The 128,728-nt window shown below is 43.7% G+C and overlaps 1 protein-coding gene across 4 annotated transcripts; it reads left to right on the plus strand.

The window, feature by feature from the left end:
• The first annotated feature begins 1,946 nt into the window (after window positions 1-1,946).
• GOLIM4 (golgi integral membrane protein 4) lies at window positions 1,947-107,606 on the plus strand. 4 transcript variants are annotated; one of them, XM_029615585.1, is made up of 16 exons: window positions 1,948-2,511; window positions 43,820-43,894; window positions 57,660-57,709; window positions 58,975-59,028; window positions 60,506-60,656; window positions 73,624-73,706; window positions 81,398-81,481; window positions 82,650-82,805; window positions 83,230-83,577; window positions 86,310-86,536; window positions 90,057-90,133; window positions 92,245-92,339; window positions 98,285-98,452; window positions 102,824-102,889; window positions 103,597-103,677; window positions 105,870-107,606. In XM_029615585.1, the coding sequence occupies exons 1-16, from the start codon at window positions 2,313-2,315 to the stop codon at window positions 106,017-106,019; spliced, it is 2,064 nt and encodes a 687-aa protein (XP_029471445.1). In that variant the 5' UTR covers window positions 1,948-2,312; the 3' UTR covers window positions 106,020-107,606. The 4 variants fall into 4 exon arrangements, with proteins under 4 accessions (XP_029471447.1, XP_029471446.1, XP_029471445.1 ...); XM_029615587.1 differs by lacking the exon at window positions 103,597-103,677 and having other exon boundaries at window positions 1,947-2,511; XM_029615586.1 differs by lacking the exon at window positions 43,820-43,894 and having other exon boundaries at window positions 1,947-2,511.
• Window positions 107,607-128,728: the final 21,122 nt, after the last annotated feature.

A 128,728-nucleotide genomic window follows, 5' to 3' on the forward strand; every position in this document is an offset into this window, starting at 1 on the left:
ACGTGAGAAGAGACTTAGGTAGCCTGTGTGAGGATGTATGTGTGAGAGAGAAAGGGAGCTTGTGTGGGTGTGTATGCAAGAGAGGGACCCTGTACAAGGGGATGTGTGTGTGCGAGAGTGAGGGAGCCTGTATGAGGGTGTGTGTATGTGTATTAGAGAGAGGGAACATGTGTGTGAGAGAGGGAGGGACAGAGGGAGCCTGTGTAAGGGGCAGTACTGAGAACAGGGTCAAAGTCTGGGACTGGCAATAGAGTGGAAGGGGTTGAGCCTAGAGGTGGAGGGGAGAGATACTGGCAGGTGGAGGAGTTGGGGCCTGAGAGGGCAAAGTGGCCAGGGGAGTAGGGAGAACGAGTGGAAGGGACACTCTTACAGTGAATTTCCAGGGAAATTCTGCTCACAGTGAATTTCTAGGGAAATTCTGCTCAAAATATTTAGAATTCTGCATCTCTAAGTAATAACTTTTTTCTGTATTAATTAAAAAAGTAATTACTTAAAGACTGTCATGTAAATTGTGTTATTTTGGCCAATATAAAATTTGCAGAATATTTTATTTTTTTTGTGCAGAATTCCCCCAGGAGTAAATGAGGGGTCATGGGATAAGGGTGAAAGGGAGTAGACTCAGGAGTAATTTAAGGAAATCTTTCTTAGATAGTGGATGCATGGAACAGCCTCCTGTGCAGATAAGAACAGAATCTGAATTCAATCAAGTATGGCTGGGATAAACCAAGCTCTGTGAGGAAATGGGAGTGATTGTAAAGCCGATTACTTGGTATAGATGCATAGACTAGAGTGGCAGTATGGTCTTTTTCTGCCCTCATGTTTCTGTGTTTGGGGGAACAAAGGGATAGGGAGACTCAGCCTCCCAAAACCATGATATTAGTAACTGGACTCAGTGCAAACCACTTCAGGTTCTTCAGACTGTTGTAAGCTGTGGTCTCTGGTCACAAGGACCATCATTAAAATGTGTGTGGATTATGGTTGGGTTTTCTTTTTTTTTTTGGGGGGGGGGGGGGTAATATTTATTTATAATAATTTGTGACCCTTTCTGCGGCAGGAAACATAGAACGTTACAGGTTAAAATCAGACCACAATAAATACATAACAACCTTGCTGCTCTAATTCTAATGCTGCAGCGACTGTGGGACGGAAAGTTGAGGGATACCTATGGAGAGTTATTGTTCAAATACTTTTTTTTTTTTTTTTTTTAATATAAAGGAGTGTCTTAAGGGCTTTTTTTAAACAAGCCAGGTAGTTATGAATAAAGGCTCATAGTGCTACAGTCCAATAGATACAAGTTTGGATCAGAGTAGGATTTAAGAGTTTGACAACAATAGGCAAGACTGGACTATGTGATTCCGGGTCCAAATATACTTACAATGTGGTACCGTGCGGCCTATATAAATAACGATGTCGCTACATTCTCGGTAATGAGTGTATAGACTTAGTTTTTGGGTACTTGCCCGGTTCTTATGGCCTGGATTGGCCACTGTTGGAAACAGGATGCTGGGCTTGATGGACCCTTGGTCTGACCCAGTATGGCATGTTCTTATGTTCTTATGAGGTCTGAGGGTGAACAATCGCCACCAGCCAGAGCACAATTCGCTTTGCGAAGCGCGGTGCAGGAAAGCGGCCGGGCGCTCCCTGCCATTCTTCGCGTTCCTGCCCTTGCACCGGGACAGCACGAGCTGCCCTCAGGCGGCTCGCGCTCTCTCTCTCTCTCTCTCGCGCTCGGATTGGGGCGGACGAAGGGGTGGAGGTGGGAGGGGGGGGGGGAAATCGCACGTCATACGCCTCTCAGCTCCACCCAACGCCCTCCACCGTCCCCTCTCAAGACTGACACGGCGCAAACCCAATCCAGCGAGGACTGGAGCGGGCGCTGTCCAATCGGAGCGTCCTCCGTGCTCCGCCCCGCCCCCCCCCCTGCCTGCCTGAGGCTGGCGAGGAGGGGGCGTGGCGACACGTACGGTGCTGGGAGACGGGCCTGGGCCGTCTCCGCCGCGGTGCCTTCCTAGTTGGGTCGCTCGCCTTTTGTTTTGCCCCTAGCGCGAAAGGGTTTGGCGGCACGGGCTCCCCGGCAGCATCGGAGCGAGGCGCGCACTCGGCGGCATGTCCCGGCCGGCTGTGCCCAGCCCGGGGCTCTGAAAAGTTCGGCAGAGGTTGCCGGGAAAGAAAGTTTTGCAGCTTTTGCTGGGGGAAAGCAACAGTTGCTCCCGCCGTGGACTTTTCCAGCTTTTCCCTCTCTCTCTCTCTCCCCTCCCCCGCCCGCGATGCCTGCGGGAAGAACGTAGAGCCCGCGCCGCCCGCGCGCCCCCATGCGGGGCACCATGGGGCAGGGGATGTGCTCCCGCAGACAGAGGCGGGCGCTGCAGACCCTGGCGCTGCTGGCCGTGCTGCTCGGCTTCCTGTACGGCGCCATGGTGAGCTACGACCTGCAGGCGCAGCTGAAGAAAGCCGAGGCGGTGGCGCTCAAGTACCAGCAGCACCAGGAGTCCTTGTCGGCACAGTTGCAAGGTATTGGCGGGGGGGGTCTGGGGAGTGAGCGTGCTCCGAGCCTTCCCTCTCTTCTTTTGTAAGCCGTCCCATGTGCTGGAAGTGCACTTTACAGGGAGGGGTCCTGCTGCTCTCGTGTAACTTCCCCCCCCCCCCCCCGGTGTTTTAAGAGTTTGATGATCCCAAGCCGATTCGCCTTGCGGTGAATCCGGCCACGTTTTGAGCAGGGCAGGTAAAACTTTCTGCCTCGAGCGCTATTCGCTTGGAAGACGAGGAATCTTTAAGATCTGGAAACTTAAATAAAAGTCCGATGGATTTCTTTTTTTTTTTTTTTTTTCTGTCCTGGCAGTGATTTCGGGGGATCGGGCGGCCGAGTTAACTCCCTTGCGGCCGATTTCTGATCGGAATCGAAATGACTTTTCAGGTTGCCTTTTATCGTTCACCGAGCAGGCGTGTAAAATGCAGCTCGGAAAGCCAGGGCTGAGCTAGCTGGGCTGCCTGAAGGGGGGGTGAGCTCAGCCTCCCGGAACCGTAACAACTGCATTAGGCGAAGGATCTCGGAAGAACAAAAAAATAGCCCATGTGTAAAGTCTCTGCTATTTGTTTGTTTGTATATTGGACGAAAGATAGAGCCAACACAAAGTTTACAGAAACGATATATTGTATATAATGTTTCGTGCTTATGTGCTCAGCTTGGTATAATTGTTTCCTTTTGTAGTCTGCAACGAAATCTATTGTTTGAACTGAAACCATAATCCTAGATCTTTATATATGGAGAGTGAGAGAGAAAATGCAGTGCAGTGATGGACCTGGTTTATTAGACCCGTTTACCATCTGTTGACTCTCTCTTAAGTAAACAGTATGTTAAGGAAACTGTGGAATGTCTATTTTTGGTAGGAAATGTATTCGAGTTCAAGGCCCTAACAGCCTAGGTGTGCTCTGTCCGGGACAATATATTGCTACCAATGCATACATTACCTTTGAGAAAAAAAAAATTTGACTCATATTTTCTACGTGATCACAATTATATTTGACAGAAAACCATGTTAAAAATATTCTGAATACTAATGGTTTTGAGATGCTGTAGCCATATTTTTATGGGAGAACGTATTTGGTTGTAAGATTTTGTTAACCCGGAGACAGTTGCCACACAAACGTGATTTTGATTTTATGGTGGCAGCATGTTGCGCTTTTTCTCTTTATGCCTTTATCCTGCAGATGTAACAGTCTGGTCCAGCCCTGACAAGTTTCCTGGCTCTGAATCTGCTGGTTTTGTGAAGACTTGAAATGTAGGGGGTTTTTTTTCCCTGTGCTCTTCCACTTCTTTGGAGACTGCTCCCCAACTAGACACAGTGTTAACAAATATTTGATTAAATGCAAGATGAAGATTTTGCCAGGCGATCAACTGTTTTTCAGCTGCACATGTTAAGGCGTGAAGTTAAAGTAGCAGTAGAGAGCTGATCCACTAAGCTGCAAAAGGCTTTGCAAAGATAATGCACTTTAAACAAATAGTGCATGTAATCGTGCTTATTTATTTTAATACAAGCTTATCATTTTTGCTTGCCTAATTTTATGAAAGCAAAAATTATGCAAAATTGCTAAATCAGCTAATGAAGCATGCACATCAGCTCATTAACCATTTGCACACAGCAAGATTACATACAGAGGTGTAGTTCTATTTTTTTTCAGATAGTTTGTGATTTCTCATGATCTTTTACCACAAAAATAAATAAATGCAGCATATAAATGAGCTGTTACTGGAAGAAAAATATTTTATTTCCACATATATATATTGCCTTTCATGAACAAAAGAATTTCAAACACGATTTACAACAAAATACAAGAAATAATAAAATGCATCCCAATAAATGACTTGATACAATCAAATACATTGATAAAAACTCAATAATAAAAAAAAAAACACTAGTACATCAGAAGGCAATTTTCAAAAGTCATTCTTATGGCTCATTTGTGCAAGCAGACTTGCATCTGCCTTTGAGTCTTTTGTAGCTATGTAGTAAGTGAGATTTCCCAGTATTTTCCTTTTTGGCTTGTTGCTGAAAGTTGGCCCTTTGTAGGGAGATGGCTGGTTATGCTTGGGACACAGATCTTCTGGGAGTGGGTGGTGGATGCTTGGAATGGCGGTGGTGGAGACAGAAAAGGTAATAGATTCCGGGCAAACCTGGAATAAGCATGGAGGATTTCCCAGCGGCAAAGAAGCTGAGGGAAAATCAGAGTTCGTATGGGGGTCTATAGCATTGCACCAGAGTCGAAATTAGGCAGACTTGATAAACAAGAGTTGGGAAGAGAAACAAATATTGAGATAATTGAGCTGCTGAAGAAACCCCTCCCACCATTCAGTGAAATGTCGTTTTCAACAGTTCAAGGCAATCGTGTTGCTTGTAAAACTCCTTATGCAGTTGTATTCCTCTTTTAAAAAACGGTAAGTTGGCTTTGCCTTTGGTTAAGCCATTTGTATGGTATTTTCTGTTTTCCTGTAGATAAGCAGGCTAAATTAGCCATGCTGTCTGGGACTTCCCTCCGGGGCGGCTAGGCAAAGCTTAAAGATGACAGAGCTTTGCTCTGTGTGTAACTGCGTGTCCTTTCCCGCGTGGCTCCATTTTCTACCCAGTCTGTTGTTTAAGAACATAAGAAATTGCCATGCTGGGTCAGACCAAGGGTCCATCAAGCCCAGCATCCTGTTTCCAACAGAGGCCAAACCAGGCCACAAGAACCTGGCAATTACCCAAACACTAAGAAGATCCCATGCTACTGATGCAATTAATAGCAGTGGCTATTCCTTAAGTAAACTTGATTAATAGCAGTTAATGGACTTCTCCTCCAAGAACTTATCCAAACCCTTTTTAAACCTTCTTTCCGCACTGCAGGCTGCACATGGAGCTTTCTACTCTCCTCAGAGAGCACAGTTGTTTTTGCAAAAATGCTTCCTAGACCACCTTAAATTCTTCTGGTGCGGAAAGATTATGTCTATCACCGACGGGCATAATTATTGTTACTTATGCCTTGGCTTGGACCATGACCAGACGGCATGCAGGAACTACAGCCACGTGTCCTCCCTGGCCCAGTGCCAACGCGCCGCCAAAATTACCCAGCTGTGAGGGAAACTCTGGGTCTTATGCCGCAGCCAGAGCACCTCATCTCCATGGCAGCGCAGGTTCTTGTGGACTGGTTTGGCCTCTGTTGGAAACAGGATGCTGGGCTTGATGGACCCTTGGTCTGACCCAGCATGGCAATTTCTTATGTTCTTTCTTATGGATCTTTCTAAAAAAAAAAATCCAAAAGGGCCTCCTCCATGGGCCCGCCAGACAAACGACAGGGTCAGGTGAACCAGCCCCCCTATATCTCTCAGCTCCCCCAAACCATCCAGGCACATGGAGCGTCAGGAGATGTGCCGACCTTGCACCAAGGCAATCTGCATCAGCTGGAGTTAAAGTCCCAATGCAGCTGGCGAAGTACCAACGTGACACACACCATGAAGCACCGCACGAGTGATGTGCTGTCGATGCATGCATCAATGTGCAGGGAATCACATGTGCAGGGAATCACATATCATTTCTCAGCAACAGAAGATACAAGGTCAAATTACAGAACAAAGAATCCTCACAACACACTTCATCAGTAGGAGTCCCACAGGGCTCTTCCCTGTCTCCTACTCTATTTAATATTTACCTCATACCATTATGCCAACTTCTTACCGACCTCAACCTCAAATATTTCCTGTACGCTGATGATATCCAGGTCCTGATCCCCATTAAGGATTCCCTTGCAAAAACGCTGACTTTCTGGAACACATGCCTTCAAAAAATTCAACTCCTTCCTCACCAGCCTAAACCTGGTACTAAATTCCGGCAAAACTGAACTCCTGCTCATCACCTCTGAGAACAGCACCTTTTCACCAACACAAGACACACCAACAATCACACAAGTGAGAGACCTAGGAGTCCTAATTGACAATCGCCTGAATTTCAAAGCCACCATTAACAAAACAACCAAAGACTGTTTCTACCAACTACAGGTGCTGAAAAGAATTAGACCTCTTTTCCATGCCCAAGATTTCAGAACCATCCTGCAAGCAATCATTTTTTCAAAATTAGACTATTGTAACACCATCCTACTTGGTCTTCCCGCTTCTTATACTAAACCGCTTCAGATGGTACAAAATACAGCTGCACGAATACTGACAAACTCCAGGAGAAGGGATCACATAACCCCCATCCTAAAGAGCCTCCATTGGTTACCTATACACTTTAGAATTATTTACAAGGCCATCCTTACCACATACAAAAATATCCACCTACTGGCTCCCATCGACATACAGATCCCTCTCCAACTACATAATTCAACAAGACCAACAAGAGATGCATACAAAGGATCGCTACAGGTACCACCGTCCAAATCTACCAGACACATCACACTAAGAGATCGGGCATTCTCTACAGCCATTCCACCGTTATGGAACTCTATCCCTTCAAACCTCAGACTTGAAACATGCATCTCAACCTTCAAAAAAAGACTAAAGACATGGATATTCACACAAGCATTCCCGGACTCAAACTGATCTACCTTCCATGCCAATCCTTACCTTCACATACACCATGACTAACCTTCTTGTTTGAATTTTATATTATTTTACACTATCGTTACATGTTTGAATTAATAACCTGTCCTTTCTCTTCTCTCTCTGCCAAGTTCTAATCTCCCTGTTATTTGTAACTGCCTTTTTCCGCACCATTGTTTTAGTTTTGTTTACGATGCACACTTGTTTTAATGTGAACCAGCATGATGGGACTGCGTTCTCGAATGCCGGTATATAAAAACCCTAAATAAAAAAAAAAAATAAAATATGAGTCGCAGCTCAATGCATCATTGCTGGATGTCATTTGGATCGACACAAGGACCTATCGTATCATGCACCTCAATGCAAAAAACATCAAGAAGTCACCGAGGTCCACCTGCCGTTGGCTTCTTGACTGGGAAGTCCTCCCAGAAGCCACCTCCAGCCTTGGACCCGCAAGGGACCTTCATCCCTGATGCTTTAGTGGATCTCGTCTTTTGCTTCCCCAAGGGGACGTTAGTCCACAACCTCGGCCCAGCAGCCTGGCTCCTGGGCACTCTCCGCATCCTGACGTCTCCCCGCAGCTCTCGTCACCTACGTTGCTGGATTCCTCAACGGTGTACCCATCTGACCTGCTGGAGGAGCAACCTGAGCCAGCCTCCCTACCGGAGGACCTCTCCTATTCAAAATTTGTGGAGAAAGTGGGCACTAGGCTCAACCTTAAAACGTGAAAGGTGCCAGATCCTTGTGTTGAGGTTTTAGGGATCCTGAAGATCTTCAAAGCGCCAGCCGAACCAACCACCTTGCCATCCCATGCGGTGCTAGACTCAGTCATGATGAAGACTTGCAACTCTCCCTTTTTTGGTTAAATGACCTCACGGAAGACAGATCTCAAATTCTGGATGTGCCAATCTCCGTTGTACAGCATGGTCCAACTCCCGCACACCTCCATGGTGGTTCGGCCATGAAGAGAACTAAAAAATCACAGTAAGTACCTGGATAATTTTGGCTGAAGAGCATTCCAGGCGGGTATGCTGAATGCAAAGATCCAGCAGCACCAGTTCTATATCACACAGTACCTATATGAGTGCCTACAGTCGCTAAAACCCCACTTTACTACCACCTCGCTGGATGAGGCCCCACCACAGCAATTTCATGACCTCGAGGAGGGGCTAAAGCATTTAATGCATATAATATATGAATCCTTTGAGACTGCCGCATGTACTACAGCAGGAGCCATAGTCCCTCAGAGGATAGCATGGCTTTGGGCCAGTGCTATTCGGGAGGATGTTCATGAGAAGCTGGCTGACCTCCCCTGTCTCCCAGGCAACCTCTTTGGAGACAAGCTGCGCAAAACTATGGCCCAACTAAAGGAGCAGAGGATAGCGGTCTTGTCCCTGGAATCTCCCATCAACCATAATTGGTTGATGGGAGATGCCAGGGACAATAGGAAGACCTATTTCCAAAGATGGCCGTACAGACCATATATTCATCTTACTGTCCGCCGCCTTATCCACAAATCCAGCCACAGCTATCACAACAACATTCGCGGCAGGCAACCAAACGAGAGGCAGCAGTGCCTGCCCCCAATTAACAACACAAAAACCCGATAGGGTTTTTAGAGGTATCTGAATCACTTTTTTAGAGGTATCTGAATCACTTTTACGTCTACAAGTTAGGATGGAGAGTTTCCCATTTCTACCATTCTTGGGAAGCGATCACCTCTGACCATTGGGTGCTCAATATCATCTGAGGGGTACCCCTTGAACTTCAAGAACACACCAGATCTCCCCCACCGAGTAAGGCCGTATTGGCCCACCTCAGAGAACCATCGCTAGCTGCAAGAGGAAGTCGTTAAACTGCTCCAACAACATTGTTTCCAGTGGGTTCCCAGCAGTTAGCTGAACCGGGGTTCTACTCCCAGTACTTCTTCATCCCCCCAAAATTGGGAGGATTCCTCCCAATCCTGGACTTACGAGTTCTCAAGTTTCTAAAAAGGAATAAGTTCAAGATGACATCTCTCAAGCCCGTCCTTCCCTTTCTATAGCCCAGTGACTGGATGTGTTCGCTGGACTCCCAGACAGCATGGCTAATTTAGCCTGCTTATCTGTGGGGCGGAGAGGGGTTGGGGGGGGACCAAGTTTGCTTACTGTAAGCGGTGTTTTCCATAGACAGCAGAATGAATTGGCCATCCTGACCCTCCTACCTCCCCGAACATGCTTCGCAGATATGCTTTGGAATAGACTGAGGAGAAAATGGTCATGCAGGAAAGGATGCGCAGCCACACCCAGAGCAAAGCTCTGTCATCTTTAAGAAGCTCCGCCTAGCTGCCCCAGAGGGTCGTACCAGACAGCATGGCTAATTCAGCCTGCTATCTACGGAAAACACCGTTTACGGTAATCAAACTTGCTTTTCATCATTTGCATCGTTTAATCCAGGGGTTCCTGGACTTTTCAAGGGAAGGTACGCATAAGACGTTGGAAAGTACTGAAATGGCCGCATGGGATGACTGGCCCTCAGTTGGACAGGCGATTGGGTTGGGGGATTGCGTGGCCCGTTTGATGATTTGAAATGCCTAAGAAGACACAAGGTAGGGTTCCCAGGGGCATACCATATAGATTTCTCAAAAGTTGGTAACTCTTCCGCACCCTTGGAAAGCTCCCCCTGCATCTGCTTCCTGGGTATGTGGCAGGAAGGTATAGGAGGGTGGTTGGGTGTACTCCTACAGCCCAGCACTCTCTCCTTTCTCCTCCTTTCATCTGTCCTCTACTCTCTCTAGAATAAGGAGAGCTTTTGCATTTACTAAAGTGTGCAGGCGTGGTAATATATTACTCAAAAAAGTGTACTGAGCTTGCCAGATAAAAGCAGGGTGATATTTAAGAAATTTTTTTTTTTTGTGACATGGTTCATATTCCAGCCTAATCAGAACCTGCCCCAATTCCATTTATAAATACAAAAAAATCAACACCCTCTTGATATTTGCCGAAATGGACAGAATATTATATATGAAATCATTCAAAAATTCTAATAGCCAACTATCTAAAAATAAAAAAAAAATTGAGGAAAGGGTTGGTGGTTTCATATTAGGTTAACACTGTTACCACCAGGTAATCAGGACCATTGTATGTCTAATCATTAACGGCCAACCTCTTTCTAACACTGTACTATTCCTTTTTTTTTTGAAAACTTTTTTTAAAGCAATTAAAACAGTGTATGCTGCACCAAAAATTGGAATAATTCTGTGTGTAATTATATCCTTAAATGTTCAAACTTTCAAGTGATCCAATCAAAGCAATTGTGTCCTTAGATCCATGGCATCAAAAAATAATTATACACAATCTTACTGCCCTCCTAACGAGGCCATGTATCAGACAATGTCTTTCGTCAGGGGATGTTGCTCCAGTCAACCAGTGCCGGCGAATAACATGTCTCCACTGCTTAAGCCAATCATACACCATGGTTCTGGATCCCATTTATGACTGGTCCAAAACAAAGGTTCCGAGGTTGGGGGCAGGGCTTCTACAACTAGCCTCGCCCTCCTTCCTCTGTAACCCAGCCATGGCCGCTGCAGTCCTCCAGTGAGAGCCCGCCGACTGTTCTCTCTAGCGCTCTGTGCTTGCACCCCCTGAACACTACTGTCCAACGGAGGACTGCCACTTACATTTCGGTTTAAACCGAGAATGGTGGCAAAGGTCAATCTCTTGCTTTCTGGATGTACTAGAGCACGTTTAACCATGCAGTGAGATCCATGTAGAGAACATTGTAGATCTTCTTGATACCTGTGCCAGCATATGCAGGTAATTTTATCGCCACAGGTGCATTTGAATCCGCAAGCTGGGTCTAAGATGCAACTGGCTGTTAAAGCCAAAGAAATGCCATAGGCCTCCAAGTTATAAGGAACAGACGTCAATCACAGTTTGAGACTAAAATTGTGGAGATCTTAGTATTGCATCTCTTGTTTGCATCTCCAGGGAGTGGAAAATGTTCTCTTTACATGTTGCCAAAAAAAAAAAGATGGAATCTACGGGCATTTTAAAAGCAGTCTCATGTCTTTCTGGCACATCCAGTAACTCCTTGTGTTGAAAAATTACTGCTTTAGATTTAAACTTAGGAAAGTTAACTTTCAATAGTGTGGATAATCCGGCACATACACGCAGAAGTAAGTGAGCCTAAAGTTACGCCTGGATTTGATAAACCATTTGATAACTGTGTGGGAACCGCACAGTTAATAAAATACTGTGTATCCCTGCTCCCAAAATACATGCATGTTTCCCTGCTTATGCAGAAGCAGGTATTTTATAAAGTTGGCTCTTGTGTGTGTATTTGTATTTATTAAAATTTCTTAATTGCTTCGCACTCATGCCCTGAGCTATTTACAAAATAAATATATTTAAATTCACCATGAATAAAACACACAACTTCGTAGACAAAATAGGAGGTGATTTTAAATACACAAAGCATTATTTTAATGAATGCTTGGTTCATCAGAAAAGGTCTTAACACAGATTTAAATGTTTGAGTACTCCATAAGTCTCAAGGTTCCAGGTATGGTGAAAATAAGTATGAACCCAGCTTCCAAGCACCAGTTCGCTGAAACCTCAAATATTTGACCTGAACCTCCAATTGATCCCTTCACTATTACCCAAAATCTGCAAATGAGAAATCATATTTAATACCCGTGACTTGATTAGCAAGGGTAAAAGCACGTGTGCATGTTTGTGACATATCTGTACATACTCAGTTTCAGCATCGGTGCATGCGTGTCCATCCGCCCTAGGCAGTGACCTCACCACCATGCCATCACCATGTTCTCGCTCTCTCTGCCCAACCCACAACGCACCTCCATTCATGCCCCATCTTTTTCGCATCCATGCCTCATCTGCATTCTGTTTCAAGAATACTCACGTTAGGTTGCGCCGCCCCTGCCGCCCTAATGGTCCCGCTGGCCCTGCTCAGTTTATAAAATACATAAATGTGCAAGTACTTCCAAACCTTGCCATGAAAAGCACTTGAAGTGCCCTCTTTGCTAAGAGCATGTACTTTTCTGGTCAGCAGCAAGGGCACTTTTATTTTATTTTAGATTTTTATATTCCGCTTTTCACACTTTATTCAGCACTTCAAAGCGGGTTACAATCAGGTACTGTAGGTGTTTTGTATGTTCCAACCCTTTTAAAAATTAATGCACTGTGCACAGAGGCAATGTATGCGCGCATATACATTTTTAAATTTTTTTTTTTTACATGCACAACCCCTGCGGAAGACTTTGAAAATTCACCCTTAAAGGCAGTAGTGCTTACTTTAAATATTTTTTAATTCTATATTCAAGTGAATTGAATCAAACCCTAAGATCCTCTTTTTTTTTTTTTTGTTTATTCCCAAAGGGAATATTGGTGTTTCATTTATTAGAATGCGCGTTCAGTTTAGATATTTAGCTGCATCATTGAAGTGTTGTAAACCTAGGTTGCTGCAGATACATTCAGAGCATGAACAGCTGAAAAACAGGCTTGGAGCAGATAGTTAAAATGGCCATAATAACCAATTCACAAGTTGTATTTAGAAAAGTGTGACATTTGTGAGAGCACAAATGGAAGGTGACCTTTGAATAAGACTTGGTGGAGAAGTAATAGTATCAAGAAGCAGAAAATCTGCTTTCTAGACTCCTGCTAATGCATCTTTCAAGGAAAGGACCAAGCAGCCTGACCTGCTCTCTTTTCAGGAATCACCCGCTGGATACAAATCTCTGTGTTTGGGTGGCCTTTTTAAAAAATCTTCACCAATAATTTTCAAACGGACAGTCTTTTGCGCTTTTGGGTGATTGTTACATGTTGTAGACCTGGAGTTTGGACACCTATTTTTCTTTTGTCCTCTTACTGTCACTGGTTAAGCACACACTAGTACTTCTGTGTTTCAAGAGAGGACACCCTAGTGAGACAGCCGACTCTAGATGTCGACTGGTGTTTAAGAAGGCAGGAAAGAACTGGGAGCAGAGGATCCCTTAAGGTTCCATATGTCCATTTTGAGGCCAGAAAGGAGGCTGAGATGAATAGAAAATTGGGAAGCTCAGTGAATAGCACAAGGAATACATGGAGTGTATGGAAGGCCAAATGGGGTCAGCTTGGAGAATGAATGTGTAATGAAACATTTCGGGACTGCCCTGCTATGGGCTACAGATTGCATTGCCAGCTGTATAATCCCTATCTATAAACCTGTTTAAAACCATTTGAGATGCAAAGTCAGGTAGGTGCTGTTGGTCCCCTGTAGAAAAAGGAGGGGAAAATCCTAGGCTATGAAGTCAGCAGGATTGAAGGACAAGTAGACCAACGGTTCACCCATTCTTTAATCTCCCCACAACCCCCATTTATTTTGATGCCATAATATTTCTACAAAAGCTTTCTCTTTTAGCATTCACAGAGCTCTAGCCGCACACTTTGTCCTTGTTCATGCCATGCTGTCCCCGCATTGCTATCATGGCCTCACAATATGGCAACTGCCTTCCACACAGGCCGACAAGACTAGTGTCACACACAAGAGCTCCATTACTTTATCGCCTACTCAGCATTTACCTCCTTAATAGAGGAGATGATGCCTTCATCCATGCTACCACCTGCAACACACCCATCGTACATATTTGCTGACCTAATGCCTTCTATTAGGATGTTCTTCACATGGGGGAACCATGCTGTGTACAAACCAACGGTTGCATATGACTTGCCACTTACTCGGGTTGTTTCTTCTCTCAAGCCAGCCGTTCAGAATCAACAAAGAGTAACTGATGCCTTCTGGCTGTGCACAGGCATCCCGAGTAGCCCTAGTGATAGTGCTGGACACAGTATAAATATATAGGCATCCTGTGCTCATCCCCTGATGGAAAAGGGGAGATGGCCACACCACAGCCCAGGGCCTGCACCATCCAATACTTGCCCACCTTCGTCCACCTGGTGCACCAGGACCAGTTTTGGGATGAGGAGCAGGAATAGAGGCAGAAGGGGAATGGGCTAGGATACCTTGGTAGCTCATGGAGGACATTTTAGGGGCAAGGGAGCCCAGCAGATCAGCTCTGGTAAATGGTACCTGAGTATTTCCCTTTACATATCTTCTGCATTGTAGAGTTTGGTTTGCCCCTCTTCATGTGGTTTCTGTGTGTCATTTTGTTCAACTTTGCCAGAGTGCCTGCTTCCTCCTTCTGCCCCTCCCTGTTGTACTTCTGTGTGTTGTGGCATTGTTTCCTTCTGACTTTCCACTGCAAGTATAATGTTTGTCTTCTCAGAATTGTCTGCCTGCCTTTCTTTGCTCTGCTGTATGACTTCTTTGTGCTATGCATTCTATATTTGCCTTCTTTGTTCGTTCTTAGTTTAACTTTAATCCCTTTTTGCCTGAGTTTCTTCCCATTTCTTCTCTTCCCTTGACTACCCAGAGCACACAGCAGCCTCTAACGGGCAAGTGTCGTGTGGCTAGGAGTGGTGCCAATAGGATGCTTGCATTCCCTGAGGGTTGCTCTGGATAGGGAGACTTGCCTCCTGTAGGAGGTTTGATCCAGTGTGTGCTGCTGGAATGAGCAGTTTAAAGGGGGTTATATTTGTTTTTCGATCAACAATAGGCACAGGCCTTGATTATTTGGCGGCCAAGATCCTCCCCATCACGAGCCCGCTAGAGCGTCACATTCTGGCCGGGAGGTGAGACTGTAGATTCCATCAACAGAAATAAATCTTGAATGTTAGAAGCAGGCAGCGGTCTTTCACCAGCGTGGATCTTACTCTTCAGAATTTGCCACCAGAGGCACGCAAGAGTCTTCTGAATTATTAAAGCTTTTATAAGCAGTTGAGAACTTTTTTTTTTTTTTTAATCAGTTGAAACAAAGCATTAAGGGGTAGATTTTAAAATGTGGACGTATGTGTGCGCGCGCTACCCGGCACGCACACATGTACTCCCGATTTTATAACATACGCGTGCAGGCGCGCATGTTAGCAAATTGGGGGTCGGTGCACAATTGTGCACCTTGTGCGTGCCGAGCCCGCTCTGAGCCGCACTGCTTCCCCTATTCTCTACTACCGTACCCCACCTTCCCTTCTGCCTCCCCCACCCTTTTCCCCTCTACCTTTTTTATCTTTTTTTTTTTGTTACACAACTTACTTCAGCCCTGGGCCAAGTTCCGGCGCTATCCCATGCCCCCGGACCGCCATTTTTGCAAGCCCGGGAACTTACACACGTCCCAGGGCTTTACGCGTGTCGCCGGGCCTTTTGATAATAGGCCCGGCACGCGTAACCTTTTGAAAATCCGGCCCTAATTGCACATGGGCTCTTGTTTAAGTGGGATTTATGTTTTGGGATATTGTGCCTCTGTTAGTGGACTGGGCAGGTTATTATATTCTTTGTTATAATGGTTTTAATGAGTAGGAATATTGTATTAGATTTTATTTTACTTGAATGTAATTGTTAATATTTTAGCTTAATGTATTTTATTATACTTATTTGTTGAACTCCCACTTTAAAATGTTTTGGTTTTTTTTGAAGCAGAATAGAAATCTGTAAATTAAATAAAAAAAAAATGGAATCCTATAAGATAAACCTTCCACAGAGCAGAAACTGGGCCTCTTCACGCCGTGCATGCCTGAGCTGTGCCTACAGGTAGACTGATCCACAGATCTGGCAAAGCTAATGGGTGCTTTATATAATATGTCTAAAAAGAGCTAACTTAAAGGAGCAAAATTTCCCTCTGACCTTCTCTAAAATCCCCTCCCTCTAGTCCCACTGTAATCCTTAGATTTTGTGGCCGCCTTTCCTGATATTTTTTTCTAGCATTGCCTGGTTAGAATGTTCTTGCTTCTGAGCGTTCTATTCCAGTCTGAGTAATCTGGGGTTGTGACAGATTATCAAAGTGAATAAAATATTCTGAGTGCGTGCCATCGTCTGTAATCGTTTTCTGTGTAGATTTGGATTTATTTATTTATTTGAAAACTTTTCTATATCGTCGCTAAGTTATATACCATCGCAACGGTTTACAAATAGGCACATAACCTTAGTCTATCGTACATTCTAACAGGTGCCAATAAAGTTTGGTTACAATTTCATAAATAAAATCATTATTTGAGTAATGTTGGTCAAGTCCAGGTATATTATTGAGTTACTATCGCTTTGAGATATTACTTCTTAAATGTAGGATTGAGTGAATTCATTCTCATCTGCATTACCTTGTACTTTCATTCTCTACCCTCCTCACTCTTTAGTGAAGGCTTTTTTTTAAAGAGCCATGTTTTTAAATTTAACTGCTCACCTTTCCAAATCTCAGCTCAAGGCAAGTTACTCCTGGGTTACAGTAGTGAGGTAATGGAAGTGTAGTGAGGTAATGGAAGTGTAGCTATGATTTAAAAAAAAAAAAAAAAAAAGTTTGGACAAGTTCCTGGAGGGATAAATCCATAAACATTATTAAGGTGGAGTTGCAGAAATCCACTGCTTATCCCTGGGATAAGCAGCATGGAATCTATTTACACCTTGGGATCCTGGCAGGCACTTATGATCTGGATTGGCCACTGATGGAAACAGGATACTGGGCTTGAGGGACCTTTGGTCTGACCCAGTATGGCAAGCCTCATGTTTTTATGTGAAGAGCTTCAGTAGGAGAACCAGGGATTTGCTCCCTGGTTCTCCTACTGTCCCACTAGATTGCTATCCCACTCTGTCCTGCAAGCAGCTTCTAGGATGAACAACTGTTGGTGAATGAATTGTCAGATGCAAGGTGAGGACCCTGAGAATAATAGTAAATGGGTCAGAAGCCCCAAGAAATGGTCCTGGTGTTTACTTTCATTAGCAGGCAGTCGTAATTAACTTTCTGCCAGTAGTTCAATAAAACTAATTTAACATTGTCTTGAAGTTTAGGCTTCCAGATCTTTTGAGTCAATAAAAACGACTTTATTTTCTTTACAGCTGTTTCGCTCTGTGTAGACTTTGTCCTTTAGACGAGCTTGGAATACTTAAGGGTATTGCCTCTGCGGATACACTGCTTACATGCAAAACCCCTTCTTCAGAGTGCCTTGTTTTGGGAACATGGAATTATACACTTCTGGTCTGTTTTGTTATCTACATGTGTCTGGTTCATAGCTGAGGGGATGCTGTCTCAGCACGTGTGCCAGGCATCACTGTGGCTGGTGCATGTGGGGGCTGGGATTACTTGGACAAATGAACTGAAACCATTGACCTGAGATACAAATTCACATCATAATGCTGGGTTAGAAACAGCATGGTGGGAGTTCCAACCTAAAATGCTTAAGGTGAGCACAATGAAGAGACAAGACAGGGGGTAATGATGGTTAAATCAACGTTGTCACCCACAAGAATTAAAAACTGTCTTTGACGAGAGAGGCTCTCTTCCAGGGCACTTCTTCTACCAGTTTGAAAAGTTTTGTAGCTTCTACAAAATAGTGCTGTCCTATTTAGAGAGAGGTGATCATATTATTCTTATTTTGAAGGAACGCCAGTGACTTCTGGCAGCATTTTTAAGTCAAAATTTAACTTGTACGCTTATACTGTAATTAGATGCCTACAGACTGGTGCTGCTAAGTATTTAGCATAATCATCTTCCAAGTTATGCACTCGGGCAAACATTAGGATCTTCCTAGCCCATTTGACAATTCCCTCCGGGGATGACACACATCTCTCGTACAACCATACTTTCACCTATTCTGTGGAGCACTTAATTTGGCTTTATCGCAAACCTCATAGGCACTCTCAAGACTTGGCTTTCTCGGGTGGCATTTAGTGAGGGTTAGGGATGTGCAGAGCAAAATTTTATGTTCATATTTTTTATGTCCGAAAGGGGGTCCCACTTGCGGCCAATATGGACATAAAAAAAATCCAATGAGTTGGGTATATGTACATATGTGCAAAAAAAAAAATTAAACCCCCTCACCCTCCTTAATCCCCCCCCCAGACTTACCACAACTCCCTGGTGATCGAGCGAGGAGTGAGGACGTCATTTCTGCAATCCTTGGCGAGAAGCATGTGACGTCGGTGGCACGTCGAGTGACGCGGCGTCACGTGATTCCCGGCTCGTTCGCGCCGGACGGCTCGTTCGGCCCAAAAAGAACTTTTGGCCAGCTTGGGGGGGCCTCCTGACCCCCTCAAGCTGGCCAAAAGTTCTTTTTGGGCCGAACGAGCCGTCCGGCGCGAACTTGCCGGGAATCACGTGACGTCGGCGTCACGTGATTCCCGGCTTGTTCGCGCCGAACGAGCCGTCCGGCGCGAACTTGCCGGGAATCACGTGACGTCGCGTCTGAGTGACGCGGCGCCACGTGATTCCCGGCTCGTTCGCGCCGGACGGCTCGTTCGGCCCAAAAAGAACTTTTGGCCAGCTTGGGGGGGTCAGGAGGCCCCCCCAAGCTGGCCAAAAGTTCTTTTTGGGCCGAACGAGCCGGGAATCACGTGACGCCGGCGTCACTCGACGTGCCGCCGACGTCACATGCTTCTCGCCAAGGATTGCAGAAATGGCGTCCTCACTCCTCGCTCCATCACCAGGGAGTTGTGGTAAGTCGGGGGGGGGGGGATTAAGGAGGGTGAGGGGGTTTATATTTTTATTTTGGCTCAACAATCGCGATTTCCCACATATCGAACATATCTATGTTCGATATGTGGGAAATCCGATCGTTTATGTCGAATCAATTTTTTAAGTAAAAAAAAAAATATGAGTTGCGTTTTACTAATGCGGTCAATCCGAATGCACACCCCTAGTGAGGGTCTCCTGTCTTGGACTAGTAGGGCATGGTTGGGGAGCGGGGTTAGATTGTTTGAATTGATTGGAGGAGGGTTGGTGGAGCTGGGTCGCGGGTATTATATTGGTGGTTGTATTTATCTGAACGGTTTATATCTATTTGATTTGAATTGGAAGCCACTTTATTATTACAGGAAAGATGGAGATGTTAAGTGAAATAAATAAAATGGTGGTATTAAAGAAGCTCCTGTGCTTCGCAAATGACCATCCTCTGATCTCCAAAGAAGATAGTGATAACTGAGATCCAGATTTGAATGGATTTACTCAACACCAAGCTAACTTTGATTGGACTGAGCTTACAGTTTTCAGCTGTGCTTTTTAATCGACTCTTTCTTGCAGAGCAGACCAGCTCGAATGCCATTCCATAACGATCGTGTGGTAGAGCTAGGAGTTGTTAATCAGTGACGTGCACGTATTTAAAGAGGTGCAGGCAGGAAGTAAATGTGAGAAAGATAGAAATAACTTTTTTGTTTTGTGCTGAGCTGATATTTTGTGATACAGTTTCCCTGTTCAGGGCTTATTAACAATAAAAGGTGTTTGGCAATTGCCAGTTTGATATCATGTTCTAGTTATAGCAAAGTAATAAAATAGTCAGGGAGAGGAGATTTTGGTACAGTTGCCGAAAATGTTGGCTGTCACTTAACTATTAACTTCTGGGTATCATATTCCCCCACCTTGGAGGAAAGAAATCCATACCTTGAAAGTTAGAAAACTACCCACTTCGGCCAGCCTGTCATCCACAAGGTGTGTTTGGCACGGTGTATATGTAGGACCAGTTGAAATTTTGCAACCAAATAACAGTGTGCGTGTATTTATAAACGCATATATAAAAATGTAACACACTAATTTTAGAACTTTGATTTTCCCACCTCTTCCACTGTCCCAAGTGGGGTAACAGCAACGTGCAAAAAATTACATATATGACCAAGGACTAGCATGGCGTCAGCTGGAAAACGGACATTCATTGATTAGAATCTAAGGGCGAACGACTATCTGGCCAATGTGGAGCTGTGCCTGGAACATTCTTCTAGCCAGAATACATATTGTAGGAGTAATAGAAATGCCAAGAGTATTGAAATAATAATAATTTCCGGTAAGCAGAAAAATGACTGGTGCCGTCAGAACAGTAAATACACAGTGGTTTAAACTGCTTCCAAAGACTGGAACGTACATGCTTGCAATAGTCTAACTGTACTTAGGTTCTGTTGATTATAAGGCGATGTTATAAGAAGCATTGGCTGAGGGAACTTGGTGATGGCAGCCCCTTCAAAAGCTCCTGGAAAAACAGAGAGGAAAGATGAATAATCACATTGTTGGATAAAACCACAAGAACCAGCCAGTTCATCGCTATTTTGAATGCCTAATTTATAAAGAGAAGGTTTTTAGATACTTCTAACATTTTGTGTACAAGTGGTGCTACGTAATGCCTCAAGAAGGGAGTTCCAAAATAGTGGAAGCGCCAAAGAGCTTGTCAAATCCCTTTGTTTGTTTTCATAAATATGCGGCTTTCAGAAAGCATGAGGTAATTACTCCACAGATAATTGCCCTGTTTTGTTGCTCTGCTGCCGGGCACAAACCCATAATCTGTTGCAGTCGGCGGATGTTGGCTGATGGCCTGTAGGAATAGATTATGCTGGCTGGTGTGCTGTTTGCTTTACTGAAGCCCCAGTTCACTTAAGCAAACAAGGAGAGAGCAAATACAGATTTGGTTTTTTTTAATCTTTACCTGAACTTTGATTGTATTTAAGGTTTGGGATGTTCTATCCCAGAGCTGCTTGCCTGCTCTCTGTCATGTAAGCCACGTATTGAAGGTCTGCAGTCACGGAAGGGAAGCCAGTTTATCATGCCTTTAAAAACTTTCAGTACCCGAGGATTGGGTCAGTCCAAAACTGACTTTGGGTTTGCTGGAAGTGTTGAGAGATGCTTTGTTGTGCTGATCTTCATTTCTTATCTCGATCTGGTGGGATAGCAGTAGGTCCATCTAAGGATGTTCCGAGCTGTCTCCATGCTGCAAGCATAGACATTTGAACGTTGCAGTCCACCCCATCAACGTGCATAAGAAGTGTCACTGGCCTCACTTCTTGTGAAGTCTTTCTGTTCCTGGAGTAGGGTGTGCTCGCGGTGCCTCGCCCCTTGGGGTTTTTGGCATTGCTTCATGAAAGTGGTCTCTTGTCAGAGACTTCCCAGGATCTCACTTGGGCACATCGTTATCTAGGTTTATTTATTTTTATTTTTTTACTTCATTTGTAAAAATGATTTACCTCTATTTTGGAAAAGCCAGCAATATGACCAAAATAACTGTTCTGTTCAGCTTCTGCATCAGGTATGTGGGCTCCAAGAGTGAGGAATAGCAGAGGATGGGGTGTAGCTGAAAAGCAACGCAACTGGTCTTACTCTGTTGTATATGTTGCCCCTGTTTTAATGCTCTTTCCATAGGAAATGACGGCGTGTAAGGTTGCTATGTGTCTGTGTCCTAGACCCAACAGGTTTTGGGGGGAGGGAGGGGGTTCCGTTATCTCTAGTTAGGACTGTTTAACGACGCCAGAACACCGGGCGCCCGCGCACAGGGAGGCCACCACCATGGGGCACCCTGCTACAACTCACAGTGATGAGAAAGGAAAGAAAAATGAAGGGATTTAATCTGGAACTGTGAGGGGAGGGGCGGCGTGAGATCCCCGATCGGGAGACCCGCCCCCCCCCAACGTCACTGATGACCGCGCAGGACTGTTTAACGGCGCCAGAACACCGGGCGTCGCGCGCCGAAGGGGAGCGCCAAAGGGGCACTCCCCTTTGTGCAACCCGTAGTGTTAACCATCTCCGTGTTCTTTTTATATCCCTTGTTAACAATTTCCATGTTATAAATGTTCAATGTATTAGACGCCTGATTTCCTGCATTTCTGTTTGAAAGTAAACCGATGTGATATGTAAAATCGAACACCGGTATACAAAAATAAATAAATAAAAATAGTATGTATGGATCATGGATACGCACATGCATGCATCCCACGTGCCATTCGTTTAGGGTGGAACTTCTTGATCAGCTTTCTCTTTTTGCTGTGTGTGTGTGTGTGCTTTCCTGTCACCTATTACCTGCTTACACTTGCCAGCATCGCAGGCGAAGAGACATCTGTTGTGTCTGTGGCCTATGTAATTCTACCAGGAGAAATGAATTCTGGGGTGTTTTGACGTTTAATTACCCTTCCTTCCTCCTCCACCCCCTGATTACATAAAAGCTTGGACTCCTAAGAAGCTGTGATATTTTAAAGTTCAGCTGTCAAGTTATTTTATGCTCCATAAATGCTTGCATTGTACAGATTTTCTCAGTCTCCAGCCAAAGTCAGGATGTGTAGTTCTGCTTGTCTCCTAACTGGCATGATACAAGTTGAAAGTGTGAAGCAGTTATTAGTGAAATCCAACCTGCCCATTGCCAAATCTTTGTGCTGTTCGATAAGAAAAAACAAAAACACGTGGTCTATTGGCAGAACGACCGAAGAGCTTTCAGTAAGTCTTATATCCTGTAGAAAAAGGAAAGAAGAGGGCTGGCCCCGGTGGCTTGGTGACCCCAACTTGGGGTTGATATCCTGGGCTGGCAGTGTAAGTAAATAAATCTGGGGGGGAAGAGATTTTGAGGGGGTAAAAACATCATGGCTAAGTATTCGGGGGAAGCGGTCACAGGATTTGCTTTGCAGCATTCACACCGTATGTCAGGAATTTATCTTTACTGGAAAAGTATGAACACCTGGAAAAGTATATGCGGTATCTTTTGCTAAATACAAAAAACCCGAATTGCACACAGGGCTAATTAGTGCCAGGAAGGGAGTGGGAGTTCCAAACGACCGTCCTCTTGGCTGCAAAGACAGCTTCCAAGTGTGTGTCTTATTATTTTTTTTTTTCTGGCACGACTGCTCTTCTCTGCTCCTCCTTTTCGGCTTGCGGGGCCAAACCAGCCAGCTTTGTGTTTGGCCAGAAATGACTGGGATCGTTGTGTCCTCGGACCGCAGTGACTCCCGTCACTGGCGCACAGTTTACAAACACACATAGCAATGAATGGAGAGATGGCCTTGAGAGAAACTGGGGGGACGACAAATCATATCTTTTGTGCTACTTTTGACTTTTGCCTTCAGTTGAGTTTCCGGTTCTTTCCAACCTCCTCCCCCCGGCACTGGCAAAGGAAACCATTTTCCAAAGGAGGAGAAGCAGTTTGTAAATGACTATAGTAATGGTGTCTTGTGCATTTATATATACAATTTTTTTAATGTTCTGAGCGTGTTATGACATTCACTAATCTTTATTGACATATTTTTTTCTGCGTCTACAATGTATTTTAACTGCTTTTTATATTAAAAAAAAAGGCTTCAAATGCCCTTTTAAATCCATCGTGGCAGTGTTTAACTGTGGAAACAGGTTGTGTGAACCAAGGTAGATTTTTTTTTTTTTTTTGGAGGGGATGAATAAAAGACGAAAAGATCCCAATTCCCACCAACAAGAAACCAGTTGGTGCAAGTTGTTTCGGTATTCGTTTATTGCTCAGAATACAGGTCTGACTTCATTGTTGAGCTGCTTCTAAGTAACCGGTTTTCTCTAAACATAGGTGCTGTGCACATGATTGTCCTAAAGGCAAGGGTTCAGCTCCCTCCATTCCTTGCCATCTAGGTAAGCAGGTTTGGTTTTTGTTTTTGGAGATTTTCTTTTTGGGAGGGACGGGGGACCCATCTTGAAAGTAAGATCCTTTGGGTCCCAACATTTTCTGCCTACGTGCCTGCCAAGGATCCATGGTCACCCAAACGTACAGATCCACTCAGTACCATGAGGTCATCTGAAAAGAATTGGTCTGCTCAGCAGACTAGGGTTGGGTTGAGACTTTTAGGAATGATGAGCAAGAGGTTTTTTTTTTCTGTTTTAAATAATGTATTGTCCATTGTTTAAGGAACTGCTTGCGGAAAGACTACCAGACTAATTGCATTTCAGTTTTATCCAAAGAAAAAATAGTTTTCTCTCCTCCCACCTCCATTGTAGAACAGAGGCAGACTGTTGGAATGGTAGAAAAGTAGGAGCAGAAATAATCTTCATCTCTCTCTTTTCTAAAATACACTCCTCGGTTGTTCAGCTAAGAGAGAAATCCATTGCTGATCTCTTGGGTTTTGAAGCCCGTTTGGAATAAGTGGAACAAGAACTTTTGGGACAGTAGAGACACCATGAAGATAGTTGCCTAGTCTTCTTTTTTTTTTTCTCTTTTTTTTCTTTTTTTTTTCCTTTTCCAAAAGCGCCTTCACTGCAGCGTAAATAGCCCCCAAAGGGGCCGACGCAGTGCAGCGCGCTCAGGCGAGCGCGCTGTGTAACCAGCAGTCGGACGCGGGTTGAATAGGCGCTAATGAATCCCCTAGTGCAATAAGGGGCCTATTCAACGCGCGTCCCACGCGGAGTGAGTCTAATAGCGCTAATCACAATCAAATGCATGTGATTGAGGCTATTAGCATTCACTCCAGATGCAAAAACAAAAAAGATGTGCGTCTAGGACGCACATCTAGTGCTCAGCAATTAACACCTCCTTAAGCGCTCCTTAAACCAGTACAGAAAAGCAGAAAGCACTGCTTTTCTGTACTGCCGCCTCCTTAATATTGTTGTGATATTAAGTAGGAGGAATAACAAAATTAAAGTTAAAAAAAAAATTTTTAAACTGGCGGTCTGGTGCAGGAAACAGACGCTCGAATGACAAGTTTCCTGAACCCCCCTGGCTGTGCGGCGTTTAGGAAAACAGACGCCGATTAAACTCTGCGTCAGTTTTCCTAACCGGCGGACCGCCGTCGCCGATCAGGTTTGCGTTGGCTAGGGGCACGCGAGCAACCCTAGCGCCTCCTTACTAACGTGACCCCCTAATTTAAATATTGCATGGCACCCCCTTGGGGGTGCCTGGGGCATATTAAGAAAGCAGGCGCTGACTGTTCCGTGCCCACTCTGCACCCCTTGTGGCGAAACGCCCCCAAAAAAACACACAAGCCAAAAAAATTAGGCCAAAATCCCGCAATCAAAAAAAAGTTAAAAATTTCCCGCAACCGCTCACACAAAGAAGCCGAAACCCGCCAATCTGGTTAAGGGTAGTAATCTCCTTGCCTTCTTTTAAGGTAGTAACCGCCGTACTAGCAAGTCTCCCCCCGCCTCCCCCACACACTTATCTCAATTCCGTCCTCTAGCCTTTAGAGATCCACAGTGTTTATCCCATGCCCCTTTGAAATCTTTTTCTGTTTCTGTAATCACCACCTCCTCCCTTGTATTTTTCTCCTTCACCGCAATAACTGTTTTTTGCACATCAGTCTTCCTGTCTGTGGGAATAGGAATGTCCTAGGTGATCACAAAGTCGTTGCAGCCTCCTATTTTATCAGGGTTGTGCTCCCAGTGTGTGTTTGGTATGTCGATGTTATGTTTACATAGCTTCCAATGAATAAGCAGTGCTACTTTTGTTGTGCCTTGTGTATACGGGCCTTCTGACAACAGCCCATCGCATCCTGCAACAAGACGTGTAAGTTTCCAGCTCAGTGCTGCAGAGTCTGCCTTTGTCCATTTTCTCAGACTTTTCTATGCTGGCTGTAAACCATCTCGTTCGTTGACCACTGTTCTGTCGACAGTTACCCATCTCTCATCCATAGGTTTGAATTCACTTCTGTTCAAATCTTGATCCCCTTGGGGTTGCTGAATGGGGACCCCTCTTCACTTTAGGCTGATGCACTCCAGATATGCTAGTGGTGAGGGCTGGAGGTGAAAAGGGATGGTTTTCAGTGGCTGGGAGTAAGGCAGACACCCCACTGGTGCAGAATAGCTGAGAAGAAACGTTTGGTGTTAGAGTTGTGTGTGGTAAGCGAGAGGCAGAATAAGCAGATAACGGGGGAGCCACATCGTGCTGCCCAGATTCTAGAGGGCTCCACAAGCTGTTTCATTAACCTGGGGAGCTTGATCAGGTTGGCCAACTGCTGATAGTTTCAGCAGAATTGAACTCCAACACTTCATGATATTGCTCCTTTTAATGCTAGGGCAGTAAACATAGGAAGTGAAAATGAAAGCACAGGAAACATGAAGGGAAGTTATAATTAGAGGAAACAAAGCCCAGTGGGAAGCATTGTCAGTGGTATAATTGCACAGCTTTATAGATGTTGTTGATTATAAGTTTGACGTGAATAATTTGCTGCTCCTTGTCACCATGGACAAATCACTTCACCGTCTATTGCCTCATGCACAAACTGAGATTGTGAGATTTGAGGGCAGGGATATACCTGCAGTACTTGAACGTAATCCGCTTTGAAGTGACTCAGAGGCAGAACATGAATAAAACTTAAAATAAACCTCTCTGACAATCTAGGATAGTTGTAATGCAGTTGAAGTTTAGTGCAGTCATGCATGGCTCCCTCCCTTGCTAGTGTTCTGCCCTAAGATCTTTATATTGTGACAGGGACCCATATAAAGAGTCAATATTTCAGTTGCTGCCCTCAACTGTGTACTTCCTGTCGCAGTCAGTGTTCACCCTTTATGTAATGATTTCCAAGTGGTCTTTGGCAGAGTTCCTATCAAGATTTATTAAGCAGCATCCGCTTTAGAAAATAAAAGTGGAGAATGGGGCCGGAAGTTGTACCAGAAGTAACCAGACAAAAGTGGGTATTGTTATGCTCATACATGAATTTAAATTATGTCATGCTGAGATGTGTCCTGTCCACATCACAACAGGATGTTAAGCTTAAAGATGAGGGAAAACCAAATGACTGAACATTTTTGAACAGGTTGGTAGATCTTGGACATTTTATTAGAAAATGTCCAAGATCTTTAGGAGAGGCAAGAAGATATGGAAAACAGATGAAGGTCTAATATAACAATCTTGTGTTACTTAGAAGAAGATACTAATGAGAACACTGACCATTGTGCGCATCGTCTATAAAACTGTGATGGGCACTGAGTAGAGTTCTGATGTGAAATTGTAAAAAAAAACGCATCGCATCTTTAGAAATGGTTTCAATGACCCAACACCTTGCACTAATTCCACGTCTTTGAAGATAAAATAGTTACTAGTTAATAAAATATGTTGGAAGGAATAATCTTAACCTACAAAAGAGAGTAGATCAAGATCTTCTCAGATTATGGCCTTTGTGGATGACACAAAATTATGCAGAGTAGTTAAATCTCAAGCGGATTGTGATGAATTGCAGGAGGACTTTGTGAGACTGGAAGATTGGGCTTCCAAACGGTAGATGAAATTTAACATGGACAAGTGCAAAGCGATGCATATAGGGAAAATTAACCCTTGCTATAGTTACAGTGTTAGGTTCTATCTTAGGAGTCACCACCCAGGAAAGAGATCTAGGCGTCCTAGTGGATAATACATTGAATTCGTTGGCTCAGTGTGCTGTGGTGATCAAAAAAGCAATGAATGTTAGGAATTATTAAGAAGGGAATGGAACATAAAATGATAGATGAAAAGCTATAAATAAATAAATGTCTCTGTATCGCTCCATGGTGAGACCCTATCTTGAACACTGTGTGCAATTCTGGTCGCTGCATCTCAAAAAAAAAAAATATATAGATACATTGAAGAAAGTGTAGAAAAGGGCAACCAAAATAAGAGGCATGGAATTTCTGCCATTTGAGGTAAGGCTAATGAAGTTAGGGCCGTTCAGTTTGGAGAAGAGATGACTGAGGGGAGGATATGATAGGTCTACAAAAGATTGAAAGGACTTGAAAAGTTAATGTAAATCGGTTATTTACTCTCAGATAATAGAAGGCCTGGGGACACTGCATGAAGTTAGCAAGTAGCGCATTTAAAATATATGGAAGAAAATTATTTTTCACTCAGCACATAGTTAAGCTCTAGAATTCATTGCCAGAGGATGTGGTCACAGCAGTTAGTGTAACTGTTTTTAAAAAAGGTTTGGATAAGTTCCTAGAGGAAAAATCCATGAACTGCTATTAATTAATAAGCAATAGTAGCCTGAGATTTATTTAATAAACCTCTTCTGCTTATTCTGGTTCTCGCCTACCTCCTCCTATGTCACGCCACTGCGGCAAGCCGAAGAGTCAAGCCAAAGAGGGTTGCCTCTTGGGGAGCCTCTTTGGGTGTATAATGAGAGGAGAATTAATTGCTTTATAGGGTAGGGGTAGATATAGTCTAATGAGGGGACATGGGAGAAAAGGAAGGGGTTGTATTCCTAGTGATAAGAGATGTTTAATATCAACTGTGATAGGTTTAATATAGATGTTTCGGACAAATTTGAGTTTGGAGGGAGACTCTTACGTGATGCATTGATTAATGCTTGCTCAGCCTGTAAAAATTAACTTTCAGTTAGAGACTTGGTTCTCAAAAAACCCGTGGGTTTTTAAAACTCAAACTTGCCCAAAAGGTTATGAAATTGTTAGTAATAATAGACAAAGAAAACAGGGAGCGGGAGTAGCTGTACTCTATAGAAACTCTTTTCCATTGAAGGTTATATTTGCTGACCAAATTCCTGGTTTGGAGAATATTATGGTCACATTGGAATTGAGTGTACCTTTTTCTATTTGTTATTGTCTCCCAGAATTATTTGTGGCCCATGGGGGAAGAGCTTATGGAAACTTTGTTGGCTTCAGCTGCTAAATATTTGCATTTAGTAATTTTAGGAGATTTTAATTTCCATATAATCTCTCATCTGATTTCAAATTTACAGAATTGTTAGATGTTCTGAGTGTAGTGGGATTATAGCAAATTGTAGTGGGGGCTACTCATGTTAAGGGACATTTATTTATTTATTAACAGCTTTTCTATACCAACATTAAAGTACACATCATATCGGTTTACATAATAACAAAAGGAGGAAAGTACACAAAACAGGGAGGGGGTGGGAACAACTGAAAGAGTTCCCAACAGCGGAAAACTGAACAAAACTGAAAAAGAAGAGAGAGGGATAGAGAACTTAACTATATTATACAAGGTTACTTGATATACATATTTACAAATGTAGCTGATTGAAATAGCATGGTCTATGTGATAGCTTTGTACTATTATATTACATGTATATTAAATGTATATATATTACTATATATACATTTATTAGGTTTAATTTTTGGTTCTTCTGAAATTTTGATTAATAGTGATCTTAGGTTGAAAGGCAATAGAGAATTGCCTTGGACAGATCATTTTCTAATTAACTTTAGTTTTACAGCTTTAAGGAAAGTAGTAAGAGTAAGACAGGATGTGACCAAAGTTTTTAATAAATGGGGAAAAATTGAGTCTGCTTTATATTATGCTTCATAGGATGAATGTGTGGATGTTTGGGAAGAAGAGGATGAGGAAGGTGTTGATTCTTTGTATCAGGGATGGGTTGATTTGTTGCATCAGGTTATGGGAAAGGAAAGAGTAGAAAGTGGAGGAAAAAAAAGAAATTAAAAGGGAAGTTTGGGATCTTTCCATGGCTTACTGTAGAATTAGCTGAATATAAAAGAAAGTGGAGAGGAAATGGCGTAAAAGTTTTAAGCTTGAAGATAGAATGAGCACTTTGCAAATTCTATGTATTTTAAAGCAATTGTATCAGTGAAGAAAAGATTATATATGACTAAAATATCTTCGGCAGTTTATACTCCTAAAGTTCTTTATAGCACTATGAAGACAATTGGAAAATCAAAATGAGGATATTCCAGATTGTCTCCTTTTTGCTAATTTTTTTTTTTTTTTAAAGAAAATGTATTCTTTTGGTGAGTCAATTGGATGGAGGTGAATCATGTCATGAGGATGTTCGGGTAGACCAGGGGTGGGCAATTCCAGTCCTCGAGGGCCACAAACCTGTCAAGGTTTTAGGATATCCTAATGAATATGCATGACATAGATTTGCATACAACTGAGGCAGAGTGCATGCAAATCTCTCTCATGCATATGCATTAGGGATATCCTGAAAACCAGACTGGTTTGTGGCCCTCGAGGACCGGAATTGCCCACCCCTGGGGTAGACATAACTAATTTAGTCCTCATGTCACCAAGAGAAGCTAACTTCGAGACTCTCTTTTGGAGGTCAAGCAATTGGTTTCTCAGATTAATTCTTCCAACTTTTACTCTTACTCTGTTTGTTTGTCCAGCTTGGCTGCTTAAAGGTTGTTCAGGCAAGGTTTTGTCTTGTTTGCAGAAATTGATTAATAAATCATTGTCTCAGCATTGTTTCTATTCAATGTAGAACTGTGTTAATTTCACCTTTGTTGAAGGATGAAAAGTTGGATCCGAGATTATGTAGTAGTTATAGACCAATTTCGAATTTACCATTTGTGGCTAAAGTACTGGTTTTAGACCAGGTTCTAGTACAGAAACCTTGTTGGTTTCTTTGGTTGATGATGCCCTTCTGTTAATTGATAAAGGAGACAGGGCTGTTATAGTTTTGCTGGATTTTTCTTCAGTGTTTGTGGTAAACCACCAACTTCTCTTGAGACGTTGTAAATCTTTAGGACTTGGTGGCTTTGTTTTGAATTGGCTAAATTTTTTGGTAGGGAGAAAACAAGTGGTTTATTTTCAGGATAACTTTTCTTTTGTTGTAGAGGTAGGTTCTGCAGTTCCACAGAGCTCCTCCATCTCACCGATACTGTTCAATATTTTTATGAGCAGTATCATCTGCATATATATATGGCTAGTACCATATATATATAAAGCCATATATATATGCAGATGATATACAGATTCTTGTTCCTTTAGGTACAAATAGGGAAGCTGATTATAAGCAACTATTAACTTGCTTGGAATCAGTGAGAACATGGTTATCAGATAGTAAATTGGCATTGAATTCTAAGAAAACGGAAATTGTTTCTGGGAAATAAATTAGATCTTCCATTGAAATGGATGGGGCAGGAGTTTTTGCCAAAGGGGGAGGTAAAATCTCTAGAGTCCAGTTGGACTCAGCATTGTATTTAGATAAGCATGTCTCTTTGTTGGTGAGGAAATGGTATTTGAGGATTAAATTGCTTAAATAAATTAGACCATTTCTAGATGTAACAATTTTGAGATCTGAGTTTTTGCCTTAGTTCAATCTTACATTGATTATTGCAATGTTTTATTTTTGGGATTGCCTGATAGAACTACTCGAAAACTACAGATTATCCAGAATATGGCAGCTCGTATAGTAACTGGAAGTTCTAGGAGAACTCCTGCAGAACCGTTACTACTGGATTTGCATTGGTTACTGGTGAGATCTAGGTGTAAGTAAGAATTTGACCCTGGCTTTTAAAACTCTGAAATGAATGGGGTCACAGCAACTAAAGAATCATCTTAGCTGGTATAGACCCAGTGGAAATTTAAGGTCCCTGAAAGGTTGTTTTAAAGATCCGGGAGGATAAAACATTTCAACATTCTCGTTTTAAAGGCAAGATCATTTTCTGGAACAATCCCCATCTTTGGAATAACTTACCGCTGAGTATGAGAAAGGAGGTAGATCTTTTAAAATTTAGAAAAGCTTTAAAAACCAGCTTGATGAGTGAAATTGTTTAGTAATTAGAAAGTGTTTAGTAGAGCAAATGAAGAAAAATTGTCCAGAAGGTCTGATAATGTTATGTATTTTATGTGTTCTGTAAATTTTTATTTTATTTTTGAACTCATGTTATTAATTGCTTAGGAAGATTTTTTCTGTTAGGCAATAAATTATTTTTAAATAAATACATTTAATGTTTGGGTAATTGCCAGGTACTTGTGACTTGGATTGGCCACTTTTAGAAACAGGATACTGGGCTTGATGGACCCTTGGTCTGATAGAGTATGACAATTCTTATGTTCTGTCAGTGTGTGCTGTAAAACATAACCTCTGTCTGCTAACAACATGGCTAAGAGAAGAGAACATCTGATGTCCTGGGTGGTTTTCTTTCTCTTTGTCATTCACATAAAAGAAAAAAAGATTCTTCCTAATGTCACTAAGAATGTATGATACTTTGGAAATTTCAGGTCCTACAAAGAGGAACAAAGATAATGTAACTGGAGGGACTGATAGAAAAGTAGCATGGCAGGATGGATCCTGAAAGAAAACCGAGATAAAACTGGAAAGAGTGGGCTTACACAATTGTCGGCTCATGGGTGGGGCAATGCTTTTGAGAGATGTTTAAGAGGAGACTGATGCCAACTCTAAAAGTGGAAGACTAAGTTTGACTTAGTCTCAAGTTAACCAAACTCTGCTGATCTCATAATGCAGGTAATAAACACAGAAAAGAGGGTTTTCAGTTTTTATACTAGTTTCATTTGGCTTATGGATTGTTTTAACTGAGTTTATGGCATAGGGCCGGATTTTGAAAAGGTTAGACGCACCAGACCTATTTTAAAAAGGCCCGGCAATGCGCGTAAAGCCCCAAGACGCGTGTAAGTCCCGGTGCTTGCAAAAAGGGACGGGCAAGGGGCGGGACCAGAGGCCTCTGACACAGCAGCCATTGCTGCCGTATTGCAGGATCATGTGCTGGCAGGCTGCCGGCAGGCGCAAAAGGTATGATAAAACTTTTGGGGGGGGTTAGAGTAGGGCTGGGGGGGGGAAATGTTAGGGGAAGGGGTGGGAAGGTCAGGCTAGGGGGAAGGGAAGTTCCGATTTCAGAGCGGCCTTTGAGAGAACAGGGGAAGGCAGCGCGGCTCGGCACACCCTTTTAAATCTACCCCATAGAGTATATGGATTCATTTTGAATTTGATATTGTTTATACTTAAAGACTGTGAGCTAAGCTATTAGAGCTATAGACCACTCTCTAAATCAGTGGTGTACCTAAAGTATTTGGCACCTGGGGTGGATACTTCCTTTGGCACCCCCTACCCATATATAATTTTAAAATTTCCTAAACATTGATAAAATATTTCAAAATAGCAAATACATCAAATAACACCCAATAATTAAAACTAATCAGTATTTTAAAAATACCTTGCTCTCCTTATCTGTCACCCTGTGACTATCGTAGACTGGGGGCACACGCACATGCTAACGCAATACACACACACATATACACACACGCACACACACACACACACGAAACAATAACAATCCAAATGCTGTATGCAGTGCAACAATTGAAAAGCAGAACATTACTATTCCTCAAAACAATACAATCAAGAACTATAATTCTGAACCATAAAACCATACTAAAAAATATACATATCAAAATAGCTGATAAACAGAATAACCTCCAATAATTAGAAGCTCCTGTAAAAATTTAAAAAAATGTCCTAACATCGGTAAAATATTTTAAAACAGTAAACATAAACAACCAAATAATAAAAACTAAGGATAAAAAGTTCTCTCATGTCTTACCTGAGAACTTCTGATTTCAAGTAACCCCAAGATTATCATGAATTGGTGGAGGATGCACACACATTCTCCACTCTCTCTCATGGCATTCTTCTACACAATCTTCTTCTCTCACTCTCCCTTCCCCACTCTCACCTTCATCTCCCTCTTCCCTCACTCATCTCCCTTCCCTCTGTCACCCCCTTATCACTCCCTTCCCTTCTCTCTGTCACATTGCCATGGGACTCACCTCTGCCCCAAGATGGTAGTCCTTCCTTGCCAGTGAGTTATAAGAAGCTCTGGCAGGACACCACTGGGCATAGAGTGCTACCAAGCTGGGAGCCTCTAATCGCTGAAAGTGGGTGGGAACCCCCACCAGTGCGTCAAAAAATCTGCGCCGTGCATCGCCTCTAATCGTTGGCCATAGCAAGGGAGGAGCCAGGATAGGGACAGGAGCCAGCGAGCAGAACTGGCATGAGAAGCACGTGCTTGGGGCAGGCAAAGGATCCTTTTTTTTTTCCCCTTTTCTCTTCTGCAGCTGTGCTGCCAGATCGTATATAAAACCAGCTGATTGGTGCTACGAAGCACTCCCGATGGCACCCCTCGCGCCCCCCCCCCCCCCCTTAGTGCGCCACTACTCTAAATATTTGTTTCATGATAGATGTATTGCAAGATAACTTCATTGGTAGTGGTTTAGGTTGTACTGAATTCAGTTTCAAATTGCTTGTTTTAGGGTGAGAGTGGAATAGGATATGGTTTGTATTTGACATGGTACGATTTTTGCGCTGTAAGGGTTGTGTGATATTTGCATTTCATCTTTATCTTTATGAATGATTTCTGGGACGAAGGGAAGAATGAACAGGAGCCCTGGAGTGATATTCTTGTGAGGTCCTATAGGCAGTTCTTAACTTTTGCCTGTAGAGGGCCTCTCTGGTCCCTTGGGACTATCTGGTTAGTCCTTCCAACTCTATAACACACCTTTTCTGCCGGTGGTCATCTTGTTCCTGCCTAGACGTGTGTGTGTACTCCAGGCTTTGTCTGCAGGTTGCTAGAGCTTGGCCTTAGATAGCTTCTTGCATCCAGCATTCCTGCTTGATACTATGCATCGTGTATCCAGTGTTTCCTGTGGTGATCCTTTTGTCTGTTTGTACCTTGTTTGGTCTAATTTTCCTGTGTTTCCACTCTTGCAATGGTCCTACACTGCTGCTGTGGGCACCTTCATATTCCAAGTTTTCCTGGAATATGAAGGTGCCTGGAATATGAATATGCTTCTTTGGGTACCTTTGTTGTCTCCAGGTTGGTCCTACATTGCCTTAGTGCATGTCTTCGTGTTTTCTGTTTTCCCTGTCCCAGGTTCCAGCACCTGATAGCTCAACCTAAGGGGAAAGGTGGCCGATGCAGGCAAAAGATGCCCTGCCTGTGTACTCCCCACTCTTTGCTTCAGGGCCCCCGTCTGTGCTGGCTCCTTTGTTACAATCCCCAAGTTATTCCTGTTCTTTGTTAATGGCCTTACTGCTGCTTTGATGGATTAAGGAAGTAGACTCCTAAGATTGTATGCCAGCAAGAAAGATAGGTGACAGTTATTCTAGGAGGGCTATTGTACTGCAGTGCTAAATAGGACTCAGTCTGCTAAACTTTAACACTTACCTAGATGGGTTTAAGTAATTTTACATTCTCCTGTGGGAGGTGAGAACATAAGGTTATTTTTATTTAAAATATTTTGTTTATAGTTTTCCTAGGAAAAGCCATCCAAAGTGCTGGATGAAAATTGTAACCAAATTGCAGCAAATATATAAAAATAAAAGCAATATATTTAAAATAAGGTTATATTATCTGGCTGTAAGGGCAATAGCTTGGTATCTATCAGAGCTTAGGCATGCTAATTATCCCCATATCTTTAACCAAACCAGACTTTCCTGTCATAAAAGATTTCAATATAGTTACTATTATAGATTTTGACAAGTCAGGGTTGGGGGAGTATAATGGCCTTAGACAGCCCAGGCTTTCAATACATGTATAGAAGAGTGGTATGGTTAATGTTTGGAGACATATCTACCCTTATGACCAGGAGAATACTTTGTATTCCCCTCCTCAAAATATCCATTTATTTCTTTATTTTAAAATTTGTATTCTGCACATATCCAGGTGTTCATAACAGGTAACTTAAATATTCATAATAAGACAGATTATAAAACAAACAAAAGTGTAAAATTTATTTAACACTTTTATATACCGAAATTCATGTAAACAATTACAAATCACTTCGGTTTACAATGTAACAATAATGAGCATGAGGAATGCTTTACATTAAACAAGGGGTAAAAACTTGGAGCAATGGAAAACTGGGATCAGAGCAGAGTGAATAGAATAATAGGCTCTTTTTTAAGAACCAGAGGTTAACTAGTTAAAGATCTAAGTGCGTAGTGCTTTAACTTAGAGTTGGTAAAAGAAAACATAATTTGTATTGATCGTGTACATAGATGGGTTATTGACCTGAGAGCTGGACAGTTAGTATGTAGGGTAAAATAAGGGAGATCATCAGCGTAAATGAAAAGCTTGTTCGAACAGCCATGTTTTGAGTCTCTTTTTAAAAGTAATCTGACATTGTTCTAGCCGGAGTTCTGGGGGAAGCGAGTTCCATTGTGCGGGGCCAGATGTGGAAAGTGCATGCTTTCTTAATGAGGTATTAATGGGTGGGGCCAGGAGAGTATTTCTGTACGCGGATCTTATCGGTCATATTACCGCTAGACCGATAAGATACGCGTATAGAAATACTCTCCTGGCCCCACCCATTAATACCTCATTAAGAAAGCGTGCACTTTCCACAAGGCAAAGTAAAGTAAAACATGTTCAAAGGAAATGGTCATTTTAATAACTTGCTGCTTCAAAATTCTGTAAAAAGTCAGTGCTGACATGCATTGATTACTTTGACCTCCGTGAAGGAACAGGAACACCCAATAAGAATTGTGTGACAAAAGCTGTCATATGGGTCCAAACGTCTCCCTAAAAAATCAAAGCAAGTATGAAAATAAGCTGAGAAGGGAATTAATTCTATTATGCACATGCCATGCTTCATCTTTCTCGATTCCTGAAAAAAAGGCAATTAGAACAATGGGAGACTCGATGGTTTCAGATTGTGAAGAGAAAGGGGAGGCCTTTGCCTCATATCAGGTTTTAAATGCCCAAATGTTTCAGGCCAACAAAATTTGGTAAAAAGATTTCTGTGCAATGTGTCTCTACCTTCTTAATCGTCAGGAGTCAGAATTTTTGGAAACTAAAATGTCTGCACAAAGAGGTGGCCAGTAAATCACCGGGTACCAGGAAGATTCTCAGTTTTCTACAGAGCGTTTTCCCATCTGTTGGCTCTGCTGTTTTGCTGCTTAACGTTTGCCCTGGAAGGTGATAATGGCATAAAGAGGGGCAAGATCAGGCCAAGTGCAGTTTCTTCTGTCCCCATCTCTACTAGATTATGATATCTAAAGATTGGAACGGCTTCTTCCTGACTTGAGGGATTTCTTAAGGGACATAAGGGGGCCAATTTAAGTAGATGCTCTGTTAATCTTAAGTAGTCTGCAGGAGAGAATATGGCAGACATGCTCTTGATTTCATTGGATTGTGGAGAAAGCGTTCTATTGAGTTATTTGTTTTCCATGTTGGAGAAAATAGGTGTAGAAATGACCTTTCTGTATGCAGACCCTATGGTGCATTTTGAAACCTTTTTCTTTAGGAAGGGGTATAATGCCTTCCTCCTGCACCCTCCCCCTTAGTTTTCCCTTTGGTCATGGAACTGTTGGCTGCCAAGATAAGACAACCTAAAATAAGACACTTGAGGGGAAGAGAGAGTACAGAACATAGAATATTATACACTATTCTGTCACTTAGATTAATTATGTTCAATGTAAACCGCTAAATGAAGCGATAGTTACTGTTCCTTGTAAACCGGGGTGATATGTATATTATACAGGAACTTCCGGTATATAAATCCTTTAAATAAATAAATAACACATTTTTCTGTCGGTTCTCTTGTATGTTCAGAACCCTCTATAATCTCTTTCCTCTATAATGAATACCAATCAAGATTTTAATATCTTCTCTGGGTATAAGGTTTATATTGGTAAAGCTGAGTTATTGGTTATGAGAATTGGTTTTCAGCGTAATCGGCAAATGAACAAGACCTTTCCATTTGAAAGGGGCCAATGGGTCTTTAAAGTACTTGGGTTTCACATTTTTAATAATTTTTGGCAAGTTAACTTATAAGCCATCATTAGCAAAGGTGAAGCAAGATCTTAAGAGTAAGGTCCCTTCATCACTTATCTTGGAATTGTTGTAATCTGCACTGAACAGTTTATTGAATGGGGGGAGCGGAATATAAGCACTCGAATAACCATCTGATTGCCCTCTCATTCCTTCCCCCCCCCCCCCACCCAACCAACAAAAGAAAGAGAGAACTGTGCCCCCCCCCCCTCCATGTTGGGAGCCATGAACCCACCCTAAGCATCTTAGGTCTCTCAAATGGTAAAAAGGGAGGGAGCGGGGGGGTTCTGGGATGGTATAGGGGAGGTCAGGGAGAAGGAATATAGGCTGAGCTGGAGCTGAGGTGGTTCGTGGAGGACAATGACTAGGGTTGAGAGGAATTGGGGTAGGCCTGTTTAAAGAGCCATGTCTTGATTACTTTTTTGAAATGGCTCAGGGACGGTTCTAAGCGGAGTTTGACGGGAAGGGAATTCCAGAGGGTGGGGCCCGCAATGGAGAAGGCTCTATCCCTAGTAGTGGTAAGGTGTGCAATTTTAAGTGAGGGGGTTTGGAGGGTGCCAGCAAGGGAGTTTCTGGTGGGGCGATTAGCTTGACGGAATTGTGGCATATCTTCAAGCCAGGGTGAGTTGTTATTGTGTGGTGTGTTATGGAGGATGGTAAGTGTTTTGTATTGGGAACGGAAGGTGATGGGGAGCCAATGGAGATCTTGGAGTATGGGAGTGATATGGTCAGTTTTTCTGGTGTTTAAGATTCTTGCCATAGCATTTTGAAGGATTTGAAGGGGTTTAATGATAGAGGCAGGGAGGCCTAAGAGAAGGGAGTTGCAATAGTCGAGTTTAGATAGTATGGTGGTTTGCATAACAGTGTGGAAGTCGTGGGCGAGGAGGAGGGGCTTCAGTTTTTTGAGGATTTGAAGTTTGTAGAAGCCCCCTTTTAGAAGTGATTTAATGTGGGATTTGAAGCTTAGTTGATTGTCTAGGGAGACTCCTAAATCTCTGACACTGGGTGGTAGTGTGTGAGCTTGTGAAGCGTTATGAATCATTTGGTGGATTGAGTTGATTGGTTGATTTGCTAGGATGAGGATTTCAGTTTGAGGCGTTGAGTGCTAGGTGGAGATTGGAGAGGAGAGAATTGATTTGGGAATCATTATATTTGGGAATTAAAAAAAAACAATTTTGGAATCCTCATGCATTACAAATAGGATTGTTTTGGATAGCGCCCATTCATAGCTGCAATCTCTCATACATGGTAAGTTATCCTTCATAGGTGATGGGCCAAACCATTTCTATCTACTACTGCATTGTGGGAAAACCCTTAATTTCTAAAACATTTTAGGAGGATTAATTTCTCTTTGTGGAATGAATTTGGAGCAGTTTTAAATTGAAAGTATTATGGTACTGTGCTAGTGTACATTTGCAGCTGGCGTGTCTTCTGCATAAAGGCTGTCACAGAGAGGGGGTATAGTGGAGAATTTACAACTTTTTGCAAAATTGTTTCTTGGCCTTATTGCTACTGAAGGAGTTAAACAAATGTGTCAGGAAGATCTTGAGGCAAGTTTTCCTAATAGGTGCATTGATGTTTAGGGCCTGGTATAATTTTTGCAGTGCTGGCTTTTCATAGGTAGGGTTGTTACTGTTTGAGTTCCATAATGCAGGTGTAACTTTGTATTGTATTATAATTTATAATGTATACCTGTTCACTGTATGAATTTGTTACTGTAAACCGGAATGAAGGTACTCAGCTATATTTCAGTATAAATAAAATAAATAAATAAAATTAGTTTGTGTACATTATTGCAGATCCAGGAAGCTGTTAGGTGCTATATTTCTGTTTTACACAGAATGCAGAGTGGCTTTTTTTGGGTTTCCATTCACGTTTCTATTTCCATATTTGTAATTTGTGGTCTTTCTGTACTTGGTGAAGGTCGATTCTATGTGTGTGACCGATGTGAAGTATTTTACTAGCATGTAGGCATTTGTATCAATCTTATTTGTTGTGTTTTCTCAATCGAACATGCATTGTTGGTAAATTACTGTTTTCATAAGGAGGGCTATTGCACCTGGTAGGAGAGGGTGTTTATGTTGCTGTTACTGAGATGACACCAGAAATCTTTTTTATTTTTTGTATGGTAAATTGAACGGGGAATGTCTGTTCTGTAGCCATTGTGGGGAGGTCAGAGTAGCCAAGGATGCCTTGGCACAATGTAAGCGAGAATGTGTGTGTGATGTGATGGATATAATATAGTGAATGGGAGCAGATTTATCAGAGATCTTATTTTTTTTTTTCTTAATACTGCCTTTCTAATAATAATTCGACAGTTTACATCAATTAAATATCAAGCAACGGCAATTTTAGGAATGTTTTAGCGTGCTAAAATGTCTACAAAAGACTGCATTAGTAGTCGTATACCACAGTAAGGTTAAAGAAAATGTCTAATATCCTCAGATAAATGTTAGCAAATCATGGGAGAAGGGAGTCTTTCATGTGCGGTGGGCATGGCCTACAATTAAAATCTTTTGGTCAGAAATTATATTTTGGCATCACCAAATAACAGAAGCAGATATACCTTTCAATCTGTTTTGCTTGGTCTCTCCATGCAGATTCTTTTCTAGACCAGTGTTTCCCAATCTTTTCAAACCCAAGATGCACCTATCTTGTGGTTCACCAGCCTCCATGGGACAGGCAGTGGAGCCATGGAGAGGATTCAGATGGCCAAAAGAAGAGCCAGGGAAGCATTGAGAGCCCCACAAATCTCTCGCCCAAATTTTAAAACAAAGGGAGAGACACAGGGCAGAGATGGCGTGTTCCTTCTATGTGCAAGAGAAGTTGGTGTGCTGCGGGTAGTCTGCTGTTGGATGTGATTGCCAGAGCTCCTCCACCATGACTGCTCCCAAAGCTTGGAATGAATCGCATCCAGTGCTCTGTGCATGCTGTCTCGTCTCGCTCAGCTTGGGGATAAGACAGAGGCTGGCAGGACTCAAAGGCGAATGCTCAGGAAGGGGGGAGAGGAGGTGTAGTTAAATCACAAGCAGATTGTGATACGTTGCAGGAGGACCTTGCGAGACTGGAAGATTGGACATCCAAATGGCAGATGAAATTTAATGTGGACAAGTGCAAGGTGTTGCATATAGGAAAAAATAATCCTTGCTGTAGTTACACAATGTTAGGTTCCATATTAGGAGCTACCACCCAGGAAAAAGATCTAGGCAGCATAGTGGATAATACTTTAAAATCGTTGGCTTACTGCCCTGCAGCAGTCAAAAAAGCAAACAAAATGTTAGGAATTATTAGGAAGGGAATGGTTAATAGAACAGAAAATGTCATAATGCCTCTGTATCGCTCCATGGTCAGACTGCACATTGAGTACTGTGTACAGTTCTGGTCACCGCATCTCAAGAAAGATATTGTTGTGATGGAGAAGGTTCAGAGGAAGGGCAACCCAAATGATAAAGGAGATGAACAGCTCCCCTATGAGGAAAGGCTGAAGAGGTTAGGGCTGTTCAGCTTGGAGATGACTGAGGGGGGATATGATAGAGGTCTTTTAAGATCATGAGAGGTCTTGAATGAGTAGATGTGAATCAGTTATGTACTGTCTGATAATAGGACTAGGGGGCACTCCATGAAGTTAGCAAGTAGCACAATTAAGACTAATTGAAGAAAATTCTTTTTCACTCAATGCATGATAAAGCTCTGGAATTTGTTAGCGCAGTTGGTGAAGTTGGGTTTAAAAAAGGTTTGCATAAGTTCTTGGAGGAGAAGTCCATTAACTGCTATTAATAGAGTTGATTTAGAGAATAGCCTCTGCTATTACTGTCATCAGTGGCATGGGATCTTCTTAGTGTTTGGGTACTTGCCAGGTTCTTGTAGCCTGGTTTGGCCTCTGTTGGAAATAGGATACTGGGCTTGATGGACCTTTGGTCTGATCCAGCATGGCAATTTCGTATTATGTTCTTAATTCTGCCACACAAAGTGGGTCCCAGCTATCCTTGTCCTTCATGCTGCCTATTAATTCCCATACTTGGGGCTCATGCAGTAGTTAGGAAGAAGAGGCATGCATGGTTACACACGCCTCTCAAAAAAGAGTTCCAGCATGATTTAGCAGCCACTGCTGGTGTTTCTTGTTGCTGAGACCAGAGCCCAGGTGCTGTTCTGGATCTGAGTATCAGCAATGGTGATTTTTCCATGGCACACTATTTATTTATTTATTTAACATGTTTTGTATACTGTCATTCGGTTTCGCCATCAGAACGGTTTAAAGTAATCGTGAAACAAGGTTAGTTAAACATCATCACAGCGAATTGGAAGTTGGATTATGGTTTCGGGGTCTTCTGTGTTAGTAGATTACATATAAGAATTATTACATACAACAAAGTTATTACATACAAAATGTTGCTACATACAGCATGGGGTTAATAAGTGAGGAATGTGTATAGGTTGGATGAATTATACAGTTGGGTCCGTAAAACAGGTGTTTAAAGGTTCGAGAGATACTTAAGAGGTTGTTATATATGCGATATATATATATTATGTGAGGTCAGTTGCACATCGTCTTAGGTATTCGAGTCGTATGAGTTATTTTGTTGATCGAGGGATGGAAAACTTCTTGGTGTTGGGTTGCGTGGGTATCTGGTATTGTGGTTGATTGAGTGAGTTTGAGTAGGCTCTGGTGAACAGCCAGGTTTTCAGCTCTTTTTTGAAGGTTTTAATGTTTGGTTGAGTTCTTATTTCGATTGGTATTGAGTTCCATAGTGTGGAGCTGGCGATGGATATGGCTCACACGGGTTGTATTCAGTTGTGTGGTTCCAGCGTGAGGGAGCACTGATATATATCATTCTGGGAAACACTGATCTATATCACTCTGGGGCGTTTCATCAATAGTCCATTTGTAAGTGGATAAATGAAATAAGGCAAACCATTGGCATTTTCAAGGAAAAGCTCCTTTACAAACCTGGCTTCTGAATGTTTGGTATTTATTTTTTTTATTTAAAATCTTTTCTATACCGTCGTTCAGTAATATACCGTCACAACGGTTTACATGGTCTATGTGTATGCAGTGGAAGAGATCTCATGCAAGCTAGGGAGTTCCAGAGGATGTGATCAAAGCATAGTGGGGTTTACAGGAGGTCTGGACGAAAAGTCTATAACAGATTATTAGCCAGGTAGACTAAAGAAAGGTATCACTGTCCCTGGGAGTACCAGGAAATAGATCTGCTTTATGGGACATGCCCAGGTAATTGCGACTTGGATTGGTCTCTGTAGGAGACTGGATGCTGGGCTTGATGGATCGGTCTGAATCAGCATGGCACTTCTTACGTTCTTAATGTGGCTAGCCTTTGGGAATCATTTTTACAAATGATGAAAGGATTTGGTTTTCCTTTTTGACTGCTAAGTTTTGTAATTCAGTAGAATAATTTCCAGGAACAAATAGTTATTTTTCTGATGGATAACGATGCATAATTTTTTGGTTTTGTGCTATTGCCATAGTTGTTTCTGTTTTACTTTAGGATGTTACAGTATAGAATTATCAGACATCATTGGCCTATCTGCATTTCTTTTGGTTGTTTTCAATAATACTGAAAAATTTTCTTCAAATATTTATTTTTTTTTTTTACGTGGCCAAGACGTAGCATGGTTTGTAGCAGATTCAAAGCCTGTCTTCTGTTCTAGCTGAGTGCACGGCAGACATTTAAACTCCTTTACAGTGGGCAGGGGAGGAGAAAGATGTTATGAGTTTTCATCTGCCTTTTCACTTCCTGTGATTTACGAGGTGCTCCTGTGGGACCATAATTCGACCTTTTGAAATCCAGAATCTGAGAATGAGCCATTGCTGCAGAATTGTGTTTTCATTATTATTTTTTTTCTTCAAACTGAGTGCCGATTTTTGAAAATATTCATTATCTACTTTATACTTTTTTTTTTTTTTTGCAGACTTTTTTCCCTGCTGGTTTATCTTGACGGGTGCCCTTGACTTTGGAGGATGAATGGCAAAGCACTGATAAGTGTCAGAGACTGATTAGTACTGCTGCTGTTAACGTGAAACCATAAACCAGTCCAAATAAATCACTAGCTAAGGAGGCAGAAGATTGCTTGTTGGTAGAATTAAGACTAATCTATCTCTCTCTCTAATATTTTTGCTTCCTTCATACTGCTTCTTTGAGCTTGTATGCAAATATTGTAATGGAACCCTCCTTGTTTATGGATCATTGCTAGGGTTGGGTGGTTCTAATTTGAATCTTGCCAGTTTTGTACATGAACTGTTTTGTTGTAGACAAAGTAGCAATGTTAAATAGTAAAATGGCAAAAGTTTTATGCAAATTATGGTCTTGCATGTGGGGTATTTGAAAATGAACACGTTATCAAGATGTTGGCACCTGATGTATACTGCTGCTTTAATTATTGTTTCAGCGAGGAGTTGCTCATGTTAACCATGTAATTTGTCGTTTGCTATTGGATTTATTAGGAGTGCTTTTGTTTTTCAGTGTGTTTCTTTTTTCTCTCTTTAGTTGTATATGAGCACAGGTCTCGATTAGAAAAATCATTGCAAAAGGAAAGACTTGAACATAAGAAAGTAAAAGAAGGTAAAAGTTAAAACATTTTTATTCATATAATTCGATGCCTTTCAATTTCAGTTGCTTTGTCCCAAAAAAAAATCTATCTATCCTTTACCACCAGTGTTGTATTTGTACACATTGTGAGTCAAGTCAATGAATAGTCTACTTTTTTTTGGGAAATACTCTATCTCTGGGACATGGGGAGCCCTTCAAAGATCATACAGAAGTAAAGCAAATTGAGCTTCTCCATTGTTTTTTAAATTTAAAATCACACATTCCTTCTTATCCTGCTACACCAGTCCAAACTGGTGGGGTTCTCTCCACCAGGGGACCCACCCATTTTCAGTGACAACGTCTTTGGTATATATAGGCTGGTGCTACACTGACATCAGTCAGTATTTCTCGGTCTCCAGCAGATGGTGGACATGCTGGTCTGGGGCAGTAGGATTTCATAGCTCCCAAGGGCCTCAGCCTTCGGGAACAGTCCTTGGTGGAGCTTGCTCCCAGAGTAAGAGTTGCCTATTAAGTTCCCTGGTAGAGCAGGATCTCTGCTCTTGGTGAAACAATTTTTTAAATTGTTCCTCTAGTGGAGCAGGCCCAGATCATAGCTCCCAGGGTTTGCCTGGTTGAACAGAGCCTGGATCTTGGCTCCCAAGATTCCCTTTGGGGCCTGATTGAACAAAGTGGTCCCTTGTGGGCCTGGACAAGCAACATCAGGTAAGTGACTACCAGGTTCCCTTTTTGGGCCTGGTAGAACAGCCTCTTAGGGTTCCCTTTTTGGCCTGGTTGAGCAGGGGAGATCTGGTAGGGGAGCTTTTTGACAGGGCCCCCACTACTTTAGATTTGGTGTGGGAGGAGGGGGCGTGGCCACCATGCGAGATGGCTGCCTGAAGGAAAGCTCTGCTCCCCACCGAGCCTAAAAGCTTTGAAACCGCCAGCAAACCCCACAAAATTGCATTTCACTGCACGCTGCAACCTGAGGGATACAATGGCGTTCCCAGCCAAAAAGAAAAATACAGATCCCAAGCAATTTTCGTATCATAGAGCACGGAGGAAATACCAGGGCCTGAAGACCCGGAGAGCAGAGCACATGGCATCCTGCATGACTGCAGAGCCCTGTGAAACAGCGGTGAGTGACATCCCCTCCCGCTGTGAAATTCAAAAAGATGTGAAAGACTTTAAAGAAGAATTAATGGAATTAATATCGGAAGTTAAGACAGTTCTGAATTAGGACGAGAGTGTAGATGAAAGTGAAGTCCGTCAGGATGCTCAGAGTGCAAAACTCGAGCAGCAAGATGTACATATTGCTGAGTTACAGCAGCAGAATGCTGCCTTAAATATTAAAATGGAGGATTTGGAAAACAGAGGGCGGCGTTGCAATCTGAGAATCCACGGAGTGCCAGAATCGGAAGAGTACTCAGATGCACAGGAGGTGGTGCAAAATATCTGTGATTTTTTACTAATGCATGATACTAACAGCGCCCAAGCTCAGGGCCCAATAGAGATCGCTCTGGAAAGAGCGCCCCGCACACTGGGGCCCAGGATAGGTGACAACCCCGTGATATTTTAGCCTGCTTCCACAGATTCCCTGTAAAAGAGAAAGTACTGGCAATTGCCAGAAAGCAGCAAACTTGGCTTTGGAACAATCATATCATCTCTATTTTTTCGGATTTATCCCCTATCACCATAAAAAAGAGAGCAAAATTTAAAGAAGCCACCGCAGTCATGAGGAAAGACGGGATTCGGTACCAGTAGTTGTTCCCCCTTCGGCCTTGCAATGACTATCCAGGGCACTTCCTACATGGTACATAAGGCGGAGGAGGCCGAGCGCCAGCTGGCAGAGGCTGGCTATATGTCACAGAAGAGCAGACAGCAGAGCCGAGCACCAACTTCAGGCAGGCCGGACACGCCACGCTGGCAGCTCGTCGGAAAGAACATCAAACGACTCAGGAGATATCTCACGCCGCTAAGGACAGCGGGAAAGGATGATGAAATCTCCCGGTTCTTCTGTGTTAATCCAGGATCGCAGCCTTATCGCGAGGAGCAACTGTTTACAAGAGGACTAAGCGATTCACAGGTTAATTGAGTGCGTTCGCACAGAGTTCACATTTTAATTGTAAGTTTACAAGGGGTGTGTACTGTATTGTATATTCAGCTTTTTCTTTATAATGGTTATGAGAATGGCTCGGGGGAGGGAGATATGTTTCAATGTTCCCACAGTTTCCACCTCTTGCTGCGTGGGCAACATAGCAGGCACAGTGGGTTCAGGGTTCTAGCACTGAGACACAATGTAGATCGACAGCTTAGTACTGAGATAAGAGTAGCTGCCTGCACGGCCAAGGTCCCCCTGTTACTTTAGCTAAAAGTTTCTTCCTCTCATCTCACTAAGGATTACCAATGATTGAGCAACTTTCCATATTATCTCTGAATGTTAAGGGGCTGAATACCCCCAGAAAGCGTCAGTTTCTGCGAGATGAGGCAGCCCATTCAGGGGCAGCAATAATCCTGCTGCAAGAAACTCACGAAAGACGTATGCATCCTTAATGCACTGGTCCCTTTATCCTACTCAATTCCTAGCAGCCGCTACTAAACAGACTAAATATGCCGGTGCTGCCATTCTATTACATAGGGATTTTCAAGGGGTTGTACTTGGTTATTCTTTAAATCCGCAAGGCAGATATGTGATGGTAAAATTTGAATTAGACACTGTCATATATACCCTGGTACATATTTATGCTCCTGTGCAAAGACAAGCCCAATTTTATTCTGCGTTGAGTCAATATTTGATACAGGCAGTGGAGGGTCAACTTGATATTAGCTGGAGATTTTAATTTAACTTTAGACCCACAGGTTGGCAACTCCCTGAAGGGTGGTTCGGGAATGGGTATAGCTAGGGTACGACTACAACGCTTAATGAGAAAATGGAATCTGGTGGATATTTGAAGGTTAAAGTTCCCTCATAGCCGGAACTATACTTTCTTCTCTAATCCTCACTCCTCATATTCGAGACTTGATTTTTTTTCTCATAGATAAATTATTGCTCACCCGGGATATTGTGGCAGATATCGGACAAATAAACTGGTCCGATCATGCGCCAGTAGAGCTCATGTTGAAGGAGCCAGCTAGACGGGAGGGAGGGCGATTCTGGACACTTAACTCCCTATTGGGGGATGAACAGTATTGTGTGCAATTAGAGGGGGAAATAAGAGTACATTGATCATAATACCAAAGAGCATGTTAACCCCACAATGCTCTGGGAAGGTCTAAAAGCAATGATTAGAGGCCGCTTAATTGCTCGCGCAGCCTTTCTTAAAAAAGAAAGAACAAAGCAACAAAAGCAGTTGCGAAAGGAGATACAGGAGTTAGAATGCATACATACAGTAACGTTGGCAAAGGCCTGTTATGTCAAACTTCAGAGAGCTTGGGATGCGCTGCAAGCCTTAGAATTGGAGAAAACAGCATTTCAGCTACAGCACATGCAACAAACTAGGTTTGAATGGGGAAATAAAGCCAGTCGTTTATTAGCTCGTCGACTGAAAAAACGGGTGGCCCAATGCCAAATAGTAAAAATTAAATCTGAATGCGGCAGCATGCTGACACAACCTAAGGAAGTATGGCAAAGATTTATGGATTTCTATAGGTCCCTTTATATGGCAGACTCTCAGATCCAATCAGCTCACATCGAGCAGTATCAATGATATAGTCATCCCTCAAATATCAGATCTCGAGAGGCAATTCTTTGACAAAGACGTTGCTGAAATGGAAATCCAGCAAGTGATAGTTAAAAATCCATAAGGCACCGGGCTTAGACGGCTATACGGCTTTATTGCATTAGATCCATTGCAACTATATATTTTTTGAGATGCGGCAACCAGAATTGTACACAGTATTCAAGGTGCGGTCTCACCATGGAGTGATACAGAGGCATTATGACATTTTCCGTTTTATTCACCATTCTCTTTCTAATAATTCCCAACATTCTGTTTGTTTTTTTGACTGCCGCAGCACACTGAACCGACGATTTCAATGTGTTATCCACTATGATGCCTAGATCTTTCTTGGGTGGTAGCACCTAATATGGAACCTAACATTGTGTAACTATAGCATGGGTTATTTTTCCCTATATGCATCACCTTGCACTTTTCCACATTAAATTTCATCTGCCATTTTGATGCCCAATTTTCCAGTCTCACAAGATCTTCCTGCAATTTATCACAATCTGCTTGTGATTTAACTGCTCTGAACAATTTTGTATCATCTGCAAATTTGATTACCTCACTTGTCGTATTTCTTTCCAGATCATTTATAAATATATTGAAAAGTAAGGGTCCCAATACAGATCCCTGAGGCACTCCACTGCTCCTTCCCTTCCATTGAGAAAATTGTCCATTTAATCCTACTCTCTGTTTCCTGTCTTTTAGCCAGTTTGTAATCCACAAAAGGACAACACCACCTATCCCATTACTTTTTACTTTTCCTAGAAGCCTCTCATGAGGAACTTTGTAAAACACCTTCTGAAAATCCTCATACACTACATCTACTGGTTCACCTTTATCCACATGTTTATTAACTCCTTCAAAAAAGTGAAGCAGATTTCTGAGGCAAGACTTGCCTTGGGTAAAGCCGTGCTGACTTTGTTCCATTAAACCATGTCTTTCTATATGTTCTGTGATTTTGATATTTAGAACACTTTCCGCTATTTTTCCTGGTACTGAAGTCAGGCTAACCAGTCTGTAGTTTCCCGGATCGCCCCTGGAGCCCTTTTTAAATATTGGGGTTACATTAGCCACCCTCCAGTCTTCAGGTACAATGGATGATTTTAATGATAGGTTATAAATTTTTACTAATAGGTCTGAAATTTCATTTTTTAGTTCCTTCAGAACTCAGGTGTATACCATCCGGTCCAGGTAATTTACTACTCTTCAGTTTGTCAATCAGGCCTACCACATCTTCCTGGTTCACCGTGATTTGGTTCAATCCATCTGAATCATTACCCATGAAAACCACCTCCAGTACAGGTACCTCCCCAACATCCTCTTCAGTAAACACCGAAGCAAAAAAATCATTTAATCTTTCCATGATGGCCTTATCTTCTCTAAGTGCCCCTTTAACCCCTCGATCATCTAACGGTCCAACTGATTCCCTCACAGGCTTTCTGCTTCGGATATATTTAAAAAAGCTTTTACTGTGAGTTTTTGCCTCTACAGCCAACTTATTTTCAAATTCTCTCTTAGCCTGTCTTATCAATGCCTTACATTTAACTTGCAAACGCTTATGCATTATCCTATTTTCTTCTGTTGGATCCTTTTTGCAATTTTTGAATGAAGATCTTTTGGCTAAAATAGCTTCTTTCACCTCCCCTTTTAACCATGCCGGTAATCGTTTTGCCGCCTTTCCACCTTTCTTAATGTGTGGAATACATCTGGACTGTGCTTCTAGGACGGTATTTTTTTTTTTTTTTTTTTTAACAATGAGCATGCCTCTTGCACACTTTTTACCTTTGTAGCTGCTCCTTTCAGTTTTTTTCTAACTATTTTTCTCATTTTATCAAAGTTTTGAAAGTTTAGCACGAGTGCCATGGATTTGCTAACTGTCCCTTTTCCAATCATTAATTGCTTTGTGCTTCAGGTCACGCTTGATCATAATGTCAGTTAATCTGGGCCGCCATCTTCAAGATCATTTCTGCCTTTAGTTAAACAGGCAGTATCTCTTCTAGTGTCCCATAAAGGGAAATGTCATGGTAAGGATAATCTCTCCCCTTATTAAAGATTATTTGGACCTTCCTCTAGTATCTAAAAGATAGCTAATCCCTTTTGGCTAACCGATAGGCCTTTAACTAGCCCAGGCAGCTTCAGAATCCTTTTTGTCCTTGTATAACAGATGATCCCCTCAGCCTTTGTTGCATCATCAAGGGTGCTTCGTGCTCATTCTACAAGGGCATGGGCTTCCTCTGGAGCAAAGGCTGCAGTGCCTACTCTGGAGGACATCTGTAATCAGCCACTTGATTGTTAGTGTCTCATAGGTGCTCCAGGTTAGATAGGCAAGCTTAGGTAGATACAGGCCTTGGGACAGGGATTCTCGGAGCAGCCCTGTCGTCTTCTCACTTGTGTTTGGAATGCGCTTCAGTACATCCCACCAGCTTGGACTGGTGTAACAAGATAAGGAAGCTGAAATTTGGATTTACCTATTTCCTTTCCTTGAGTCCTACTACACCTGTCCAGGACCTTCCCAGGAAGTCGGGGTCTGCACGGGTATCCTTGGTAGAAAATGTCAATTTTGCCTTTGAGGTTCATTGGAGGCTGCTGCTTCTTGCTGTTTATCTTTCCTGTGGTGCTGCTTGGCATGGGCAATACTGTACAGAGATACATGGGATACAGTCCTTGTGGAGTAGAGTTTGCTTTCTAAGAAAGACAGTTTCATCTGACTCTTCTGTTTTGACTTCTCTTCTGTTTATGATATTAATTGTGTTAGGGGCAGTTGGTATTTTCCATTGCTCTGACATATTGCCAGTGCAACACCAGCCTATATACCAAGTGAATAATGTCACTATAAAAAGGGTATGTCCTTTCTCCATCTGCTACTAGGCGGAGATAACCCCACTAGTCTGGATTGGTATAGCAGGACTCAAGGAATGGAAATTAACAGGTAAGATCAAATTTCAGTAAAAACAAAACCTAAATGTCCCTTACCACATAATTCCATTCTTACATGAAAAATGCCAATAATGTATGGCAGCCGATATATTTTTACTAGCTATCAGTTCTAGTGTATTGAACTGTTGGGCACAGGGAGTACTATTGATGATAATTGTCCTGGATCAGGAATGGCTGAAGTCATTGAAAGATGATTGGAGCTGCTTGTTTATAGAGATACTGTAGTACTGGGATAGATAATGTCCTTATGTGCCACATGCTGGTCTGGTTTCCAGAATATCAACAATGAGTATCTGAGATGTATTTGCATGCTGGAGGCAGTGCATCTCATGAATATTCAGATTGGATATCTTGAGAACCCAACTGGTTTATGCTGCTTAGGGGGTTGTCTACCATTGCTTCAGTGTAATGTAAGTCTTCTGACATTCTTGCTTGTCAGACTTTTATTATCCTGGTCTAGTTCTGGTAACTCTGCGATTTTAGTAATGTCATAGGAAAACTAGGTGGGCCTTATGGTCCATGTCTGCTGTCAGTCGTTTCTGAGTTTCTGTAAGGTGGAATGCATTGGGGATATCAGAAAATCAACTCGCTTGATGACGTGGAGTTAACTTGACAGAATTGCAAAGTGCGCAGGCACTGTGATCTCAGCAGTGAGCCCATGTCACTGCTCAAAGTGTGACACCTGCCTGAAAATGCAGCAGAGCATGATTTTAAGAGCTGGCAAAAAAACAGATCAAAATGGGAGCAAATTCCAAGATAAAATAGGTCCATTTTATAAGCTACATAAGCGCTGTAATATGAATGCATTTCTCTGATTGCTTTCTGATTGGGATTTCCTTTTCCAAAAGATAACTTTGCATTGAGCTCCCCCGCCTGCCCCCCTGCCCCCCTGATGCTGTGTACCTGGATTCTCTTGCCCTGCATGAAGTCTGTGTGGATTGAGGTAGATTAAACACAGCTGCTTTTTACTGCGCCAACTGGCTTCGCTGGTGGCACTTGAGCTGCAAAAGTTGCTTGCACCTGGTTAGAGGACCCAGGGAGTTTTCACACTCTGATGTTCATTTACTTGTGCTGCTCCATCATGAAGTTTCATACTGCTTGAAGAGAAAATTGTGTGTGTGTGTGTGTAAAAGAAAAACCTTCATTTTTTTGCATGGTTATTTGGCGCCCTCTAATGGATAACTGCATTTGTTTTGACTTTCTGCTTTCCTTTCCTTGTCGATGCCAAAAACAAGTTTTTTTGGTTTATGCCAAGTGACACAGGTTGATGCAATAAGGTGCGTTCGGCAGAGTGCACCGTTTAAGCCCCCCATTGTGTACAAATGTTTTGCGTGCATATTTTACTGCCTATGCAGCCAGGACTTTCGTACCCACACAGTGTGCATGCAATACACAAATATGTGCCAGTTATCGCCCTCACATAGAAATTCCATGCTAATGATGGCATTAGCTATTGCATCCCAATAGAGAAAGGTGCACTGGCTTACCTTATATTTTCTTAGTGCTGGACATTTCACCCCTAGTCCAAGATGGCGTAAGTTGCCCAGGGCTAATACAGAATCCCTAATGAGCTGATTTGTGTGATATTTCAGCGAATAACTATGCAAAATTACGTGTGTTAAAACAGCAAGTAACTTGGGGCAGTGATAGTGGGGGGAAGGTGGAGAGCACATGGAAAAGTCTTTGGGAGCAGCAGGGAGTTGGTGTACACATGCACCTTAATTTGATGAATCTCTACGGGAAAGACTAGAGGGACCATTTTGGGTCTCTGCCTGCTTTCATTTCTTGCATTACTGTGTATTGCACAGCATTCCCAGCCCCAGCTGACCGAGGACGCAGAAGGCCCAATCTGGGGAATCAAATTGGGTGACCCTTTGCAGGCAGCATTACCACTGGGCGCCGGCCTGTATTACTTTATTCTAAAGCACTTTAAAGATGCTGTTCTGCTTCATAAAATGAATAAAACATATCCTTCTTCTCCACTGGGGAAAACAGTCGTCCTGCTCTTGAGCAGGACGACTGTTTCATACCACTTCCCTTCCCAAGAATAAATGGCAGAAGGGGTGATGCTAGTCCTGGAGTTCTGCAAACTATTTAACTATGCACATTGCAGTCCTGTTGGGCTCTGATTAGGACTTCGCTCATTGATCTCCAGACTGGTTAGCAAGGACTTATTAACCCAGAAACCTAGATGATGTCGCACTTGCTGCATCCACTCTGCTAATGTGCCTGCCTATGGTACTTGGTCTGCAGTCTTCTCCCTTCCTCCGCTACAGTCCCTTTAGGTCTGCCCCATACATACTTAGATTCTGCTGCTTTTTTGGCACCTGCCACCTCCACTGGAAGACTGAAGTCTCAAATGAATGTCATCTAATCAGGTGCATAAAAATGTTTTAAGTCCCGTACAGGGTAAACTAAAGCATTTCAGTTTGCATGTCCTTTCCATCGCATGTGCCAGATGTTTTTAGGTGAGATGCAAAGCCAGGGATTAAGACTTAAATCACCTGGGAAATGCAGTTGTAGGACACGCTTTGGGCAGAGGTCTTGTTTTGGAAAACACACCTCTTAATGATTCACACAGGTTCTGAATGGTTTTATGGTCCTAAGGATTAATATGTGGCATACAATTAGCTGTGGTACTAGTATTAGTGTACGTGGCCCTGAACAGCCATCAGTACATGGGCTCATGTCCAGTATCTCCTTTGCAGAGAACCTGTTAAGATTTTATAACAGCTGGAACGGTTCTGGCTTTCTAGTGTGAGCTTACATGAGGCACATCTGAGTTTCTCATTAAGGATATGATGGAGGGCTTTGTACCTGCTCGGACTTCACAGCAAAATGAATTAATGGCTGAAACTTCCGGGTAGTGCTATGTTCATTACCTGTTGTAAAATGCTAATTTCCTGGTGTGTAGCCAGATGGACTCAGGACCAATGGGTTATGTGCTCTTCTGCTAGCAGGTGGGAGATGGAGTCAGATTTCAAAGCTGACGTCACTCTAGATATACCCCTGCAGTAACCTCAGTATCTCTCCATCTCCTAGCAGATGCAGACACTATCCCACACACTAGAATAATGTTAACAAATACAGCAAAGAAGAAAGAAAAAGAAAATTTACCTTAAAGAAGATCGAGCCCCGCTCTCCTGCAGTGAAACCTAAGGGTCCCTCCCCCAGTTGAGAATTCCTGAGGTGATTTCCGATATCCCTCAGAGGTGTGCCTTGGTCCGGTAGCCGGTTCCTGGCGTGGACTTAGCTCCCAGAGTGGCTGAAAGGCAACGGGTGCAAAACCAAGCGCGGCGGTGAAGGTAAAGCCCTCTCCCCCCCGCAGCTGGAGACTGTCCCGGCACACGATCGGTAGGTGCCGATACCGGGTAAGCAGGAAACTTTAAATTCAGGTCTCCGAGGCTCGGATTGCCGTACCGATTCTGTTTGTTCTTCCGGTGAGGTAAAAGGGAGCACTGATCGGGTTGAGCAGCCCTGGTTGGGCTAGGCCCTGATCTGGTGCAGGGGTCCATGTGGAGACCCTTGGGGGCGCCATCTTACGCGCGGGGGGCGTCGGCGCCATCTTCCCTTCTCGACCAGCGGGATGCGCGGGGGAGGCAGGGCAGCTAATGAGCCTAACTTGAGCGTGTGCAATACAGACGCGCATAACTGAGCGCACCCCGCATGCGCAACTACATGCACAGCCGCGTTTACAGCTACACGCACGCATTGAAACTAAAGGCAATGACATCGGCACCCAAGAAGGCCAGAAGGCACTCTTTGCACAGCCTGCCACATAAGAGTCCCGCAGCCTGAACTGGAGTCCTGCCTGTGTCAGCATTGCAAGGAAGCCCAAGGGGAGCCAAAGCCGGTGTCCCTCACTGTCGGGGGATGGGTCCGGAATAACTACAGACGATAGATCCCCGGATCTATGCATCTCTGAGATGGCCTCTCTACAAGATGGCACCTCAGGGGCTCCTATGCGCCCCCCCCCCCCCCCCCCCCCCGGGAATAACATGGATCGAGGGACCTTCTCCTGGTTAGAATTTTTTTCCAAGGGCTGCAAGCCTTCGTTCAGGTGCAGTCAGCCCCGGCTGTGCCCCGGGCTCAACCCTTGCCCTTGCTGGATCCTCCTGGCCCTACTCGGATGCCTCGAGACATGCTTTGCCTAACCAAGAATTTCCCTGACAGGGACCCAGACACCTCAGATGATGGCGATTCCCTGGAAGAAGGAGAAATTCCTCCAGGCCTGGAACCATACCGAACCATGATTCGCTTCTTCCACAAGGATGAACTACCAGCCCTTGTTTCTCAGACTCTGACTCTGGGTAATCCAGGCACGGATCCAATGGCGGAACCAAAGAAGAACCCCATCCTAGTGTCCCTTCGTAAAGCCTCATGCTACTTTCTAATGATGGAAGCCATCCAGGAACTGATTGATCTGGAGTGGGATGCCCCGGAGGCCAGCTTCAAAGCCCTATACCCCCTAGAACCAGTGACCAAGGAACGCCTGCATTTCCCGAAAGTGGACGCCATGGTTTGTGCCGTCTCAAAGCGAACAATGATTCCCATTGAGGGAGGGGCTGCATTGAAGGATACTCGGGATAGACGATTGGAATCCATCCTTAAGCAGGCCTTCGACACAACAGCAATGACACTGCAGATTGCTTCCTGCTGCACACTGATGGCACGTTCCTGCTTGCTCCTCTTGAGAGAGGAAAATAACTCTGGAAGGTATACCGGTGAGACGATGGAACCTGCAGCAGCCTTCCTGATGGATGCAAGCTCAGACCTGGTGCATACCTCAGCCAGAGGTGTAGCCTCAGTAGTGGGCCCATATGTAACCACTCAGTAGTGGGCCCATATGCGACCACGCCAGAAGACAACTATGGCTACGGAATTGGTCTGCTGATGCGACATCTAAAGCGACTCTCACAAGAATGCACTTAAGGATCTCTCTTGTTCGGAAGCAAATTGGAGAAGTTAGCCAGCAAATGGGGTGAATCCCCAGTGCCTCGACTACCGGAGGATACTTGGCCAGAGGAAGACTTACTTGTACGCCTTCCCCCCCCCCCCCCCCCCCCCCCATGGCCGCTACTGGGCAAAATCATCCGCAAGATAGAGCAACACAGGGGACTAGTTCTACTAGTGGTGCCGGATTGGCCAAGGCGACCATGGTACACAGACATGCAAAGACACCTTGCGGGGAACCCTCTGTGCCTACCTCCACACAGGGACCTGCTCCGGCAGGGCCCGATTCTTCACGAAGATCAGTCTCGATGCTCTCAAAGTCTGGCCCTTGAGAGGACTCGCCTGAAGAAGCAAGGTTATTCGAAGGCCATGATTGACTCCCTGCTCCGAGCATGCAAGTTCTCCACATCCCTGTCATACATACAGATCTGGAGAATATTCGAAGCCTGGTGCGAGGATCGCAGGATACTCCCATGGACGGCCAAGATTCCCATGATTCTGGACTTCCTTCAGGACAGTATGAAAAAGGGGTTATCACTCAACTCCCTCAAGGTCCAAGTAGCCGCACTGTCCTGCTTCAGAGCCGAAGTGGATGGTATACGATTATTAACTCATCCGGATTTGTCCCGCTTCCTGAAAGGAGTTAAACAACTCCGGCCACCTCTAAAGTGGTCGGTGCCCCTATGGAATCTCAATCTAGTATTAGACTTCCTTCAGACCAAAGTGCGGTCTGTCACTACATCTCTTAACATTGAAGACTGTATTCCTGGTGGCAGTCTAATATCAAAACCCAACCTCCAGCCTACATTAGGCACCGTACCTTGTAATTATGTTATTAACCCCCATATATCTTAATCCAAGTTAATTCAACCTGTTCATTGTAAGACATTGATTTGTCATTGTTATTGTTTAGAATGTAAACCGAATTGATCAGTAATTCTGTTATTGGAAAGTCGGTATAGAAAAATGCTAAATAAATAAAATAATAAATATGTTCAGCTCGTCACATCTCCGAACTACAGGCACTATCCTGTTGGGAACCATTCCTTAGGTTCACTCCTGGAACCATACAGCTGCGCACCGTCCCCCTCCTTCCTACCGAAAGTGGTCTCTGAGTTTCATTTGAACCAGGCCATCTCCAGATGAATATAAGGACTCTGAAAATTCACGCCTTCTTCGCCACCTAAATATCGGCAGACTCCTGGTGCGACACCTGGAAAGATCGGAACTGGTATGCAACACGGATTGCTTGTTCGTTTTTCACAGCAGGAAGAAGCAAGGAGAAGTGGCCTCTAGGGCGACCATAGTCTGCTGGATCAAAGAAGTAATCAAGGCAGCCTACATAGAGGCAGGAAAGCCCTTACCACTACAGGTTAAGGCTCATTCTACAAGGGCCCAGGCAGTCCCTTGGGCAGAAACCAAACTGCTGTCACCCACCGAGATCTGTCAGGTGGCGACGTGGTCCTCCATGCACACCTTCTCCAGGTTCTACTGCCTGGATGTTCAGGCCCGAGAAGATGCAGACTTTGCAAGGGCAGTATTAGTGGGCCACGGGCAGCCTCCCGCCCTGTCCGGGAGTAGCATTTGTACATCCCACTGGTCCTGAGTCCATCAGGCCACACGCTTGGAAATGAAGAAATTACTTACCTGATAATTTCGTTTTCCTTAGTGTAGTTAGATGGACTCAGCATCCCGCCCATGGCTGCCCCAGAGAAGGAGGACCTCGGAAAGCAAACCTCGAGACTAAGTAAATACGGGTAAGCCGTTGTCTACTCTTAGTTCAAGACACCCACAGTTTGTCCGATGTCGGCGTTAATTGGTTAAGTGCACTGGTGGTCTCCAGTTTTGAAATCAATTGAATCAGTTCAATCAAGTCTAATCAAGTTAATTAAGCAAAGATATATATCCAGATTGGCTTTTCGAAGAGAATACTGAAGAGCCGAGGTTACTGCAGGGGTATATCTAGAGTGATGTCAACTTTGAAATCTGACTCAGTCTCTGATCTGCTAGCAGAAGCGCACATAACCCAATGGTCCTGAGTCCATCTGTCTACACTAAGAAAAAAGTACTTACCTAATAATTTCATTCTCCACTCTTTCCTTAATATTTTCTCATCTGTGATAAAATTCTTCTCTTAAAGGTGTGGATATGGTTTTTTATATTTTATTGTATTTTTTTTTTTTTAGATTTTCTTGTCTATAAGCTAGAAGCACAAGAAACACTAAATAAAGGAAGGGTAAGTTTTTTTGTTTTTCTTCTTCCCCCCCCCCCCCCCCCCAAAAAAAAAAAAGATTTTGCAGGGTGACAGTATAGTTAAAATTATATAGAGATCCATATTCAGCCATTGGCCGGCTAGCAAAGTTAGCCAGCTGAGTTTATCTGGCTAACTTTGCTGGGATATTCAGTGGCTGCTGAATTATGTTAGCATTAGCTCTTCAGCTGTGTTGGCCAGACAATGTTGAAAAATCAGCATTTATCTGGTTAACTTAGCTGGGTAGCCGGCTTTACCCTGTCCCCAAGCTAGCCGCATAAGCAGTTGTCCAGCTATCTCTGGGCCAATTAATGTGATTGGATTTCCAAATCCCTCCATTTGCCCGGCTAAGGCCAAACTTAGCTGGACAGATGGTGCTGAATATGGACCTCCAAATGACCATTGCCCAAGTGTAACTTGATCTCTCTGTTGGTGAAAGCACAGTGGTAAACTTAGTAACACCTTTTGCCTTACGTTTAATGTAAGAGAGTCTGATTCTGATTTGAGGTAGGAAAATAATTTGGAGCTCGGAAGGGGAGGCACAAACACGTACTAAACGTTTTCAAGAGAAAATTGTATAGGGCTTGATTCTGAAGCAATGTGCATTTTCGAAAAGTCAAGGAAAGAACTCTAGAAGAGCTTTCTTGTAAGTTCATAAATGAATTATAGAGTAAGAAGATTCATCAACGATGAAGAACAGTCTTTTTACTTCGTTTCCAGGTGGGTATTTCGGTTTTGCCATCATTGCTCCATAGATGATCTGTTAACCATGCTGGTTAATAATTGATTATGAGGCGGGGGTTGACTAAATCTCTCATATCCTATAACCTTGACTTGCTAATGGAGATGTGCACTTAGGTTCCCACTTCACCCGGGGGGGGGCGGGGAATCAATGGGAGAATCTGATCTACAAATCTGTCTACAAAAGGGCCAAACCAGAACTGGACCAATGTATTTGGGTGACCTAGGAGAAGTGAAAATGCTAAATGTGATAGACGGATGTTGCTGCTGCTGTAGCAAGTCAGCTTTACTCTCTGGACATATGATCTATTTACCTTTTACTAACAAGCTGTAAGTCGAGATTTTGTTAGCTACACATTTCTGAGCTCTACCCCCCTCTTTGATTTTTTTTTCCCAGATAATCTAGATTATTCTCAAGCAGCTGTATGCTAATACATTTGCAAGAAAGAAAGAAATTTAATGGATTGCTTATAACCTTTTTTTTTTTTTTTTCTTTCTTCAATCTTCAGCAAGACTCCAATAATAGGTACAGTGCACTGAATGTACAGCATCAAATGTTGAAGGTAAGGGTTACTGAAAAAGATATGTTTCCTAAAGAGTTTACTTTAGGAATTAAGATTTGCTACAGAATACAGCACATATATTTATTTAAAGTTGGCCCCAGAAAGTCATTGCCATAAATGCAATCAGGTGATATAAGGCAGAGGCATTCACTTTCCTGTGAACATCCCTGTCACATGACCTAAAAATCTCATGTTCAGAAAACTGAAGACCACTCATGCCTGACCTTGGAGCATGGCGTGACTGGTAATGTTCCTTAGAAAACTCTGCGTCTTTGAGTTGGTAAAATAAAATCCACCTCGTCCCTCTGCATTCTTTCTGCGCTCTCTCTGCCTTATTTCTTCGTGATACCCTCCCCCATTCCCAGTCCGTCCTCCCTCTTCCTAAATTTCTGACCTGCAGCTGCTGTGCTCCTATGTACCTCACAAGCCATCTGCATGGTGTGGGATGAGATGCCTGCTGTAGAATATCTCTCCCCCCCCCCCCCCCCCCCCAAAAAAAAAAAAAAGCAACTGCTCATAGAGCAAGGGACCATCTTCTGTCCCGCCCTTCCAGAAACAGCGAGGGCTATATGGCTGCAGGATAGGAGGAGAAGTCCTGGTCCCTCTGTGCACCCCTTGGACCCCCCTATCTCTTAGTATGTCTCTGCAAGATATGAGCTATGGAAAGTAGGGGAATTTTTTTGCTGTGGCTGGCAGGGCTTTGACTTCAGAACAATGAAGAGATCCTGCCTTTTTCCTCCAGTTACATGTGCCTTTGACCAGAGATGAATCTTCGTCTCATTGGGAGAGCTGGGAGATAATGATCTTGAAAAAATGTATGTTTGAAATGCTCTTGTTATGACTGTATTAGAATTTTTAAAAAAATTAGTATAGGATTCCATGGAATATCCATTTTGGCAGTATGGGGAAATATGACTTGAATGTGAGCATGCCAGCTGTTTTAAGTTGCAAAAATCTACTGTCATATTTAAACCAAATGTTCATATGGTAGGGCTGTTGAAAAGCAGTGAACTAGATGCTGTCTGAAACAGCATAGCAATAAGCATAGGTGGTGTTGAATATAATGTTTTCATTTTTATATAAGCTTTGAGCTATATTGTTATATTGCTATATATATTAATAAGGGATAGGGAGCTCTAGTCCTGGAGTGCCATAAACAGGTCTGGTATTTAGAATATGCATAACGAATATGCATGAGGTATAGTTGCATGCCCTGCCTCCATTGTATGCAACTATATCTTATGCATATTCATTGTGGATGTCTAGTACCGGAGCTACTAACCCCTGATTATATCACTTGCACATATTGTACTTTCATATTTACTTTTTCGATTTAAATTCCCTCTGTGCTAAAATTTCATTTGTCTTGGAATCAGTCCTCTGAAGTTCCAGTAAGTGACATGGTTTAGTTTAGTATAGGAATGTTGAGACCGACTCCAAGAGAGCTGAAGTCTTTTTACTATTCCGGCATTTGCAGAATCAACATGATGATCTCAAGAAACAATATTCAGACCTACAATTAGACCATCAAAAACTAGGAGAGGACTTGACTAGAACATTCAGTGATCACAAGCAGAAGTATGTACACTTACAGCAAGAAAAAGAGCAGGAAATGTCCAAGATGAAAGGTAATTAGAAATGTGAACCATCTTGCTAACTAGACTGAAATTTTACATTTATCCTTAAATTTATAAAGAACCCTTTCTTTGCATCATGTGTAAATTGGGATTAGACTGTAGTATTAGTTGTCTGATGTAGCTGCCACTGTTTTTGCATAAATACACTGGCAGAAATATTAAACGAATACTTCAGTTCTGTGTTCACTAAAGAGGACCTTGGAGAAGGACCGTCGCTAGTTAACAAGAAACTGGAGGGGAGTGGAGTAGATGTAACTCCATTTACAGTAGAAAATGTATGTGAAGAGCTGGAGAAACTGAAAGTGGACAAAGCCATGGAGCCTGATGAAGTTCATCCCAGGATACTGAGAGAGCTCAGAGATGTGCTGGCGGGTCCACTGTGTGACCTGTTCAATAGATCCCTAGAAATGGGAGTGGTGCCGAGTGATTGGAGAAGAGCGGTGGTGGTCCCGCTTCAAAGAGTGAGAACAGAGAAGAGGCTAGTAAATACAGACCAGTTAGCCTCACTTCGGTGGTGGGAAAAGTAATGGAGTCACTGTTGAAAGAGAGAATAGTGAACTATCTACAGTCGGGAGAATTGCTGGACCAGAGGCAGCATGGATTCACCAGGGGAAGATCCTGTCAGACAAATCTGATTGACTTTTTTTTGACTGGGTAACCAAGGAATTGGATCGAGGAAGAGCACTTGATGTCATCTTCTTGTATTTCAGCAAAGCTTTTGATACGGTTCCGCACAGACTGGTGAATAAAATGAGAAGCTTAGGAGTGAGTGCCGAGGTGGTGGCCTGGATTGCAAACTGATTGACAGAAGACAATGTGTGATAGTAAATGGAACTGTCTCTGAAGAGAGAGTGGTTTTAAGCGGTGTACCGCAAGGATCGGTGTTGGGACCGGTCCTGTTCAATATCTTTGTGAGCGACATTGCTGACGGGATAGAAGGTAAGGTTTGTCTATTTTGGACGACACTAAGATCTGCAACAGAGTGGACACGCCGGAAGGAGTGGAGAGAATGAGACGGGATTTAAGGAAGCTGGAAGAGTGGTCGAAGATATGGCAGCTGAGATTCAATGCCAAGAAGTGCAAAGTCATGCATATGGGGAGTGGAAATCCGAATGAACTGTATTCGATGGGGGGAGAAAGGCTGATGTGCAGGGAGCAGGAGAGAGACCTTGGGTGATAGTGTCTAATGATCTGAAGTCGGCGAAACAATGTGACAAGGCGATAGCTAAAGCCAGAAGAATGCTGGGCTGCATAGAGAGAGGAATATCGAGTAAGTAAAGGGAAGTGATTATCCCCTTGTACAGGTCCTTGGTGAGGCCTCACCTGGACTACTGTGTTCAGTTCTGGAGACCGTATCTCCAAAGAGACAGAGACAAGATAGAGGCGTTCCAGAGAAGGGTGACCAAAAAGGTGGAAGGTCTTCATTGAATGACTTATGAGGAAAGATTGAAGAATCTAAATATGTACACCCTGGAGGAAAGGAGGAGCAGAGGTGATATGATGCAGACTTTCAGATACTTGAAAGGTTTTAAGATCCAAAGACAACGACAAACCTTTTCTGTCGGAAAAAAATCAGTAGAACCAGGGGTCATGATTTGAAGCTCCAGGGAGGAAGACTCAGAACCAATGTCATGAAGTATTTCTTCATGGAGAGGGTGGTGGATGCCTGGAATGCCCTTCCGGAGGAAGTGGTGAAGACCAGAACTGTGAAGGACTTCAAAGGGTGTAGGATAAACACTGTGGATCCATCAAGTCTAGAGGACGTGAATGAAGAGGGGGTGGCTCACCCGAATGAAGGCTACTACCTGGAGATAATACCCTTATAAAATATACATACACACGGTTAATGCGACTCCAAAATTGCTCTAATGCCACTAATGACAGTCATCCATCTCAATCAGCTTTTTCTTTTGGTTATGGATTTTGAATTTCTGCTTGCATTGGGTTTTTTTTCTCTTTTCTGGTAACACTTCAATGTTTTTTTCTCGAACTTCTTCAGTGTTTAATATAGAGAAGGCTTTTTGTTCTTGTTGCACTTGATACTGTGTGTGTCTCCTCGTTACAGGTCTAATTCTGCCAGAGCCCACTGTAATCCTGGTTTTTAATGAGTTCCTTAATGTCCTGAGTGGGGGGGGGTATACTTGTGGGCTGCCCATCTGTCAAGAATGGGTGACTGTGGGTCACATTTGTTATCCTACCTGAGCCTACTGTATCTCTCTCTTTTTTTCTTGACTCCTGGTTTTTCTGTGGCACTGGGGAATTATTTTCTGAGTACTGTAATGTGGGTGAAATTCTCTTTATTGAAGCTAATTGGGAGAACGAGAGAGATGTGGATCAGCAGTGGACCAATCTAAAAGGAGCAATCGCCAAGGCAACTGCTCTATACGTTAGAAATGTAAAGAAAAGCAAAAGAAAATTGAAACCTATCTGGTTCTCAAAGGAGGTGGCTGACAAAATTAAAGCTAAAAGAACAGCATTCAAGACATATAAAAGATCCCAAAGGGAGGAACACAAAGAAGAATATTTGTATCAACTGAGGGAGACGAAGAAATTAATCAAGTTGGCAAAAAGTCAAGCAGAAGAGAGGATTGCCAAGGAGATAAAAAATGGTGACAAAACATTTTTCAGATACATCAGTGAAAAGAGAAAGATCCAAAGTGGTATAGTGAAATTGAAAGGTGCTAATGATCAATGTGTGGAGGGAGACGAAGAAATGGCAGAAATATTAAACGAATACTTCAGCTCTGTGTTCACTAAAGAAGACCCTGGAGAAGGACCATCTCTACACAACAAAAAACTGGTGGGAAGTGGAATAGATGAAAATCCTTTTACAGTAGAAAATGTGTGGGAAGAGCTAAAGAACCTGAAAGTGGACAAAGCCATGGGGCCTGATGGGATTCATCCAAGGATATTGAGGGAGCTCAGAGATGTTCTGGCGGCTCCGCTGTGTGACCTGTTCAATAGATCCCTAGAAACGGGAGTGGTGCCGAGTGATTGGAGAAGAGCGGTGGTGGTCCCGCTTAACAAGAGTGGGAACAGGGAGGAGGCTAGCAACTACAGACCGGTCAGCCTCACTTCGGTGGTGGGAAAAGTAATGGAGTCACTGCTGAAAGAGAGAATAGTGAACTATCTACAGTCCGGAGAATTGATGGACCAGAGGCACCATGGATTCCCCAGGGGAAGATCCTGTCAGACAAATCCGATTGACTTTTTTGACTGGGTAACCAAGGAATTGGATCGAGGAAGAGCGCTCGATATCATATACTTGGATTTCAGCAAAGCTTTTGACATGGTTCCGCACAGGAGACTGGTGAATAAAACGAGAAGCTTGGGAGTGAGTGCCGAGGTGGTGACCTGGATTGCAAATTGGTTGACGGACAGAAGACAATGTGTGATGGTAAATGGATCCTTCTCTGAAGAGAGAGCGGTTTTAAGTGGTGTACCGCAAGGATCGGTGTTGGGACCGGTCCTGTTCAATATCTTTGTGAGCGACATTGCGGACGGGATAGAAGGCAAGGTTTGTCTTTTTGCGGATGACACTAAGATCTGCAACAGAGTGGACACGCCGGAAGGAGTGGAGAGAATGAGACGGGATCTAAGGAAACTGGAAGAGTGGTCGAAGATATGGCAGCTGAGATTCAATGCCAAGAAGTGCAAAGTCATGCATATGGGGAGTGGAAACCCGAATGAACTGTATTCGATGGGGGGGGAAAGGCTGATGTGCACGGAGCAGGAGAGGGACCTTGGGGTGATAGTGTCTAATGATATGAAGTCTGCGAAACAATGCGACAAGGCGATAGCAAAAGCCAGAAGAATGCTGGGCTGCATAGAGAGAGGAATATCGAGAAAGAAAAGGGAAGTGATTATTCCCTTGTACAGGTCCTTGGTGAGGCCTCACCTGGAATACTGTGTTCAGTTCTGGAGACCGTATCTACAAAAAGACAAAGACAAGATGGAAGCGGTACAGAGAAGGGCGACCAGGAAGGTGGAGGATCTTCATTGGATGACGTACGAGGAGAGATTGAAGAATCTAAATATGTACACCCTGGAGGAAAGGAGGAGCAGAGGTGATATGATACAGACCTTCAGATACTTGAAAGGTTTTAATGATCCAAAGACAACGACAAACCTTTTCCGTAGGAAAAAAATCAGCAGAACCAGGGGTCACAATTTGAAGCTCCAGGGAGAAAAATTCAGAACCAATGTTAGGAAGTATTTCTTCACGGAGAGGGTGGTGGATGCCTGGAATGCCCTTCCGGAGGATGTGGTGAAGACCAGAACTGTGAAGGACTTCAAAGGGGCGTGGGATAAACACTGTGGATCCATAAAGTCAAGAGGCCGCCAATGAAGAGTGGGTGACTCGCCAGAATGACGGCTACTGCCTGGAGACAATACCCTTATTCAATAAACGTACACATGCTTACTGTGACTCCAACATCATTCTAGCTTCAACAGCAAGAGGAAATGTGGAATAAAGGATCTGCACTCACAAAGGGGGAGTAGCTAGCTTGTTACGGCGGTTACTACCCCAAACTAAATAAGCCTGTTACTTCAATTTCTATGCAAATACAGCAGAGCTCTCTGCTTCAACGGCAGGGGAGAAGAAAAAAGGGTTCACACTCACAAAGCGGGGAGTAGCTGGCTTGTTACGGCGGTTACTACCCCAAACCAAATGTGCCTGATACTTCACTTTCGATGCATATCCAGCATAGCTCCCTGCTTCAACGGCAGGGGAGAAGAAAAACAACCAATAAGGGCTGTATAACATAGTCTGAGTAAAACAAATAAGCATGGGTGTAGCTTGCTTATTGCGGCGGTTACTACCCCTACTACCCCTAACTTATCAGCTAGATATTCACTTGGATGCAGCTCCATCACTGCTTTCTACATTAATGGTGGGGGTGGAAGGGAAATAGAACCAAGAGCTAAGAGAAACAGATAAGTATGAGAGAAAAAAGTGTGTGAAGCTTGCTGGGCAGACTGGATGGGCCATTTGGTCTTCTTCTGCCGTCATTTCTATAATTGAGCTTTAACTTCAGCCAGCTCCTTTTTCAAGGAAGACAGTTCACAAATGGGCAAGCTCTAAGTTTCCAGATGCTTTCCCTCAGAATAAAGGCTCCACAATAGATTCATTGGATAGTCCTCATTTTGGTAAATTATTTGATTAACACCTAAGGAAATACCAATGTACTAATTTATCTTGATGCTAATTTTAAGTTCGGCAGTCTACATAAGAAAAACAAACCTAGGGGTGGGTGGGTAGAGGGGTAGGATGGGAGGGAGTCAAACAGTTTAAACCTAGGTCAATCTGGTTAGAGCAGGACACTTCCTGGAACTTTACTAGTCCTTTAGCTATTAAATGATCCCACAGCACTTATGTGCCAATATTAAGCAGATTATTAAAGACAGCTATACAATAAGAGAGATGCAGGTTTACTGAATCTTAAAGCAAACAATTAGCAAGGAACCAAACAAAATAATATACAATAACCAGACCTAGAGAAAGGTATAATGTAAGCACAGAGCAGTATTTATACACAGAGAGTCCAGATATAATGAAACACAGAGCACTATTAGAGAAGGGATAATGAAAAACACAGAGCAGTTTTTATACACAGAGAGCACAGAGATTATGAAACACAGAGCACTAGTGGAGAGGGGATAATGAAAAGCACAGAGCAGTATTTATACACAGAAAGCTTCTACAATATAATATGTATATATGTATGTGTATGTATGTATATATGTATGTATATATTTATTTATTTATTTATTGTTTTTGTTATACCGAGTTTCATGACAGGCATCACATCAACCCGGTTTACAATTAACAGAGTGTGTAGAGCATAACATAACTTAAAACAATGTTCTCAGTAAGAACCTTGAACTTTAAATACAGTGAATAAATACAGTGAATCAAATAAAGGATGTGAGAAAGTTACAAAAAATCAGGGAAATCAACTTGGAAATGGAAAAGGGGAGAGATTGTACAGAGCAATATTTACATTTTGGCCTATTAATGTAATAGAGTAGCAAAGTGATTAAATAAGAATATGTGAGTAACTGTGGCGGTACATCACTATGAGACGGTACATAAATAACCGGATGCATAAATACGATAATGGTATGATAAAAGCTCAGAAGGTATTGATGAGTGTCAATTTAAGGTTGGTTGATTTGTATTAGGTCCAGTTATAGAATAAGAGTTTGTGCTATTTAATGGAGGTTTTATTCAATGCTTGGAAATGCTTTTTTGAAAAGCCAGGTTTTTAGTCTTTTCCTAAATGTTAGAGAGCATGGCTCCTGTCTCAAATCAGGTGGGATAGAGTTCCAGAGAGTTGGACCTGCTGAAGAGAAGGCTCTAAGACTCAATGATTATGTTGGTAGGTTTTGGCCTTTGGAATTTGGAGTGACTCTTTGTAGTATTCCCTGATGGGTCTGGCGGATATTTGTAGGTCGAGGTGCGTGTTTTGGTTGATAGTTTTGTATATGATGTTGATGGTTTTGTACATGATTCTATAGTGGATCGGTAGCCAGTGGAGGTTTTTGAGGATAGGTGAGATGTGGTCCATTTTCCTGGAGTTTGTAAGGACTCTGGCTGCAGAGTTCTGAACCATTTGTAGCGGTTTGGTATAGGAAGCTGGGAGGCCTAGTAGTAATGAGTTGCAATAATCTAATTTGGAAAAGATTATTGCTTGTAGTATTGTTCTAAAGTCCTGGGCGTGGAAAAGTGGTTTGATTCTTTTCAGAATATGTAATTTGTAGAAGCAGTCCTTGGTGGTTTGGTTAATGAATGGTTTGAGGTTGAGTCGATTGTCCAGGATGGCTCCTAAATCTCTTACGTGGGCTGTTTGAAGCAGTGTGGGTGGTTTTGGGAGTGTATTATTGTTTTCCGGTGATATGAGCAGGAATTCTGTTTTAGAAGCATTAAGTACAAGGTTTAGACTGGTGAGGAGGAGTTTAATTTCTGATAAGCAACTGTCCCAATATTCCATTGTTTTTGATATAGATTCTTCTATGGGGATCACGATCTGTACGTCGTCAGCGAAAAGGAAGTGTTTCAGGCTTAGTTTTGTAAGAAGTTGACATAGTGGTAGGAGGTAGACATTGAATAGTGTGGGTGAAAGTGATGAACCCTGCGGCACCCCTCTATTGGAATGGTGGTATTGGGATTCTTTATTGTGAATTTTGACTCTATATCCTCTATTTTCTAGAAATGTTTTGAACCAGTTAAGTGTGGCACCTGTTAAACCAATGTTTGCCAGCTGTTTTAGAAGGAGGGCGTGGTTCACGGTGTCGAAGGCCGCCGAAAAGTCAAGAAGAATTAGTAAATATGCTTGGCCTTTATCAATTCCAGAAAGGAGGAAGTCCGTGAGTGAGAGTAGTAGCGTTTCAGTGCTTGCGGCTTTGCGAAAACCATATTGGTTAGGGGACAGAATACTGTGGTCCTCTAGGTAGTTGGATAGTTGGGTGTTTACCAATTTTTCCATGATTTTCGCTATGAATGGGAGGTTGGAAATAGGGCGGAAGTTATTGGGATCACATGCATTTAGATTTGGTTTTTTTAACAGTGGCTTGATTGAGGCAGTTTTTAGGTCTTCCGGGTAAATACCATGTGATAGAGAGTTTATGATATCTGCTAAGGTTTTTGCTATTGTGTCCGGGATGAGAAGGAGCATTTTGGAAGGGATTTGATCAAATGGGTGAGATGATGGTTTCATTCTTTTTAACACCGTTTGTATCTCTGTGATTGTGATGGGTTCGAAGTCAATAAGCTGTATCTCTTTGTTTTGGGGAAAGTATGTGTTATCTGGAGAAGTGGTGTTTGGAGTCAGCTGATTAAGGAGATCCGATATTTTTTTGTTGAAATGAAGAGCCAGTTCGTCTGCTTTAGTCTGGGCTTGTTCGGGTGGGATATCTGGAGAGATCGGTTTAGTGAGGCTTGAAACGAAAGCGAATAAAGCCTTTGAGTCAAAGCTGAGGTGATGAATCTTCCGGGCATAGTAGTCTCTTTTGGTTTTCAACGTGGTACTTTTGTATAGATGGAGTGATCGTTTGTAGTCAGAGAGTGAGGCCGGTGAAGGGGCTTTACACCATTTTCTTTCTTTTTGCCGAAGTAGTTGTTTGAGCTTTCGTAGTTGATCGTTAAACCAGGGTTGTCGTTTGGATGCATTGGAAGACCTTGTTTTGGTTGTCAGTGGGCAGAGAGTGTTTGCAATAGAATTAGTTATTTTGGACCAAGATTGGAGGGCAGAGTTGGGTGTAGATACATCAATGAGTGGTAGATCAGAGGTTAGAAGTTTGCTGAGGTGTTCTGAGGAGCAAGGTTTTCTGTATTGGAAAGAGGGTCTTGAGTTGAGGTTGGAGTCTGATCGAGGTATAGAAAAGCTGGTGAAGATTAGTGAGTGATCTGACCATGGGACTTTTTTACAATTTGGTTGTTTTGTGAGAGAAATACTGGTGTTTGTAAAGAGGAGATCAAGCGTGTGGCCTGCTTTGTGAGTGGGTTTGTTGATTTGTTGACTGAAACCCATCGCTGACAGTGAGGTGAGGAAAGCTTCACAGTTTGTTGAGAGGGGGACTTTGTCAACATGTAAGTTAAAGTCGCCCAGGATTATAGCAGGGGAGTCAAGATTAAGATGTAAGGTTATGGTTTCAATAATAGGTGAGGGGTCTGACTCTAGTAAGCCTGGAGGGGCATAGACTAGAAGGATTTGGAGATGTTCTGATTTGAACAATCCTAGTTCTAGTTTGGTAATAGTACTGATTGGGTGGTGTGTGAACCTTAAGGATTTTTTTGCAGCGAGGAAGATACCCCCTCCTCTTTTTTTTTTGTCTTGGGATGGAGAAGAAATCATAAGTCTGTGTTGGTAGTTGGTTGATAAGTGTGATGTCTGTGGATTTGAGCCATGTTTCTGTTATGGCGCAAAAATCTGGGGTTGTGTCCTGCAGTATGTCGTTGAGTATAAGAGTTTTGTTGGTGAGTGATTGGGCGTTGAATAGGATTATGGTAAATAGGGTGAGACCTAGGAACTGTGTTGTGGGGGAAATCATGATTGGGGTGAGTGATTTGTAGGTGCGTGGGCGGTAGTGCATTATTGTTGCTGGAGACTGGATGAGTGCTACTAGGCTGGATGAGTGCTGCTCATATATATATATATATATATATATATATATGTCATATAGTTATATATATATATATATATATCTCGTGCCCCCAGAGTGCAGTGCAACTGCACAGTCTGCTGCCCTCTCCCACTACCACCACCGTGTAGAAACAGCTGGCGTATATTTTCTTTTAAAGGGAGCAATCCCAAAATAGGATCAAATTGAGTAATTTCATTTTGGAACTGCCGATTATATTCTTCTATTAAAATGGAACTGACTGAGCAGGTACCATGACGAGCATTGCTCATGTAAGGATGAAAAAGCCACATCGCAGGCCCCGCCCCCCACACACCATTCTGTAGGAGTGAGTGAGCATCCCAAGCCCTGTCTTCTGTGAGTCTCTGAAAATCTGGCCCCTTAGCGCTAAGCCAAGGAATATCTAGTATACAAAAAATAGATTCAGACATCGTTTTTAGAATGTGTAGTATCTTTGCTGACAAGGAGAAGAAGAAAAACAAGAAAGTGGCAAAGTCTCAAGAGCAAGCTCTTAATTCAGCAAATAAAAAGCCTGAGCAGGAAATGCAGACTTTAGCTCTCCATCCAAGTTCATCACAGAATACACAGGTGCCTGATAAGCCACCCAACTAGATTCTTGGCCTAATTTGCCTGAAGAAGTCAATGACATTATGCTGTCTGAGATCTTGCCTCACTTCTTACCTACAGGGTGTCACTACAGTTATGACTGCTGCTTGAAAATGTGTTGAGTCGTGATGTGCTGCTCCTTGGCCTTCAATTTGGGTCAAGGTTGGATTGACCAGGAATATCACAGGACAGAAAGATAATATTCTGGTGCGACAATCAGGCGATTGTTGAAGTGATTAACAGACAGGCTGCACGTAGCCCCCAGGTTGCTGAGTCACTGAGGGAAGTGGTTTTGCGGTGTCTGCGGCAGAATATGACCATGTGGGCAAAGCATCTGTCTGGAGCTAGTAATTGTTTTGCAGATTCACTGCCCTGGGCTAAATAGGATTTATTTTGACAGCAGGTTGCAGGAGAGCAGTACCAGACAAGTTGTGGGAGATTGGAGCTCAACTGCATGGGACCTACTGAAGAGATCAGTGGCCCCCAGCACATAGCATACTGCAGATGATATGACAGGATGCAGGGTTTCTTGAAACAACGTGGATGGGTAGAGGGCCCAGTGCAAGATAAACTCATTGTTAAATATGTCGCCTGGGCAAGGGAGACGAGGTTATCAAGGGGGGATGGTGGCTAACCAACTGGCAGGTTTTGCTTTCTTTTCTAAGGTGAGGGGATGGGAGGGGGGATCTTGTATAGAGTGTTATGGTCAGGAAGATGCTGACTGGCTGCGCGAGGAAGGTTGGACCTGTGCGGGATTGGAGATGCCCCATAATCCATGAATTGTTCATCAGTTGTCATCACTCCAGGTGATTTGTGAGTTGGGGTTCGGGACTAACTTATTCCGGGCAACATTTTCCTTGGCATCTTTTGGGGCCTTGTGGGTGGGCGAGTTGTGGCTGCATCCAAGAATGATTCTGGTTTCAATGGCATCCTTATGTGTAATTTGCAAGTGAAGGACCAGGTAGCTTATATTCTAGTACATAGATCCAAGACGGACCAGACTGGTAAAGGGACCAGCATATGTTTGAACCAGGTTGGGTCACAAGTCACATACCTGGTCAGAGATTTAAACATCTATCTGAATGGAAGACTGGGAAGCATTGCACGCTTACTTTATTCATGCCGATGGTGTGCCCTTTACCAACGAAAATTGAAATAGGGTTTTTTGAGCCACATTGGTGCATGTGGGATTGGACCCTAATGGGTATGGGATGCATTCATTTAGGATTGGGGCAGTCACCAGTGTGGCATAGGAAAGCCTGAACATGAACACTAGAGAAGCAGGTGGTGGAGGGCCTCTGCAGTCAACTTGTATGTAAGATTGGAAATGTGCATTGTAGGTATTAATGTTTCATTGAAGGTCTGCCACAGGTGAAGGACTGGTCTGGATTGTGAGACGTTCTTTCATCCATTGGGCAGCCAAGAGGGCAAGAGGGAGGCAGTGCGGGACACATTTGGGCATGGCTCCATTTGGTGTTCAAGTTTTGTGGATGGGGAGACGTGGTATGCAATGGGAGCAGCTGTCGCCATTCTTATGTCGTAGATTGGTGTCCACCAGGCCAGAAGTAGCCATCATCCATCTGGGAGGCAATGACTTGGGGAAGTTGTCATGTAAACAATTGATGAGATCAAGAAGAATACTGCCGAGTTGGTTTCCTTATTTTTACCCAGCATGATTGTGGTGGTCAGACATAATTCCATGTATTAAATGGTGCGCTGTAAAGTTGTGGGGCAGAGGCCAGAAAAAAGTTAATAGGCAAATTGGTGTATGGGTACAGAAGCTGGGAGGCCAGCAGATTAAACAGGAATGGGCTGATGCTTTATGCAGAGGTTTTTATAGATCCGATAAGATACATCTGTCTGACATTGGGTAGGACCTTTTCAACAATGCATTACAGGAAACATTAGAAAGGGAGCAGCTGAACTTATGTAACGGTGAGGTTGGCGTGGGGGGAGCATGAAGCAAGTGGCCCACTGCCTTAAGCCAGTGGTGGGGTAACCGAGCAGGTAGGCACCTTGCAAGTGACTGCAAAGCACATGGCAACAAAATGTTCTTTGGGGTGGTATGACAACGTGCAGTAGGGGCATAACATACCAGGGTAGTGAGGCCTCCCTTGCTTTGGAAACATAGCAAGGGGTTGGATCAAGGAGACTATCTTGCTTGGCTAAGATGCACAGTGATAAAGGGGATCTATTGGGATTGATATTCACTGGACCAGCTTGGGTTGGTGCATTTAGTAATTAGTGTTAGAATTAATAAAGCTGCGGCCTGTTTTCCCCCACAATTAGTGTCTCGTGGCTGTTTTTTGTATGATTGTGAGGGTTGAGGGTCGGGTGAGGTCACTGAGGCTGCCAATCTTATTGATAGTTGAAGTGCCCATCATTAGCTTTAAAGCGAGCAGGGTAACAGCTTTTTCTTTCTGCTTGTTGTTGGAATTTTCAATAATTTTTGGGGTTTCTTGAGACAATTTTAGCAGTCACCAAATTCTGTAAAACACTTGTCTACAGTCTTGCCTATGTCCTCTGATCCCAGCTTTCACCTCAACCTAATTTTTAGGCAATCCACTCTTTTGTAATAAAGATTGCTTCAGCATCGCGCTCCGCACAAAATGCAATATACTTCAGTCAATCTGTCACTGTTTTTTGCCATCGTACGTTCCCGCCATAAATAATACATTTAAGTAATGTATAAGTTACTGTTAAATTCCAAATTGAATGCCCTACACAATGGTAAAAAAATTATATTTTGGAGAATCCAGTGGGGTGCGGGGGGGGGGGCAAAGATTATGCCACACCCGGTATATAGCAGCGATGATTAAACCCATCTCAGTCACAAACAGGCAGGGAGAAACCTGTCCACATACGCCTATTCTTAAAAGTAGAGTGTCCGGGTGCCTCTGCGACTGTTCTGATCATTGTGGGTGTGTATGTCCTTGGAGGAGGAGCTGAAGTGTCTCGAGCTGTGTGTGTTTATTGCCTGGTTCTAGGTATTTTGTTCTTGCCTGTGTATTTAATTGGGTTGGGGGTTGTAGGTTTTTCACTCCCATGGTGGTTCCAAATTTTGTAGTTTTACTGTGGGTAAAATGGGTAATACTGCATGTTGTCCTCCCCACTTGTCAGATTGGTGTCTCTCTCTTTTGTGGAGAGGAGCTACTGGCAGGCCACTTAGCCAGTGATTTGTCATTTCATGATCTTTTGTCTTTCCTAGAAAATGTCTATAATTTACGGGAAGAGAATAGACAGTTACGAAAAGCTCATCAAGACATCCATGTACAGCTTCAAGACGTGAAGGTAAAATGTTAACACAAATTCCCCCTATCTGAACCCCTCTGTAGCTTCAGTGCTTGTTATCTGAAGTCCTTTGAGATGGATTTAACATATTTATTTTAAGTGTATGGCTCATCCAGGCAATAAAAAAAAGTAGATCAAGAGGAAATAATATGACACTAAATAATTGGGTGTGGCTACTGTAGTTTTGCTTTAGAAAACTGGTCACTATATCCAAGGAAGGCCAAGCACCCTTACATTGCAGAGGAGCAGTGTTCTGCATCACGGTTCAATTAATCTTGAGATACGTAGGAAAATTGGTTCATACCTGCTAATTTTCATTCCTGTAGTACCACAAATCAGTCCAGACTCCTGGGTATTGCCTCCCTTCCAGCAGATGGAGACAGCGAAAGTTTTACTGACACTGCTACTTAACCACGTGTGCCACCTGTAGTTCATTATTAATCTATACCCAAGCAAATCTTAAAAAAAAAAAAAATTCCATATTTCTCTAAAAACAATCAAAACATCCAAAACTTTCAAAATATGAAAATATCCTCTGCTATAAAAAAAAAAGACGAGTGGACGACTCTTCTCTTCTCCCCCCCCCCCCCCCTCAATAGAATGGGCAGGTTCTGGACTGATCTGTGGGACTACAAGAATGAAAATTGGCAGGTAAGAACCAATTTTGCTTTCCCTGTACGTTACCTGGATCAGTCCAGACTCCTGGGATGTACCAGAGCTCCCTACTCAGGGTGGGACCTGGAGAGTCCCGCTCGCAAACGCTGTCTGCCTCCTTGCACAACTTCAGCAGGCTTTCTTGCGTCTGCTGCACCCAGCAGAGACGAGCACGTTGCATAAAACTAGCAGCACGCAAACCCAGGGGGTGAGATCTCAGAAATCCTCTTGAGGTGCACCTCCAATTTACATTCCTGAACGTCCTTCAACGTCGCGGACCCTACCGAAGGGGTAGTCACCTTCTTAGTAACCACTGAAACCGCAGCATCAACTTTAGGGAGAGCAACAAGTTCCAACGCCTGTTCAGGCAATGGATAAATCTTCGCCATGGCCCTTCCCTCCTTTAACCTGCAATCGGGGGCTCCCCATTCTGCTTCTTTACCAACTTGTGTTACGGGAAGGCCGTCGGGGAACCCCGCATCCCATCCAGGACCAGATCGGCCCCCTCCAAATCTGTGTCGTCCTGGGGGATTTTAACCCCTAGACCCAGAGGCAGCAAGGCATCCAGCTCTTCCTTTCTAAAAAGACATACCACCTTCGAGTCATCCCCTTTGGGGACCGGCGCTTCTGGATCCTCCCCTTGACCCGCACCTCCTGCCACTGGATCTACAGGAACATCCTGGTCAGGAGCCTCCTCTGCCCCCATGGTAGCCTTGCCAGACTCATCGGACTTATCCCCCCCTGGGCCAGAACCCGAGAGGGGACCCAACAACCTCTGGACAGGGGAAACCTGTTGTCTCCCAGAACAAATTCTGTTTTGGGCCAACCGAACGCCCCTCTGTTGGCTGGGAATCCCTAGCCTCAAACACTGCCTGCTGCTTGGCCAGGTAAGAATCATGCAGTAGCAACACACAGGACAGTTGAGAATGGCCTTAATGCTCCAGACCCCACAAGAAAGAAGCCAGAGACCAGCAACATGGGGCTCCCTTCCTTCTCAAAGTCCTCCTGATTGCTCCTGGAGACAGAACGGGCCGGAGACTAGCATGGGGATGCATCCGCCCCTCCCCTCCTCCGACAGCATGGGAACGGCCGAGAGTGAATCCAAGGTGACCGCCGTTCCCGCGCTGATCCGGGAAAGGATCAGCACCCTGGCCAGAGCCCTGGAGGACCTCCGCTGTTTTGCGGCTGTAGGGTGATCGGACGAGCCCTCCCCGCCCTCTGAACACCCATGCCGACTAAGCCACAACCGCTTCGAGCTGCATGCACGGCATGCAGAGCCCCAGTCTATCACGAACGGGGAGAAGCTTGCCTGAAACACAAGCGGGAGAAAAATAAAATAAACCTACTTCAGCCACCCAACACTGAGGACGCTGCCGCCTGCACAGCCGAGCCGTGCTACTGCCTTCAGTTCTTTTTACAATTCACTTTGGCAGGCGTTAATTTCTGAACATAAAATATAGGGCTTGGCTGCACATTTTACTTTCTGGATAGTGCGGGAATGACTAATAGGCCCATCAACTTGCATTTGCATGTTGCGGGCGCTATTAGTTTCGAGGGGGTTGGCAGCGAGTTTTTGACGCGCTATTACCCCTTACTGTATAAGGGGTAAAAGTAGCATGTCGAAAACGCATGGCCGAACGCGGGCTAACAGTGCGCTCTACCGGAGCGCACTTTACTGTATTGGCCCGTTTAAAAATAGACTTGTCTTTATTTCTTTTTCTTGCTGCATACAGCCTGTGTCTATATGCCACTAGTGAGCTGGCTAGCAGGAACAGTTACATGGGGAAATTATGAATACAAGCCCTTGAATGAAAAACCACATAGACCCTTAAATAAAAGGGAAGCAAAGCCTAGAATAACCCAATAAGGAAGTGGCAAGCAAAACCTTTATTAGCATGTGACTGCTAATTAAAAAAAAAAAGTGAATGTGGAGTATTACATTGTTAACTTGGGTGGAAATAATCTCCTTTTATGTCAGACTTTGTATTTTATTTTTAGAGGAAATCATGCTTTTATGATACAACTGTGTTGGGATGTCCTGTCACTGGTGGTCAGTTAAAGCCAACAGTGTTAAAATGTTCCCTGGTGGATGTACAAGATTTCTTCGCTTTTTCCCAGGGAGTGTCCTGTCCTCTTCAGGGCACCAGCAAGGATCCTGGGCTTCTGGATCTGCTTTAGTAATAGAGTATCAGGGGAGCAAATAGACAAACAAGTACATAGGGCATGGAAGATGCTGCCTCCCCCCCTCCCCCTAACAAATTCAATATTTCCTAGCGTGTAGCCAAATGGACTCAGGACCAGTGGGTATAGTGTGCTCCTGATAGCAGTTGACAGAGTCAGATTTCAGCGCTGACGTCAGCCTACATATACCCATGCAGGAAGCTCAGCTCTTCAATATTTCTCAGTCTCCTAAGTAGATAGGGACACTACACACACTAGAATAGTGTTAGCAATTTTAAAACAAAGAAAGAAAACTTACCTCTACAAGACGAGCCCTGCTCTCCCGCGGTGATACCTAAGGGTCCCTCCCCCAGTCAAGAATTCCTGAGGTGATTTCTGAGATCCCTCGGAGGCAAGCCTCGGTCCAGTAGCCGGCTCCCGGCATGGACTTAGCCCCCAGGGTGGCTGAGAGGCAGCGGGTGCAGAATCGAGCACGGCGGTGATGGTAATTCCCTCTTCCCCCGCAACCGGAGACCGCCCGGCACGAGACCGGGAAACGCCGAGACCAGGTAAGGTAGAAACCTCTCTTAAAGTCTCCGGTCTCCGAGGCTCGATTTGCCACACAGATCGTCCCTTCCAGCATCTGTTTCATCGGGTTGAGCAGCCCCGGTGTTGGGCGCATAGCTGCCTGCATAAAGGGCCTGAGTGCACAAATATTGCTGTGCACACTGCGGCGCACACATCTCAGCCAGGCGCACAAGTAGTGGCCTGCGCACACATCTTTAGGCATTCCGCACACACATCTTCGGTGCACTCGGAGCGCTCAACCAAGCCTCCCGGCGTGCATTCCTACATGCACAGACAAGTTTTGAAGCTCACCATGAGCACAAACCATGGCACTGCCTGCCAAGAAGGCCAGGAGACAAGCCCTCTGCCCAGCCTGCCACCTGAGAGCTGCGCAACCAGAAGTGGCCTCCTCCCTATGCCAGCAGTGCGAAGAGGCTCAGGGGGAACCAAAGCAAGGTCCCTCACAGCCAGTAGAGGGATCCGGATCCACTAATGAGTACCCCAGACCTCTGTATCTCCAACTCTGCTCCTACACAGGAAGACACCTCCGGGACCTCCCTATAACGCCCCCTGGAATCAACATGGACCCAGGGACTTTTTCTTGGGTGGAATTCTTCAAAGGCTACAAACCTTTGTCCAAGCGCACTCAGTACCGATTGTGACCCAGTCCCAGTTGCCACCAGAAACGCAAGACGTTCCAAGGACCTCTTGGGCCCATCGAGACGTGCCCTTCCTAAGCAAGAGCCTCCCTTCCGGGGATACAGACACCTTGGAGGACGAGGCTGACTCCCTGGAGGAAGGAGAAATCCCCCAGGGATGGATCCATACCGAACCATGCTGCGATTCTTCTCCAAAGACTAGTTCCCAGCACCTGAAGACGCTGGACATTCCAGGCACGGACACCACAGCGGAACCAAAGATAAACCCCATCTTGTTCTCCCTCTGTCAGGCCTTATGCTATTTTCCAGTGTTGCAAGCAGTACAGCAACTGATTGACCTGAGGCCAGCTTCAAAGAAGGATGGGCCCTAGAAGCCCTATATCCCTTGGAACCCGCAGCTATGGAACTCCTGCGGTTCCCAAAGGTGGACGCCATGGTCTGCGCAACCTCCAAGCCCACGACCATTCCCATCGAGGGAGGAGCGGCACTAAAGGATGCCCAGGATAGATGACTGGAATCCATCCTTAAACAGTCTTTTGATGTAGCAGCAATGACTCTTCAGATTGCTTCCTGCTGTGCCCGCTCTCCCGGCGCGCACGCAGGCCACTCGCCTGTGCGCGCGATACAGTATTTAAATGAGGCCCAGCGGTAGAAACGGGCAAAAGAAGTGGCGGCTGTCAGCGGGTTTGACAGCCGAGGCTCAATTTTGCCGGCGTCTGTTCTCGAGCCCGCTGACAGCCACGGGCTCAGAAACCGGACGCCAGCAAAATTGAGCGTCCAGTTTTCGACCCAACAGCCGCCGACAGACTTCAAATTTCTCTTCGGGACCTCCGACTTAATATCGCCATGTTATTAAGTAGGAGGGTGCTGGAAGAAATTAGCGCCTACCTTTGGGTAGGCGCTAATTTCTGAAAGTTAAAATGTGCGGCTTGGCTGTACATTTTACTTACTGAATCGCGCAGGAATACCTAATAGGGCCGTCAACATGCATTTGCATGTTGAGGGCGCTATTAGGTTCGGCGGGTTAGACGCGCATTTTCCGCCCCTTACTGAATAAGGGGTAAGGGAAAACGTGCGTCCAATGGCGTCGGAGCGCACTGTACTGTATCGGCCCGAATGAGAATCAACAGACCTATCCACCGGAAGAAGTCATAGGGGGCAGACTTTACCCTCTTCTACCAAAGATGGATCGAGATAACGTCTGACAAAGGGGTCCTAACTATCATTCGAGAGGAATACTATCTGGACTTCCTCAGCATCCCTCCAGACAAATTTGTGAGATCACCATGCCACGCCCTTTCCAAGAGGATGGCAGTGGAAACCACACTGACAAAACTACTCACCCTAAAGGCTATAACTCCGGTGCCCATGCACCAACAAAATACTGGTCACTATTCCATCTATTTTATCGTTCCCAAGAAGGAAGGAACGTTCCAGCCCATCCTAGACCTCAAGTCTGTCAATCGTTACCTGAGGGTACCACACTTCCGCATGGAAACCCTGCACTCAGTCATAAGGGCAGTACAGCCGGGAGAATTCCTGACCTCACTGGATCTATCCAAAGCCTATCTCCACATACTGGTCCATCAAGACCATCAGCACTTCCTACGCTTTGCGATACTGGACCATCATTACCAGTTCCGGGCGCTATCCTTCGGACTAGCCACCGCCCCTCGGACCTTCACCAAAATCGTGGTGGAAACACTGAGGAAAGAAGGAATCCTCGTACATCCTTACCTGGACGATTGGCTAATCAGAGCAAAATCTCCAGAGGAAAGTCACCAAGCGACCACCAGAGTCAAGAATCTGCTGCAGAATCTCGGGTGGGTCGTCAACACAGCCAAGAGCTGCCTGTCGGGAACCGTTCCTCAGGTTCACACAGGGAGCCATACAGCTATGCACTGTCCCCTCCTTCCACTGAAAGTGTTTTCTCAATTTCACCTAAACCAAACCATCTCGCTACCATCTCCAGACGAACGTAAGGATGCGGAAGATTCATGCTTTCTTCGCCATCTTAACATTGGCAGATTCCTAGTCCGATACCTAGAAAGATCGGAATCTGTGCGAAAGACGGACCACCTATTCGTCCTTCACAGCGGGAAGAAACTGGGAAGCGGCCTCGCGGGCAACCATAGCCCGCTAGATCAAAGAACTAATTAAGGCGGCCTATGTAGAGGCAAGGAAGCCTCGACCTCTGCGAGTCAAGGCCCATTCACCAAGGGCCCAGGCAGTGTCCTGGGCGAAAACCAAAATGCTGTTGCCCGCCGAGATCTGTCGGGCGGCGACGTGGTCCTCCATACACACCTTCTCCAGGTTCTACCGCCTGGATGTCCAGGCCCGGGAGGACACAACCTTTGCAAGGGCAGTACTAAGTGGGCCACGGGCAGCCTCCCGCCCTGTTCGGGAGTAGCTTTTGTGCATCCCATTGGTCCTGAGTACATCTGGCTACACACTAGGAAATGGAGAAATTACTTACCTGATAATTTTGTTTTCCTTAGTGTAGACAGATGGACTCAGCATCCCGCCCACAGCTGCCCCGGAATTGGAAAACTCGGGTGAAAAACACCAAGAACAAGACAAGCACAGATAAGCCAGTTCGACACCCCTAGTTCAAGACATCCTAGTTGCCTGGTGTTGGCATTATTCAGTTGAGTGCACTGGCGATCTCCAATTTGGAAATCAGTTAACCAGTCCTAATTAATCAAGTTAACCAAGTTAATCAAGTTATTAGAGCATAAATATATCCATAATTGCTTTTCGAGGAGAATACTGAAGAGCTAAACTTCCTGCATGGGTATATGTAGGCTGACGGCAGCTTTGAAATCTGTATCTGTCTCCCATCTGCTATCAGGAGTACACTATACCCATTGGTCCTGAGTCCATCTGTCTACACTAAGGAAAACGAAATTATCAGGTAAGTAATTTCTCCATCTCATATCGTCAGTGCTTGGAATGTTGCTTTAATCATGACGCTCTTCATCGTGGATGTGAGGCTGAGCCTACAATTTTTGGCCACCTCATTGGAATTCAAATGAGTATAACATTTCTTTGGATATTTGAACACGCACCTTGTTCAGTGTTGATAAAGAGTGGATTTTTTTTTTTTTGACTGCCTGCACATATAACCTTAAATGAACAAAAAATAAATTTGTGCAGAGATTGTATATCTCCTTTTAAATTTTACTTTAAAATTTGCCGTCTTTTGTCTTTATATTTTTTGGTTTTGCCTTTTTTTTTTTCTTTTTTTTTTTTCTTTAATTTTCTGAATTTTAGGCTCTCAAATGACTTGGCTTCCAAGATTTTTTCCAGTCCTGTCTATCAGGGGGACTTTAGGTCCAAAGCATTTTGTGGTTATATGAGATAGGGTATATGTCTGGCTGGCTGTAAGCACCAGTAGCTTGAACAGAGTATAATCCTTTCAGCAGTGGCACGGAGTCAGCAGAATAAGGACGCTATAAACAAAGAGCAATGACTGAGCTGTATAAAATGTGAATTAAATTGATGCTAGTTTAAACTGTTTATCAGTGTGGAGATTATCATGATTTTATAAGGTTTGAAAAAGGAAAACCAACTTTTTCACGCTTTCCCCCACCCCTCGGGGGCGGGGGGGAGAATTTGAATCACAACATAAACAATGTTCTTTTATAATAGCAACAGCATAAGGGCTTGCGGTCTCAACATGATCAAGTTTTATTGACTTTGGAAGACCACAAGAGTGCGCTAGCGGCTGCACAGGTCAGAAGCAGCATTTGCTGGATCGCTTCCCTTCATCCCACGGCATGCATGCAGCCTTTTGCTTGCTCACATGGAACCGCTGCTTTCCTGGAGGTCTCCTTTCCAAGTGCTCTGCTTGGGCTGGTTCGCTTTTTTTTTTTTTTTTTTTTTTTTTTGTGTGCTGAAGAAAATAAGGGTTGGCAGGGGAGCACTGCGTTCCACGAGGGCGGCTGCTAATAAATTTTCTGGCAATGCAAATTGCTGCTTGTTCTTAACAGCTCTGTTAGAATGCACTGACTGAGAAAAACCGGCTCTTACCGCGAAAGCCGTTGTCCGTCTTCAGCCTTCTCTTGCTAATAATGTTCTCTTTCCGTACAGCCTGTTTGACGTTGGTTTGCTTGCGTTCTCCAGGCTTTTCTTTCGGCTGTCCACAGTTGGAAGCAATTGTCATTGGGTGGAGGCTAGTAGCTTAGAACAGTTATTTAGATGCGCCACATGTCCGCAGGTCATCAAAAGTAGACCAAGCTGGTTTTTGGGTTTTTTGGGGGTTTTTTGTTTGTATTTTCCCAGTTTGTCTCACTGCAGGGATAGATTTGCTGCTACCTTTTCAATTAGTGAAATGCTGAGTCCTTACAAGCAGTGGGACAGAACCAGGCCTGGCTCGGCCTGCTTCCAGGCCAGGTTTTTTGGGGTTTTTTTTTTTCTTTCTGGTTTAATATTCTTATCCCGCCCACCCCCCATCAATTCCCATCAGACACTTGGAAACGAAAAGAATTCTAAAAGGCAGCAAGGCCTCCGTGCAGCAGGGACCCCCACTCCATTACAGAACTTCTGAAGCCATCCTCTCGCCTCATTTATGTTGGCTGCCTCAATTTCCAGAGCCGTAATCCTTTTGACAGTTGTACCTTTTGTGTTTGGCATGGAAATAAAACCTTCTGAGAAGTTCCCATGTTATGCACGGTACAGGCTTTCTTCTGCAAGGCGAAGGGCATGGGTTTCCAGGAAATCAGAAGTACTTACTGCATGGAATGCGTCTCTACCCTTGCATGGTGCCTGACATGATTTTGAAGACGTCCCAAATGACCGCATGGGGAAAATCCCAATTTGGTTTGTGATTATGGTTATGTGACTAATTTAGAGGTGTGACTGATGAGCTGTTCGTGGGGGTTTTTTGGGTTTTTTTTCCTAGAGCCAGGTAGAGGAATATAAACAATTGAAAGATACCCTTAAGAAAATGCCGAGTCTTCGGGAAACAGAAAAGCAGCAGCCTCTACCGACTACACCCTCCGTGCCTAGTGATTCCGCAGCACGGCAGAGAAATGCAGCGATTGCAGAGCCGCTTGAGGTAAAAGGATAATCAGTTGATGAATGATCGGTCATGCCTGACTGCTGAAAACGGGATTATCTGGGGCCTTTGGTTCGTGCTGCATTTCAAGCCCCCACCTCTTGTATTACCGTATGCCAATAAAATGGCACGTAACAATTTTACAGTAACCCCCACTTAATTGCTACTATTTCTGCAACTCTAGCTGGCACATGGCAAATTTGGAATAGATATAAAATAAAACTGTATTCCCATCTATTCGGTTTTTCTGGGAAATAAGCAGCCACTCTCCCGGAACGGTTTAAAATCAGCAGCAGATTGTTGAACACATCAGATAAAATTTGGGAACAGCTTGAACTTTAAGGGCATGGTTAGGACTTCTTTTTATTTTTCATTTATATGAATTTGTGATCTAATCCTGCTGCCTCCCACCTGGCTTTCACAGAATGAGAGGAAACCACAGAAGCAAGAGGTAAAAGCTGAGCCTGGGAATATCCACTTCCACAACGCGCCAGAGGAAGCAGAGTTGCCTCCTCAGCCCAAAAGGGAGGCTGAGGTGGAGAGTCCCACTGAAACGGACGTCCAGCATCGGGCCGAGGAAGCAGAAGAGCACAAGAGAGAACTGGAAGAGGAGGAGATGGAGCAAGTGGGGCGGCCCGAGCGCCTGGTGGATGAGCAGGACCAGGTGCAAGAGGAGGAGCAGCAGGCACAGGCTGAAGAGAACCCCAAGGCCGGCGACCATGGCCAAGAGCAGGAAGAGGCAAATCTTCTGGAGGAGCAGGTGCGCTCTCAGGTACTGTCGGGGCACTTGTCCCTCCAGTTGATTTAACTTGACTTTTAAAAATACAGTGGTTTTAAATTTTAGTGTCTTTTTTTTTTTCACAGGGGAAAATAAAGTAGAGTTTTATAATATTTGATCTCCCTATCCAACCTGCATAAATAACATGCTTGTATTTTCGAAATAAAGGTCAACCCTTACAACTTGCCAGATGATTCCTGTTTGTCGGGCTCCTGAACCCATTTACATGTATATGGCATGTTCCCTTTTACGAAAAGAAGAAAAAAGCAAAATTTGGTCTTTATTTGCTTGAAAGTTAAGGGAAGAGTATTTGTGACTGATCAAAAACATGAAATGAGGAATTAGGGACCCCTGACTGGGTGCAGAACATTTGTAAGGGAGCTTTGCTGGTTGCTAAGACAGGCAGCCTTTCACTGGTCTCGGAGCTCTCTTAGGAAGGTACAGTGCTAAGTAGGTGGATTAGCACATGAAACTCCCCTATTAATGACTCTGGGAGTCCCAGGAATCAGTTTGGATGATTTAGTATATGCAGTTCTAAACTTAAGACCCTGCACTACCTTTGGAGTTGCCAGTGAATGTCCTCGCCATTCATTACCCTACTCTGGGTAATGAATGGTTGAGATAATGGGCAGGAATGCTTCTCTGTTCTAGCATCCATCAGATCGGTGTGTTCTGTTTAGAACGGTCAGTACCATAATTTATAACTCGGTAAGAAATGAACTCGTAGATCTGCACTATCCTAGTACAACACAATGTTTATCTAAAAGGATGCCAGGGCCTGAAATCATCCATCTTTGCTAGGGTTTATGAGAGGCTGTAATATCCTACTAAGGGTAAAATATAAGAATTCTCCAAAGATGATGAATGTGAGCTTTCAAAACCACACGGGTTACGTCTGAACAAGGGATTGCTGTGGGATCAAAAGTTCCTGCATAGCATCAGCTTTTTAAATAATTCTTATGCTGGGCTGATAAAAAGTATTGGAACCTGAAAAGAATCCACTTCTCTCCCGGGCCAGGACTGCTGCTAGAACTCGGGAATGGTTTCTGATGGCAGTCTTGTTTTTGACAATGGTGGAATTGTCTTATATGTATGACTTAAATAGTGGTAGAGTAAGAAACTATAATGGTGCATACTTTAAGCCACTGGGAAATTTTTAGCTTTTTTCAAAATGGAAACTCCTAAACTTGCTTCAGTAGGTCATTGGTTGGTGGTCAAAACTGACTTTGGATTTGGAGGGGTTTTTTCAAGCAAAAACCCCTGTAATTCAGTCTTCCAAAATCATATTTAAACATTCATTTTGGATGATAACTGAGCTAATGAAGTTAATGTTTTATTCCAAATCTGCTGTTCGCAGCATTGCTCGTCAGACATGTCTGTGGGGTATTAATTTTGCAGTGTATGTGATTCTGTTCTGCAGTACCTCTGCTTAGCGTGTGCTACTGAGGTATTCTGTTGCATGTTAAAATTTTTACTGTTAAATTGTAGAAAGATGTCACCGTCAAGTATAGATCCATGGTTGCCTGTAGTGGACAAACTCTATGCTTACTTTTAATTCGCCACAGGTTATAACATTTAAGAGGTGACGCTTAGAAATCCAGCTGGATTGATTCTGGATGATATCCAGATACAATGATTTTTGTATCACAGCAATTACAGTGCCTTGAAAAAATCATTTTTCGCATTCTGCTATCAAAAATAGTTGATTTCATTGACCAACACAACATCCTCATTGTGAAACTATAGCAATATTCAAGAAGTAATGGAGAATAAAAGAGCCAAAAAAATCTTGATTGCATGACTCTCTACACCCCTTGACTCCGTCCTTGTGGCAGCCCTTTTTGCAGCAGTAAAAGCCATGAGTCATTTAGGATACGTGTCCATAGTATGGACATGAATGAGGTAGATTTTGCTCATTCTTTTTGGCAGAAGAGATTAAGCTCTTTGAGATATGCTGGGGATAATCTGGACTGCAGTCTTCAAATCCTGCCAGAGATTTTCTATTGGATTCAGCTCTGGGCTTTTGACTGGGTTACTCATGGGCTTTATTTAACTTCTTATAGCACTTGTTATGGCAATTTTATGAACCACCGTGAGTTTGGTTTGCTATGACAAAGGTGTGAAGACATGCAGTCTAAACTTTTGGTATTTTTTTTTATCCTTTTGGACTATTTCTATAAATTGTTCTCTTCATAGAAGTGTAGAGGATGTTGTGAGATCAGTGAAACAAACTAGTTTTAATGTATTTTGATGTCTATTTTATAGACAGTCAAATGTGAAAAATGTACAAATGTGTGAACATTTTTTTTTTTTTTTTACAAGGCACTGTCATCCAACATTAAAAGTTCGCATTCTGGATCTACTTGTGCATCATCTCTCAGGATTGAATTTTATTGCATGACTAAAATCTAGTGATGGGCCATGATCACCTCTGGAAGATACCTGGATGGGGGTATCTATCGCCTTTCTAGATAACGATTGTAGTGAGTTTTATCCTGAGTAGGATTGTCCACAAGGTTCGTGTAATAAGGGAAATCTGGAGCTAGCCTTGGCTTTACCCCACCTCATCTGTGGACTTGTAGTCGTGCTTTCCTGACACAAATTGGAGCTGTAAATACAATGGGACAAAACCTCGTCTGACTCCATCTGTCCCTTAGGACCATAGAGCATATTGGCAAGCATAGTTCAGAAATATTGCATCGTCAATCTTTGTTGTTTTTGAGCAGAGATTTCCTACTATAAAGCCAGTCATGAAGAACAAATCAGCCTATGAGGAGCAGCTGGAGCAACAGCAGCTGGCAGCCCAGCGAGCCGAGGAAGCTCGCCAGCTGAAGGAACGCCAGGAAGCGTTGCAGGAGCGTATACTAAGGCAGCAGCGAGTGCGAGAACAAGAGCTTGTAGCACAGAGACAAAGAGAATACCAGGAGAAGCCACTTCACAGAAATCAGCTAAGGTTTGATGTTTGTGGGTGGCGGGGGTGTATGTGTGTTTTTGCACTTGTATCTGGAACTGGAAGTGAGTTGTAGGAGGAGGACACATGGTGATGCTCAGCAACTGGTCATGCCGCTTTTCCTTTTAGCATCCGTGACTCTGCTCGGGCCCCACCCTGTTTTGTTTTATTCTGAAACACAGAGAAAGTGAGGTTCTCACAGTGGGTTTTATGCAACTAAAACTGTAAATACAGCTGCACTGATTAAGATCCTTTTTCTAAGAAATGTTCTTTTTTTTTAGGAAGCTGAGTTTGTTGTCACTATAAAGGTGTGATCTATTACCCTTGGTAATAAATCTGTAAAAACCTACGTGAAGACAGGTCATTAACGAGTTTCTCTGCCACCATACCCCAGCGCACCCGCCAAATGAGATCAAATGTTCATGTCAAGCTAATGATATCCGTTATAAATTTGATTCAACGGTGACTGTAAATGACATTTGACGAATGTTAACTGTTAAAATTTGTTTTATAATCTGCCTTGAGGCCGCTGGTGTAAAAAGATGGAATATCCAATGTCCATAAATAAAAGAGACTCCCAAATTTTTTGAACCTCAGGTTGGTGTCAGCAGTGGCTGCGTAGGTGAATAGGTGCTTCAAAATTATAAGGCGGAGTTTTAGCATACATTGTACTAAGCTGTCATAACACCTTTTTTGTTGATCCTTAATAATAAAAAAAAAACAAACAAACAGCTACCATGAAAAGTCACGAGCAGAAAGATGGCTGGGAAACCGTCAACTTTAGTTTTATCTCACTTCATGAAATTCCAACCAGATGTCCTTGAAAATTGTGCTGCAGCCTTCATCTTGTGCATGCAATTCTTAGTGTACAAACTTCTTCTGGAGGGTCCACCTCAAACAGGCTTTTGGCATTTCTGGTGTTGGGCAGCAGAAGCATGCCCGCAAGCTATTTTTCATTGAATATTTCACAGTAAACGGCTAAATTGAAAGCAAAAGAATTACCTGATCTTGTGATGACCCTGGGGTATGTTTTTTGCGTGTCTGTTCCCAGAAAATCTGAGAGACGGCTGGATGATTTACATTGGTGCAGTCTGTGAACTGCTTTTCATGCAATCTGGATGACAAAAAGAAAAATGTTGCTGGGACCCCCCCCCCCCAAGCCCCCCTGAATGCTTTTTGAAATACTAAAGTGTAAAGAATATTTTAATTTAACTTAAAAGATGTAGGAGAAATCCACGCTTCCAGCAGTCCAGCCCTAGAAAATAATGGTTTCCTATTTTATCCCTCCAAAGTAGAGGATGGGCACAAATATTTTCAAAGAAAAGTTAATTAAATTGAACCAGTGTTAATCCAAGAAGGCAACAGTTTTAAGAAGAAAAATTAAAAACATTTTTTTTTTTATTTAGTTGACATGAAGAGTGATATTTTCATGTTTGGCACCAAGCTGTGCTTTTAATATAGCATTATATGTTTCTGAATAAAATGTCTTAAAGTCCCATCACTATAAAGAAGAAAAATCTCAAATGCTTGGAATGAATCACTGTGGGTGGTGTAAAACAGAGGCATCTGCCACTAAACCAGAGGGTAGTGCAGTTTCTGGGATTTGGCAGCTTACCAGATTCGATGTTGCTTGGTTTTATCAGAGGTAGCCAGATCTGATCAGTGTCTTTCATTAGGTGAGCAGAGAGTTGGATCAAGGGAGAGTGCGGGTTAGAGTACTTGGATTTTGGTAAGGCCATTGACATTGTTTATACGTGGCCTAGGCAATACAGAGGACCCTGGGAATGGGCTGTAAAGTGACTGGGTTAGAAACTGCTTGAATGGTAGGCAGTAGAGAGGAAGAGGAGCCTCTGCGTGCTGGGTTAGCCATTCTGCTTCCCTGTTTGTACTCTAAGGAATCCTTTCAAACTTCTCCAGATCTCGGTGCGTTTCTGCTTCGGTTGAGGGTATGTTAACTGTACTGCTGTTCTTTCCCTGTTTTCTGTCAAATTGCTTTGGCCTCTCGCTCTCCACAGCTTTTGTGCTTCTGCTGCCATTTTCAATATGATGTTAGATTATATGAATTTAAGAGAGTCTTCTACTAGGGCAGCCCATTCTGGCTTGCGGCTTTTGAATCTATTCTAATTGTTTCTCAGTTCTTTGATGTGCTCGTCTACCGGTGACACCGCTAAATGCAGTGAGTGATCTATGTGTTTTCCCAAGGAGAAGGAGTTGCCTCGAGTCCTTTTTGGGACTTTCTCACTAATGTGCCTCACTTTACAGTATTGTATCCAGTTTATTTCTGTGGCATCAGGAGAGGTCTCTGAATGCAGATTCTGACCTTGTTGGTCTTTTTCATATGATGTGTGTGTGATTTTATTATTTTTACACTTTGGGTGTCAGATTTATCTTAGGTAATCTTTCCTTCTCCCGCTCCCAGACCCCATATCCATTTCCATGCAGGCCACATCCTCCATCTCCGGTTGTCTCTCATGCCTTTCCTTGTCGCTGATTCCCAGCCTGTCTGGCATGGCTTTCATCCTCATATGTTGCACGCACCGTTTTCATTCGCTGGTATCTCACCCATTGCTACCTCCACCTGCTCTGGCTGTTCCAGTATCTTTATTCTGGTGCTACTTGATTGTCCCAGTGCCTTTCTTCTAATGCTCTTCTGGCTGTTCTCTCCAAATCACCTCTTTTGGTCTCTCTCTCATTCTTAATTTAAAATGTTATCGCTTACATGCTTCTTTTCTTTATCTTTTTTTGTTATAGATCTTAAATTTTGGTCGGTTGCTTTTTGCAGCTTTTCCATGGGTAGTATTCCTTTTTCAGTTGTTTGGTGTGCTCTTTCTGAACCCTTGTGATTCAAATATAGGGTTTGTGGCATAGGTTTGCAGTGCATTATCTTCAGAGGTCCACATAACTGTATAACCTTTTCATTGACTCCTGTAGTTGGTCTGCTTCAGTTGCTCCATGAGCAATGTCACCATGGCCTATAGCTCTTCATCTGAAGGGTCTGCACTATCACTACCACCATTGTTAGCCCTAGTGCTGAAGGATACCATTTCTATCCTGGGTGCCATGCAGCTAGTAGGAATTTTTTTTTCTTATTTTTCCTGCCTTTCATACTTTAATAATAATAATGGTTGTCGTATTGAGGTTTTGTCTAGACGTTCTGTAACGAGGTCACTGTGTGAGGGTACTCAGCTAAACTTAGCAAGAGGAATTTACTCTTCTCTCCAGCTCAGAAATACACCCCTTTTATTAATTGCTGATATTGTCGCCAAGGCTATATTAGAGCATTAGTATGCAAATACCAGACACCTATTTATATTAAAAAAAAAAAAAAAAAGTGAGTCATTTTATATTTTGCTTCTGGATTAACTTTGATTCATTTTTCTTTGAAAATATTTTGTTCTGAATGGTTTTTTTCAAGGTTGCTTTTTTTTTTATGGAGCCTCTTTTTTTTTTTCTTCTTACTTTCTGTTCCTTTCACTTGGTCTTCACAACTGTAGAATAATCCCTGTGCCATTTCCCCTTGCAGGCAGCAGGCACCTTATGATACCCTGGATCATGACATTGTTCAAGGTGAAGAAGAGCAGGCTGGCCAAGATGGAGGCGGTGAGTTGGGAAACTGAGGTTTTGTTTGTCACCTGTGACTGTTTTGCCTGGGTGGCAGAGAGCGATACGGAAGGGTTTATTATGAAATCGGAGAACTTTTCATTAATTCTAAAGAATAATGTCTTGTGACTATGCCTCCTCCCAGTTTTCTTAACCCTGCCTAAAGGAGGTTTTCATGTTTACAGGACAAATAAAACACAAAATCTCTGGGGGGGGTTTGGGGAGGGAAGTTGAACTGTCGAGGGCTGAACACTAGATTTAAACGTTTTTTTTTTTTTCTACCAGTTTTGAATAATGTTCCCTGTGCGTGTGCAGCTGTGCAAAACTTCAGCCCCTCCCACGCAAGCTGCCACATCTCCGCACAGGTCCGCAGCTTGGTGGCCTTCCAGTTCCCGCAGCCAATCTGCCAAGCCTGTGTGTAGGCCCTCTCACCAGCTTATTTATTTATTGAAACTATTTATATCGCACCTATGACCCATTCTAAGTGAGTTACGAAAAATACATTCATAAAATTAACAAGGAACGCACATCAAAGAGAGCTCCAAACACTGGCGACTACACAGTAATCAATTAACATAACCTATGTAAAAGCATCAAACTGATTATCTTCAGAGGAGTAAGCAGGTCTCCTTCGCGGATATGAATATTGCACGGTTATTTTACAATGCGAACGACTTGCCTCCTGCAGCCAATCAGCTGAGCCTGAGTAAGTTCTCTGGCCGCCTTCTGCAGTCTCATTGGGAGGGTGGGGCCTAGGTTGAGCTTGCTCTCCGTGCTTCTGCCTGCAGGCAGTCCTTGGCATTCTTACTCCTGTGGCTCGCCTCGAAGGGAGGCGGGGGGTGGTTAAGGGGGCTGAGAATTCCTGACTTTAGGTTAGGGGAGAGGAAGGAAGGAACTCTCGTGGTCTGTGTGCTAATGAGAGGGAATACAGGGGGGTGGCTGGGGCATATATTGGCAGAGGGGGGACTAAGAGGCAAAGGCAGATGGGGAGAAGAGGGGGTAAAGAGGCAGGGGAAGCTGTAGAAAGATGCAGAGAAAAATGAAGGGTTGGTGAAGGCAAGGTGTGTAAGAAGTGGAGGGATGGGGATGGGCACTATAGGGATGAGGAATAATGTGAAGATGGAGAAAGAAGAGGAGTGGAGCAAGAGGAAAATGGAGGGCAGGGGTAGGTGGAGGGACCTGAAAGATGTGAGAAGCTAAGAAGGAATGAAAAGAGATGTCAACAAAGGGAAGAGGCGGAAGCAGAGAAGAGAGATGGAGAGATGCACAGCTTGGGTCCCTGGTGGTGAACGGGGTAAGAGGTGATGCTGTAGCAAAAGGAGAGCACATGGGTTAGAAGGTAAAGGCAGCAGACCATGCCCCCCCTTCCCTCCCCTGCACATCTGCAAAGTATTGTGCAGAATAGTAGTGCAGCACTGCCCCCCCCATCACCACCAAGTTAAAAGTAAAATAAAAAGATAAAGTGAACATCTTGGAGGAAGGGGTACAATGGGGAGGAGTCCCGCTCCAGTCACGGCCACAGTTGTGGCAAACAGCAGCGCACACCCACACACCTGCAGAAGAGATTAGGAGGGATTGCTGAATGCCCCCCCCCCCCAAAAAAAAAATCCCCCCTCATCTCTGCCTTCACAGTGGTGTGTGTGGGGGGAGGGCATCGGCTGCTGGGTTCCAAGTCCTTCAGCTGATCCCACAATTTAGCAGTGAATGTCGGATCGCAGCAATGGACATTGATGGAGTTGCTGACTTTTGTAGCTTTGATGGAATAATGTTTTTCCTGTGGGTCCCGGCGGCGAATTGCCCGCACTGACTCTGTGAAAAGAGACGCACACTTGGTGTCAGTGACTGTGTGGGAGAATGGCCAGCAGGTGGGGACAGCGAGCACATGGCCAAAACCACCTTTTTTTTTCCCTTTGTATTTATTTTTGCTGTCGCTTTGGATAGCACCAGTGCCACAGAGCCTAAGCTACTCTGTCATCATTTGCTAGGGAAAGGGATTCGTATTTTAGTACACAAGGTGTCCATGGCACCTGGCTCGGTCAATTTAGCAGTTGTGCTGAATATGTATGAAGCATTATGTTAATTTGTATTTAATTGGTATAATTAAATGGCAGCATATGAAAGGGAGGACCACCAGCATCTTGAAAATGTTGACGAGATAGTGAAGGTTTATGAAGAACAAGATCCAGAGGCTGAAAAGCAGCAGGGGGTGAGTATCGGAGGGTGGTTTATGGGTGGGTTGGTGGTGCAGGGGAGGAAGTAGATAGGGCCCCCCCCCCCCCCCCCCCCCCCCACACACACACATAATATGAATATTTCTCTGCACTCAGGCATGCCAATCCACAGCAGATGGAGGCGGAGTAAAGCTCACTCTCGCTGATGTCATTGACATATAGCCCTGCCCTGACATCAGCCCACCAGTATTTTCCATTTCCAGCAGATGGGGGACATGCATCTCCCTAAAAAAAAAAAAAATTGGAAAGGCTGTGGGAGAACTCAATGGTGAAGGCTTGTGCCCCCCCCCCCAAATAGCTGATGACCTGATCGTGTTATCAGCCAAGGAGGGCTGAGCTCTCAGGTAAGGTAAGTAAGAAAATAGTAGGGAAGATTGTTCCCCTCTCTTTTTTTTTCCTTACTGGGTCTTCTTTCCTCCGTGTTTGTGGCTCTGTCTCTCTCCTCTCTCTTACCTCCTTTTCCTTTTACTTCTCTGGGGAGTAGTATAGAGCGGAGGCAGCTTGGGTTCGGCAGGTTAAGCAGCCTTTGGCTAGGCCCTGATCCCTCAGGCTTGGTTCTGTCAGCTGTGTTGGATGAGAATGTGTGTACACATTCTCATCCAACACAGCATATGACCTCAGCCTACTTTTGGGCATGTAGTTACGCACGGGGATACTTGTATGCATATGACCGCAGCCTACTCTTGGGCAGATATTTGCGTGTGTATTCCCAGTCACTGTTGGTGGGCATGCAAGAGGCCACCTAGAGCCCAGTGCTGGAAGATTATGGTGCCTGGGACAAAAAGGTCCAAGCACCTGGCCTGGTTAACAGACAGAAAACAATGTGTGATGGTGAATGGAACGTACTCTGAGGAGAAAGCGGTGGAGTGCCACAAGGGTTCAGTATCTTTGTGAGCGACGTTAGGGAAGGAATAGGAGGTAAAGTTTATCTATTTGCAGGTGATACTAAGATCTGCAACAGAGTGGACATGCCAGAAGGAGTAGAGAGAATGAGACGAGATTTAAGAAAGCTTGAAGAGTGGTCGAAGATATGGCAGCTGGGATTCAATGCCAATCTGGGGTGCAGTAATCCAAAAGAGCTGTATGTGATGGAGGATGAAGGGTTGTTGTGCATGGAGCAGGAGAGGGACCTGGGGTGATAGTGTCTAGCGATCTGAAGACAGCAAAACAATGTGACAAGGTGATAGCTAAAGCCAGAAGAATGCTGGGCTGCATAGAGAGGAATAACGAGTAAAAAAGAAAAAAGTGATAATCCCCTTATACAGGTCCTTCGTGAGGCCTCACTTGGAGTACTGTGTTCAGTTCTGGAGACCATATCTCTAAAGGCACAGAGATAGGATGGAGACAGTCCAGAGAAGGGCAACCAAAATGGTGGGGGTCTCCATCAAATGACTTATGAGGAGAGGCTGAAGGACCTAAATATGTATACCCTGGAGGAGAGGAGGTGCGGGGGAGATATGATACAGACCTTCAGATACCTGAAAGGTTTTAATGATGCACAATCGACAATCCTTTTCTATAAGGAAAGAAGTCAGTAGAATTAGGGGTCACAAAATGAAACTCCAGGGAAGACAACTCAGAACCAACGTCGGGAAATATTTCTTCATGGAGAGGGTTGTGGATGCCTGGAATGCCCTTCCAGAGGAGGTAGTGAAGACAAAAATGGTGAAAGATTTCAAAGGGGCTTGGGATAAACACTGTGGGATCCCTAGAGGCTAAAGGACAGAAATGATAAAATGAGTGCATGGAGGTAACTTGCTGGTGTGGCGGTTACTAGCCTTAACAAATATGCCTTCATACTGTTGATGCAACTCCATTGCTCTGTGCTTCAGTGGCAGGGGAAAAGGAGGAAAAGGGGAATTAAATATAGACAGCAAACAACTAGGACATTGAAGTTTACAGTCTGGGAAAACAAATAAGCAAGGGGGTAACCAATAAGCCTGAAACTCTTGATGCAACTCCATTACTCTCTGCTTCTACGGCAGATTTAAGAGGTGACGCTTAGAAATCCAGCTGGATTGATTCTGGATGATATCCAGATACAATGATTTTTGTATCACAGGGAACGGGACACTAACAGCAACCAACAAGAGGCCCTGACTTTGGTGGTCTGGGAAACTGACAAGAATGGGGGGACTTGTATAGCTCATCAGAAGCTATCATAAACTTGCTGGGCAGACTGGATGGTCCATTGGGCCTTTTCTGCCGTCATTTCTATGTGTCTGTGAGGCTTGCCATATAAGGACAGTCCAGCCATTGCTTTCTCTGCGCCTTTGGTCAGCACTGTTTGGCTGCCCAAGGCAATTGCTACTAAAGATTTTTCCAGTGTTGGGCTATCCCTTCAGACTATGGTGACTCTGGTGGGGAGTGGGGCAGAAAGCGACAGCAGATATGTTCCCTCCCCCCCTTGTTCCCAATGGCAGAGACATCTCCAAGAGAGGTTGGAGAGTATCACGTTTGGGCCTATGGGCCCCAATATTGATTCATCCTCCTTTTCGTGGGTGGAATTTTTTACAGGGTCTGCAGTCTTTTCTGCAGGGGCACCTGGCAGAAGTGAAGCAACTTACTAAGAAGGTACAGCACCGCAGGAAAAGCTGTACCTGGTGGTGATCAGGGGGATTGGATCATGATACTCGGATGACTCCAATAGGGACTTGGGTTTCTCCCCTCTGAAAGAGGGAGAGATTCCATCTGATTTAGAACCATATCAGACTGCTCCATTTTTTTCCCACAAAGATGTGTTGCCAAGCCTGTTGACTCAGACCCTGAAGATGCTATCTATAGATGGGAGTGACGCTACATGCTTGCAAAAGAACAATCCCATATTGGTCCCCTTATGCAAAGTGTCATGTTCCTTTCCTCTCCATTCAAGGTTGATTGACTTTGAATGGAGCACCCAGGAGGCAAGTTTTAAAGGAGGGCACGCTCTAGCAGGTTGTATCCTTGGATCCAAAGGCAAGGGATCAGTTGCGATACCTTCGTATATGCTGTTCCCAAGTGAACCACCATTCCAGTGGAAGGAGGGGCAGCTTTAAAAGATGTTCAGGATAGGAGGATTGAGGCTATCCTTAAGCAGGCCTTTGAGGACATGGAAATTTGCGGATGATACAAAATTGTTCAGAGTAGTTAAATCACAAGCAGATTGTGATGAATTGCAGGAAGACCTTGTGAGACTGGAAAATTGGGCATCAAAATAGCAGATGAAATTTAATGTGGATAAGTGCAAGGTGATGCATATAGGGAAAAATAACCCATGCTATAGTTACACAATGTTAGGTTCCATACAACCCAAGAAAGAGATCTAGGCGACATAGTGGATAACACATTGAAATCGTCGGTTCAGTGTGCTGCGGCAGTCAAAAAAGCAAACAGAATGTTGGGAATTAGAAAGGGAATGGTGAATAAAAAAGAAAATGTCATAATGCCTCTATCGCTCCATGGTGAGACCACACCTTGAATACTGTGTACAATTCTGGTCGCCGCATCTCAAAAAAGATATAATTGCGATGGAGAAGGTACAGAGAAGGGCTACAAAAAGAAGGGGAATGGAACAGCTCCCCTATGAGGAAAGACTAAAGAGGTTAGGACTTTTCAGCTTGGAGAAGACGGCTGAGGGGGGGGGGGGGATATGATAGAGGTGTTTAAAATCATGAGAGGTCTAGAACGGGTAGATGTGAATCGGTTATTTACTCTTTCGGATAATAGAAAGACTAGGGGGCACTCCATGAAGTTAGCGTGTGGCACATTTAAAACTAATCGGAGAAAGTTCTTTTTCACTCAACGCACAATAAAGCTCTGGAATTTGTTGCCAGAGGATGTGGCTAGTGCAGTTAGTATAGCTGTGTTTAAAAAAGGATTAGATAAGTTCTTGGAGGAGAAGTCCATTACATGCTATTAATTGAGTTGACTTAGAAAATAGCCACTGCTATTCCTAGCAACGGTAACATGGAATAGACTTAGTTTTTGGGTACTTACCAGGTTCCTATGGCCTGGATTGGCCACTGTTGGAAACAGGATGCTGGGCTTGATGGACCCTTGGTCTGACCCAGTATGGCATGTTCTTATGATTTCTGTTTTGCTCAGACCAGGGCATTTTCCACATTGCTAGCTTATGTTAGTTTAGTGAGTGTTTGAGAACTGGTGTGAGGAGCGAAATTCTCATCCTCTCAAAGATGAAATTCCGCTGGGACTGGCATTTTTACAGGAAGGCTTGCTTAAAGGCTTGACCCTTAACACTCCGAAGGTGCAGGTAGTAGCTCTCGCTTGTTAGAGGAGGCTAGTCAATGGTGGAACATTGTCTTCCTATCCAGATGTGTTTTTGAAGAGAGTTAAGCAGCTACGTACTCCCTTGTGACTACTAGTGCCTCTTTGAGACCTTAATCAAGTCTTCCTTTTTATTTATTTATTTATTTATTTATTTATTTATTTTTAGCAGGTCCTACTTTTCGGCCACTGAGTGGTCTCTTTGCAACCACTCACCTTGAAAACTGTTGTTCTGGTAGCAATCTGTTAGGCATGTCAGGTCTGTGAGCTGCAAGCTCTTTCTTGATGTGAGCAGTTTCTACGAATGACTCCAGGAGCAGTACAGCTTCTTTTTTTGCCGAAAATGGTTTCGGAGTTTCATTTGAATTAATTTATTTCCCTGCCCACCCTGGACATGAATAGAGATCACCGTGATTATTCTCTGTTGCATGTCTTGAATGTCAAGTGGCATCTGATGTGGCACTTAAAGATTACTATGTCTTTTGAGGAAGTCTGATCGACTGTGTGCTCCATGGTGGAAGTAACCAAGGTAAAGCGGTGATGTGAGCAACTACACCCCGTTGGGTAAAAGAACAATGACGTTCGCCTGTGTGGATGCAAATGTCCCATTGCATGGACAGGGCGCATTCCACTAGGCCTCAGGCGGAAATGTGGGCGGAGCTTCAGTTGTCCCTGTCGATTTGCTGAGAGTGACATGGTCCTCCTTTCACACATTCTCCAAGCAGTACCGCTTGAACATTTAGGTCCAGGAGGACATGGCCTATGCACTTGCAGTGTTGACAGGACTGTGGGCAGTCTCCTCCCCTCTCCCTCCCCCCTTTTGGGGGAGTAGCTTTGGTGGATTGGCCTGCCTGAGTGTAGAGGAAGGTGAAATTGCTACTTACCTGATGATTTCCTTTCCTGTAAGGAATGCAGACCAATCCATGACCTGCCCTGGGCTGCCTAATTGCTTTTAGTTTGTCTATTATATGTGGGTAATGCAAAGTGTGTTTGTTCATTCGTTTGAAAGACTGGTAAGTAACATAATCAGCCTCTAAGATTAGTGCATGTTAATTCTTTTAGGCTAAGCTCAGTGTTCCCAATTGGTTGGAAGCAAAGGTAGTTGACTGTTAATAGTCATGTTCAAATATAATCAGTTTATCCACAGTTTAGCTTTTCTAGAGAATACTGGCGAGTTGATTTCGGGGCAGGGCTATATGTCAGTGACGTCAGCTTTACTCCATCTTCAACTGCTGGTAGGGTTGCATAACCTACTAATGTGGATTGGCCTGCCTTCCTTAGAGGAAAGCAAATTATCAGGTAAGTAGTAATTTCTCCTTCTTGAGAGAGATTTCATACCCCACCTGCAGACTGCATATATATTTCTTGCATATTCATTAAGGATATTCAGTTTGAAAATTACTGGCTTACTTCACAGGCCCACCTTTGGTTAGCCAATTGGTCTCCAAATGATGGTTGAAACCTCCTGCTGTAGGTTGCATGAATTATAAAATTATGATGACAAGATTGCACTAATGATCTGAACGGTCTCCGAATAGCAGAGTTTTATATATTTGGATTACTATATGTAACCAGAAGTAAAAGGAATGACCATAAAATCCCCAATGTAATTTTATTTTGAAGTTTGAGTCAATCCCTGGGCTATTTCCTGTTGCAGGAGGCTGCTGCAGAGGAGGTGAATCCAGCTGATGATCCAAACAACCAAGGAGAAGATGAGTTTGAAGAAGCTGAGCAAGAGAGAGAGGAGAACCTACCAGATGAAAATGAACAGAAGAAGCCAAGTAGCCAGGAAAGGAGGAATCCAGGCATGGAGGAGCACTTGGTGGTAAGTTCACTCTCAGATTTAGAACCTGTAGGGGTCAGCTGTGGGGAAAAGGTAGCCCAGACCTTCAAGCAGGTTCATTTTCTCTATATGGCATTCTTTATTTATTTAGTTACAGATCGATACTCTAAGGCCGCGGTAGAAACAGTGCGGCAGTGTCAGGCGCACCCTCGTTCCCCGCACGCACAGTTCTCTTCACCTACCGCTCGATACTCTCTTCAAATTGCATGCAAATGCAAGCCGCGGCTGCGAAGCGTTAGGCAAGCGTTAGGCCCGCGCAACCCATTTTACTGTATAGAGCGCTATACAGTATCCTGGGTTCGCGGGCCTAACGCTTCACGGCCGTGCTGGTATCTGTCATTTCAAATGACATTTGAAATGACAGGTACCAGGAAGTGGACAGTTATGTTCCCCGAAGCTCGGCAAACCTTCCCCCAGCCCCCACTCACCTGCCCTGGCCCCGTCCGGTCTCCGGTGCAGCCCCAGTCCTGTCCCCTCCTCCTGAAGCAAAAAAACCCAAAAACCGAAAAAGTAGTAAGGCTCGGGCCTGCTACGGTAGTCCCTTCTCCTCTCCTCCCGATTTCAGCGCTCAAGGCGGCCGGGTGGGTGTGCATTCATCCAGGCAGAGGGAGCCGGAGGCCGCTTTCGCCGCCGGCTCCCTCTGCCTGGATGAATGCATGGCCCCCTCCGGCAGTGAATGAATGCCCGTGCGATTTCGGCGCTCAAGGCGGCCGGGTGGGCGTGCATTCATCCAGGCAGAGGGAGCCGGCGGCGAAAGCGGCCTCCGGCTCCCTCTGCCTGGATGAATGCACGGCCCCCACCGGCAGTGAATGAATGCCCGTGCGATTTCGGCGCTCAAGGCATGACGTCACGGCATGTGACTGCCTTGAGCGCCGAAATCGCACGGGCATTCATTCACTGCCGGCGGGGGCCGTGCATTCATCCAGGCAGAGGGAGCCGGAGGCCGCTTTCGCCGCTGGATCCAACGCACGCCCACCCGCTCGCCAGCTCCCGCCGCCGCCGCCTGGATGAACGGGCGCCCATCCGCCCGGCTCCCGCCGCCGCCTCGATGACCGCACGCTGGAGGGATTCGGAAAGTGACAGGTATTTATACATATATATAAACAACTTACGCTGCAATGTTTTTTACACTTTACTCCCTTTGGTTTTACCCCCATTTTTTACACTTTATTCCCGTTTTAATTTTCGAACACCACACTAACACCAAGTAGAGGGTAGGCGGTAAACTAACAGGTTAAGGACGCGGCAAAATAGCGGGTTACAAAGGAGATAATCTGAGCGCGCATCACAGTATCGGAGGGGAATAGCTAATTCCTTCATTATACAGCTAATTCGTTCATTTACATATATACATGCTGCGTGCGGAAAGGGTTATGCTTCTGTTTTAAGAAGCGCTAAGGACGCGTGAAACTGGAGACTGTATCGCTGGATCGCCTTACGCGTCCGAATTGTGCGCTCCCAGCACGTTACAGACGGGAAATCTTCAACCGCACGTTACAGTATCGACCTGTGAGTTAGTTAGAAACTTTTATATACCGGTATTAGTAGGACATAATACCTGTTTGCATTCGAACAATTAAGCTGGAAAATACATGTTAACGGGGAAAAGTAAATGGGAGGGGGGTAACAAAGTGCAGCGTGGAAATATAGATTAACAAAACAACAAGGTCCTTAACATAAGGAATGTATAATCACCATGTAGTGGCGCATGGGATGACAAGTTGCATAGGCTCGTTTAAATAACCAAGTTTTTAACTTCTTTTTAAATTTGATCACACATGGTTCAAGGCACAGGTTAGGGGGCAGGGAGTTCCAGAGAGTGGGGCCAGCAATTGAGAGGGCACGGTCGCATGTAGAGGAGAGATGGGCTATTTTCAGTGAGGGTACAAGTAGGGTGCCTTTGTTGGCGGTTCTGGTAGGTCGGGTAGACTGGGGAGCATTGAAAGGAATGTCAAGCCATTTGGAGTTGTGGGCGTGAAAGGATTTAAGTACTATGGTCAGAGTTTTGTAGTGAATGCGGGAGAGTATTGGGAGCCAGTGTAGATCTCTGAGGATGGGAGTGATATGTTCATGTTTACGGGTGTTTGCGATGAGTCTTGCTGTAGCATTTTGTAACATTTGTAGTGGTTTTATCGTGGAGTGGGGGAGCCCTAGGAAGAGAGCGTTACAGTAGTCCAATTTGGAAGAGATGGTGGCTTGGATCACTGTGCCAGAAGTCTTGGGTGTATAGTAGTGGTCTGAGTTTTTAAGTACGTTGAGTTTGAAAAAACCTGCTTTAAGAATGGAATTAACATAATTCTTCATGCTTAATTGGTGATCAAGGAGAACTCCAAGGTCCTTTACAAATGGTTGCGCTGTAAGGAGGTTAAGCTTGGGGTCCTTAAGACAGTGAGGGGGAGGAGTGGGAGGAGATAAGTAGGCATTCAGTTTTATTCGTATTGAGAGCAAGGTGGAGGTTGGTGAGTAGGGAGTTTTCCCAGTGCTCTAGGGCATCAGAGATGGAGTTGTGAATAGGAATGATGATCTGGACATCATCAGCATAGAGATAGAACTTAAGTTTAAGATCAGAGAGGAGCTGGCAGAGTGGAGTAAGGTAGAAGTTAAAGAGGGTGGATGAAAGTGATGAGCCTTGCGGGACTCCTTGTTGTAAGGGATGCTGGGCGGATATGGTGTTACCTATTTTAACAGAGAACTTTCTGTTCGAGAGGTAGGATTTGAACCAGGCAAGGGCTAGGCCTGAGGTGCCAATGCTTTCCAGACAGGCCAGGAGGTGATGATGGCTGATGGTGTCGAATGCTGCCGAAATATCGAGGAGGGCAAGGATGTAGCTGTGGCCTTTGTCCATGCCTCTGAGGAGGTGGTCGGATAGGGAGAGGAGTAGCGATTCAGTGTTGACGTGTTTCCGGAAACCAAATTGAGAGACATGGAGGATCGCATGATTTTCAAGGTAGTCCATGAGTTGTGAATTAACAACTCTCTCCATTAGCTTGGCGATAAATGGGAGGTTAGAGATTGGGCGGAAATTGGAGGGGTCTTTCAGGTCTAGGGAGGGTTTCTTTAGGAGGGGTTTGACTTCAGCATGCTTGAGTGTGTCTGGGACAATCCCATGGGCGAGAGAGCAGTTGATAACTGCTATAGCTCTAGCTATGGCGTTAGGAATGGCTAGTAGGGCTTTAGAAGGGATGGTGTCATTGGGATGAGAGGCTGGTTTAAGTTTTCTGAGGATGTTTTCGACGACTTTGGAGGAAGTAAAGTCGAGGGCAGCCATTGCACAATTGCACTGTCCTCATTAACCAACTCCCTACCTCCTCTTATGAAATCTTCTCTATCCACAGACCCAAAAAAAGAGGAGGAGGCAGCCAAGAAACATCTAAACCTCAAACCCATCCACATAGCTACCCCACCCAAGCTTGAAATAGGTCTCTTTAGGTCAGCTGCATTGCAAATCTGTCTAGTATACACTCCTCCCACCTGCCTCGAGTCCAACCCCTCACCTCTAATTGAATTCATTGTTGACTGGATAAAAGCCGATATCCCCTCCATTATCCTCGGAGACTTTAATCTCCATGTAGACTCCCTACCCCCTCCGCGTCATGTGAAACTCTCATTCAGTCCCTCCACACCATAGGTTTCCAGCAAATTATAGCATCTCCCACACACAAAGCCGGACACACTCTGGACCTGATGTTTATCATCGGGAATCCGCCCCTGTCTGTCAGTTGCCCTTCTGGGCTGGCCGTATATTTTTCTGATAAGAACATGGCGGTACAAACTTGGAAAGCCTGGCTTGTGATTCTCACAGGAGAAAACAGAACTACATTTTCATGCATAGAGTGAGGTTAAACCAGGACTGTGTCAGCTTAGCCTGGGTATCCTAGAATAAGTCAAATTAACTGTCTTGTGCTGCGATTGTTTTTTGGCCAAACTTATTAAAGGATTTTTCTGTAGTGTGGGAAGGATATTTGGATAAATCATGCCCTAAGACAGTGCAGTGTTCTGGGGCAGGGATATAATAACCATTTCAAGTATCTTGTCCACGCTGCTAAAGAGATATTGCTATATGAAACTTGTGGCATGGAACACTGAAGTATAATTTGCACAGTATGTAAGAGAGAATATATTTTTGGGTTTTATATGGTATAAAAATAGAGGGGCGGATGTTGCCAGAGAGTTCATATGTGCATGCACATGGATTTCAGAGGGCTCTGAGTTCAATCAATCTCAGTTTACTTCCTGAATCTTTTGAAACAAAATGTTGGTAATTACAGGTACTGTTAAGTCTTGCACATGGATGTAGTGAAAATAAATGTACAATTTATCTCCCCACCCCCACCCTTTTTTTTTTTTTTAAAGATGGCAGGCAACCCAGACCAACAGGAAGATAATGTAGATGAACAATACCAGGAAGAAGGAGAAGAGGTAGAGACACTGAAGATTAATATGTCTAGCTTGTGCCATTGAACTTTGTGTTCTTCCAAACTTAAAATGGTGTGATAGTCGATCGCAGGCGAGAAGCAGATGGCTTCATGGTTGGACTAGGTACCAAGAAATCTAGGTTCAGATCCTGCTTCTCCCACTGACCTTGTGACCTTGGGCAAGTCATTTTTTTCCTCTTGATTATAGTTTCTTTTTAATGTCACTGTGCATGAAGATAATAGCTATAGCTTATGCACAGCCTGGACCAGCAAAATACAGAGCCCTGGCAGGATAGCTTTGCTGCACAAAACTGTGTATTCAACAAGTTTCATAGTGATGTCACCTTACATTATCCTCTCTAGAATAGATCTGTGATGTACAAATGATGAGACCAAATCCTAATACATTTTTTAAGTTAAGTCTTTCCAGACAAAGTAGAAAGCAACCTATGAATTTCAGTCTTGGTTTTTTATATAGATTTTTTTTTTTTTTTTAAGAATTACACAGGTATGTGTTCTATGCTGAGCAGATCTTGTGCACTACGGAGATGAATCATATTGTTCTATTTGGTTATGTGACTTTCTGAGCCAGAAAAGTTTGAATCGTTTGGTGGTCTTGTATGTCAACATGTTTGTTCGGGGCATTGCGGCATGAGCTGGGCCACCTTTGGCGTAGTGTGGCGTCACTATTGCTTGTGCACATCTCTCTAGGTTCAGGAAGACTTAGGCGATGGCAAGAAAAGAGAAGTGGAGCACAACGGCGAAGGGCCATATGGTGAAAACGGCGACCAAGTATGTGTTCACAGAAGAGATTAATCTTACAGGCTAAGGAGTTATATCTGTTTGCATGCAATGTGCACACTTCAGTCAGTTTTGTTCAGGACAAAAGATAGCTGATTACTGGAGACCTTGCATTTAATTTTTTTTTTTTTTTTTTACGGCATAAGAGAGCGAGTATCTAATGGCTTTCTGGGGGGAGCCTCGGCATTATTATATTGTTTTTCGGCATAGAATTTTTGTTCTTGCTCTTTATAGGTATTATCCCCATTACAATGTTTTTGACCTCTAACTTTACTGCTCGCACCCCTGTATCAGTAGGCAAATTCTGAAGACAAAAAACACTCAAAAATTGGTTTTACATGCTTGGCATTGGTGAGAGAGGGTCCTTTGTCTATGAAATCTGCATCTTTTTTTTCCTTTCATTTTATGTATGTTCTAAAACATCAGGGCTTCTTACTCACTGCCAAAGTTTGCAAGTAGAGTAGTGTGATAGCTCCCGTAGTCAAACGCAGCGAACGAGGAAAAGGTTAATTTAAAACACAGACAATCCCAGGGAACAGTTTTCTGTAGTAATTCTGTGCTAAGAAAACTGTAATTCGGTGATTGATGCTAAGAAAAACTGGCCTGTAGGATTTCAGTCTTTCTTCCTCTCCTCTCCAGATTGATTTGCCTCTAAGAACCAACTGGGTGCCTGAAGTATGGCAAGCTGGGAAGGAAAGCAAGAGAAATCGAGACCCTTCCCACAGTTTTCTTGGTTCAAATTTAGTTACATTTTAAACCGTGATTATTGTTCTGCCCTTCAGCATAGTTGTGCTGTATGAATCAGTTTGTCTCTTTATGACTGACTTAGGCCTGGATTTCCACTCGCAAGTTGTTTGTTTTTGGGGTTTTTTTCCATTTTGCACAGAGAAGGTGGCGACTCCTTTCCATGCTTAAGGTAACTGGAGTACTAATGGTGAAAAGAGATCTCAAAAGCTCTGTGCAGGATGTATCTTTGAGCCTCTTGATGCAGACTCCTGGGATGTTGAATCTTCTATGTTTGGTTGTTAGCGAATTCTTCAGATTTTGTGCATGATAGGTTGTGGAACACTGGAAGAGTTGTTCTAAGCAGCAGGCACAAATGATGTCACTTTTTTTTTTTTTTTTTTACAGAATGAGAAAAAGGAATCCAGTAATGTTACCATTAATTTCTCAGTTGTAGTTCCTGAAATGTACATTAATAGCTAATGCTATTATATTTTACATTGATTTATGTTTTATACATTTTTTTATCTACATAATTCCATTGTAGAAAAGTTACACCAAATCATAATATAAATCCACAGGTTTTAAAAACTGTAGAGGTCAATATTCAAAAGGTTTTGTCCAGGAATGCGTTTAATTAATTAATTTATTTATTTATTGTTACCCAGACAAAACTTAAAATTTCCCCATGCTCTGTCTCATTACCCATACAAAATTTAGCTGCATTAAAAAAAAAAAAAAAAAAAAAGACAGATGAAGGCTTTCTGGGGATAAAACATATTCTGTAAATACTCATGCCCAGCTACAGTTAGCTGGGTAAGTCTGGTTGGGAAAAATAGCTGTTTTGTAGCTCCCCAGGTAAGTTTACCGGGTATAGTGAGCTCCTATCCAAGGTTTCTTGATAAATTCCTGCTGAATACCGATCTCTGTAGTGTTTAGCAAAGTGTGACTGGTCTGTGGCTGGTAAGTTTTATAAAGCAAGATAAACCAGGCATTGCAAAATCATATGCGCAGTGTCAACACTTCAAGTGCTGAGCAATTCCAGAAGCAGTCTCTGTAATGATTGATGATATTGCAGTGTGCTGTAGGCTCACTGAAACATTTACTGATAAATTGAACAGATAATAAAAAATACTAAAAACTTAACATGTTAAGTCTGGGGTTATTCTGACCTCAAAACATTTTATAAGTGCAATAATGTACTTGAAGGTTTACTTTAACAGATCAGTAGACTTCCTGCTGTGAAGGCACTTGGATTTTAGTGTCATTACATAACAGACCCGTGACCTATAAAAAATACTTCAACACACAGTCTGCCATACATAACTGGCCACTTCTGCTTCTCGTGTCTGATGGGATCGACTATCATAGAGAGCTGATTTGTTTTATAGGACAAGTCATATGAGGGTGTTTTTACTTGTCTTTATCAGCTTTGTGGGATCTCTCTTCTTATTTTTAAGGCTGACGAAAAGAATAGCGAATTAGCTGAGCGAGAACTGGGAGCTCAGGAAAAGAATAATCCAAAGGAAGGCCATGAAGAAAACTATGAAGAGGAGGAGGAAGACGAAGGCGAGGCTGTGGATAGAAACAACCAGCGAGCTGAAATGTAATTCTCGATTTGTGACTCACTGCTCATGATCCACACACGGATTCTTATGTGGCTGCTCAAATAGTTGAAATGTAGCTGCTGGGCTATCTAGGATATTTAACTATGAAAATTAAATTGTATGGTTTTTTTTAACTTTTGTATTGGAAGCTGTTAAACATTTTGTATGGATACAATATTTTGCTATTATGGGACATTAAACATTTCTTTTATTGTAAGATTTTATGTAGAAAAAGAGGAGTACAACAGATTGTAAATTTGCCCCATAAGAATTTTCACTTATTATAAGAAAGTTGTGTGTGTGAATTTTTACAAGTGGGTTGGATTGTTGTGTATGGGTTTTTTTTTTAATCCAGTTCATATCAGGAAGATATTCTTGTTTACAGTTGCATAGACAGCATTTCATTAAAGGGAGGTGCTCTGCTTAAGAGATGCAGTGCCATTACGTTACCATATAAACTGTATCATACATTTTACAGCTTCTGCAGTTCTATTTACACTTTATGCAGCAAAATGATATAAGTTTCTTTCAGCTTAGACTCCATGAATGGACTCCTGCTGATTGAGAGAGACCTGTATGTACATCATCTGTAATATGATTTGGATGATCATAAACAGCCATCTATATGAAAGTTAGTAACTCTCTGTCACCATTATCTCAATTTGTATTTAATATCATGTTCCATAACGGACTTCTAACATACGACAAAGATTTGTTTGGTACTCGGAATGCAGTAACTTGCATGGTTGACATTTTGGGGTGTAGGTTTGACTGAAGGACCATAAGTAGTGATAGAACCCTGTGGAAAGGTCGGCATCATTTCCAAACTTTGTCCTCATGTTCCATAAAGGTCCTGTCAAATGGAGATACCCTGTGGTACCAAGATGCTCCATAGATTCAGGAGTTCACCAACCAGTAGAAAATAGTTTACAGTTTCTGTGCTGCAGTTTATCTAGCGCTTGTTTCTGAGGTTCTCATGAATGTTACCGAACCTATTCTGAGAGAGGCACCACTGAGTGTGCTTTCAAAACAGACATCCATCATGCAGTGTCATGCATTGGGCCATAATTATGTAATGTAGACATTTTCTGTTTAATTTGTTTTGTAAAATAAGTTACTCTTATGAGGTATATTTAAAGTATTGTGATACCTATATTAAATTAAGTAAAACTTTTCTATGTAATTTTCAATTTCGGTTAATTTCATTATGTGTGTTAATTTTTTGTTTTGTTTTCTTGTATTGAGCTCTAGAGCCCTTCTGACATACAAATATTATTTAATTCCTTTTCCACTGGTTGGGTTTTACTTTAGCTCAGATTTCTTATTGTTTCTAATAAACATTTTCACATACTGTTCACATTTTATAGCATGCTTTGATCACCGTTCCATGGGATGTATGCATAAGTTACATGATATATCTATATATCTGTTTAAAATCTCTGTAAAATGTATAATATGTACATAAACTTCAGAATACAAAAATATTTTGATAAAATTAGTCTATTTTTAACAATTATAGTGTTTTAATTGTTTGTGGTCTAATTATAACTTGGTTGCAGACAATAAAGCCAGTATGTGAGTAACAAATTATTTTGCTGTATAGTCTTCTCTTTTGTTTGTTTTTTAAATTTACCACAGAGTTCTGAAAGAACTCAGGTCTGCAATTTCATGTCTATTTCTGGTGATCTGCAACTGTTGCTTAAAACAGCCTTAAAACCTGATGACTGAAGAGTGGCTAATACGATGCCAGTTTTTGAAAAGGGCTTCAGGGTTGCTCTGGGAAGCCATAGGCTGGTGAGCCTGACATCGGCACATGGCAAAATTACTGACTACATAAATAGACATGGTTTAATGGGGGAAAGTCAACATGATTTTTGCAAAGGGGTAAGAAGTCTTGCCTTAATTTACTAGATATTTTTGAAGGTGTAAATAAGCATGTGAACAAGGTAATCTAGTTGATATAATATATTTGGCTTTTCAGAAGGTAAGACCCTTCAGGAAATTGAGAGTCATGGGATAGGAGACGGTGTCTTATTGCGGATTGGTAATTGGATAAAACATAGGGTAGGACTAAATGGTCAATTTTCCAAATGGAGAAAGGTCATTAATGGAGTGCCCCCAAGTGTCTGTACTGAGACCTGTACCATTTAGCACATTCCTAAACTATCTGGGGAAAAGGAACGACTGAGGTAACTAAATTTGCACATGACGCACAATTATTCTGAGTCGAGAAAAACTGCAGAAGGACTTTATGAGACTAGGAGACTGGACTTCTAAATGGCAGGTACAATTTAATGTGGACACGTGCAAATAATGCACGTAGGAAAAAATAATCCCGACTACAGGTGCGTAATGGCTGGGTTCTGTGTTGGGAGTCCTTACCCAGCTAAAGGACCTCTGAGTCATTGTGGATATTATCTTTAAAACTGTGTGTGGCAGTGGTCAAAAAGGCAAATAGAATATTAATTATTTGAAAAGAAATAGAGAACAAAGCTGAGACTACCATAATGCCTTTGGATCCATGGTGCAACCACACCTTGTGTGCAGTTCTGGTTGCCTGTCTTAAAGACATAGCGGACATAGAAAAGGTACAGAGAAGGGCAACAAAAATAAGAGTGTATAAAAGCTCCCTTTTGAGAGAGGCTAAACAGATTAGGTCTCTCTAGCAAGGAACAGAGATGATTGAGAGCAGATATGATTGAGGTTTCTAAAATCGTGAGTGAGGTGTAATGGGTAAATACTGAGAGTGGTTATTTAACCTTTCAAAGAACACTAGGACTTAAGGGCCGCACCATGAAACTAGCAACTGGCAGATTTAAAACAAAGCATCATATTGTTCACCCAGTGCACAATCGAGCTATGAAATCTGTTGCCAGAAAATGTGGTCAAGGCAACTAACTTACAGGTCGATACTCTAAGGCCGCGGTAGAAAGAGTGCGGCAGTGCCGGGCGCACCCTCGTTCCCCGCACGCACAGTTCTCTTCACCTACCGCTCGATACTCTATGTAAATTGCATGCAAATGCAAGCCGCGTCTGCGAAGGTTAGGCCCGCGCAACCCATTTTACTGTATAGGCGCTTAATACAGCGCCTATACAGTATCCTGGGTGCGCTGGTACCTGTCATTTCAAATGACAGGTACCAGGAAGTGGATGGTTCTCCCCCTCCCGAAGCAAGGCGCAGGGCGAAAACAATCCCCCATCTCCACACGGGCGGGTGGGCGCGCGTTTGATCCAGGCGGCGGCGGGCGGGGGGGCGCGTGTTTGATCCAGGCCGCGGCGGGAGCGGGCGGGTGGGCGTGCGTTTGATCCAGGCGGCGGCGGGAGCCGGCGGGCGGATGGACGCGCACCCACCCGCCCGCTCCCGCTGCCGCCTGGATCAAACGGGCGCCCACCCGCCGGCTCCCGCCGCGGCCTGGATCAAACGCGCGCCCACCCGCCCGCCGGCTCCCGCCGCCGCCTGGATCAAACACGCGCCCACCTGCCCGCCGCCGCTTGGATCAAACGCGCGCCCGCTCCCGCCGCCGCCTGGATCAAACGCGCGCCCGCCGGCTCCCGCCGCCGCCGCCTGGATCAAACGCGCGCCCGCCGGCTCCCGCCGCCGCCGCCTGGATCAAACGCGCGCCCGCCGGCTCCCGCTGCCGCCTGGATCAAACGCGCGCCCGCCGGCTCCCGCTGCCGCCTGGATCAAACGCGCGACCACCCGCCCGCTCCCTGGATCAAACACGCGACCACCCGCCCGCTCCCACCGCCTGGATCAAACGCCCGCCCGCGCCCGCTGCCGCCGCCGCCTGGATCAAACGCGCGCCCGCCCGCTCCCGCCGCCGCCTGGATCAAACGCGCGCCCGCCCGCTCCCGCCGCCGCCTGGATCAAACGCGCGCCCGCTGGCTCCCGCCGTCGCCTGGATCAAACACTTGGATGAACGGGCGCCCACCCGCCCGCTGGCTCCCGCCGCCGCCTTGATGACCGCCCGCCCGTGTGGAGATGGGGGATTCGGAAAGTGACAAGGTATTTATATATATATATATATATATATATATGTATATGTAACAACTTTACGCTGCAAATGTTATTATATATGGAGGTCGTCCATGGTGCAGTCCGGTACGTAGCTGTTCCAACACCACACTAACACCAGGTAGAGGGTAGGCGGTAAACTACAGGTTAAGGACGCAGCAAAATAGCGGGTTACAAAGCGCGTCACAGTATCGGAGGGGAATAGCTAATTCCTTCATTATACAGCTAATTCGTTCATTTACATATCATATACATGCGTGCGGAAAAGGTTACGGGTTGGTTTCAAGAAGCGCTAAGGACGCGTGAAACTGGAGACTGTATCGCAGGATCGCCTTTCGCGTCCCAATTGTGCGCCCACAAAGAGTTAATCTCCAACCGCACCTTACAGTATCGAGCTGTTAGTGGGGGCTCAAAATGTTTGGACAAGATCCTGAAGGAAAGCTCCATAAACATTTAATGGCTAGGGAGATTGGGGAAAGCTAACGCTTATCCTTGGGAGTGAGATTACAAGAAAAAGCTCAGCTACTGGGGATTTCACTGGTCCTTGTGACCTGAACTGACCGCAGTATGCTGGGCTCGATGGATCTTGGTCTGACCCAGAGTGGCACTTTGAATGAAGGGTGGATTGACATAGTGTATCCTCTGAGTTAGCAGCTTATAGGTTTTCTGAAGTCTGTATGAAGTGGGGTAATTGTCCATTTGGGGCAGGTTAGTGATTATGCCATTTAAAAAAAAAAAAAAAACCAATTAGCGTGGCCTGTGCCCTGCTTGGCAATGCCTGTGTGGATCCCAAAGTGTCAGTGAACTTTTGGAGACTGATCTACCTCCTCATCCCCCTGCAGAATACGGTTGAAGCATGTTTCTATAAAATCTTGTACCATCACTACCTGCATCCTTTTCTGTGAATTAGAATATAAGAACTGTCTCACTGCCTCAGCGCAGGGGTCTGTGAAGCCCAGTATTCTGTTTCTGTGGCCAATTTGGCTCACCAAGTACCTGGCAGGATCTCAAATAGATGACAGAGTCCATGCTGCTTGAATGATAGATTTAATTTTCTAAAGCAGATATTCTGGCACCACTCTTAATAGTTCACTAAGAAGCAATCTTTTAAGTTTTAGCTTATTGCAATGGCATTTAAACAAGTGCTGTAGAAACCCTAGCCCTTCATTCTCTAAACTTCCTGAACCATGTCAGTGGTTTAGTATCTGAAGTGATTTGTTCTGCAACCTTTTTGCCATCTTGTAAAATTGGTATTCAGGATGGGTGAAGGGAATATGCCGCTCTGAGCCCCAGTGACTTGCTCTTCCGCAGTGAGGAATTCTTTGCACTTTTTGTGATTTTTTAACAGCTGAAGGTGAATTATTTATGAATCTCCATTTCAATGGTTTCTATAAAGTAGGAGGTCATCTACTATCAGAGTCCTACTCAAAGAAGAATTGATGCCCTCCTCAAAAGATGTCTAGGTTGAATTGCTTCTCCAAGGGTGACAGTGCAAAAATAGCTACCTTTTTTCAAATGAAATTCTCTGTGTGGGGATTTGGGCTTGCCAAGAACACTCTGATCTCTCTCTCCAGTGTCCTTGCTGAGTCCTGTAAGAACTCTGTTCTTTTAGCCAATTTGGAACAGTCAGAATCCCGAGTAGGAATGTAAGTATTTTTTAAAACGTATCCATTTAAAACAGGGCAAAACTGTTTTTACACAGGGCCACTTTGGTGGCTTTTGTCTGTACCAGGGGCCAGGAGGTCACTGGCTACCTCCAGTTCAGTAGGGAGGAGTCCTCAGAGCTGCTGGTGCAGCTTTCTGAAATATTTTTTCTGCTCTTAAAAAAAAAAAAAAAAAAAAAAAAAATTAAACCAACTGAATAAATGCTGCCACCACCTCCTAACTGGTCTTACATAACAAAAAAAGGGATGAGCAGAGAGGAAAACTTAAATTAAGCAGGGCTAGAGCCCTGGCGAACAGGAAGACTAGAGGAAGGAAAAAAAATCTTTGCACATCCCCCTTCCCACAATCCAGAAGCAACAGACCTGCAGATGCAGTGGTGATATCAAATGCAGTGGAGCAAACAGGTGAACCAGCTGGTGCAAGGTTTTTGCTTTTTTATTCGCTTGCCAATTGCTGTTTTGCACATAAGAACATAAGAAAATGCCATACTGGGTCCGATCAAGGGTCCAAGCCCAGTATCCTGTTTGCAACAGTGGCCAATCCAAGTTGCAAGTACCCAAACAAATAAATCTCAAGCTACTGTTGCTTATTAATTAATAGCAGTTTATAGATAATTCCTCTAGGAACTTATCCAAAGCTTTTTTAAACCCAGTTACACTAAATGCTGTAACCACATCCTCTGGCAATGAATTCCAGAGCTTAACCCTTGTGCTCAGTGAAAAAAGTTTCTTTGATTTTGTTTTAAATAAGCTACTTGCTGACTTCATAGAATGCCTCCTATTCCTTCCTTTATCTGAGAGAGTAAATAACTGATTTACATTAACCTGTTGAAGTCCTTTCATAATTTTGTAGACCTCAGTCATCTCTTCTCCAAACTGAGCAGTCCTGACTTTCTTAGACTTACGTCGTAGGGCAGCCGTTCCATGTCACTTATCATTTTGGTCGCCCTTCTCTGTATTTTCTCCAGTGCAGCTATAGCCTTTTTGAGATGCAGCAACCAAAATTGCACACAGTATTCAAGATGTGGTCTTCCCATGGAGCGATACAGAGGCATTATGACATCCATCATTTTATTTGCCATTCCCTTCCTAATAATTCCTAACATTGTTTGCTTTTTTTTTTATCTCCATAGTACTCTGAGCTGATGATTTCAATGTATTATCCACAATGACGCCTAGATCTCTTTCCTGGGTGATAACTTCTAAGATAGAATCTAACATTGTGTAACTACAGCATGTATATGCATCACTTTGCACTTGTCCAAATTTCATCTGCCATTTGGAAGCCCAATCTTCCAGTTTTTCAAGGTTCTCCTGCAATTTATCACAATCCACTTGAGATTTAACTACTTTGCATAATTTTTTGTCATCTGCAAATTTTATCACCTCACTAGTTGTATTCCTTTCCAAAGAGCAAGAGCAGAGGAAGGATGCCATGTTTCTGCTCACATGGTCAAAGGAGCAGTGCATGGGATGTTGGGGCCTTTCATGTCAGAAGGGACGTCCTTTCCCTACCCTCTCCACTGCCAAAAAACCCCCACTGGTATACAAAAGGACATTTCCGTTGGAAAAAAAAATCAGTAGAACCTAGGGGTCATGATTTAAAACTCCAGGAAGGAAGACTCAGAACCAATGTCAGGAAGTATTTCTTCATGGAGAGGGTGGTGGATGCCTGGAATGCCCTTCCGGAGGAAGTGGTGAAGACTAAAACTGTAAAGGATTTCAAAAGGGCATGGGATGAACACTGGATCCATAAAGGCTAGAGGATGGGAATGGAGAGAAGAGCCATGGGGGTGGCTTGCTGGAATGGAGGCTACTACCTGGTGATTACTACCCTTACTCAATAAACTTTCGCACGGTTAATGCAACTCCAACATTGCTCTCTGCTTCAACGGCAAGGGGAAATGTGGAAAAGAGGATTTGCATTCAGACAACAACCAACAAGGACTGAACTACACAGTCTGGATAAACAAATAAGCGTGGAGGTAGCTTGCTTATTGCGGCGGTTACTACCCTAAACCCAATTAAGCCTGATACATCACTTTGAATGATTATACAGCGTTGCTCTCTGCTTCAACGGCAGGGGGAAATGTGGAAAAGAGGATTTACATTCAGACAACATCCAACAAGGCATTGATCTGTGCAGTCTGGGTAAACAAGCATCGGGGTAACTTGCTTGATGTGGCGGTTACTACCCTTAACCATTAAGTCTTATGCTGCACTTTTAATGCAACTCCAACATTGCTCTCTGCATCAAAGGCAGGTGGTGGCAGGAAATTCGAATCAAACAGTTACCAACAAGGGCCCTGAACTTGGTGGTTGGCGAAACAGATAAGTATGGGAAAATAAATGTGGGAGCTTGCTGGGCAGACTGGATCGGCCGATTGGTCTTTTTCTGCCGTCATTTCTATGTTTCTATTGACAAACCACTAGGGATGTGCATTCGTTTTCAACGCATGGGCAATCAGCAACGCATAAGTCCCTATTCGTTGTATTCGTAGGTTTGCGAAACGCATTGCAATCCCCCACGAATACAAACATATCATTAGTTTCATTTTTTTGGCTCACAGTGATTTCTTAGCGGCCGTTTGAAATAGGAGAAGGCCATGTGGGAGTGTCCATGGCAAAAACCAGCCCTTTCCTGGGTCAGACAGGTTGCATTCTCCTCTCCTTGCCAACCTATCAGAACTAAGCATTTTTCTAATGCAGCCAGTCGCCGCTCTCAGTGCTCTGTGATGCTATTTCTGATGACGCAGCACTATTTATACTTTAAGCATGCGGCGTGCCATGCACTTTCTTTGCGGGGGTGGTCCTGGGGAGGTGGTCTGGGGATGGTGGCTTTACTCAGAGCTAGTCTGAGTGTCTCAAATCTGTATTCAATTGCTAGCTACTTTTCCATTGAAAAAGATATTTGTTCGATTTGGCTGCAGTGCCAGCTAGCCATGTTTTTTTTGACCGCACTTTTTTTTATTGATCTGAGATGGTCTCTCTGTGCCACTGAGAGAAACTGCTAGCAGTGGCATTTTTCTGCTTATTTTACCCCCTGGGGTAGGTTGCAAGCAGGATTTGGGTGTTATGGGTAGGAGATATATTCAATTTCTAGCTAGTTTGATAGAATTTTCCATTGAAAAAGATACTACTTCGTTTTTGCTACTGTGCCAAGCAAGCCATGCTTTTTATTTAACTGCAGTGTTTTTTTATTGAACTCAGACTGTCTCTTTGTGCTCTTTTAAGCCAAGAAGTCAGTGCACTGGGCAGTTTTGCAGACTCACATATATTGGGACAGCAGTGCTTTCTGAAGCTAAATCCCCAGTGGGCCTCTCTTGTACTTACAAGTTTGGTGTGTGCATATACAGCGGTCCCAGTTTTAGTGTATATCCAGGCACTACCTCGTGGGCAGTTTTGCAGACTCACGTTTATTGAGACAGGGGTGCTCTCTGAAGTCAATTCCCCAGTGGCCCTCTTTTGTAGTTACAAATTAGGTGCATGCACAGTACATACGGTTATCTGTGGACGTTTTTGTAGACTCACATACATTGGGACAGCGGTGCTCTCTGAAGCCACATCCCCAGTGGGCCTCCTTTGAAAAGAATTCTTTTAATGGAAATCTCTAGTAGGCAGTGACATTAAATCCTTAATGTCAGGAAAAGCTAGACGTAGTCAAGTGATTGGGACTGGCAGGGGAGGCACTTCAAAAGGCAGTGCCAGTCCCCCATTAAAGTTAAAAAGGGACCTGTTCCAATCTAAAATCTCTGGAGGAGCAGGCAGTTCCATCTGGAAAAAAAATGAAATTTAAAGATGATGCATCGCCACCACCTGTTTTTGACCATGTCGTTTTGGAGGTGAGGGAAGGGGAGGCTGAATCATGCAAGACAAAATGGTGACACCCAAAAGCAGCAATACGAGAGCAGACTCTAATTAGCCTTGAAAATGTAGCACTGGCACTGTTTGCTTCTGATTCCAAAGAAGACTCATCTTGTGTGGGATTCTTATCAGAAATGGAAGAAGTAATAGCTGAAGAAGGTTTAGGAGGATTAGTTAGTCCTGTCTTAGCCTCCATTTCAGTGCTGCAGGGGAGAGATGAAACATGATGAGGAGGAGGAGGAAGAGCAGTCAATACAGGCACAGAGTGTGACTGATACGCCTGGCATTGCTTCTCAGGGTGCACCTACTACTTCAGCTCCGGTGCCAGCATCCACCCCAAAGGCTATAGAGAAGGGATCACAAAAGAAATCTGCGATCTGGAGCCACTTTAAAGTGATGGAGGACCCGTGTTTGCTCAGTGTAATTACTGTACAAGGGCTATTAACAGGGGCAAGCAAATGGGACATCTAACTAATTTTGGCATGATGCATCATATAAAGAGGCAACACCCAACAACAGTACTGCCATCTGGGGATGGTGGCAGTACCAGTCAGAGGACCCCTTTTTCCAGGCAGCATAAAGTAGTTGAAAAGAAGCAGAGTCACCCCAGGCCTTCAGCCCCTTCTAGCAGTCAGGTAGTAGGCCAGCAGCCCCCTGCCATGTGGCAGAAGTGACAACCCACCATGGAGGAAATGGGGTGGTGTTCGGTAACGCTATCCCGGGGTAGGAGGCAGGCAACCTCAAAAGTTGTAACCAGGAGCATCAGGGAAATGATTGCCCTTGATGACCAGCCCTTGCAGATATGAGTTTCAAGCATTTCCTGAAGGTCTTAGTTCCAAATTACAACGTCCCCTCCAGAACCACATTTAGCAGAAAGGTCATCCCCAGTCTGTACAGCCAGTGTCGCAGTCACATCCAAGCGCTGCTAGCTAAGGCACAGGGGAGTGTGCATTTCACCTGCAATATCTGGACTGCCATGAATGCTGCACACTCTTACCTCTCCCTGATAGCACACTGGTGGGACCTGGATGAGGCAAGGGCAGGCAGCAGCTCTATTAGTGAACATGTATCAGGGTGGAGGTGGGCTTTACTGCACACCCACCTGATGGACGAGGCCCATACCTCAGCCAATATTCTAGCATGCATCAGACAGATGCTGGCGAGCTGGCAGCTACACCAGTGAGACAGGAATCTTCAGGCAGGGTTCTTTGTCACAGTCAATGGTGCAAACATGGTAAAGGCAATATCCGACGGGCACTTTCAGAGCATGTGATCATTTGCACACACTCTGCACCTGGTAGTGAAGTCAGCTCTGGGGTTGGAGTCCAATCACCAAGAGAATGAATACCTGCATACATTAATACAGAAGTGCAGGAACATAGCACACTTCCACAGAAGTGTGAAGACGGGGCAGGTTCTCCGACAAAAGCAGACTGATTTAGAGATGCCTCACAAGCGTCTCATTCAAGGCATTTTCACCCGGTGGAATTCCACCTATATGTTGCTGCAGAGGTTAGTGGAGCAGCAGACACCCCTTTATGAACTTTCTGCGGCAATGGACATAGGTGTGCAGAATCCCCTAGGGCATCATGATTGGTTAGTCATGAGTCAGCTGGTAAAAATCCTGCAGCCCTTCAAGGATGCCACAGAGGAGCTGAGTTCCAGAAGTGCCACCTTGGCTGACATCATCTCCTATAGTTAATTTGCTGGAGGAAAGTTTGGAGGGCTTTAAACAGGAAGAGTAAATGACAGCAGAGGTGCTGCATTGTTTGGACTTTTTGCAGAAGCAGGTGCAAGAGAGATTAAGGCCTTTAACAGACCAGACATGCATGCTTGCCACAGTCTGTGATCCCTGTTTGAAAGGAAAACTCACCCTACAGTCCAATTGTCTCACATTTGTGAAGGACCTGCTGTTATTAAAAGTCCATGAACAGGAGCGCCCTAGGCAGAGACAGATTAGGCATGAAGCAAAGGAGGAAACAGCGGGCACTTCAGAGAGTAGTGCTAGCCCAAGCAGGAGCAGCACTCTGTCAGCAACAGCTAGTACTTCCTCCTCCTCCACTTCAGTACGCCAACGCCATGTTGCCCATAAAGAATCATTTGTTCTGCTATGGGCTAGAGAAAAAGCAGCTGGCATGAGTGACTCTCAGCCCACCCAAACAAAGGCACAAATGTCAGTTACATGGTATCTCTCAGAGCCCACAGAGGACATGCAGACAGATCTGCTGGCATATTAGGCACACAAGTCCACTGTCTGGCCACACCTAGCCAAAGTGGCTCAACGATAGCTGTCATGTCCACCAACCAGTGTGCCCAGTGAAAATGTATTTTCAATGACAGAGGATATCATAAGCCCTCACCGCTCAAAGCTGGCACTAGAGTTGATGGAAATGCTAGTGTTTTTGAAAATAAACATGCCTTTGCTTGGGTTTCCAAATTTTCCCTGTGACTGGCAAGATGAATAAAGGCAATTGAAAGCCTTGCAGCAGATCCAACTGCCTCCTATGCTCCAGATAATATCAGCACATGAAGCTGATCTGAAATGCTGTGCCAGTCTGTCCACTGTCCAGGCCCTATGTCCCTACAAGAGCTTGACCTCTAATGCTGTGCCTGTCCGTCCAGGCTTTACATCCCTACAATGGTTTGACCTCTAATGCTGTGCCTTTCCGTCCAGGTCTTACGTCCCTACAAGGGCTTGACTTCTATCCTCTAATGCTGTGCCTGTCCATCCAGGCCTTACATCCCTACAAGGACTTGACCTCTAATGCTGTGCCTGTCTGTCCAGGCCTTACGTCCCTACAAGGGCTTGACCTCTAATGCTGTGCCTGTCCGTCCAGGCCTTACATCCCTACAAGAGCTTGACCTCTAATGCTTTGCCTGTCTGAGTTTATTTCTAGTATTTCTAATTTCAGTTTCATGTATTTGTGCATCACTTCTTTCCAGAATATTCTTTTTCCTGTTTTGCAACATTTGGAATGTAAGAACATAAAAAGCTGACTTCAGATGTTTGGAGCTTGGATATTTTATATGCTCAATCGTTTTCATGCCCTTCATAATATGGGCCATTTTCCCTAGATGTTTCTTAGGTGCCAACATTAATGTTTCTAGTGCTATAGAAAACTGGTGGTATTGCACTCTAGTTCATCCTCTGTGTTCCCATAGTTTACAGAAGCACTGTGTAAGCTACAAAGTCAACATAGGTTGATATTGTAGATTTGGACTTGAGTAGCAGTTTTCTTATTTCTGAGAGTTCTTCAAGTTCCTTTGCCATCAGCTGAAGTGCATAAGTATTAAGTACAGTTAATAGCTTCTGGGTATTTACAAGGGTCTGACTTCAAACGCTGTGCCTGTCCGACCAGGCTTTATGTCCCTACAAGGGCTTGACCTCTAATGCTGTTCCTGTCCGTCCAGGGCTTGACCTCTATCCTCTAATGCTGTGCCTGTCTGTCCAGGCCTTATGTCCCTACAAGGGCTTGACCTCTAATGCTGTGCCTGTCCGTCCAGGCCTTACATCCCTACAAGGGCTTGAGCTCTAATGCTTTGCCTGTCCATCCAGGCCTTACATCCCTACAAGGGCTTGACCTCTAATGCTGTGCCAGTCCATCCAGGCCTTACGTCCCTACAAGGGCTTGACCTCTAATGCTGTGCCTGTCCGTCCAGGCCTTATGTCCCTACAAGGCTTGACCTCTAATGCAGTGCCTGTCCGTCTAGCTTGGAGCTTGGATATTTCATATGCTCAATAGTTTTCATGACCTTCATAATATGGGCCATTTTCCCTAAATCTTTCGTAGGTGCCAACATTAATATTTCTAGTACTATAGAAAACTGGTGGTACTTGTTCTCTAGTTCATCCTCTGTGTTCCCATAGTCTACAAAGTCAACATAGGTTGATATTGTAGATTTGGACTTGAGTAGAAGTTTTCTTATTTCTGAGAGCTCTACAAGTTCCTTTGTCATCAGCTGAAGTGCATAATTACAGTTAATAACTTCTGGATATTCACTAGATGCCAACGGAACCACCACACTCTAGGGGCCAACCCATTCCAGGGAGCCCTTTCCTGCGCAAAGGAAAGGGAACTCTCCCCGGGTGCAGCCAGCCTATCTCTTAGCACCCTCTGACCCATGTTGAACCGCTGTTCACATGGAAACCTCCTCTGCCTCTACCTTGAATATTCTCATTTGTATATCTGCTACATCCACCAGATTTTAAAAGACCAGCGAGAGCTTACTAGATGCCAATGGAAACACCCCACTCTAGGGGTCAACCCATTCTAGGGAGCCCTTTCCTGCGCAAAGGAAAGGGAACTCTCCCCAGGTGTAGCCAGCTTATCTCTTAGCACCCTCTGACCGATGTTGAACCGCTATTCACATGGAAACCTCCTCCACATCAACTCGCCATGCTTGAAGGCTCGTGCTCCACTCTAGGGGCCATCCCATTCCAGAGAGCCCTTTCCTGTGCAAAGGAAAGGGAACTCTCCCCGGGGCCAGCTTGTCTTGCCCCTATCAAAACCACAGGGACCAGACTACCTCCGCTCTGCCAGCCTGTCTTGCCCCTATCAACTTTCTGCCACTCTGCCTTGCTGCCATACACCAGATGACTCACTCTACTCCTTGTGGTGTTCTTGCCACTATCATGGTTCCTCAGTGTGTTGGTGCTAGTCTTTCTGCTGCTTTGTCCCTTTATCGGCACCGTGTTTTTTTCTGACATTCTTTCTGCTTGCTATGTTCCCCCTTCATTGTGCTGTAGGATGTTGATGCCACGTCTTGCCACTTTGCCTGTCGTGCTGCCTTCGAGGATTCATGCATCTGTTATCAGTGCTCTCTTGAAGCTGTGGTGTGTTTTTGACACTCTCGCTGCTGCTTTGCACCTCTGTTAAAGCACTCTTGCCACTCCTGGTACCCCTTTGCCCCTTTTCAGTGCCTTAGGCTATTCATGGCACTTTGGTGCCACTTTGTCACAGTCTAAGTACCTTGGAGCTCTTTTCTCGTTCTGATGATTGTTCCCCAGAAGTTTCATCAGAATTGATGATAAAACCCCAATTCTACAGCCAAAAATAGGCTGCAAATACTTCCCCCATTGACTTAAATGGGAAAACGGAAAACGAATAAAACTAATCAACAAATTTGTTTTCCCCCTATGAAACTAATGCAATGAATTTGGGTCCTGGCGAAACGAAAACCAAATCGAAACAAATTTTTTCCTTGTGCACATCCCTACAAACCACTAAATAGGTGAAAAATCATTAAAAAAAAACAAAAACAAAACTTTCCAAATACAGTCCCATCAGCCAGTTTTGGCCCGCATAAACCATATCCCCTGGTTTATGCTTTTGAAATTATAATGGTTAACCTAACCAGCAAAGAACACAAGACTGCAGCATAATGCGAGTAGAGTGGGAGCCCAAGCTCAGTCCTAAGGAGGCTGGTGGGGTCAGGGTGGGGGGAGTGGCCAACTTGAATCTTGCCTGCTATGGCAGAGCTGCATTAGTGCTATGATAATCCTGCGCCCAGTGCCAAAGTCAGTCCCAAGCACACCTCGTCCCTGCCCCTTCCTGCAGCAGGCAGCGCCAGCCTCCATCATACTCCTGGTGGCTCCATGCTCTGGTTCCTGCTGCTTTGGAGAGCTAATATGTTAAAACAGTAAGGCTCAACACTAAATAGTAAGATTATGCTTATCTGTTAACTGTTCAGTATTTTACATGCTGATTCCCAGATTACAGAACAAAGCTTTAATAAAAGTCAATGTAGCCACCCTTCAAGCTGACATTATCGTATTGCTTTAACATAGATATTTGGGATCTTAGGTGGATGGGTTTTCAAAAACTAAATATGATTTCCTTGGGGAATAAGATACAATCAAAATTAAAATACAAGTTATGTTCTTACTTGCAGACATTATTGAAGCTTTATGTTATTCTTGATGTGCAAGTGAAAGGATTGATGGAATACTTTCTATATTATTATTATTAGTAGTAGTAGTAGTGAAAAGTGCCTAGCATTGCTTGGGTAGTCTGGTCTGGTGTGGGTATATGCCTTTGCATTTTTGTGTGAGAGAGACAGGGCTTTACAAACAGAGCATATTGTCTTTGCACAGTGCACTTTTTCCACTGTTCCGGGCAACACTTGGTAACCATAGACAGACACAACAGTGTGACCGACTGACTGACACATATATATATATATATATATATATATATATATATAGATAGAGAGAAATTATTTAAATTTAGCTCACACCTTTTCATTAGTAGTGTATATGCAACACACTTGGGGGCCTATTTATTAAGCTGCAATAAAATATTCTGTATCTATGCCTTTTTACCATGAATTAATTTCTGCGGGTGTCACTGCATTGCGGGGCTCCATCAATCCATGTTGTTGGTGGCTGGGAAATTCCCGTATTCCAGGTCCTGGTAATGCATTATCATGGCCCCAGCCTGTGATCTTTAAAGGGGCAGGATATTCTGAGATCATGCGAGTGTGCCACCCCAACCTGTATCCAAACGCCATTAAAAAAAAAAAAAAAAAATAGTGGCCCCTAAGCCTGTCCTGTCATAATGCACCCCTCCCCTGCACATCATGCCCACACATACACAGACAGGAGTTAGATGCCCTGCCCCTGTATCCATCCCACCTCTCCCCAACTTTGAATAATTTTGTGCCCCTGGCAACTGTTACCAGCATGGAAGCCCAAGACTCTTCAGTAGTAAAAGTGATGCCCTAATGCTCCTGTTCTGCTGGTGCTATAATAAAAAAAAATGGTGCTATCCTCATTCCTTCAAGTTCTCGGCAATGATCCCTAAGATCCCTTTTCTAACAAAATAAATTAACCAGACACACAAGAAATGTCATAAAACAGTTTAATAAATCCAAGGAATACTTTTTCTTTATGAAAAATTAGCAATTTAATATGCAGATGTACCTTATAACTGCCATAGAAGCTACCCCTGAGTTGTTGCAGGAATCTGAGGACTGTGCCTGTGGTATCACAACACTCGCTGGATTGGAAGTTTGGCACACTGATTTGCTTTATTCAGGATTCAGATTAAAAACCAGCCTGTTTCTTATCCTGCCCAGAATTATATCTGTTACATTTCTTATGTTTTAGCTGATCTTTGCTGTCTGTGCAAGTGCAAAATAATCGCAAGTAATTAAGAATATAATTTCTTATATGTCAGTATTAACTTTTTTTTTTTTTATGTTTGAGCAGTTCCTACATGTAAGAGCCATCTTTCACGCCACACAATAGGCCGAAAGTATGATGATGATGATAAATGAATGGGTTTCAATGTTGTGACAACAGCAGGGTGGAGATAACCTTCCCATGATCAGGCCCAGAGATAGATAGTACTGTAGCAGAAGAGAATTACACAGAAGGAAGGTTAACAAGGCAGGTAAGAATGAACATTGTTGTTCATGTGGTTAGTTTACTAGTAATTAAAATATATTGATTTTCTAATTTTATTCAAAAGAGCAAGTAGGAAAAGAAATTAGAGGGATACGTAATTTGGATCATCATCATTTTTTATTTATATTCCACCTTTTGTGACATTCAGGGTGGATTACATTCAGGAACTGTAGGATTAATTTTCTTTGTGGTGCATGCTTACCTTTGTTTCATTTTCCTTCTGATGGTCGGGTACTAAATCCTTTGATTTTTGCTTGCACTTGGAGCATGCACCTTTACTGAATCAATGCTCGTGTTATGTAGCAAACAAACTTCTGTAGTGTTTACGGTATCTGCCCCACCACGACCACCAAAAACAAAAACCTTTAATTGGAGCAGTTGTTTGTCTTCATACAATAAATGTGTACTCTCCATTCAGTTCTGTTGTACTGCACTGTAGACTTCTTGGAGAATCTATAGCCCAGGTGCCAAGAAGAGCCTATGGAAGCAGGAGAGAACTGATGCCTAAAAACACAATGTGTGTTGATGTCAATAATGACTGTGTGTGAGAGATCAGTAACTTGCAAGGCAGCATGCTGGCTCATTCAAGTCTATTGCTTCTAGTTTATATCATTTTGTAAGCCCTCTATGTTTAAACACCTATAGACATGAACTCTTCAACCCTTTGATTGCATTAGAGCTGATTTGACTCTAAAAGATCCTAGGATTATTTAAAATGTGGTTTATCAGTCTTTGTAAGATATTTTCTGCCACAGCATATTAAATGTTAGAAAAATAATAACATCTCTTTAAAAAGATGGTGTGGCACTGTAGGCTTATGTTGAGGCATATATTTATCATACTTCTGAGTATGGCCTTTTTGGACTGAACTTTCTCTGGATATTTTGAGCATGTTTTTAAGAATTTCACAGCTTGCTTTAGTTTCTCAAAAGCATTTTAGATCCCTCATGTTGAGCAGACAAGACATTGTTTACCTATAAAGTTTGATGTGAGATTATTCAGATTTGCTTTGCCATTGCATTGTGCCATCATATACTTTGGTAAAAAGTTCTAGACAAGTACTAATAAAATGTCGGTATGTAGAGAAGGTAGACTCTTTCTTGGCAGAAATAAGTATTAACAGGTGCAGGCCTCTTTCCTTGTGAATTTCAGAATATTCCAGTTAATCAGCTTTTGCTCAGGAATAAGTTACAATCTTACCAGGTCCTTATACCTTACAGAGCCAAACATTAAAGTGGAAGGTCCTTGGATGCTATGAATAGTCCAAGGATGAAGTGGGCATGCATTTGTGCCATTTGTTCTATTATAGATTTTATTAAATGAGAATAGACAGAAAAAAAAAACTGTATGCATACAGAAGATAAGCCAGGGAGTTCACAGGCAACTAAGTGTACACTTGCTAATCTCCTAAATCTGAACCAATAAAGGGAGACAAAGATGTCCACAGGTTGGTTTTGTTCCTAAGTCCTCTGTAGAAGGGTTTTGGCATCTACCTTGTTGTATTATAAATGTGAAATGTAATACATCACCCTCCATCAGTGATGAATCCTACCAAGAATTGTCTCGGCAAGTGTTGATTTTGTGCCCTCCCAGAAGGTATAGTTTCATCTTATTGGAATGCTTTAAATAAACTTACATTTACATACGTTAATATGAGCTTGTAGTTTAGAAAAGTTTAATATTTTCATCCCATCACTTATGATATTCAGTCCATAACACTGCAACCTTGATGGACGTTTTGTAGAATGCATTGCATTTGCATTCTTTTCAATTTTCTTTTTACCTACGTGATGAAAAAGGAAGCTGTGTGATTCATATAGTTGTGCAAACTTGGAAATAGGAAAAAGGGATCATGTTCACTGTGGTAAATACACTGGTACAGAAAACCCCAGGTGAACTTTCAGCCATGCTCACCTTCACACACCCCCCCCCCCCCCCATGACTTACCTACTAGCTAAGACAAGAGGAGAGAAGGTGGGGAAAACAGCAGCAGTGGCCACACTGAATAGTGAGACTTAGTTGGCAGTAGGTGGGAGCACTTCTTGACAGCTCCAGTCCAATCAAAAGAGGAAAGAGATTTGGCAGGAGAGAGACAGCGGGAGTGGTTTAGCTTGTGCTCCACTGTGGTGGGGCAGACCCAAAAATACCAGACTTTTCTTAAAAGTGGGTGCGTGGCACCAGATGTCTTTAAAAATTTGTTTTAACACCCCCCCCCCCCCAAAAAAAAATAAAAAATAAATAAAATTGGCGCTCTAGAGAACTGCCTACTTTTCCTAATGTAAGATCCACTGTAAATACTTCTGAGCTAATGATGGGAGGTGGAAGATCTTTGAGAGAAGATCTAATCAAAAGAAAAATCAGATTTGCTAATAGTCATGTTCTTAGAAGTCGCTGATTTGGTACCGCAATGCAAAAAAGATGGAGGAAAACAGACATCAATCTGGAGTGATGACAAAAAATGGTCAAGATCTGTAAATGAGTGAAGCAAAGAAATCTGAGCAGAGAGAGAGCTGGCACAATCTGAGCATAGCGAGGGCAATACTCGAACATGACCAAAGCAGTTTCCACTGTGTCAGCAGATAAAAAGTGTATAATGTGATTTATTGTGAATGACTCATTGTTATGCATGTAATGTTTATTGCTTGGATCAATGGCATAGCTCTGGTAGGCCTGGGCAGGCCACGGCCCACCCACTTTGTCCAAGGCCCACCCAACCAGGGCTGACTGACACCGGAAGAGGCTTGTTGGAGTAATGCCGTCATGAGATTCCATCCCCGTGACGACAAAGGAGGGCCGGAGCTACAGTGCCTTCATGGGCTGCCATCCCCATAGCGGCGAAGAACATAGAAGCAAGGCTGTTGTGGGATCCCATCCCTGCGATGAAGAAGAGGAGGACTAGATATGCAAAACCCATCATGGGATCCCATCCTTGCGACTATGCTGGATTTGCAATGCTGTTGTGGGATTCCATCCCCATAACAGTGAAGAAGAGGGCCATAGAAGCCAGGCCATCACGGGATCCCATCCCTGTGAAGACGAAGGGCTGAATCTGCAATGCTATTGTGGAATACCATCCCCATGATGGTGAAGAAGAGGTCTGTAGAAAGAAGGCCATCACAGGATCCCTTCGTTGCGAAGGTGAAGAAGAGGGCCAGAGCTACAATGCTGTCGTGGGATCCCATTCCTGCAACAGCGAAGAAGAGGGCCAGAGCTGCAATAACATTGAGGATCCCATCCCCAAGGTGGCAAAGAAGTAGACCTCAGAAGTAAGGCTGTCCACAAGATCCCATCCCCATAATGGTGAACAAGAGGACCGGAGCAGCAATGCCATCATGGGATCCTATCCCCACAGCGTAAGAAGTAGGGGTTTGGCCGTGCCTAATAAAAAGGCCCTGTGTGTGTGGTTGAGAATAGGAGCCTGAATATGTGGGGGTGAGAATGGGAGCATATGATAGTGAGAGCCTGTGTGTGTGTATGGTGGAGCACTCTGCAAATCTTTCTCATGCATCTTAATTGCGGATATCCTGAAAATCTGACTGGGTTGAGAATTACTGTGGTAGAGATGTGAGAGTGAGAGCTTGGGGGGGGGGGGGGGAGGGAGAAGATACAGAACGAGAAGAGAAACCCTGAAAAGAAGTTAGGAAATGACCGACGAAAAAAGTTGCAAAAAAGAGACCAGAATCAACTGATTAGAAAAAATACAAAGATCAGACAAAAAAAAGTAAAAATAAATAAATATATAATTATTTTGACATTTTAGCTATTGGAATATAGAACCACAATTTGAATAAAGAACTTTTGGACATATAAACTCATTTGAAATCTGGGACTGTATCACTTTAATCCAGCATTTGTTGTGGTTCTATAGTATGCTGAATGCTGGCTGATGCTCAGTTGCTTGTGGATTAGCTATTGGAATATGCCATGTTTGGGAAAGTGCATTTCTTATATTTTTTTATTTTGCTTTTTCTTCTGTATTCCATTATTCAGAGTCTAGTTTCTCAGGCTTTCTGTTTCAGTTTTGTCTGCATGTTTCTGTTTCTAATTTGTAGTCCTTATTTCTATGTTAGGTAAGGATCAGTCTCTATTTTGCCTGTGCGTGACTGAGGTGCAGTATTTCTGCTAGCATGTAATTTCTCTGTAGGAATTTGTAGCAGTCCAGTTTGTTCTGTGACCCCAGTATGTGGTGTATTAATGTTCTAGGGCCTAGTGTAGTATTTGCATTGCTGCTTTGTCTTAGGGTTGCTGTTGTTTGAGTCCTGAGAGTCAGTGTTGTAACTGTATGGTATGGTAAGGTTCCAGATGTTTTTGCTGCGGTTTGTGTTACTTCACAAAATGTTTAGCAGTGGAGGGATATTTTTTGCTGAGGTGACACCAGAATTTGAATTATTTTTTTTTTCATATTGGTTGTACTGTGAATTGTCCTAGCTCTGCTCTGCACATGTTCTAATGATTAATGATATTTTATTTTAGTTTTAAAGATTTCTGGCTTCCTACAAAGAGGATGCATGAAAGAATACATTGATTTTTGTTTTATTGCATGTATTGGATCTGTTTATTTTTTTTGCTTTTTACATGATATACTTGTGCATTTATAAACTGCAATAAATATAAAATAAATTCTGATTAATAAGGAAATGTTAATGCTGGTAAGTGCTTGAAATAATTGTGGTACATGCATGATGCATAATGGCTGTTGCAAACTACTTAGCCATTCTAGGGTGCAGTATATGGCATTATTTATCAATAAGAATACAACTAGTGGCCGGAGTCAAGATGCAAGACGGCTCTCTGATATACTCTTATTACCTTGATTTTTCCATGCCGCATACTAAAAGGAAGGCATGGATTCGTCTGGAATCCGCTGCACCAGCCTTACCTGTGCCTATCCAGACAACAATCGAGGGCTTCTTTTCACCGACTCGTGTATCGACACCGGAGGGGAAGTCCGCTGAGCAGCCGAGCAGAGAACATACCTCGACAACTCTGGATGCGCAGACATCATTGAGCCCCGGAACTCCTGAGACTCCTCCCCCACCAACCCCCACTAACTATCCGAGACAAGGGTGGCCTCCAAGCCAGGAAAGGGCTGTAGGAGGTCTAATGGCAGCGGCAGCTGTTGGAGGTTTGAATGCGGAGGTGTCTGGCAGAAACGCGGAGGACCCAGAGAACGTTACAATGGAGGAGATTGCCAAAATGGAGGATTTGGCTTCTCTGGGAGCGTGTGCCATGAATACTACCCAAAAGAGGGGGATGGACTCGACAAACAAATCTGAAAAGATCATTGAGGTTTGTCGTGAGAGTGGGGTAAGCATTAACATGGGAACTAAATTGATTAAACCTCAAGAAATTGCTCTTGAAGCTGTGTGGAATGCTCTGATGATATTAGATAAATCGATAGCGTCTCTTACATCGGTAATTATGGACTCCAAAAAAAGCATACAACAATTAGAACCAGTGGTAACACAGCATGGAGCGAAAATACAAGAATTGGATTCAAAGATTACATCAGTACAAGAAGTACAGACAAAATTGATTCAGAGTGATCTTATTACTTCCAAAAACAATTTGAAAATATGGAAAATGCCCAAAGATATTTAAATCTAAGGGTACTGAATTTTCCCCATGTAAAAATGATTTCTCTGAAAGATCAATTTAAAAATTCCTCAAGAAGCTGTTCCGCCAATTTCTAATATATATACTACCTATCTCAGAATATGCAGGAGCATGTACCAGCGGTTAATTTACCTCAGAGGAACGA

The sequence above is a fragment of the Rhinatrema bivittatum genome, chromosome 9 (assembly GCF_901001135.1).
Source record: "Rhinatrema bivittatum chromosome 9, aRhiBiv1.1, whole genome shotgun sequence".
In the NCBI taxonomy this organism is placed as follows: Eukaryota; Metazoa; Chordata; class Amphibia; order Gymnophiona; family Rhinatrematidae; genus Rhinatrema; species Rhinatrema bivittatum.

What these genes read in the sequence shown, in the direction of transcription:
- GOLIM4 (XM_029615585.1), top strand. Translation starts at nt 2,313, where the DNA reads ATGCGGGGCACCATGGGGCAGGGGATGTGCTCCCGCAGACAGAGGCGG. An exon ending in TACAGCTTCAAGACGTGAAG is followed by an intron (nt 73,707 to 81,397) that starts GTAAAATGTTAA and finishes CTTTTATAATAG; the next exon opens with CAACAGCATAAGGGCTTGCG. An exon ending in AGGAGCAGGTGCGCTCTCAG is followed by an intron (nt 83,578 to 86,309) that starts GTACTGTCGGGG and finishes GTTTTTGAGCAG; the next exon opens with AGATTTCCTACTATAAAGCC.